Consider the following 127543-nt stretch of genomic DNA (forward strand, 5'->3'; position numbering starts at 1 on the left):
AATGTGACAAGATTTGGCCGTATATAAGGGACATGCAATGCAATTTGCCCATAGGGCTGCACTGTCCACAAGACCAACACAACTATAAGATTAATTGCGTGCATGTTATGCCATTTTATGTAGGAGTGGTTCTTTGTCGTGCGTACAAGCTCCTTCCACTTTGATATCTTGGATGTCATTGCTCAGCTATCTTTTCCGGGCTTTTTCTTGTCGACAACATTGTCTGCTGAACATAAGCACATCCTACCTTGCTTAGCTTTTCTTATCTTTAAGTTATGAGCCTCCAATCGTTTACCTTGCCTTGTATAGATTTAAACAGCCTAGATTTTCTTAGCAACATTATTGTCATGTCCGTAGTTTACAAAACCAAAGTAGTCTCAAAGTGTTTTCTTGCAGATGGGTAGCTTGGGTTCCAAAGTTTTATATTTGTTACAGCTTATGTTTTCTTGCAAGCTAGCCTCTAGCTGAGTGTCCATATGAATGCATAGTTACCAAGTTGTTGTGGCAGACTGCCTGCATCTATTCACATAGTATTTCTTAGCTCCTACTTAAAGTTTGCTTTGCCACATGGATACCTGTTAGAGAAATGCCTAGTGCACAAGCTCCTAGAGCATACCATTACTAGTCCACATATATCCACCTTTTCAAGCAAGGGTTGATAGGCGTCAAGTAAATTGGGCTCTGTGGTTCGCACCACTGTACAGAAATGAGCTAAAAGGTGTGAGTGCACAGGGCTGTGGTATGCAGCTGTTATGTTGGTGAGCAGGTGTCACTGGTGTCGGGAGGAGGTCCCTTGCCAGGAGTTGCCCCCATCTCCTTTGATCCATGCCTGAACTAGTTTCCTTCATCTTAGACCTTGAGCACAGTGCTGGATTTTAAGATTTGGATCTCCAAACAGTTGTCACTTTCTACGCATGGCGCGCCACTCTGCATGTGCCGCACGCTTCTGAGGCTGTGTGAGTGTACTCTGCCTCGCCAACTCATCCCAGTGAAGCAACAGCTACGGGTTATGCCAGTGGGCTGGGTGCAAGAACCAAATGATGGGCCTGTTTCTTGTTATTCAGTTGTGTTCTTTTATTGTGTGTTGAGCATTTCTGCATGTATTTCTATTCGGGAATATTGAAGCTAAAGGTTACTGCTGATGAAAGTGGTCTGGACTCGTGTCCCAATTCGCATCTCCATGAAGCCATTTCCTAAGAAGTGTACTCTTATTGGCTGATGCAGTGGAATTGGCAGGCTCATTCACATAGAAGAAGCGAAAGCATCCTGGCAGCTGATTCTATTACCCTGTCTAATGTCATTGAACCGCTTGCATTTCCTGCTGACAGTTGAATCATCGGCTGTCCTACAGCGAGGCCTTAAAAGGCTTCATAACCGAGTTAAATGTCCAAGTAGCCCGAACTTCGCTAATCACTAATGCTTTTGAGCAAGCAAAATATTTTGAAAACCATTTTTACAGTTGCTGCATCTGTGCAACTGCCATGAGCCTGCTTGCAAATATTGGGTTACAATGCAAATTTTCAAGCAAAACTTGCGCAAGTGTTGTGCTAGCACATATAACTGAGCTCAGAGATCTGGCACTGCATTTCAGCCATTGGCAGCCAGTTAATGCATGTAGCAGTTGAACCTTCTAATCAGCTTCCACAGATTAAGCTGTTAAGACGAATGTTTCTTAAGGACTGTTTCTTAAGGATTGTGACAGTCTCCCCAAAGATAGTAGTCAGAATACAGCCACTGTTACTGGAAATGGGTACTGGGTGCAGGCAGTAGGGGGGGGGAAGCAGTGGTTCAGCTCTCATTGATGCGAAAGGCTCAGGACTGATTCATTTGATTTACAGAGTAAATGTTTTGTAAGCACATCTACTAGCCTCCCCACTGCCTGAAGGGTTGACTTATGTGACAACTTGAAGGATGCTATCACCATTGTTTTGTGTTTCTGTTTACTTCATATCAAAAGCAGGAGTTCTGCTGCTTAATGTTTTCAAGACAAGCACTGTAGCGATAAGCCTTTATAGTTGTAGTAAGGTCTTGCAAAACCTACAGTATCGCTCGTGGGGTGGGGGCATCACCATTAGTTCTGGCAAACATGCCGTAGGTATTCAGTGTGCATGTCTACTGTAGTCAGTGGCAGGTAAAGAATGCAGTAAGGCATGCCCTTCAAATATGCCACTTACCTTTCCCGATTGCTGTCCATATACTTGCCTTCACCTTGTTGCGGCACTGCTTTGGCACGACCCTCCATATCCTGGCTAGAGAAGGCTTGATCATGGGGTACAAACCATGCCGACATCTGTGGAGGGATTGACTCCAGCTCCTGTGGTGTGCCTTGACTGCAAAGCACGTCCAGTATTACTGTGCATATGTTTGCCTTGCGCCATCTTCTTCATCTCTGCATTTGTCAACGTTGGCTGTTGTGTTGGGCAACTGCAGTGGGCTAGTTGGTAAACCAGTGAGGCTCTGCCTCTACACTCTGTGTGGAGTGATAGAAAACAGGTGCAGCTACCTTCGTGGGAGGAGCTTCCCCTGCATTCCCGTCATGTCGCTGACTATAACGTGAAATGATATTGCATTACGTGTTCAGAAGGTATGCATCACAAACACAGAAATTAGTGAAACAGTGTTGCAACAGCTTCTTCATTAAGGTTCACGCAGTAGCATAACCACCTTACCCTGAGGACAAGGCCGTCCACGTAGCAGTTCTAGGAGAGTGAGAAGTCTACAATTGTGCAGATTGCGTTTGTGTCATAGCACAGTAGTTCCTAAACAGCTGTACGTTGGTGCTGGTTGTTTCCTGCAAGGAAAACTCTCCATGGCACCCTCAAGAGGCTTTCTTTTTTTCATTTGTACTGAGCTTGCATTTGTTTTACCGCATTTTTAATAGGTCTTAGACACGTTTATCATTCTTTCCACTCCTCGTCTCACTGTAATAGTTAAAGTTTATTGCAAGTGTTTCATTCCTGGAACATGCTGCTGTGCCACAGCGTGCATTGCATGTGCCACGCATCTGCGCTGCTTGCCATGAAAGAAGTGTCGTCCCAGGGATGTGGTGCAGCTCTTATCTCATTTCCAGCGCCTATTGCCTGCGCAGTGTCGTCACAAACAGGCCAAACACAAAGCCGGGCCTAGTTGAGGGGGGTGCAGAGGTTCCGAGATTCTCAAGTATTTTTTCACGGGTGCCCCGTACTATGTCTGTCTGTCTCTCTCCCTCTCTCTCTCTGTCTGGGCCCTGCGAGTGCTGTATTGTCACGAGGTCGTACCCTGCCCGAGGGGGGTGCTCGAACGGTGATACAAAGGACTGTGTTGTGTGACCACCACTATTAGCCGAAAACGTAGCATGCATGTGTGTGCGTGTGTGTGTGTTTGCGTGTGTGTGCGCGTGTCTAGAAGCTGTGTTTCCCCCCTGGGAGCCTTGTGTGTGGTGGGCTGCACCTCCTCTGCCAGGCGGAGAAGAGACTGGGGAGCGCGACCGGAAAAAGGCGAGAGTGTATCATATGGCACGTGCTTTGTGCCCAGAGACGTGTTTGTGAGTGATGTAAAAGAAAAAATAATAAAAGTGAATTATAGAGCTAGGAGATGAGACGAGGCTGTGTTCACCTTTGAAACAAAAACGAGGACACTTCTTTTTTTTTTAAGTCACCGAAACGAAGCATGTCGCCTCAATGGCAAGCGAAGCCAGGCCATTGTGCCGGTGGTCTGGCACCCTCGTTAGGATGCGGCAGTTGGAAACTCTACCGCGATTGCGACGTTGGACACGCTGCCTCGCCCAGGAGAAGCCAGCAAGCTCCGGCAATACCCGTTGCAGGCCCAGGGCAGCACGTCGCGGCAGGTCCACCTACGGGCCGCGCCAGCACCAGAGGGCGTGCAGGTAGGAGACGCACCGCTGATAGATCCTGCGGACGTGCCACCACCGGGCGCCGGCCGTGTAGAACTCGTCCGAGCTGACATTGTTGAAGACTTCGTCGACGTTGTGCCGGGAACTTGCCCCCTGGCCGTCACTGCACAGCTTACGACCGGCCCGGCCGGCGTCGCGGCGGCGACGTCCCAAGTCTCGCCCCGCTCGGCGACGTCGCCCTGCCCGGTCCCGGCGGCACTTGACCATCTGCTGCAAGTGCCCGCGCAGTCCCGCCCAGAGGCGCGCCCACGTCGGTCGGCGTCGTGGCTCGATGCGCGGCTCCAGCGGGTCCTCGAGCCATTGCTTCAGCAACTTGCTCGTGGACAGCACAGACGCATCGTGGACCGCGCGGACGGGCGTCCGCGGAGGAGTCGGGCTGGCGCTGGTGCTTGGCGCGTAGCTGCTGCCGCTGCCGCTGCTGGACGAGCGGTCGCTGCTGTCGCTGTTGCTGAGGCTCTGGTAGCCCTGAACGACGAAGTAGCCTCGCTGCGCAGACTTTGTCGACGAGTCGCTGAGGAGCGACGCGGCGCTGGGCGTAGTGCGGAAGTCTACGCGCTGGCCGCTCACGTCCAGGATGCGCGCCACAGGCTGCTCGTCGGCCTCGTCATCGCGCTCTTCCTCGCCGGAGGGCGGCGAGAGGACGCTGGCGGTGCTGGTCGAAGTCTCGGCCGAACGCGGTGGCGGACTCGGTTCTGCCTCGTCGCCCTCCCACGGAAAGACGTCGAACGTGGAGCAGAAGTCTAGCGAAAGAAGCGACCCGGCCGGAGTCAGGTACTCCGTGGACAGGCTGACGTCGCTCTCGACGTCGCCGCCCTCACCCGAGGGGTACGACCACGGCGGCTGGCCCGGGACCGTGGTCCTACCATACTCGTCGCCACCGCCGGTGGTTGTACAGGACGGCGCCTTCAGCAGGACGTCGCTGCATTGACGCGTTGCACATTAAGTGGACATAACCTAAACACCCGCAAATGCGATACGTCTGTCAATGGGTGCTACCGTCGCCTTTGGCTACGGAGGTTCTGCAACGCAACCCCGTTCTGTTGGCCATGCTATATATGAACGGCTCGCGCAAGCGCAGCGACCCAGATTATGCAACGCACGTCGACGCGTCCACCGCAGGCGCGCACTATGTCGAGGTCATTGGCCTCCACTCACCGCATGTTGGTGTGCCCCTCCTGGCAGGGCTGCCGGTCAGCGTCTTCGGGAAGCGGGGACGCCGTGACCTCCATGGCCGAAATCGTCGGCCGCTTCGTCCTCTTTGCCACCGGACACGTGTTTCTAGCTGCAGCGTGCTGCCATACTGAGAGAGCGCGCCGGTTGCACGTTCGCCACGGTCTTCCTGGCAGCCGCGGGACGACATTCGCGCGGCGCTTTTTCTCCGTGCCGCAGGTGGTAGCACGTAGGAAAATGGCGCGACGAAGCTTTGAAATCTCCGGAGACCTTGATCGTGCTGCTGTTGGCTCTGGTACGTTTCAATCAGCAGCCAGTCGCTAAATTAACCTCGAAACGGCCAACGGAGGCCCGTAAGCCACGATCCATCCCGTTTCAAAGAGATAGGCCCTTTATTGGAGCTTGGAGACATTTGCCTGGTGGCATGCCTAGCGTGCTTATCCAGCTGAGTACGATGAAAAATGAAATTACGTGCACAGTTCTCGTAACATCCAAAGAGTGTCATAGCGCAGCCATCGACATGGGTGTGTCGGCTTACACGCATGGAGGCATCACTGCTGCACCGTGTTGCGGCGGTGCTTCGCTGAGGTGTTCAGTGCGTCAGAGAAATTTATTTTCTCGCAATTAATAGCCAACAAAATTACATCTGCCGCTACAGTCATTGCGTACAGCCACTACTTTCTACCAGTGCGTGACAACAATGACGTCCTGTAGATATCCTATGGACATCCACTGCCATGACATCGATATCCTAGGGATGTGTGGAATGTGTTCCTCGCACGACCGTTTGGCTGCACTTTTGGTGTCCTGCGAACATCCCTTGCATGTCCGCGAAAGACACTATGGGGACATTCTGCGGATGTATGTCGGCACCTTTTGCACAGTGTTTGCATAAGGTCATTTACAGGTCGCATCACATGTGTCGCATGCAATGGGCAGAGCACCCACGCATCAAGAACGGATACATCAATTGTGTGCACGCGGTACGCACGCTCGTAGGCGGAAGTGCAGCATCCTCGGTTTCTTCTAGGCCTTTCGCCAAGCTATGGTGGCTAGAGGGGCCACCCTCTAGCCACCATAGCCAAGCGCCTTATTGAACTAATCGAAGTTTTCACAGTTGCGTCAGAAAATTTGTAACGTACGACATACGCACGAGATGCGGACATGCTAGCCTAGGATTGTAATTCGAACAGGCGAGAAAACAATTTTGTAACCAGGAAAGACGGCCTCAATTAGAGGGCAAATATGAACCTCTTTGTAAGAAAAGGACCATGTGTGGGGTAACCTTGCGACATCCGTCTACACTCTTAAAACGGTTGCACCCTTTGGGGTGTGTATTTGTCCCGCAGCGATAATTGTCATCTGCCTTGCTTGCGTTTTCTTTCTTGAAAACGCCGCGCCCGCTACTTTCCTGCCGGGAATTCTATGCCATGCTTATAACGCGCATGCCATTCGTTGCTGGAAAGTATCGGGCTCGCCGCGTTAAAGAAAGGAAATGCGAACAAGACAAGACAAATGACGATTATCGTTGTGCGGCAAAAGGGTGTAATTTTGCTTAATAGTAGAATATCCGAAAGTGGACGTCCAGCGAATGTCCTATTTGTATCCGAAATGGCGCATAGACATTAAGACACCCTCTAAAGAGAGCTGCACCCTTTTGCGTGTATATTTTCCACAGAACAATAATCGCCATCTGTCCTGCCAACGGTCCTGCCCACATTTCCTTTCTTTAACGCAGCAAGCCCGGTATTTCCAAGTCGGGAATGGCATGCACGTTATCAGCATGACAGAGCATTTTCGACAGGAAAGCAGCGGGCGCGGCGTTTTCAAGAAAGGAAATGCAAGGCAGATGATTATTGTGTGGCAAATATACACACCAAAGGGTACAATTGTTTTTACGCTCTAAAAACAGTTGCACCCTTTTTTTAAGAGTGTGACGATTATTGTTGTGTGGCAAATATACACCTCATTGGGTGTAATCTTTTTTTAGAGCAGAGTGCATGCATGATTCGGATGTCCAATGGATGTAGTACTCTCAAAACAGTTGCACCCTTTGAAGTGTATATTTGTCCCACAACAATAATCGTCATCTGCCTTGCTTGCGTTTCCTTTCTTGAAAACTCGGCGCTGGCTACTTTCCTGTCAAAAATACTGCGTCACACTGACAACGCGCATGCCGTTCGTTGCTGGAAAGTACCGGGCTCGCCGCATTAAAGAAAGGAAATGCGGGCAAGACAGATAACGATTATCGTTGTAGAACAAGATAAGCCCCAACTGGTGTAAATTTTTCTAAGAGTGTGCTCTTAAACAAATTGTACACCCTTTTAGGTGTATATTTGCCACACAACAATAGTCATCTATACACTCTTAAGCAAAATTACACCCTTTTGCCACACAACGATAATCGTCATCTGTCTTGATGCATTTCCTTTCTTTAACGCGACGAGCCCGGTACTTTCCAGCAACGAACGGCATGCGCGTTATCAGCATGACATGACATTCCCGACAGGAAAGTAGCGGGCGCGGCGTTTTCAAGAAAGGAAACGCATCAAGGCAGATGACGATTATCGTTGTGTGGCAGATATACACCCCAAAGGGTGCACACTTTGTTTAGAGTGTAAGAGTGTATATATCTTGCTTGCGTTTCCATGAAAAGGTCGCGCCCGCTACTTTCCTGTCGGCAATGCTATGTCATGCTGATAACGCACATGCCGTTCGTTACTGGGAAGTAATGAAATGCCGGGCCGACCCGCGGCGGAGATGAAGCAGGCGTTAAGCATTCCCCATACGTGGGCCGATCCCGAAGATATTGTATTGCCGGGCAGACCCGCGGCGGAGATGAAGCAGGCGTTAAGCACTCCCCACATGCACGTGGGCCGATCCCACACTCTAAGAACAGTTTACACCCTTTGGCTTGCCCCTTCTGCCACACAAAAATAATCGTCATCTGCCTTGATGCGTTTCCTTTCTTTATCGCTGCAAGCCCGGAACTTTCCAGTGACGAACGGCACGCGCGTTATCAGAAGGGGCACTCCAAAGGGTGTAAACTGTTCTATGCTGATAACGCGCGTGCCATTCGTTACTGGAAAGTTCTGGGCTCGCAGCGATAAAGAAAGGAAACGTATCAAGGCAGATGACGATTATTTTTGTGTGGCAGAAGGGGCAAGCCAAAGGGTTTAAACTGTTCTTATACACTCTTAGAAAAATTTACACCGTTTGGGGCGTATCTTGTCCCACAACAATGATCGTCATCTGTCTTGCCCGCGTTTCCTTTCTTTAACGCTGCGTGCCCGGTACTTCCCAGTCACGAACGGCATGCGCGTTATCAGTGTGACGCAGCATTCTCGACAGGAAAGTAGCCAGAGCCGAGTTTTCAAGAAAGGAAACGCCAGCAAGGCAGATGACGATTATTGTTGTGGGACAAATACACACCCCAAAGGGTGCAACCGTTTTAAGAGTGTAGTGCAAAGGTATTGAATTGCCGGGCCGACCCGCGGCGGAGATGAAGCAAGCGTTAAGCACTACCCACATGCACGTGGACCGATCCCAAAGGTATTGAATTTCCAGGCCGCCCCGCTGCGGAGGAAGAAGCAGGTGGTAAGCACTCCCCATACGTGGGCCGATACCGAAGCTAGTGAAGTAGCAGCCCCACCCCCGGTGGAGGTGAAGCAGGCATTAAGTACACCCCATGCATGGGCCGATCCCAAAGATTGTGCAATACCGGGCCGACCCGCGGCGGAGGTGAAGCAGGCGTTAAGCACTCCCCATACGTGGGCCGATCCCGAAGAGGTGCAATAGCGGCCCGACCCACGGCGGAGGTGAAACAGGCGTTAAATACACCCCATGCGTGCGCCGATCCAAAAGATTGTGCAATGCCAGGCCGACCCGCGGTGGAGGTGAAGCAGGCGTTAAGCACTCCCCATACATGGGCCGATCCCGAAGGCAGTGAAATGCCGGGCCGGCCTACGGCGGAGGTGAAGCACTTTAGCAGGGAAGAAGTTTGGGCGTGTTGGGATACATTCAGACTGGGAAACATAGCGCAAAAATTTTGACACAGGGACAAGCAGAACGCAAGGACGAGCGCTAAGCGCAAAAATTTTGACACAGGGACAAGCAGAACGCAAGGACGAGCGCTAAGCGCAAAAATTTTGACACAGGGACAAGCAGAACTCAAGGACGAGCGCTAAGCGCAAAAATTTTGACACAGAGACAAGCAGAACACAAGGACGAGCGCTGAGCGCAAAAATTTTGACACGGGGACAAGCAGAACGCAAGGACGAGCGCTAAGCGCAAAACTTTTGACACGGGGACAAGCAGAACGCAAGGACGAGCGCTAAGCGCAAACATTTTGACACGGGGACAAGCACAACGCAAGGACGAGCGCTAAGCGCAAAAATTTTGACACGGGGACAAGCAGAACGCAAGGAGGAGCGCTAAGCGCAAAAATTTTGACACGGGGACAAGCAGAACGCAAGGAGGAGCGCTAAGCGCAAAATTTTGACACAGGGACAAGCAGAACACAAGGAGGAGCGCTAAGCGCAAAAAATTTGACACAGGGACAAGCAGAACGCAAGGACGAGCGCTAAGCGCAAAAATTTTGACACAGGGACAAGCAGAACGCAAGGACGAGCGCTAAGCGCAAAAATTTTGACACAGGGACAAGCAGAACACAAGCTCGTGCCCTCTCGTTCTGCGTTCGAATAGCGCTCGTCCTTGTGTTCTGATTGTCCCTGTGTCAAAATTTTCGCGCTATGTTTCCCAGTCTGGAGGTGAAGCAGCCGTGGGTCGGCCCCGCACAACACGTACTATATTCGGGATCGGCCCACGTATGGGGTATGCTTAACGCCTGCTTCACCTCCGCCGTGGGTCGGCCCGGCATTCTTATCCTCGGGATCGGCCCACGTATGAGAGTGCTTCGCGACGACCGCCCGCTTTTCACGGACCGCCCGCGTGCGGTGCGGCTTGCGGCGATGGGCGGCTCGAGCGTAAATCTGTCCACACGTTTCATCTGGCCGCTGGAGCAGGGTGAGCAAAGCAGAACTGCATAGGGAACTTCTTCCTATTATGAAACGCCAAAACGTTTCAGCGCGAAACTTTTCACCTGAAGAAACCGCCGCACATCACACGACGCTAACGTGACAGACGAAGCAGCACCACCGAAATGAAAGCAAAAGCGAAACCAGAAGTTGTAGAAGTGACAAAAGATGCGATCGCAGCGTCACTAGTTCCTGTGACCACCACTTCGGTCATTTCCCGAGCGGAGCTGTGAAACGTTGGTGTGCTTGTAGACAGTTATGAGAAATTGTGGTGAAACTACAGTACCAAAAAAAAAAAACAAATAACAAACAAACAAACTGAACTGTTTGAGACAGCTAAAAGAGACAGCAAAAAACTATAAATTTCTTTTTCTGTGCCTTCCCTGCGTTAAACGGACTAGGAACAAAGCTACTCACTTATTGACTTACTAGTTCCATGCGCTTCCGGTGCTTATTATTTTCGTACCACTATGGAAGGTACAGTTTCCCTTCTCTAATGCTGGTTCTTTATTCTATGCTAGTATATGTAGCTGTGAGCTGAGTTCGTCCACGTGTTGCGCTTGTTTTGGGCCCGTGACAACCACTAGAAATGACCAAGAAAAAACGCGGGGGGCTCTTGGGCCGCAGCCTGATCAAGCAGAAACCCACCAGCAGACTCTACGACTCCGTAAGTGCTAACTTCGTGGTGCGCTGTGACGTACCGTGTGACAACCGTTCCGAGTTTTTTAGAAACTGGGATGTCTTTAGCATTTTTATTTTCATATTTGCTACGCATCCTTTACTACACATGAATGTAACTGATACAAAGTACCTCGGATCTGTGACCATCAGAAACGAAGGGCTCACCAGAGATTCGTACAGATGTATACATTGATGGTAATCGAAGTTGCTGCCCTGCGAGAACATGCGCACGCTCAGAGTTGACGCCAGAAAAGCGAAGTTCGCTCACTTTGAGATCTACGTAATGGCGGATCTGTACGAGTAGCTTAAATTGACAAATTTTGCCGAGCAGCTGCGCATGTTCTGACATGACACGGATGATTACAGCCGGAATAGCTGACGTTGATCTAAAGCTTCAGTCAGTTTTTTGCGCGCTACAGATTACTGTTTGATGCACCTGTCAGTTAGGAATGTCAAGTTATTTAATGTCATTAGACGAGAGGACATTAGCAACCGAATGAGCTGCTAGAGTCGGACCCTCCCGCGTGTAGCCGTGTCTGGGAAAAAGGGGATCCTAGTGGTTGAGCCGATGCCGGGTATTCGGACCTTCCCCTGGCGGAGGCAGTACACCTCTTTCACCTCTGCTTCGCATAGACGGCACTTCTGGACTGACTCAAGCAGGAGAAATCGGTGGTTGCCTTTTCCTGTCCCCCTCTCCATCTGTTATCTTTCTTCTGTACATTTCGTTCCCTCCTCTCCTTACCTTTTCTATAGACGGTCTATAAAAAAAGTCTAAGGTTTCTTTTTTGTCTACTTCTTCTCTGTAGACTACCTATAGACAAAAGTCGATACAGTCTTTATTTATTATTGTTAATTCTTGGTCTTTAGACTCTCTATAGACGAGAGTCGACAAGGTGTACATATCTTCTAGTCGATTCCCAGTCTACAGGCACATGCATACATTCACTCGTGCGCGCCCAGACACACACACACACACACACTTTAGTTTTCTGGCGGCGAAGGTTAGCCTTGTGTGGATAACCAGTCTTGTTAAACAAACCTTGGGCGTCCCCATTTTGGGCTCAGTGGTGGCCGGCTGGCGCCGCTGCCGAACACAACTGCTTTTTATGGCTAATCCTTCCACTTCGCTAACTGATCGCCCTCTAAAAACGGGGCGCAATGAAGCAACTGCTCAATTTTTCTTCCAAGAACTATGACAACAACTTTGCGAAGTACTATGCGATCCACAATGAAGGCAATATAACAGCCAGAAAACTCTTCCTTCAAGTTTTAAAAATGCCTAATAGACACACTATGCATAGGATACAAAGCTACAAGGGTGGCTATTGGCTACATCCGCCTCAAAGTGAAGGACAAAGAGCAACTGAAAAAGCTTTCAGATCTCAAAAGCATTGCTGTCATAACAATAACTGTCACAGCATACCGTTTGATGAACAGTATTCGTGGGGTATTCTCTGATGAAGACTTGCTTGACCTAAGGGATGAATTGCTTGATGGTTCTGCAGAACGACATGTGACCAAAGTTCAAAGAATCATGATCCGTCAAAGTGACACTGAAATTCCCCCAAAACATGTAATCTTTACATTTGGCTCCAGCACACTACCAAACTAAATGGAAGCGAAAATCCATGTGAGGCCCTATATCCCCAATCCTAAACATTTAAAATGCTTCGGGCACAGCTCTCAGACATGTAGAGGAAATCTAATGTGTGCCAAATTCAGTTCTAACGATCATCATCTGATAATTGTAATGCTGAATCACACTGCATGAACTGTGAAGAGGATCACCCAGCCTTTTCACGGTCATGCCCAATCTGGAAGAAAGAGAAAGAAATTATTGCTTTTAGGATTAGTGAAAACATCACATTCTCTTGAGCGAGAAGGCAACTTATCATTGTCTCGCAACCAAAGTTTTGTCGCTGTGATGATGCAGGGGGCTCTGTCACAACTGCCCAAGGAGCCTGTCCGGGTCACACGCAGTCAACCACGGGCGACTCTTTCTGCCCCCATAGGGGCAGCACTAAGTGCTGCCCAATCAAAAGATATGCAAACCTCGTTCTCGCAGTGCTGCAAAAACCGAGGCCTGAGACAGATCGCCCAGACCTTCGTGACCACACCTTTATCACCTCTGAGAAGGAGATGGAGGGTGACGCATGTAGATCGGTGCCAGTGGCGCCAAAAGATAGGCGCAGCCTGCTTGAAGGATTAAAAAAAAAAAACTTCGAGGGGCTGCATTTAAACCAAAGTAACACTGTCACTCTACACAGAACACTAACAAAAACACCTCTGTCATAATGGGTGTCCAGTTATTACAATGGAATGCCAGAGGACTTTTGCATAACCTAGATGACGTCAAGGATCTATTATCTATGTATAAGCCTAGAGTGTTCTGTGTTCAGGAAATGCACTTAATGTCAAGTGACTTGAACTTTCTTAATCAGTTTGGAATTTTTAGGAAATACTGAGATGACGGACATGCTGCATCAGGTGGTGCGGCAATAATAATAACAAAGACTGTTGCATGCCAAAAACTTAACACACCTTTTGAAGCAGTAGCCCTACGAGCTATCTTGCTTAATAGGCCTATTACAGTGTGTGCTTTGTACATTCCACCAGACAAGCGGCTCAATATTACTGAGTTTGAAAAACTTGTAGGCCAGCTTTCTGGGCCGTGCATTGTAGTTGGCAATTTTAATGCTCACAATGGACTCTGGAGGGACTCGCGCTGCGATGCAAGAAGCCATATAATTGAAAAATTCCGTCTTTCTTCTGGAGCATGCTTGTTTAACAAAAAGATCCCGACTTGTAACGCTGCACATAGAGAGTTCTTACAGACCCCTATAGAAACGACCATTTTCCAGTAATCTTAGAGGCGATACAGCCGCATGATTCACCTGTATATTCAAAGAAATGGAAGCTAAATGCTGCAAACTGGGCAGATTTCAAAACGCTCGCATGTATTTCCCTTGAATCCGTAAGGCAGCTTGGTATTGAAGAAATGATCGCCTGTATAACTGAACACTTCATTCAGGCCGTGAAACAATCAATACCACAAACCCCTGGTAAAATTGTTAATCCTAAGCCCTGGTGGAATGAAGAGTGCAAGCAGGCATGATAACACACTCGTCAGCAGTGTATCCCTAGCCTACAAAAGATGGCGACATATTATAATTTGCTGGATACCTCGCCATACTAGTATACCTGGTAATGAAGCGGCAAATGCAAATGCAGCTTTAGCACCTCTATAGCCCCATGTAGATGTAAGTTATGTGCCATATGAACAAAAAAAGAAGTATGGTGTACATTCTCCAAATATCCAACAGCAGAAAACCTTGTAAATTTAAAACGTGCAAAAGAAAATGGAAGATGTGCTCGTTGGGAATCCAAAAGAGCTAGTTGGAGAAATTACATCAGCTTAGTGAACTCATACAGAGACCGCCAGAAAGTCTGCAGTAGGGTTCGAAGTCTGAAAGGGCACACCACACTACCCCTGCCCATGGTAAATGACGGTGCTGCTGCATTAGAAGGGCAAGCAGATTCCTTGGGCGAGCACTTTGAACACATATCGAGCTCTGCAAATTCCGCAATAACATTCCTAACATATAAAATATTAGCTGAGTCGATACCCTTCTCCTTCCAAAAATCCCATAGCGATGGGTACACCCGCCCATCCACAATGCAAGAACTGAAAAGAGCTTGGTCCTTCTGCAAAAACTCTGCACGAGGATTAGACGGCATTAATTATGAGATTATCAAACGCTTACCTGAGGAAACACTTGAATGCCTCTTGCACCTGTTCAATAAAATTTTTACCAGTGGTTAGCTCCCATCCTGCTGAAGGAAGCTATAGTGGTACCAATATTAAAGCAAGGAAAATACCCCTCCTGTGTACACAGCTACAGACCTCTCACTTTAACAAGCTGTGTATGTAAAGTGTTTGAAAAAATTAGAAACCGGTGATTAATGTACTTTGTAAAATACGCTGGAATTCTGGGTCCCCGCCAAGCCGGTTTAGACCAGGAAGGTGCACATCAGATAGCCTAGTCCTGCTTGAGAGTTGTATGTATATGAGGGGTATTTGTTCATAAACAATACTGTCTGTCAATATTTTCTTAATCTAAAAAAGCATACGACACTACCTGGAGGTATGGCATATTGCAAGACCGCGTGTCATATGGCATGCCAGGCAACATGTTTAATATAATAAAAATCTACCTGTCTGAACGGAAGTATAGAGTAAGGGTGGAAACTGCGATGTCAAGAGTCTTTGTGCAGAAAAACAGTGTACCACAAGGAGGAGTGCTCAGCTTCACTCTATTCCTAGGTAAAATGAACACACTACAAAAAAACACTTCCACCATCAATAGCTTACTCGGTCTATGTAGACAATGTATGGATAAGTTTTAAATCATGCAACCTGTCCATATACAAGAGGCAGATTCAGCTATGAGTGAACAGGCTTTCTAAATGGGCTGACAAGAATGGCTTTCGCTTTAACGTAGGAAAGACAACATGCATGTTTTTTTCATGAAAAAGAGACATACAGCCTGAACGAAACATGACGATGAATGGATATGCGCTTAGTGTAAAAAAAAAAGCAGAAATTTATTGATGTCATACTTGATGATAAGCTCTCATTTGTGCAACATATAAAAAACCTAAAAATGAAACGTCTAAACACTATGAACTTTATTTACACAGTAGCACAGAAGCACATGGACGACAAAAGAAAAGGATTTCTTTTCTTTTTCCTTTTATTTCATTGTCCATGTGCTTCTGCACTACTGTGCAAATAATCTCATACCAACTATCCCACCAGTCTGTCTGTCCTTTTAACTATGAACGTCCTTAAATTTCTTTTTCACCAGTCGTGGGGAACCAACATAAAATGCTTGCTCTCGCTCTATAACAGTCTGATTAGAATGTGCATTGATTACAGGAACATTTTTTACCAGTCAGTTATATGTTCTGCTTTAAAATTTCTCGATCCCATACACAACCTTTGCATGCGACTAGCCCTAGGTGCATTCCGTACTAGCTCTGCTGCAAGTTTGCAAGTAGAAGCTAATCAATGGAATCTAGACTGACAATGTGAGTATTGTAGTTTCGTGTAAATACTTAAGATTAGCTCCAACCAAGAACACATGATGAAGAGCACAGCAACGCAAGCCCTCGTTGCAAAGCGACCAATGTTAGCGACATCCGTTTCTACTGAAAGCACTGTCGCTATGTCAAGAAAACAACGCATTGCTGTCGGATGTTCACCCGCACAACAATAACGAGTTCACAGCATCATAGGAACCTGTCCTGATACATTGGGACTTCTCGTTCACAGAAACAAACAAAAAGCATACATTTCAAGAAGCTGTACGACAACACTTCTCATTGCTACTGAGTAAGTACCCAGAATTTTACACTTATGCTTCAAAAACTGCTGAAGCAACATCATTTGCAGCAAAGGTCCAGATTTTGTGGCCAATTTAAGATTAAACTAACACACAAGTATCTTCACTGCTGAAGGTCATGCTATACTTCTCGGAGTTAAAGAAATAACAATAAAACGAATCTGTAAATTGGTGGTGTACACAGACTCCTTAAGTGTGGTCTGGTTGATAGATCTAGGAAAACAGAGAAAGAATCCAGTGATGAGCACTCTCTCATCAGCAGCTTATCCCTAGCCTACAAAAGAGGGCTTGTAAGGAACCGCTTTATTCCAGCCAAGCTCATGCTACTACCACGAGGATCAAGCTGTGCAGCCAGTGATGATATATACAGATGAAAATGGATGATGATATGGTGGAGATGATGTAATTGAAAGTTAGGCATGTGTTGTGCTCCCACTAATTCCCTCTTGCTGTGGAAACGGCTGCCTGGCCGCGCGGAAGTATTATGAAATGCATCGAATACATGGTTTTAAGTGAGAGACATGCACTATCTCCGTCCCACGGCAACGGTGACCGGGCGGCATTCTAAGGGGCGAGACGCGGTAATTGACAGGTGATACTTGCTCAAAGACCTTGTAAGGTCCAACAAAATGTGTGAGAAATTTTTCGCATAAGCGAAGCTGATGTTGAAAACATATGGGGCATGAATTCCGTTCAAAAGCTTAGTATCCAGACAGTTTGTGCCTGCAGCGAGTAAGACCCTATAACAGCGGGTTGGTTGCTCATAGCATTACAGGATGGAAATACGAGTACAAGGCTGCATGTCCAGGGTACCAAAGTATTCCGCAGTTTCTCATATCCCACACCCCTTAAGCTTTTGATGCTGATAGTTCCTATGCCAGGTTGTCTACCTACAGGGGAAACCAGGAATTCTCAGGGATTTTGCATCTACCATCTGAGCTAACCGGATGGTAGAGCGGCTGCCCCGGAAAGGTGGTGGTCTCGGGTTCGAGTCCCGGACCAGAACGAATTTTTCTTCAACTGCGAGGCTTTTCTTTCGAGGAACCCGTATGGGTTTCCTTTGTAGCAGTTGCTACAAACGGGTGGATGTCTGATTTACCCTTTATTAATTACTTCTCTCCACCTTGCGGGTTTCCGCAGAACTATTATGTTGATCTCGTATGTTGTAACTGCAGGCAAGGTTTGTGGCAGCTGCTTTAGATTGTCTGCCGCCTGGCAGATTTTGTATCGCCCTGCATTGCGTGCTCTCTATAAAGTTTGTTCACTTTATAAAGTGGGCTTGCCTCTGTATTTTCCAAGACCAGCGGAGCTATGGGAAGCAAGAATGGCACACATCCAGTGACCCAAGTTGTCTACTGGGCCAGACAGCAGAGAGTTTATTCTGCCACATGCCCAGCGGCCCATGTTGCTTACTCAGCAGCCCACACATACCTAGTGGCCTGAGGTGGTATGTGCAGCATGGGTCACTTGGTGAAAGATGTTAGGTGTAAGTAGACAAACCAAAAAGTTGCTAAAGTTAAAAAAAATGATAATTACACTAAGACTGTGCAGAAGATAAGAAAGTGACACCATCAAGATCTCTGTATTCGTATAAAGAGGAAGTAGTGAAAGACTTCACCATGACACTGACAACTTTTTCTTTACACCAAGCACTAGCTCTTCAGTTGAAAGCAAAGAGGTTTACCAGTGTTGAAGTGTTTGCCTACGTGCTGCTTTGTAAAGGCCCTAAAAGGAGGGTCACAAGAAAGCACTAGAGTGTGGTTACGTGATTATGAAACTTATCTTTGTGTTAGATCCAGATATGTGTCCATTTACTTCAAAGTAAGAAGGTTAGCCCAACTGTCCTGTGAGTGCTCCCTGTATGTGACAATGATCTTAGTATATGCTGAAGTTAATTTTGTTGTAGGTGAACTGTTTAGCACTATTATTGGACGTAGAACACACACAAGGGCACAGGAGGGGTGTGGCAGCTGTCGGCTGACTGTTTATTGAAAATAAAGACACTTAGTATACATATTTCAGTTACAAGTAAGAAGAGTGTATTTTGTAGGGATATCAAACATTCAAGAACAAGGTCAAGTTATGAGGCAGTGTGCTGCTGCCAGGTGCTGGAATACCTTATTGGACACTGATGGGAAGTGCCGCTTACATGCATACACCAGTTCTTTCAGTAGACAGTCTGTGGGGTGGACTACTTCTTTTTTCTGTATTGTGTTCACTGTCATTTATCGCTGTGCACCGACTATATGTACAATGACATTATTTTGCTACTGAAAATACCCCTTAAACGCACATACTCTGCTCCCTTTGTGAGAACTGTCAAGTTGGATGTGCCCTTTGTTCTGGCCCCTGTGTGCAGTCGGCGCTTCACACGACAGAGCTGAACGATGGCTACGACTGGGGCCGGGCCAATGTCACCAGCATCACGGAGCAGAATGACCTGGAGGAATTCCTGGCGACAGCCGAACTAGCAGGCGTCGACTTCACAGCTGGTAAACCGTGGCTTTTCTTTTATGCTGACACAGCTCTAAATGGGGTGGCTGGCCTCCCAATATTTCCTCCTGCCCCCATCGTCGCCCCACTTGTACCACCATTAAGTGCCAAGTGGTGTAGTGCCCTCCTACACCTCCAATGAAAATGGAGAATCCTCTGCTGCCCCAAAACAGAAAAAATTGTGGCACTGCCCCAGCTCTTACAACAGACAACTTGCATACACCTAGACATGTTCAGCCTAAAATATATTTTTGAAGCAGTATAGTTCTAATTTCTTTTAAACGCTTGTGCTGGTTCTTCTGCAGTTTTCTGTTGAGATCATCTTCAAAACCTTTTTGTTGCACCATACTGTCACATGAGACACATGTACTCGCTGTCTGCACCTCAACGAACAGGTCTTAATGTGCGTTTTCTTTTTCTGTGCACTCTGTAATGACAAGGTTAAGGAAAAGGCTACCTCAAGGGACGCATGCATTTCTGATATAACACTGATTCATCGTCACTAATGTATCTTACACTGTGCGAAAACCATGCTATTGTTCTAACCCTTATGTACAGCATTGGATACATCTTTCAGTCTGTAACCTCGTGGAACACATTTTTGACAGCCATTACAGTTTGGCCTTTGCACAGCGCTAAATGGAGGCTGCAATGCCAGTAAGCTATGCTGAAGACACATAAGAAATGCATTCCATTCGATTGCCACTTAATGCTAAACATAGTAGCAACATGTCCTTCTTCTAAATGAAATCGTTTTGTTATGTAGGGTTTTATGGTGCAGCAGCAACTGAGGCTATGATGTGCCAACCACAAGCAATTCTTTTTTGTGCAGAGAAGCAGAATGTGACAGTGGTCAGTGTGGGCAGTGTGGTACAGGGTGTGCTGTCTGAACGAGAGAGAGCCAACCTGCACAATCTGCACGAACAACACAAAGACCTGCTGCGCATCCCAAGGAGGTAGGTGTGCCGTGTCAGCCTACTACCTCATGTACCACAAGCTTTGAAAGGAACGTTGGTGGGGGGGGGGATGAAATGTTGGAATTGTTGGAAATGTTGTACCCAGATGTGTATGAGACACTCGTAATTGAAGTGCTGTGGCAGCGACAAAAAGAAAAACAACATTTTTAAAATTTTTTATATTTACAGATACTGCAGGCCTTATTCAGGCCCAAGCAGGAGTGGTTACATCAATAGTAATAAACAAGGCTGGAAATTGAAAATAGAATACAAAACAATAATAAAAATATATAAAAAATATAATGTACACGTATATCAGCCTTTGAAATTTGGAATTATGAACAATGAATACGATTTATGAACAATAGTTGTAGTTTGCAACTTAACAACAAAGTAGTGATAAACCATGGACACACAACAGATCACTCAATTCAGCATTTTTACCTAATTTTAGTACAAAACACACAATAATTAATTAATTTCCTTCCCTATGTGCATGATGCTATTAATCAAAAGAAAAACCATTCACAAGATGAACGAACGATTCTGTGGTATTAGCGTTAACTAATTCTTGTGGTAATTTATTCCATAATGAAATAGCATGAGGAAACAGGGAATATTGATGCATGCTAAGGTAACTGAATGGTTGCTTAACTGTTTCGTTGTGTTGTCTATGGGCAAAGTGTATTGGTGGCTCTGTTATGTGATGTTCACGCTGTATTTTAAAGTGACCATGGTAAAGTTGATAGATAAATTTTAATCCGGATACCATTCTACGATGATCGAGTTTTTAAATCTTCGCCCTGTTGTGGACAACTGATACGCTCGAGAAGCGTGAATAGGTAGAATAGATAAACCTCAAGGCCATGTTCTGCACCCTTTCAGTTTTTTGAATTAAATATTGTTGATACGGACTCCAGATTAGGTCCGCATATTCTAATTTTTGCCTAATGAGAGCTTTGTATGCTGTTAACTTTACAGCAGGTGACGCATGACATAGTCTTCGTTTTAAAAATGCCAGCTTTTTCAGTGTGTTACTGCAAACATTATCTATATGGGGTTCCCAACTTAAATTACTTGTGAGTTTAACACCCAAATACTTCACCTGCCTAGCTTTTTAACATAAGCATTTTTAATGGTGTATGCAAATTGTAAAGGCTCTTTTTTGTTACTAATTCTATGCTTGCCGTTTTCGAAGTATTGAGTTTCAAGCCCCATTTATCACACCATGCACTGATTGAATGCAATGCATCATTTAGTCTGACTTGATCAGCATATTGATTTATGCTGAGCATATTGATTTATAAAGGACACAATCGTCCGCAAACAGTCAGATCTTTACAGGAGGTTGCACTGAAAAATAGATATCATAGATATAAACCAGAAACAATGGACTGAGCACCGACCCTTGTGGTACTCCTGAGTGTACATCTAGTATATCAGAGATGCAGTCATTAACAGCCACGTATTGTTTCCTTGAAGCTAAGTAATGTGCTATCCAGTGAACAATGTTGTCTTCAATACCATAATCACTGCATTAGACATGTGCTAAATTATGGGATCGTAAATTGCAGGAAAGCAAAGAAAATTCAAAAGTCCAGTGAAAGGTTGTGTGAAAGCTAGTTGGGAATTCTTAATCACAGTTGTAAATGTTTAGCTGCATACTTGTAGCAAGACATAAATTTGTGCAATCACACATGCAGAATGATGTTCAACATAACATCGGTTTTATTCGCGTTCAGGAGGCAAACTACACATGATGCATGTTTATGACAACTAAGTACCCTACTGAACCAGTTCCCAGCCGAAATCCTCCACCCCCCTTGACAAAGGCAGGCGCACAAACACGGCGCGGCGTGCAGCGGGCTAGCAGAGAACACGCACGTGCGCCGCTGGGCACTATGTCGAATCTCGTTATTTCGAACACGCTTAATTCGAACTTTCGGTTTACTCGAACTGACGCTGTGGTCCCGTCAAAGCTATGCGTATTCTAATGGGCGGAAACGCCCAGTAATTCGAACAATTCTAGCATTTGCGACGGTTAATTCAACAATTTGGAGCGCTCCTACAATGCTCTCAGCAGCGCTCCAAAACGCGGCAGCGCCTCCGACTAGCAGTCCTCTGACCCCGCCATAGAGGAAGAGCTTAGGAGAGACTTCTCAACGTCATGCGTTAAAAAGAAAAAAAATCGCCGTGGCGAAAATTTGTGCGCAGACGTGTGCAGGCGCGCATCACCGATTACTTCTGTTCGTCAGACTTCTCTTAGCGTCGCGGCACCGCCATGTATCCCATGGAGTCAACGTGTCAGAACGTTTGAAATTTCGGACGCAAAAAAACCTTCGCCGTCCGACTTTCCGGAATTTTTTGCCATGACCGCAGGTCCGAAACGGCATTAATCGAAACCTCCACCACCGCCAATTTGATTGTTGTGACGCCTCGAGCCGGCGCTCTCGCACGCAGATCCGCAGGCAGCCGTAGCCACACCACGGCAAAGCTAGGCCTAGCTACGTCGACGTTCGCTACTAAGCTTCTTGCTCTTTGGTGCTGGGTTTTTGTTAGCAATGGCGCCGATGTCTTCGGAGCGCGGAAAGCGCGGCGCTTTGCACAATACCGGTTCCCGAAAGTCAACTCCGCCCCAGTACAGAAGTCTCACGCGTTCGAAGGGGCAATTGTCACGGGACATGTGTTTCCTTTTATTATACACGCGTGCACCTGCCGCCTCCCATCACAGTACGAGCACCGATACGCCTAATAACTGACTGTAATTTGCAAATACTTGTGAATAAATCTTGTGGAACTTGCCACGCATGTGTTAGCTCAGTGCACATGTGCCACTGCGCAGGTAAGTCCTCCATTCAGTTAGCTTCCTTTAATTCGAACTTCTTTTAATTCGAACCAATTTTCGGGTGCCTTCGAGTTGGAATTATTTAGATTCGGATGTAATAAACAAACGAGAAATAAAAAAAATGATTTAAAACATGCATGCTCATTCACAATCACTACTGCCTCCTTGTTTGATTTGGGTTAAGCAACACCATTTGATTGTTCCTCAGCACTATAGGAGTGCCAAAGCACATGCCATGTGCACCAGATAACCTGCTGAAAGCACGAGTTACCTCCCACTTCTTTCTGTTATTTTCATGTACCATCACAGTAACCTGTTCAGAGAGTGTTGTACAACTACAACTGTACAAGTGGCTAAGGGCCACGCAACAAGCAACAGAACTGAAAATGATGGGCATAATGCTAGGAAGTTGGAGGACAACATTATGAAATTGAGAACAAACTTTGGTAGCTGACATTCTAGTTGAGATTGAGATGGAGTGTGTAAACAGATACAATTAGTGGCCTATTAGAGCAACAGAATAGGTGCGTAGGGTATCATGTACATAATGATTAGGTACTTGCACCCTGAAACACTGAAAATACTCCTATGTCTTTTCAATGCCATATGGGTGGCAGGGTGTATATTCCACTCCATCATTGTGGAAAGAAGCTATAGTCATTCCTGTATTTAAACCAGCCAAAGACCCAGCCTTAGCCAGCGACTACAGGCCTATAGCACTAACAAGCTGTCTGTTCAAAGTGTTTGAAAAAATGGTAAACTGGCACTTCATCTGTTTTCTAGAGAGTAACATCAAACTAGACCCCCTTCAATGTGGTTTCAGAGACGGAAGGTTGACAATAGACCACCTTGTTCACATTGAGGTTAACATCAGGGATGCATTTATCCATAGGCAGTTTTTACTTTCAATATTTCTAGACCTAGAGATAGTGTATGACGCGGACCTGGCGATTTCGGATTTTCTGCGATCTTTCCGCAATGGGCATCTGTGGGAACATGTTAAACACAATTGAAAGCTATCTGTCTGACCGCACTTCTTGTGTAAAAGCACGCAGTGCTTTATCTGGACCATTCACCTAAGAAACTGTCGTTCCGCAAGCAGGCATGCTTAGCTGCACACTTCTTATTGTAAAAATGACTGCATGCACCCAGTCGTTGCATGTGCAATGTTTTATTCTGCGTATGTCGATTATGTGCAGATAAGCTTCAAGTCATGCAATATTGCTATCTGCGCACGACAAGTGCAGCTTGGAATAAACAAATTGTCTAAATGGGCATACGAGAACAGCTTCAGAATAAACACCCAAAAAAGTACCTGCATACTTTTCTCAAACAAGAGAGGGATACCACCACTGCCAAGTATTACGATCGGGTAGACCAACTTTCTATGAGCAGCGAACATAAATTTCTGGGAATCACTTTAGACTCTATGCTCATGTTTATTTCTCATATTAAGTATCTGAAGATAAACTGTCTGAAAACAATGTGACTTCCAAAGCTTTTGTCACACACAACATGGAGTAGTGATCAGAAGTGCCTCTTGAACTTGTATAAGTCTTCTCCACTTGCGCCTTGATTATGGATCTATAATTTATAATTCTGCAATGGTAAGTGCATTAAAAATCCTAGACTCCATCCACCATCTGCGTATCCGTCTTGCGACTGGTGCCTTCAGGACAAGCCCTGTCCGGAGCCTCTAATTTAAATCAAAATTAAGCGTTCTGTCCATCAAACCATCAGTGTCACTGTATGAGCTATCCGCCAAAAAGTCGCTGTTGGCACTCAGCATGCGCTGTTGCCATATTTAGTACATTCTGCTCCCAGGCACCACCGAAGCACCCTACTATAAAGGTGAAGAAGAAAGGGGGTTAACCGAGAGGCCCGATTTTTATTAGTCATATCATATTTTCTTATGTCAAATAAATATTGAGCCCCTCGGTTAACCCCCTTTCTCCTTGCTTATTACATAACGAGAATCTCGAGTCCGGCAACATTGATGCCTTCAGGTAGCATGTGCGGGTTTATTGACCGGTTGCCTTCGCCCAAAAAGATCACATTCTCATGACACCTGCAGCAGAATGGATGTTCCACATCCACCGTCAAGGTCTCGGAGTGGTGGAGCTGGCTAATACTCCCAGGGTTCTACAAGAAAACATAAATACCCAAGAAAGTGGATGGGGAAATGGCGCCGTGGTAGCTCAATTGGTAGCGCATCACATGTGAAATGCGAAGGTTGTGGGATCATTCGCCACCTGCGGCAAATTGTTTTTTCATCCACTTTCATTTCCATTAATTTATAATTTCTTTATTTCATTTATTAAGCGCAAGTAATTTCCCCTATGTTGTCCTTGGTGTCAGTGTTTGTTGGCTTCTTATGATAACTACTATAAAGGTGACACGTGCGACACAGGCGCTGACACTGAGAAAACTACCAAAAAAAAAGGTAGCTCCATGTCGCCTCTAAAATGCAGTGTTTCTTGCTTTTTGTTTGTTTTTCACATTTCTTGGTGTGGACACTACAACTGTCTCGCTTGAGGCAGACACCTGAACTATGTCAAAGCGCAAGTGAGCATAAATCACATCGTCTGCAAAGTGCAACCGTGTGGCATCTCTGCGAGTATCGAAGTTACATTTCACCATGTGCATAGTAGCTACAGAAAGAAGTGCAAAAGAAGAAAGCATGCGCAGAAAGAAAGAAGGAAGAGATGTGCCTCTGTCGCTAGGTGACAATTTTCTGGGTGAAGCATGCGCTCACAAAACCTGGTGCGTTGTCGCCTCTGCTCGCCGACATTTCTTTTTTCTCAGGTGCCATCTCAGGTTTCTCAGCGCCATCTCAGGCCAAGATGGCCTACTGTTTTGGCTGCCATGAAGGATACACGGAAATCTAAGAATCCCCAGACTTCGGAATACTAGTTTGCAGTACTGAGGTGTTGTTACCATCACAGGGAAACTGAATAACAATTGTTATTCTGAAAAGTTTGGTGTACTGAAGTTTGTAGTACAAAAATATTTTTTACATTGAAACTTTAAGAGGTGAGCAGGGGATTTCTGAAAATTTTGTTAATCTGAAAAGTTCGTTAAAGTGGTATTAGTATTAACAAGGTTTCACTGTATTAGAATGCATATCGTAGAACTCTAGTCCAAGTACTCTTGCACAGAGTTTTACACAGGCTGCCGCATGCCAGGGTTTCTTCTGCAGTCGTCAGTCCATCCTTCTCAATCCAGTGTACTGCATCTGGAAACAAGTACAGTTAAACCTTGATATAACGAACTTCAATATAATGAAATACTCGATATAACAAATACTTAACTTTTCGTAACCTCTTGTCCATAGAACACCATGTAATTAGAACTCAATATAATGAAGTGTGTTCGTATGCAATTTCAATATAATGAAATTTCTCTCCGCATAAAAGGAATGCCGAGACAATAAATGGAAACTTCTGCAGACGCAGATGATCAAATGATTGAATTACAAGTGGCTGCTTACAAACGCACCTCTCAAATCGTGCACGACGCGACAAGAGTGAGCTCCTAAGTGAAGTGCATCATGTAACCGCGCAAACAACAAAGGATAAAGAAGGAAACACACAGGACAGGCCTCCTTCTTTGTCCTTTGTTGTTTGCGCGGTTACATGATGCCTTCCAATATCGACCACCAACTAGCCCGCCTATCCCTGTTAAATATGTTACTCCCAAGTGAAACTGGATCATGTTCCGTACAGCAAAAGCTCATTAATTCATATTCTGTGGGGATGCTACGAAAATTCGAATTATACAAAATTCGAAATAATGAAAGTCAGAAAAAAAAGAATTGCTCAGTAAAGTTGGTGTCTATAGTCTGACATAGTGTGAGCGTGCACACACGCTACGTCATGTTGGTGAGAACAATAATGCCTATAGTTCGAAGCACTGGCGCAGCCAACATAACTGGACGCGGCCAACATGGTCCGACGTGCCCTGCGTCAAGATGGCTCTTGCTCCATCCGTGCGTTCGTCGCACCGACCCACAATGCATGGCATGGAGAAAAATCTCAGTGCCCTTCCACTTTGTGAAGAAGGATGACCAGTGAAGCTGTGCATGTGGGCCCCTTAATGGCGAACTGCACCTCCATCGCGGGTCGGCCTGCCATTGCACCATCTTCAGGATCGGCCCTCGTATGGGAAGCGCTTAACGCCCGCTTCACTTTGGGCCGGTATTGTACTATCTTCGGGATCGGTCCACATATGGGGAGTGCTTAACACCTGCTTCACCTCCGCCGCAGGGCGGCCCGGCATTGCACTATCTTCAGGATTGGCCCACGTATGGGGAGTTTTTTTGCTTACAACGACACGAAAATTTCCTTGGACGATAGAGGGATACAGCTTCGCTATAAAAAAGGGGCCCACACTGCTTCGTCGACAGTCGTAGACAACCATTCAAAACGGCGTATGCACCGAGAAGGGATGGCATTTCAGCTGGAACTGCGCAGTGTAAACGGCATAGCATGACTAGCCGCCACCGACTGGCACCAAAAATGTTGGAGTATAAACGTGGCTTTGCGCTGCCGACGCTTACTGCAGGAGCAAGAGCTGCACTCTAAAATGCACTCACGAAACGCACCACAACCTTCTGCAATGTTGGTCTCCGTTTTACTTCCGTAGCTGCACCGGCTGCATGCTGCTGAGTTCCGCCATACGTATAGGTGGCGTCGAAACACATATTGAAGCGACGCTTTCCTTTGAATAATAGCCACGAATCTCAAAGTTTATGCTTTTTTGGTACTGCGAGCGCTGATACACGTCATGGCCGCCATTTTTTAGACATTACCTGGTGCCGCTTTTCGGTAGAACACCTCGTAGAGAAAGAGCAAAGCCTCCAAGAGGTAAAATGAAAGAAAGAAAAATAATTAAAAGAAGACATGGAAGGCTGCGTCTACGTTTTTATCTTAAAGGTATTGAAGATAGGGAGAGAACCGACCTGTAACAGAGGCGTTGGCCGTGCCTGGCCTGGCACAAACGTGTCTCTCTCCAGTCGGGCCTAAACAAAGGGCTGCAGATGCAAAGAGCAAAGCTGCGTGGCCCGCGCGATAATGCCAGCATCGCCCACGTGCTCTTGCGCACTAGCACTCTCCCCATCCATGATGGCGTGGAGTTCGACTTACCGGTGGCGGTGCGGATTTCAATGTGAATTAGCGGGATGCATTACATATTGCTTTCAATACATTGTTGAATAAACCACGGCGGCTACTTTGAATTATCCGAAATTTTTAATTAACGAGTTGTGAATTTATGAGCTTTTACTGTATAAATTCCAAGCATGATAAGATCTTATCGTGCTCCATGCAGTTTGTGCTTTAGGTGTGAGGGAAAGTATGCGACGATTAGAAAGAAAGATGGTGGGCTTCATAAACGACTGCCGCCTCCCCACGTGAGCAAAGGGAAAGAGGGGACAGGGGGTGAGTTCACACGCATCACGATTTCTGGCGTGTGTCTCGGCCAAGGCTGCGCAGGGCTGTAAATGCGGCTGAGCACATACGCAGCCGTGCACGCTACCTTAGAGGTAATCTGCCGTGCATGCAAAGAGGGGGCATGTCGAGACAGCGGGGCATCATGTAAGCTGTCTTGCCACACGTTTAGTATTGAAGGTTGCATAATCTCGAGTTTCGGTGACATGTTGGAGTGAGAGGTGTGGGGATGCGTGACTCTCACGCCTCCCCTGAGATCTAGTTTTCCCGCATGGCTCGTCTCCTGCAGGGCGGCTTTGCCCGCCGCGTGGCCTGGCGCCCGCGGCGGTCGGGTGGTACAAGCGCGGTGCGAGAGATGGCGCGACCGTCGCGCCGCTGCGGGGTTACTCAAGCGTCGGGAGACAAGGCGCTCGGGCTGTTGGGGTCGAGACAGCAAGCAGCACGGACGTGCCGTGCCGCACGCGCGCGCGGTGACCCATGCTTCTGCGAGACCGCCTCGCGTGGCCGCCTTCGAACGCGCCACGATTCGCGTGACCATACACGCGAAGGACCAGGCGTTGGGATCCAGCATGGGGCGAACATATTCGCCCGCTTCCGGTCGCGGTGAGTCGGACTTCTAGATTTGTCGCGCGCCCATCGGCATGTTTTGCGGATAGCAACTCGGCTAGCAGGCACTGATCTATGAAAGGTGCAATAAATGCCCTTGTGATTGTTTGCACTACTGTGTTGTCGTTCCTTTGTCCCAAGAGTACGGGTGTGAGAGACCCCACAGAGGCAAACAAAGCATTCGCTCCCCACTGCCGGCATTTTTAATGATAGCCTCGTCCCAGCGCGGGCGACGCTGTCAGCCGCAGGGGTGGAGTGCACGTGAAAGCGTGGCTGGCTTTGCTTCATTCGTACCGCGTATGTGTGAAGATATGGTCGACGTCGCATGAAACTGTATCATTTGCCGCCGACTACCAAATTACCTACCTCTCTATATGGCTTTCATAGATTACGAAAAGGCATTTGATTCAGTACAAGTACCAGCAGTCATAGAGGCATCACGTAAGCAAGGAGTACAGGAGACATAAGTGAATATCTTGGAAAATATCTACAAAGGCTCCATAGCTACCTTGATTCTCCTCAAGAAAAGTAGTAAGATACCTACAAAGAAAGGGGTCAGGCAGGAGGAGACAATCTCTTCCATGCTATTCACTGCATGCTAGGAAGAAGTATTCACGCTATTAAACTGGGAACGCTTGGGAGTGAGGATCAGTGGAGAATATCTCGGCAACCTTTGGTTTGCAGATGGCATTGTCTTGTTCAGCAACACTGGGGATGAATTACTACAAATTATTGAGGACCTTGACTGAGAAAGTGTAAGACTAGGGTTGAAGATAAATATGCAGAAGACAAAGATGATGTTCAATAGCCTGGAAAGAGAACAAGAATTCAGGATCACCAGTAAGCCTCCAGAGTCTGTACAGGAGTATGTCTGTCTAGTTCAGTTACTTACAGGGGACCCTAATCACGAGAAGGAAATTCGCTGAAGAATAAAAATGGGTTGGAGTACATACGGCAGTCGTTACCAAATTCTTACTTGGAGCTTATCACTGTTGTTGATAAGAAAAGTGAGCAATCACTGCATTCTATCGGTGCTAACATATGGGACAGGACCTTTGAGTTTTACCAAGAAGCTCGTGAACAATTTAAGGACTGTGCAAAGAGCTATGAAGCGACAAATGTTAGTTGTAACATTAAGAGACAGGAAAAGAACGGTATGGATCAGAGAGCAAATGGGGATAGCTGATACTGCAGTTGACATTAAGAGAAGAAAAAAAACGGAGCTGGGCAGGCCATGTGATATGTAGGGTAGGTAACTGGTGGACCATCAGAGTTACAGAATGAATGCCAAGGGGAGGGAAGCACAGTCGAGGATGGCAGAAAACTACGTGAGGCGATGAAATGAGGAAATTCGCAGATGTAAGCTGGAATCGGCTAGCGCAAGACAGGTGTAATTGGAAATCGCAGGGAAGGACCTCCGTCCTGCAGTGGGAATAGAAACAGGCTGAAAAAGGTGATGATAATGATGTGTTGACTGCTGTTTCAGACCTCCCTGGGATGAAAGCACCAGCGCTGAGGAACTTCATGCCTTGGAGAAGGAGAGCTTTGTGGCCTGGCGACGACAGCTGGCCGAGTAGGTTGAACTGGCTGAACTGGTGCTAGGTTGCCACCTGTGCCTTGTCCACTGTCCTTTGTGTTTTATTGTTATTGAGAGTGGAGTGCCCAATATGGTTATACTCACACCGAAAAAAAGAAGCTGCTCTCAGTGCGAATTTTAACTTTAAATTCCAATTTGAAATCACTGCCTCTATGCCCCTCCCATCAACAGCAACTGCCGTTTTGGTATGGACTGTGATTTCAGGAAATGCGGGGCAGCTGCTATGTCGTCTGCATTGAAGCAGTTTGAGACTGCGTTGAACATTTTGCTCCCCATGCTCTGGCGCCTAACAGTGCAGCAGAGTGGTTGCTGTTGAATTGTGCCCGCCATTCATGCTGTGGTGACATGATAGAAAGCAGCAGCAAACTGCTGATATGTAAATACGCAAAGACAAAATAATGCATGGTTGCCATGACGCATTTCCAGCTCCTGCAATTGCTTCCAGTTCTTTCAGTACACAAAAGTGTGACTTTCAAGATCAGCATTCTCTACTTCGAGGGAGCTGTTTCTGCGGGTAGAATTCATTTTGTCACCACTTGGTGTTGCCAGACTGATATATGGCGCAACTGGCATACAAAATAAAATTAAAATACAAATTTTCTATCCACCGAATACACTCAAGCTTATCCAGTTTGCTGTGGGGCACGTAGGATTTAACATGCAGTGTATAATTCAAACTTGAAAATTTGACGTCACAGTCCCTTTAACAATACTGCAGAGAGCCAAATAGAAGAAGCTGCGTAGCTGTGTGAAGTGACCTTTTGTGCTACAAAAATTTCACGCTGTGTAAATGTGTGCCTGTTTGAAAGTGTTTGTTATTTCTGCACTGCGGCGGGGCTATTAAGGCTCGCCAACCTGCGTTGGTGCAGTGGCTATGACGAACACACTGTAGCTGAACATGAGGCTGCGGGCGCAGCAACTGTTTTTCAATAGGGATGCAATGCTAAAATGCCTGTGTGCCTAGTTTTAAGTGCACACTTTGAGGGTGACGTTTTTTTCGCCAAATGCGACCCCCAAGGTCGAATTTTTTTATTGCAGATTTAATATTGTTACTTTGCACAAGTCACGTATAAAGATGTATTTGCGATATTTGTGCCAGCATGTGGATCGCTCCGAGGTGGCTCACCTCGTGCTGGGTTGAGTTGTCCATACACAATAGCATCCGCTCGAGAAGATGCTTGTCGTACAATACCTTTATATTTTTTATGATTCCCTGGTCCGGGGGCTGTAACACCGATGTTGTGTTGGCTGGCAAGTAAGCGACGCGGGTGGCAGTCAAGGGCGGCACATTCATGTGGGCACTGTGCTGGTCCACATGGAACAATACTTTGTGGTTCGATGACACAAACTTGCGATCCACTTTAATTAGCCAGTCTTTAAGTATGTCCGCCGTCATCCAAGCCTTCCTGTTAAATGCATAGTCGACGGGCAGTGATTTGATACCTTTTCAACATCTAGGCTTAGCGCCTTTACTGATTACCAGCAGGCAACACTGCTCAGTGCCAGTCATGTTCGCCGTAATCAGAACAGACACTCTCTCGTTACTGCGTTCCCCTCTGGCAGAGTCATCATCCTTGAATGTCAAAGTCTTCTTGGGTCATCGTCGTCATCGTCGTCGTCATCATCATCATCAGCCTGGTTACGCCCACTGCAGGGCAAAGGCCTCTCCCATACTTCTCCAACTACCCCGGCCATGTACTAATTGTGGCCATGTAGTCCCTGCAGACTTGTTAATCTCATCTGCCCACCTAACTTTCTGCCGCCCCCTGCTGCGCTTCCCTTCCCTAGGAATCCAGTCCATAACCCTTAATGACCATCGGTTGTCTTATCTCCTCATTACATGTCCTGTCCATGCCCATTTCTTTTTCTTGATTTTTCTTTCTTCTCGGGTAACATTCTGTAAAAAAGTGCCATCTCATCGGCATTGAAGATGTCTTCCGGCTGATACTCGCTCAAGTACTCATGATGCTTGTCTCTCCACGTCGCACATGTTTCCTGGTTGACGGACCTTTACTCACGCTTTTAAACACCAGGTCATAACATTGCTTAAAGCATGTCAACCATCCATCGGAAGAAGCAAAGTTCTCAATTCCTAGCATCGTAGCGAGCGATAAGGCTTTCACTGCAAAGATATTGTCGCTGAGCGGGAGGTGGTTACCTCAGGCCTCCCTAATCCAAATGAGCAGTGCTTGCTCTAACTCCAGGTGGGCGCTGGTGCACATTCCCTTGCAGAACATCTTGAACTGATCATTTTCAAATGCTTCGAGTATCGAGCGCTTGTTCTTGAGGAAGTTTGGAAGAGCGTTCAGCTTGATGCCGTACTTCCATGCAATATCTTGCTTGGCAGTGCTTCCTTCCTCAATTACTCTTAAAATTTTTACTTTTCGTCGCCAAGTCAAGCGTCCGATAAGTCCGTGAGTTGCCATAGTTGCAACTGCACCCGAAATGCACATGGAACTACCGAACCCACTCGAGGAAACAATTGGAGAGGCCTGGAGCATACTGATTGCACACATACACTGTAGCACAAGGCTAATCTTGCCGCTTTGTGACCTGCAGCGCTGTACGCAGCTGTGATGCCAGCAGCGTCGGTGCTTAACTTTGACGCTTCAGAACCTGTGGCCCTGTAGTCAGCTGCGATGCTGATGATGCCTGTGTGGCACACACAGCTGTTTTGCACATTAAAAATAGCAAATTTATCAAACATTACGATCGCCTCCAGGCATTCGATTGAAAATAACTACTAATTAAACAATATTTTAGACTTCTTGCTTCCAATTACCGAGCGTTTTTTTTCTGTCGGATTGCATACAAAACCGACGGGTCCCCCACTGCACTTCCAATTAAGTGACTTGGAATTATCGGGAGTCGACTACAGCTGGTGAATGGCATACACAGACGAGAGGAGACAGTACGGTTGTTACAATGGTGAGCAATGTGGCCAATACGCAAGCAGGCAAAACAGATTGGCCGATCGTCTGCGGTTCGCCCCTCGGCTGGATTTCGGTAACGTGCAGTATACCGCGGACCAGTCGATGGACCTGGTGCATGAGACAGCAGTGAAGTGGCAACGGCACATACAGAGTCAACTCCAAGATTAGCCAGTTGCCTGCACGAATCGTGCTGTAGACAAGTTGTTCAGCTCAGTGGGGCGGAAAAGAAGGGCTGCAGGTGCCATGGCTTCAAGTTCTCGCCGCACTATCCGCGTCAGGTCATCTGATGATGATGGTCACTGCACTCCTAGGCTGTCATCACAAGAAGATTTAATTTAATTTTAATTTAATTAATTTATTTATTAGTAAAAATACAGATAATTGCATGTGCGTAGTATACATAAGGAGGTCCCATAGTCAAAGACTGTATCGGGACCTCCTTCTAAAGACACTTATGATGTTATACAATGTTTAAAGCAACAGTAGTACAGATGAGAGCGAAGAGTAATATCAAAACATGTTTATAGCATATGAGTAATAAGAACACTTGTTAACAGCAAGACTGTATTAAAAGAAACGTAATAAAATTAAAAAATTAAAAATACACTAAAAAACAAAACGAAAAAAAAACAAGGAGAGTTTCAGTAAGTATTTATTATGAATGATTTTAGCTCTCTTTTAAATTGGTATAAATTTTTTGCATTTTTGATGATAGGTGGTAGAGTATTCCAAAGCGATATTGCGGAAAATTCCGCAGTCTGTTTACCATAGTTAGTTCGCACTTTAGGTAGAAGAAAATTATTATTGAGTGCAAATCTAGTGTGACTATGAGCTATTAGGTCACAAGGTGAGAAGCAGATTGATGGTAGTTCCTTAGTCATATATTTGTAGAATAAAATTCCTAGATTATATTTGGTGAGTTCTGAAATGGTTAGGATGTTGTTTTCATGTAAAAGGGATTTTCCATTAGCAAAGCGGGAACTCCTTGTGATTATTCTTATGGATTGGTTCTGGATTACCTGGAGAGATGCCAAATGGGTGTTATAAGTGTTACCCCAGCATAGTATGCCGTAGTTGATATGAGAGTGAATGAATGAGTGGTATAGCGAAATTAATGTGTTATGTGTGAAGAAGGGACGAGTTTTAATTAGAATGCGAATACCGTATGCTATTTTCTTTTTGATGTGAGAAATGTGATCTTTATATTTCAAACTACAGTCAAGAGAAATACCAAGAAAAGATGAGCATGGACTGGGAGAGATGGAGTGTGAGCCGAAAGTTAAAGGGGAGAATGCCAAATGTTGTTGATGTGAGGAAAATACAACAAATTTAGTCTTGGTGGCATTAATAGATAACAGGTTGGCATTACACCAACTTAAAACATTTTGTAGATCAGTATTTAGCTTGTTAATAAGAAGTGACATGTGTTTATCAGAGGAAAATATGGTAGTATCGTCAGCGTACAGAATGCACTTTGTAGAGGTCAAACAGTTAGGTAGGTCATTGATATAAATCAAAAATAGTAGTGGTCCTAAGATGGATCCTTGAGGCACGCCAATGTTAGTGGTTTGTTCTCTGGAGTAGACGTTAGACACAGACACTATTTGAACCCTGTTTGATAAGTAACTTTTGAATAATGAGAGCGCAGGACCACGAACGCCGATAGCCTCAAGCTTAGCAAAAAGAATAATATGGTTTAAGCAGTCGAATGCTTTTGTTAGATCAATGAATACTGAACCTGCGAATAGACCATCGTCAATTATTTTTTTTAATTGGTCAGTTAGATGTATGAGTGCCAAATCTGTGGAGTATCCATTACGAAAGCCAAATTGGCATGAAGCGAGAATATTAAATTTAGTGAGATATTTGGTTAGACGCAATGCGATTAATTTCTCTAGAACTTTGTTGAAAAAAGGTAAAATGCAAATAGGGCGGTAGTTATGTATTAATGTACTGTCACCTTTTTTTAGAACTGGAATGACTTTACCGCGCTTAAGCTCGTTAGGAAACACACCAGTCTTGAATATCAAATTAGTAATATGAGACACGATATCAGAAATTAGGTGGGCAATCATTTTAATGGTAGCAGGTAGAACTTCATCTATTCCAGCACTGGTGGGTTTTAGGTGACATATAACGTTATATATTTCTTCTGGCGTTGTGGGGAAAATAAAAAATGTGTGAGGGAGACGATTAAGTTGAGTTACTTGTGAAGGAGAGGGTGTGTCATTATCAAAAAATAGGAGCTGAAGGCGTTGGCTATTTGGTTAGGGGAGTTATACTCTGAGTTATTGTATATAATTTTTGATAGCTGTTCTGGTTTAGAATTCCTGTTTAGAAAAGAGTTGATGATGTTCCATTTCAATTTGCTGTTATTGCCGGCGTGTAAGATTTTTTGTTCAAGATATAATCGTTTTGCCACTTTTAACTGGTTGTTTATAGAGTTACGAAACCTTTTATATCGGGCAATTAATTTGGTATTAAAAGGCTGGTTTTTAGTTTTTTTGTACAGGTTATCGCGTTTACGCAAAGCTGCTAATAACTTTTTAGACATCCATGGATTGTGAGAGAATGCAATGGTTTTTTTACATTTCCTTTTACAAGTTAATTTATGAATAAGTGATATAATTACAGTAAGAAATTTAGAAAATGCTTTCTGAGGATCATTAAAAGTTTTTATTTCAGACCAGTCTATATTAGCAATGGCAGTTATGAAGCTCTCTTTGTCCAGAACATATTTGAAGTGTGGAAGAGGGCAAGGACTCGAGTTATGTTTAAAACGTAGAAGCAATGGGTAATGATCTGTTATGTCCATATCAAGAACTTTTGCCTCTGGTGAAGTTATTAAGTTAGATAGGACATGATCAATTAGCGTCCCTGTGCCACTAGGAACCTGTCGTGTAGGAACATCAATTAAGCATTCATATCCGTAGCTTTGTAGTAGACTGGTGTAAGAAATAACTGTTGGTGATGTGTCATTGAGTAGGTTAATGTTGATATCACCCATTATAATGACATTTTTATTTTCTAGTAAAGGGTATGTAAAGTGTGATCAAGATTATAAAAAAAGTCGTCGACTGATGATGAAGGCGAACGATAAATGCATCCAAATATGAAATCTCTGTTATCATTAGAGGGAGAACAATTAACTATTTCAATCCAGACAGATTCACAATTAGTGATGGGTAAATGTAGATCATGTCGTCTGCAATAAGTAAGATCAGGAGAGATATATATTGCCGCACCACCATGACTGCTATTTAATCTGTTACAATATTCTGAATTGTAGTTAAGGAAGCAATAAAGATTTTTGTCAACGTCTGACAACCAAGTTTCAGTCAAGGCAATTAATGAGAATGAGCTAGAAGATGAAAAAAGGAAATGATTAATCTCCTCAAAGTGTTTGCGAAGGCTTCTAGCATTAAAATGAATGACGGAATGAAATCCACTTATGAAAGAGTTAACTTGATGAGGTTCCAGGAAAGAGGCCATGATAAGCTGTGAGACAATGAACACAGGTTGCTATAATATTAGTCTATTCTAGTCAAGTCGGAATGATCACGGATTCGCATAACTCTGCTGTTAGTAGTCTTTCTAGCCTTGATTTGACAGTTGTCAGTCCAAAGAAACATCCACTTTTTTTCTTTCTTCAGTGTTAGAGCTTTGGAAAACAGGGCCTTGTTACATGGGGTCAGATGATCGTTTACGAAGATAGGTGCGTTGGAAATGCTAGAGAAGCCTAGATCACTGACACAAAGCTTGGCCTTACGTGCTTTACTGATGAAGTCAGATTTTTTAGTTCAAGAGCAGAAACGAGCAATGATGTTTTTTTTGTCAGTAGACCGTGTGGGCACGCGATGAACAATGTCTAGATCATGAGGCGATATGGAACATCCAGCCTTCTCCCCTAGCATTTCCATGATTGCGACACAGTCCTCTCCTTGGGAACAGGGAACGCCCTTGATCTCAACATTGCTGAGGCGTGAATATTGCTCAAGTTCTTCTACCTTGCGAGTAAGTGAAGAGTTTTGAAATTTTAGTTCTTTATTCTCATTTACCAATGAGGCATTTTGGCCACGTAAGTCTTCGACAAGTTGATTCAAGTGTTGTGCACTTGATTGAAGAGACTCAACTTCCTTCTTTAACTCCGCAACATCAATGCCGGAATCTTTCATTTTTAGCAAGAATCTGCTGAACACCTTATCAGAGGTTTCTTTAGCTAAACTGTTAATTTTAGCCTCTAGATCCTCGATTTTTTTTGAGAGTTCAGCATTAGTTGGCATGGTATAAAAATAAAATACAAACTCGAACACAAGCAGGAGGAGAACACAGTTGGTGGCAGCAGTGGCAGTGGTATGGAAAAAGAAAAGAAAAAGAAAAGAGTTGGTAAGAATACCTGCATAAACGATGAACTTTTTTAAAGATGTGGCTCATGCAATGCCACTGCTGCCAGTGAAGGGTGGGCGTCGGTGCGTGCTATTTAAAGGGAAGGAGCTCCGGGCAGCGACCTCCAGTGGTAGTCTTGTTGATGATGTCAGCAGGCCACGATGAATCCACGCAGTCGCAGCTTCACCACGTGGCGATGATTCAGTGTCCGGTAGGGCAGTACGTTGATGTGTCACCACGAAGATTGCCGTTTGAGACAGAGGGGGATGGGTGAAAAGTGTCCGGTCAGGGTATCTGCATAAACGATGAACTTTTTTAAAGATGTGGCTCATGCAATGCCACTGCTGCCAGTTGTCAGGTGTCACAGCTGTGTTCGGCAGACGTGCAAACGGCATTACAATGTGGCAGCTCTTGGCCTGCTCAAAGCGTTGACACTCTTTTATGATGTCCTGTACTGTTTCACAACTTTTACACGTGAGCAGGTTGAGAGCATCGTCAGCAATCCCCTTCAGTACATGCCCAACCTTGTCTGACTCAGCCATATTGCTGCGAGTGTTACGGCACAGAGCCAGCACGTCCTGGATGTAAGAGACATCATTCTGTGGATGTCTAGGCACAGTTCGCTAGTTCTAGTTCTTCCTTAGCGGTGCTCTTCTGTCCGGCCGGATGGCCAAATTAGTCCCTCAGCTTCTGTTTGCACATGTCCCAGTCATGAAGCTCTTCCTCGTACCACGCTGTCACTGTGCCTTGTAGATAGAAGACTAAGCTAGCCAACATAACCATTGGATCTCATTTGTTGTGGGCACTTACACGCTCATACGTGGTGATCTAGTCTTCCACATTGAGGTGGTCGGTGCCGCAGAACTCTGCTGGATCCTGCAGTTGAGCCAGCACAGCCGTCGGGGTTGTAGGCATTGATGCGGGCCGCGCCATGTCGAGTCCTGTTTCATCCGTCATGTTGTTCACTCCAAGGTCACGACCACTGCAGAGCTCCGTCGTTGTTTCCCATGGGTATCCTGCGCCTCTCACCAATTTGTTACATTGCAGAAGTCACATATAAAGATGTATTTACAATATTTTACCGCAGCAGTGGCCTCATTGTAGAGCGCCCGCCTCGGCTGCGGGAGGCTGTGGGTTCGGTTCCCACCGCCACTGGGCACCCACTGGTTCTCAAATGGGCACAAGTGTTCCCCAGCCCGGTGTTCGGCTTTCTTCAGGAGTGATATGCTTGGGAAAGGAGCATGTTCTCTGAATTCCCGTCGGAACTCTTGTGAGCACACACATACAAAAAAAGTTTTACACGAGAGACAACGATGCATAAACAAGATGGCTGTCGAGAGCGATTCCACCTCTACACGTCTGATCGTCTTCTTCTGACTGGCGCCACTCTTGGTTGCGCTGTGACAGTTTCTTCAGATGGACCTATTCTTAAAAAAGAATTATTGCAATTCTTTAGAGTAATCATACTGTGGCGAAAAGAATTGTCCGTTGGTAAGCTTGCATTGTTTATTCATTAATACAGATGGGATTCCAGAAGTACTTGTAATAAGAATAAAAAGTAGACACTAAAGAATACATTGTTGCGCCAAAAAAGGAAAAATAAAGACTTAGGAAGGAAGAGTAGGAAAAGACAGATTGAGCGCTGAACTTCAACTGATTTTATTCTTACAACGGGGCAGGGAGAATGAACAAATGCGCATGCGTACATCAGTGTTGCCTAGAGCGAATCCAGTGACGTTTTTAACAGTTGCAACTCATTTTCAAACAGAAAAACAGACGTATCACTAATACAACTCGTGCCTCTCTTTTTAATGTACAACTCGTGCTCGTACAACTCTTTTTAAATGCGCATGCGTACATCAGTGTTGCCTATGTACGCATGCGCATTTGTTCATTCTCCCTGCCCCGTTGTAAGAATAAAATCAGTTGAAGTTCAGCGCTCAATCTGTCTTTTCGTACTCTTCCTTCCTAAGTCTTTATTTTTCCTTTTTTGGCGCAACAATGTATTCTTTAGATCCCAACCAACTCGCCCAGCAACAAGTTCTACTAGACACTAAAATAGATATATTCGGATTCGACACTTCGGCAGTAGTCCACATTGGAAGAATCGCTGCTCGACTCACTTGCAGCAGAGCAACCAGCGCGCCTGCCCAAAGCGTAATCGAACTGTGAATGTGAGTGCACACAAGAAAACTCTATGGTTGTGCGCCTGTCAGCAAAGCCAAACGAGTGGCAGTAATCCTTCATTCCGTTGCCAGCCAGAGGCAATCAGTTTTTCATGAGCAGAGTCTCGAGAAAAGGAATGGAGGCATGGCAGCATCGTTTGTATACACCAGTACCCGCCTGTGAACAGCTGTAGTCACACCCCCTGTGAGCAACAGATGAGCGAGCATCTAACAGTGGCCCTTTGAGAGACTTGAAACCACATAGACATCAGTTTTTAGAAGCGCAACTAACGGAAAGAGTTCGCGAGGCAGAACCAAAACTAACCGCTATGGGCCCTTGCATGCGTGGATGCACGAGTGGTCGCCGAAATACCAGCGTCAGAAAAAACCATGGAATAAAAACCAAAAGACTGTGGAGCAAAAAAAAAAAATTAATTGTATTCACACAGGGTGGCAGCACTTGCTGAGCAATAAATAGTTGAAATGCTTGTGCGGTTTTCAAACATGCTGATAGCGCCATAAATATATGTCATCGATCATTTGGGACTTGTTTGCGTCGCCGTGTATTTACGGCATTGACCCTCAAAAAGTTAAAAAATGCCTGGGTAGTCAAAATTATGGCGGACACTGTGCAGTTTTGGAATGTTAAACCCCCTAATTTAACCTAAAGGCACATGAAAGCAAAGCTCTAGATCAGCATAGGCTGATAAAGTGCACTTTCAGAACTCTGCTTGAGCTAATTTCGCATGAGTAGGTTGATTACTAGAAGAGAAATTGAAGCCAAATTTCGTCAGTGTGACATAATAGATTTCAATGTATTTTTTTGCGCTCAGGCAGTTGTGGCTCAGCAAAGGTTTCTAAGGCTTGATAGGCATACCCCTTTGTTTTTTTTTTTTTTTTGAATACAGTGTAGTCAATTTTTACCAATAAAAAAAATAACAGCTAGGCTCAAGCAGACATTGTCATAATCCATGCTGTCATGGAGAGCCGTTGTGGGAGCTTTTTTTCTCTTTAATTCTATTTTAATCTATTTAATCGTTGCTGATAAACAATTAGCCAGTTGGCTTGCAAGTTGCAAAGTCAGGCTTGTACGGCTAACAAGGAGCTCCTTTGTGCAGGCTCCAGGAGACAGATGGCCTGATGATGACGCCGTATGAGAAGAACCTTGAGTTTTGGCGCCAACTCTGGAGGGTCATCGAACGTAGGTACGGTGCCACCTGCATGTATTATCGCAGAAACATGTGCATGAACTTGAAATATTATCTGAGGGACAGTTTTGGGGCCATAAAAGGGGAGAAAAAAGCTCACTAATATATAAGATGACTGTCGCCAACCTCCTACAGCACATTTTGAATACGAATCATGTGACTTAATCCTGGCTGGGTGAAGTGTTTGATGTCATCCTGTGTATGATTAGCTTGATGTTGCTTTCTCGCTGATACAGAGAAAAAGAAAATTATGTAGGTTGTGTAGTCTATGTGTAAAGCAAAGCATTAATGACTAACTAAATCTTGTACAAGTAATGGAGATGCATACTAGTGTATTTACTTTCATCCTATGCAGCATGCAACCTCATGCAATGTATTGCTTACTCACCACAAAGGTCACAACTTCAACTTGAATGTCATGGAATTTTTATGTTTATGCACTACACTACTCGCAAGCTGCGCTGAAATGGAATCGTCAAATCGTGCAAAAGTGATAGCACATCTCTAAATGTGATTTTCTGAGAAGACCACTCTAAATCGTAAACGAGCACCAAATGAACCCACAGCAGCTTTCATGAAAACATGCCCCGTCGCCAGATTTACAATCGTGATGCTGCGTCTGATGACTCTGATGGTTTCGTAACCTATTGTAACATGCAGGGAGTTTCGGACCCATTTTCTCTGAAAAAAGGTGTGTTTTAGATTTGGATACATCATGTGTTGTTTTCCCTGTGCTTAGATTTTTTTTTTAACTGCTCCTACCTAAGGGTACTAGCTATCTGCTGGCAGAATTGTTGACATCACACAAAGGTCTGGTTTTGCAGTGATGTGGTGGTGCAGATAGTGGATGCCCGACACCCGCTGCTCTTTCTGTGCGAAGACCTAGTGCGGTATGTGGCCGAGACAAATGCCAGTAAGCGCAACCTGCTGCTCCTCAACAAGGCTGACCTGCTTACCCGACCGCAACGGTGAGAGGACTTGTCCTTTCGCAGAATGAATGCTTCAGTGCTGCTGCTGTTGGGATGGCTGTGATCATTACACTCCAAGAATAGTTGTCCCCAAACAATAAACGTTGGCTGTCTTGCGTGCCTTTTCTTTCATTAATGCCACATATCCCAGTATATAATTTTTCATATGCTTCATTTGACACCTCCAAACTCTGATTTAAGCGAGAGATAGTTAATGCAAACCCCATAGTGGCATTTTTTTATATGCAAGAGCAATTTTTCAGTGTTGGGTAGTAGAGGAAATCAGTGACTAATTAATAGCTATACTAATTAATATTGCCCAAAACATTTCACTCATATAGTTGCTTTTTTTTTTCTGTACAATATATTTCCATGGGCAGAAATAAAAATGAGCAAGTTGCATTTTCTAGGGGCCTTGTGGCTTTGCTCCAGGTGCATCCAGGTCACGAACGACATGCACATTATCAGTGCGACATAGCACTCTTGCCAGTAAATTATCGAGCAGAGACTTTTCGAAAAAGGAAAGGCAAACCCCCGACAGATCACGATTATTGTTGCAGTACACAGGCATGGCCCAAGTGGTGTAAACTTGTCTTTTAGTGTATGGTTGCTTTGAATGGGAAAGTGACAGGCCTGTGCTGTTGGGTTGCATGGAAATGGTGGGAAGTAGGGCCTTCGGTCGGGCTCCTTTCTTGGAGAGACAGGACGGTGCTTGGAGATTGAAGTTTGTTTTGCCATGCTGCAGTGCAAAACGGCATGCAAGATGGTGTTTTTACAATGGTATTATGTTGAGATTCATCACTAGTACGTAAGCACTTGCGCCTGTCATGATGTGCGCTAAGTTGCCATGTACACATCATCAAGGACTTGCGAGTTCACGGCGCTTCGCGAGCTTTGTGCGTGAGGAAGAAGACGGAGAAGAAGACATGCCATGCGGCTATGGCGCGACCGCACAGAGAGCTGCAAGAAAAACGAAAACAAAATAGAAAATAAATATCCAATAACAGAAGTCCGCGCGTGACTAGAGAAAAAAAGAAGAGGAGGAGGAGAACGAAAGAGACACGTAAGCAGATGGTACTCGGCGGAAGACGGCCTGGGGTGAGGAGGTGTACGTTCGTGAGGCCACAAGGACCCCAGCGTACGAGGCCCCCACCCAGCCGCGTCGAGGCTTCCCCAATGGCCTGGTGTCTACCAAGCACAATGTAAGCAGGGACCGTTCGAGAATGGCTGCTGGGGTGCAGAGGCATGGGCTTGATGGGCTCTGGGAGCCGGGCTCGCAAAGGCCTCCAGCCAGACGCATTGTGGTTTCCCAACAACCTGTGGCATCTCTTCCGGTGTTGTGGAGACGCCGTGGTGTTTCGACGACCAAACAGCTGCACGGCTCGGCGTTTCTCAAGTGTCTGTGAGCGTCACTGTGCTGCTTACACTGTCTGGACTTCTAACCAGGATAAAGAAACAGCCGATGAACTCTTTCCTTCCACAGTTTTGATGAGATGAACTCAGACTCTTTAGTTAACTCTGAACATTTGCCAGGTCTGCCTTAACCCTTTGAAGGTTTTTGCCGTACATGTACGGCGGCGGTTTTCTGTCCCGCAAGGTCTTTGCCGTACGGGTACGGTACCGACCCTCCGTTTGAAATTTCGCGCCATAATGACAATGCGTGCTCACCAGGAGGTGCTGCCACCTCTTAGCACTTACAAGATGCATTTGAAATTGGTGCTACGTTCTTGGGGAGATAAACAGAACTGATTGCTAGCTTCAGCGCGTTGCTCAGACTGCGGCAACGCCCCTTTGGTGGTTTTGGTTTCGCCGCGTGATCGCAACGGAGATGCGCGAAACGTCAATTTTTTCTTTGTCGGCACGCTCTTGCAGGTGCGGCGGAAGTTGATTTCTATCTTTATTGGCACTGCTCTTAGCTTGTTTATCACCACCGCTCACGAGGTATTCTCGCTCTCTGCAGCAACGTGCTTACGCGAGAGGGTGCCTCGGACATCTGCCCAAGGCAGCCGCACGCAGAGATGTCGTGTGCGCCAACACAACTCCTCGCTCCAAGAGAACAGACACGCATTTTAGGTGTGCAGGTTGCGATAAGGCGCTGTGCATAGACCCATGTTTCAAGGAGTACCACGCTCAGAAATACTATTGAACTTTTTGTAGTTCTGAGTGATGCCGACACCAAAATACTATTCCTAATTATTTTTTACTATTTATTCCCTACTTTATACATTTTGTACATTCAAGATCTGCAATAAAGTAATTTTACCACCTGGGAAAGTTTTTTTCAAAATAATTCGAACCTCAAAGGGTTAAACCACAGCTTTATGCTTTGAACTTCTGTGAGTTCTTGCATACCCTCTGGTTGCACTTCCATGCAATGATTCCCTTCTTGGCAATATGTTGGGATATTGTAGACTCAACGCCATAACGCTGTTTGCCACTGCTTTGATTTCTGCTTTATAAAGAGTGTTTTTGTGTGTCTTAAGTTGCAGCTGGCTTCGTTCGTTTCTGGAACCAAGGCAACACCTCGGCTTGTTAAGTAAGACACAAAGCAAATTCGTTACAACACCAAGGTGTACATTACATCAAATGTGAACAGTGCTGTCAGTGTCTCTCTCTCTGTGTTTGGAGAAAACACACAGTTTCTGTAGCCACCGCGTCCCAATTTTGGCTATGCATTTTCGTTTTATTGGTTTACTTGTTCTACTGTATGTGCACAATATGTTGCAGGAGAAGCAACACTTATGAAGGTTTAATTCCGAGAAAGCTTAATTTATGCATTGATGAGAATGTTTCAGGCCAAGCCATGTTAAAGGCTAGCTGAACCATGAGTATTATAGTATCAACATTATCGTGGAGTCACAGTGCTTCTTAGGAAGTCCCATAGATGTTGGCATCAGATTTCACTTTAGTTAGTACTGTAAGCAACCATGTGACTGCTGGGACCTTTTTGTTGCGGGAATGAAGGAAGCTGACAACATAATAGAGGTCCTGATGTTGCTGTTCTGAGGCATGTGATGAAAAGGGACTGTCGGCTCGCTGTGTCATCTTCCTTCTCCTCTTTCAACCCTTTCTTTAACCTCCTTTCTCACGATCCCATCTGCTTTGTGCACTTCTGCTCTGGTGTCACACTGTGGTTGCAAAGCGTATTGCACGGATGAGCTGGCATTGCAGAATGTGGTACACTGCCAGCAGTGTATGCGCATCCCAGGCTCCATCTGTTTCTGTGCATGGTGCAATCACAGACATGCTGATGGCCGCACAGTGGTCCTCAGTTAAGCCTGTGTTTGCTCATATTGCAAAGCTAGGTGACCCAGGCACATTTGCTATGGCAACCTGCTGGCTGTTAAGCTGGCCAGTCCCATTGCTCTCTTGAAAAAGAATGAAAAAAGAGAGATGCGTGACTCCCACCATGCTGTCTCAAAGCTGCTGAAAAAAGAGAGATGCGTGACTCCCACCATGCTGTCTCAAAGCTGCTGAAAAAAGAAAGATGCGTGGCTCCCACCATGCTGTCTCAAAGCTGCCAGGCTCACTTGTTCCACCAGTTCTGCTTCTTCTTCTTCTTCTTCTTTTTTTTTTTTGCAATGACAATTGTTGTGGGGTGACTGTAGCGTTTCCAGTCTGGGCAACATTGCAGCCTCAATAGTGTTGCTTGAAAGCCCTGATGCCCCACTACAGGTTCCATAGAAAATAGCTCAATTTGGAGCATTGAGCTCGGTAGTGAGAAAAAGCATGTTTTTTTTTTCTAGGTGCATAAAAAAATTTTGATATAAAATCGGAAGTGTTGGTGGTAGTGGCTGATGATTTCTGTAGTTCAAAGACACAGTTCCTCAGCTCCCTTCCCCTTACTGACTTTTGCAGATAGACCTAGAGTATTCATTTCTGTATAATATTCATTCTTTCTCTCCTCAGTTTGCAATGTGGTGCAGTGAACTACTCTTGCTCGCATTGTTCATCTCCACACTTTCGGGCTGCCTGCCACTTTAACCCTGTGGCTGTGGAATTGTGTTGCTGAGCTCGAGGTTGTGGGTTCAATCCCCTTTACCAAGGTCGCATTCTGGTGGGGGTGGAATGCAAAAATGCTCATGTACAGTGCAGTAGGTGTTTTGACCCCCCCAGGTGGTCAAAATTAATCCGGAGAAGTCTGCCATTATGGTGTTACACATAATAAGATCATGGTTTTGGCATGCAAAACCCCAGAAGTAAACTTTTAAAGATTTTTGGGCCTTATTCCACCCCTTTTTGTATGACATAGGATCAAATTGAGCTCTCTAATAAAGGGGCTTGGTATTCTTTCTGTGCAGTGAGGCATGGAGCAAGTACCTGGACTCTGTTGGCATTCGGGCAGTGTTCTTCTCTGCACTGCTCGAGGGCAAGGATGAGAAGGCCAGCTGTAATTTAGATGTGAGCAAATGTTTTCTTCACTTTGCAGAGGTGGCTGGTCGCATGAGTATTGTTGCCACCTTTTCTTGCGAGAATTCTGCTATAACAACTTTTAAAACCCACTAGAATTTGTGGGATAATTTTGTGGTTTTCGCAAAAATTTTGTCTGTGAAGGATTTTAATGAGAAAATGTGGCGGAAAATTGGCATGTTTTAGGACCTGAAAGCATTACGGTAGAATTGCCACAAATATGGGGCAAGTGTATCTAAGCAATCGTTTACTTCGCCAACAAATTGTTTACTTTGACAGCGGGTGCAATTTGCATTCGCCTGATGCATGGCGTTGCAAAGTGCTGAAATTGTGCATTTTAGTGCAATGATGTGGACCATCATGTTGTTGCAGTGCGGTGTGGTGAGGAAAGAATCAAAGGTGGTAATTGGACGGGTAGAGCAGGCGGACGTATGTTACAAGTACTCTTGTGCAGATACCAACAAGATTCACTAACACAGATTATCCTCCAACGGGCAAAGTCCTGATGATGGGGCATACTGCACAGCTCAGGTTACTCTCCCACTAAGGTGTGAGGTCCTGGCATCGCGGCATATAGCTCAACTTAGTTTGCTCACGTTTAGTAGTAACCTTCATTGACGGAAACACGGAGCTGTGGTGGAGGCAACTTGGAGATTAACCAGGTCAGCGGCGGAGACAACTTGATGAGAAGCCGCATGGGCAGTGGCTCAGGATAACTTATACGATAAGAACTCCAAGGGCGTAGGAACCGGCCAGGCACAGGACACGGGCAGGATCTTGGCACGATAACTTGTGACTTGTCACGAAGTTGCATAGCGGTACGCCCGAGTAGTCCCCTCGCGACTGGTTCCTCGAACTTCACTCTGCTAGTTTGATTGGCCTCCGTGGTTGCAGCTGCCCTTTGGGTCGTGTCTTTTGCTTCCTCTTTTTCTGTCAGCTGTCGTGCTTATGCTCATGTCATGCTGCATGGGAAACCGTTGTCGTCTTTTACCACACGCATGCAACCTCGACTCCACAAAACTGTCACTTTAAGCTGCATTTTGCGAGTTCTGTTTGGTGCTTTATGCCCACACACAGGCTTGTACTTTTTTATCCTGTGAGCACACATACAGACATAGACATTTGCACTAGTTGCCAGCTGATCACACGTGAACCCAATACCTGCTTCATGCAAGTAGTTGGCCCAGCTCGTGCACATTAGCTCACGCCTAATCCCCGATGCGGTCATGTACAGGTACGAGCATATCAAGGGGGAGCTTCCCGTGACCATTTGCTGTCTACCGCCCCACTGGCTAGACCTAACTGGTGCTGCCTTATTAGGAGTTGGTGACCAAAGTTGTTGTGGCTCAGGTCTCAGTCGACAAAAATAGCTCTTCTTATTGGCTGCATGGCACCAAGTAAGCGAAGGAATCACCTCGAAAACAAAAGTCACGGCATTGGTGGCAGCCTGAATGACAACAACTTTGTTTGTAGCAGCCATGTTTTTTACATCAACCAAGCACATGAGACTGAAAAATCGAATGAGGCACAGTAGAGCATCCAAAATTGCAGCTGCCACTATACAGCGGGGCAGTGGACTAGGTGACGATGCTGCAGGGAAGTGCACATGATCGAGCAGGTCTGAAAAATTACGCATCTGAAAAGTTGGTTGACAATTGTACAACCAAGCTAATGGCTGCTTCTTTTTTTTTTAACAAGATGAACAGCTCAGCAATCAGGTTCATGTGCCCGTTGCTCATTTTGCTGGCTGGAGTAACTCGAGAAACATGGATCCACAGCCCTGAAATCACAGTGCATAGCCTATTAGACTAGGTTTAAGTTAAATACCAGGTTACCTGGCCAAGAAGCTAATCAAACGTTTTCTTAACAGGCCAAAAGAAATCAATCAATTTGATTGACAGTTTTTCATCATGTCGTTAAACATTGCCATTGGAATTTTTCTGTTGCACCTTATAAAGTAGTGACTACACTTAACTATTGGTTGATTTTGACAATTTTCAGCACATTGGTGACTCTGGGAAAATAAAACTTTGACATAAGGTATCATCAAAACTATCCTCCAACGCTTCCAGCCCTTCCCGAATTAAACAATGTAAAATTTCTGATCTGGTGGCTAGGCTGTACTAATGATGCCTCAAACATCAGTACATGTTCAGAAGTGCATGTTGTTTTGATTGTGTTCGAGTAATATCACATGCAACTTCACTTTTACCCGCCATGGGTTGCTTTCAAACACGAGTGTTTTGACAGCGTATTTACAACTTATTACAAGCAATCCTTGACACCGTGTGGAGTTTCCACTCACACAAGAGCATGCTGTTGATTTCAGAACGACCTTCTGGAGATGCTTGACTAGCATTCTTATCTCTTACCTTTTTGAACACCAGCTGCACATATGCCATCATTCATTACTTTACGATACTGTGCAACATTGTATAGTACTGGACAGCACTGTAGAAGTAATCTGCAAAGCATGTGAAGGATCCAGTGCCAGTTCAGTGTGCACGACCAGTTTGCTTGCAGAGAAAAGCTGATTGAGCACAATAATCTAGCACTATGAGGAGGCTTGTGCATGCATCCCAGTCTGGCAACCATTGCTTGTGGGGTTTCTGGCTCTCGCAGCGTTTTTCGAGCTCTCGCAGTGTTGTGTGGAGGCCATTGCGTTGTGTTGCCGGGGGCTCCGTGTCCCTCTCCTCCTTGCCTGGACGGGGTGGCAGCGGGTCATAAAACACTGTCGCTCTGCTGTCATCCCGCCCACGGGAAGGTCAACAGGCTTTCCCCATTGGCTGACATTTTGGCAGGATTCGGGGCCCTGCTTGCGTGCACTCTGGGTAAGCGCGCGCAAGACGGGACCCGGAAAAAGACCACATCGGGGCGTCTGAAGGTGCGTACGTGTTCCTCTGGTACGTGTTCCTCTGGTGGTTACTTCGGCTCGTCGGGGTCCCGGCCTCAGCGGGCGCGCGCGCACTCTTCCGTCGTCTCGATGTCCTGAGGCAGCGTCTGCCGATCGTGCCCCCATTTGTTCGTCTGTCGTTTCTTTCTATTTCCCTTTTCTCTGCTGTGGGGCGTGCGATGGCAGGCGCTGACCGAAGGGTAAGCAGCCTCTCTTACTGCTGGGGTTCTTTGTTCTCTCTCCGTCGCGGTGCGCCGTTAGCGGCCAGTGGCGACCATTCGGTCATGTTTTGTGTAATTAGCTTCAGATTCTGACGTGATGTTAAAACGTGTGTTTGTATTGAGTCCCAGTTTAATAAATGTTCTTTGTGGCTTCTAGAGAGCTTTGCCTAGGGTCTCCCTTGCTTCGCGCGAGACCACGCGCGAAGCAAGGGAGACCCCAGGCAAAGCTCTCTAGAAGCCCGGGCTGTCCTTCCGGGCTGTCCTCCCCATCATCGCCACGGGGTTGCGGGGGAGCGTCCCCTTCTGCGCGCGCGACGGTGGGATGTCCGGGGCGCTTGCCTCTTCGCGGAGTGGGCCCGTGATGTGGCCTTTGTCTCCGCTCGGCTACTGCGCTGCCAGTTTTGCCCCTCAATTGATGGTGCAGAAGGCACCACCACTAACCGGTCTGCCTAAATGGAGATTTTCGGCGAGACAGGGCGTAATAATAGTGCATCAACTATCATGGCTTGAATTTTTGCGAGGAAAGGCGCGCATCAACTGAAAACTGTCGGGCAGGCCACTGAGCCGCGCCAACAATAGCAAAGGCGCGTATATTTGCAGAATTAGCCGGCGTTAGAGGCACTGTCTATTTATTTATTTATTTATTTATTGTCATACTCTCAAGGCCCGGAGGCATTACAGAGAGGAGTGGTGATTAGTACAAACATATTCGTTAACAATATTCTTGAAGTTTGTGGCGTCAGAAATGGCAGTGACGGAGGCAGGGAGGCGGTTCCAGTCATTCGTCGTTCTTGGTATAAAGGAATCAAAATAAACGTTCGTGCGACAAGTTGGGACTTCAACCTTAAAACGATGATCCGTGCGTGACGATATGTATGATGGAGGGGAGATTAGTTCATCCTTAAGTGTTTCGTTAGAGTAATAGATCTTGTGAAAAAGGCATAGGCGAAAGTATTTACGACGTAACTCTAGGTTAGGCAAGTCGAGGGTTAGTTTCATTGATGAGACACTTGCATGACGAGAATAATTCGAAAGAATAAAACGAGCAGCTCGGTTTTGAATGGATTCGATGGTGTTCTTTAGCTTTAGAGTAGAAGGGTCGAAAATGGAGCATGCATATTCAAGTTTAGGCCTCACTAAGGATTTGTACAGAAATAACTTGACAGCTACAGATGCCGATGAAAAATTACGCCGTAAAAACCCAAGCATGCGATTAGCGTTACCGTAAATGTAATTTATATGAATATTCCATGTAAGATTGTGCGTAATGTAGATACCAAGATATTTATATGATGATACATTTTCTACAGGTATGTTGTTAATATTGTACGTAGGAAGGGTGGTATTTCTTACAACACGGGACACACGCATCGCCTTACATTTATTAGAATTGAGCTTCATTTGGGATCTAGCACACCATGATGTTACTATGCCAATGTCTGATTGAAGAGTATCGCAGTCGCCAGAGTTAGAAATGACACGATAGAGAACACAGTCATCGGCGAATAACTTAATTGATGATTTAATTTGGTCTGGGAGGTCATTAATATAAATTAGAAATAATAATGGTCCTAGAACCGAGCCTTGCGGTACACCGGAGGTTACTCGACCAGTGGAAGAGAAGTATTCGTTAGCATAAACAAATTGGGAACGGTTAGACAAAAAACACTTGATCCAAGCAAGCACGTTAGGATCAATGTTGAGGTTACTTAATTTGGTTAAAAGTAATTCGTGTGAAACAGTATCGAATGCTTTGGCGAAGTCTAAAAAAATGCAGTCAATAATAATGTTAGCATCCATCGCCTGGAATAAATCATTAGTGAATGACAAAAGCTGTGTTTCGCAGGAATAGTATTTTCTAAATCCATGTTGGTAGGGGGTAAAAAATAGGTTTGACTCGAGAAATGAAACCAGGTGTGAGTAAATTATGTGCTCCATTAATTTGCAGGGAACGCTGGTTAGGGATATAGGTCTGTAATTAAGTGGGGAGTACCGACTGCCAGACTTATGTACGGGAATCACCATCCCTGCCTTCCAATCATTCGGAAGGATGGTGGTTTGAAGTGACTGAGCAAAGATTTCGCTCAGAATTATAGATGAATAAGTAATAGTTCCCTTAAGAAATTTCGTGTTGATACCATCTACTCCACTGCATGCAGAAACTTTTGAGGTCTGTATCAACTTTACAACGCCATCAAAGTCAATGGTAATAGGAAGCATTGGAAGATAATGCACATCAGGAAAAACAGCGCTTGCGCACAGCACAGAATCCGAAAATACAGAGATGAACGCGTCATTCAACACTTCACAACAGACACTCCGATCGACAGGTTCGTTGTTAAGGTCACACAGCTCAATGGCACTAGATTTTTTACCGTTGACCACACTCCAAAATTTCTGTGGGTTGTCTTTCAAAAAAGAAGGCAACGTGTGCTCATAAAATGTTGTTTTGGACTCTGCTACAGCATTCTTGTAGTCGCTCAGTGCTAGTGTGTAAGCATTCCAACGATCATGATTGCCAGTTAATTTTGCTCGTTGGAAAAGCCTTTTCTTTTTGTTCAGTAAACGTTTAAGACGCGAGTTGAACCAGGGTGCGCGAGAATTAGAATAAATACGTTTTTGCGGGATGTACCGGTTAATTAAGGAGTTGGCTTTCTCTTTGAATATTGACCAGTTTTCTTCAACCGATCGAGTGTGGAAACTTGGAATGTAGTCAGTGATGAAAGTTTCTAGTTCGTTATTAATTGCGGCAAAATCAGCATTTTTGTAATCACGTATAACTTTCGACGAATTAACAGATGGAATGGTTAACATCAAATTACACTGGATTATACAATGATCGCTAATACCCGGTAGGTAAGTTAGGGGCGAAACAAATTCCGGGGATGTAGTAAGGATTAAATCTAGGATATTAGCCGAGTGTGCAGAACATCGAGTAGGCTTCAGGACAAGCTGGTGCAGGTTAAAGTCGAGGCAAAGGCTGATGAATTCGGAATATTCAGAACAACACTCTTGGGTTGAAGGGGGATCAGTATGCCAGTTAATGCCAGGAAAGTTAAAGTCCCCAAGGAGTATTAGTGGCGTGGAAGGGAACCGTAAAATTAAACTATTTAAGGCATCGTGAAGGTCTGAACAAAATGTGTTAGGTGAGGAAGGGGGCCTGTAAACGACGCAAATGATAAAATTTTTGCGTTCGAAGCCTACGCGCGTGCACACTAGCTCTAATGGCGACGCAAGCTCAATTGCAGCAGCGGTAATCGAATCACGAACACCGATAAGTACACCGCCACCACACCGCACATCACGATCATGTCGATAGAAACGGTAAACACCCTGGCATTCCAAAATTTCACGGTCTTCAATTTTGCTAGAAAGCCATGTCTCTGTCAGGATAACAATATCTGCACTGCACGTGTCGACGGCAGAAGATAAAGCATCCCGCTTGTTGCATACGCTGCGAATATTTGAATACAGAAGAGAAATATTTTTTGCCACCGGACCATGACTCCGCTATGTTTGTGAATTGCTAGGGCCATCAGAAGGTGCATTTGGGACAGAATTTGTCGAACGAAGCTCGTTTGTGTGGATTTCGCAGACTCGATCAGTTACCGGACAGTAAACGTAAGTTTTTTTGTCGATTTGTAGACGGTTAAGCCGTAACACATATTTCTGTCCGCTAGCCTTTCCGAATTCAATCAATTTTTTCTGTGACAAGCGTGTGGCGCGGCAGAAGTCTTCGCTAACAGAAATGCCAGAACCTTTGAATTTTTTTCGCTCAGTGAAAACCTTTTGCTTAAGTTTTGAGGACGAGAATTTTACGATTATGGGCCGGTGCTTATTTACTGCATAGGTACCCAGCCTGTGGGCGCGGGAAATGGCTTCATCTATTAAAGTTATCTGTAGTAAATTGGTAAGGCAGTTTCGAATTTTAGTTTCCGATTCGGACCAGTTCTCAGCTGGGACGTCAGGAATCCCGTAGAATATAAGGTTGTCACGGCGAGAGCGGTCTTCCAGCTCGTCCAACCGAGAAGTTATTGCTGCAGTTTGGTCTCGCACAGCTTCATCGACTACTCTCGGTAGATCAACACCATTCTGATTTGCTTCATATGATTCCACCAGGGATTCAACTGTTGCGAGCCTACTGGCTAAGCTGGAAACTTTTTCCTCAAGTTTTTGCTGATTAGCTCGGACCTCTGATAGCATCCCTATTACCTCGGTATGGCGTGCGTCACTTTTAGCCGACAAGGCTGCAATGGCGTCTAGAATCTCCTTTTGAGGACCAGGGTTCTGTTCCACATCCTCAGCTAACATAAGCAACTTAACAACATATATACACTCAAAAAAATCACAAAGAATCACCAGTGGGCCTGGGAAGAGCAGCAGACAGATATTACTGGATCGCTTAGCGTGCAACGACGGGTGTTTACCAACCTGTACAACAAACAAGAACGGGTTTTGAAGCGGTTGCATGGCTGCCGCTCCGTCCAGCCCACTGAAGTGGCCCGATGAAAGCGTCGCTCTTAAGTACATCCGGCTGACTGGTGTCGTAGGCGATGGGAATGGCCAGCCAAGTCGGGGCACGATGTACACCGCGTCAAGGGTTGATGATGTGGCGTTTCCGCCATAGTGTTGATCTCTGACGTAACATGGTGATAGAGGCAGGACGATAGCCTCGCAAAAGGAATCCAAGGGCTGCCATGTGCCGAGGAACGCCAGAATCTGTACAACAAACAAGAACGGGTTTTGAAGCGGTTGCATGGCTGCCGCTCCGTCCAGCCCACTGAAGTGGCCCGATGAAAGCGTCGCTCTTAAGTACATCCGGCTGACTGGTGTCGTAGGCGATGGGAATGGCCAGCCAAGTCGGGGCACGATGTACACCGCGTCAAGGGTTGATGATGTGGCGTTTCAGCCATAGTGTTGATCTCTGACGTAACATGGTGATAGAGGCAGGACGATAGCCTCGCAAAAGGAATCCAAGGGCTGCCATGTGCCGAGGAACGCCAGAATCTGTACAACAAACAAGAACGGGTTTTGAAGCGGTTGCATGGCTGCCGCTCCGTCCAGCCCAAGCAGTCCGTGCAATTAGCAGCCGCCAGAATGGTAATGATGCTAGAGACCCACGGAAATCCGTCGGACTCACTGAATCGTTGAGCAGATGGAAGGACGGAAAAGTCAGCCCTCCCGGTACGAATCGGCAAGACCTCCGGCCCCGCATGGTCTCCACAATCGAGGACGACTGCAGCATCTCGGCGGCCACTTGACTCCTTTCCTCGTCCACGCTTCGCAGCACGGAACTTCGAAGTGGTTGTCCGATACGCTTACCACGCTACCTTTACTGAGGCAAGGTATGGCAGAAAGATTGAGAAGAAAATAGACGAATGTGGCACACGAACGAGAAACATGGCTCGGTTGACAAAGTGCGTTCGCAACGCAGCCTCTGCAACGCAGCAGCCCGGACACTCGGCGGCCAGAGGCTGATTAGGCCTCGGGCCTCACGTTGGGCGCCAAAATGCGGGCTTACTGTACGTCTCCGCGCACGGCGTCGCCAAGTGGCCCCCGAGAAGTGGAGCCTCACGACGCAGCACGACGGCGCACGGCGATAGACCCACCGCAGGTTCAAGCACCGAGCCGAAAGGCCTGGCCGGCTCCGGCCGTACGCATGGGCGCTCTCCCAGGAACACAAGGCGTCCAGGACAGTTAAGGCATTTATTGATCACAAATGGCCAATACGTACCAGACTGCACCCAAAACACACGGAGTACACTCGGCGCCCGCGGTTCCCCATGGCGAGGAAGGTGGGTTACACGCCGCGTTGAACAATGGTTTGCGCACGCGGGCCGAAATGCGTTCGCAAACGCTACCTAGCGCTTCCCGTCACCGACAATGGTCTGCAACGGTTCGGTCACGCAAAATGTGACGCACTGAGCACCTGCGACTACCGCAAGGGCGGAACGCAGAGCCACTCAGCAAGCCACACTTACGCAAGCTGACAAAGCAAGTGAACGTCCCCAGGCCGGGGCGTTGGGGACACAAATAGCTGGTCGCTCACGTACCTTGCAGCTTGCCTCTCGTGACCGGCGCTCGTCGCTGTCGCAGCACCACTCTCCCGCGCACGGCGATCGTCCCCAGTCGGGGCCTCCTCCCTACGTCACGCCCCACGACCCAATCGCAGGGCCGCGTAGCATGACGTCGCGGGACGCGGTCGCGACGCCCGGGGAAACGGCGCGCGGTCGAGGGGCAGTCATTTGGGAGGGGTTTTCCTCGCCATGGCGAATAAGTCTGAAACCTTAGGCACAGCAACGACTGCGCCCCGGTAGACCGAAAGAACTCCCACATGCTTTGAGAGCCTAAAGAAAGGCAGTAAAAAAACAAGCCAGGTGCTTACTGCCATGAGTAAAAACAAATGCTCCCTACACCAGAGATACTTGCCCGTTATCGCATTTTTGAAGCTATGGCCTTCCTGCATAGTGTAGGCATCGCTATGACTAAAATCCATGCCATCAAATCTGCACAATATTCTTTTTTTGCATGTTCTAACTTCAGAAGTTAGGAACTAGGAGCAAGGCATATATTTCGTATATTTAAGATTTTTTTTGCCCTCAGTAGCTATAGTAAAAAAAAAAGCAAATTATTACTTCCGTTTATGCTTCTTTTGGTACTTTGAAGTTTCACGCAAGAATTCTCAAAAACTCTGTGTGTAGTTATTTATATTTTAATTCCATTCAAAACACCAATGATCAGGATGCAATTTAATGTATCGCAGTGTATGTTACGACTAATACATCTTGAAATAAAACATTCAAGCATAAAAGCACCGAAAATTAGCATATTTCTAGTTTCAAAGAAACAATTAAATGTCTCTTGTGGTAGATCTTCAATTGCTTGCAAGAAAAATTGCAGAGGGAAGTTGTCTACTTAGAAGAACCAACAGCCGCCCAGAATGCCCATTAATTAACTAATTGTTATCCTTCTCTCTTCTTTTGTCTACACCACTGAGGTGGATAACGATTAGTTAATTGACGATGCCATAAAGCTCCACTTTCCACTTGGCTCATTTCTGTTTTACTTGTAACGCATTATTTAAATATTGTGGGAATTTATAAGCTATTCTTTGTCATCTGTACATGATCATCATCATGTGGGGTTCATATGGGGTTCTTCTTCACCATCGCTTGTGGGGCTGGCTCTCGAGGGTGATCCGCGCTGTGGGCGTGGTCGGTTCGCCGCATCTTTGACGCGGAATAAACGTCGTGATAACTGCTGCTTGACAAGTGGTGGAGTGTGCTCTTCGGTCCTCGGTCCTCTGACTCCCCGCTCAACCTCCTGGAGCTTCGATCGGGTCGCCGATTGTGCCAGCTGTCCGCCAGCATATCGCAGGACGAGACAACAGGCACTTCTACTTCCACCATCTCGGCCTCGGCTACCCCAGCCTCTCTGTATTGGGTTTCAGTGGGCACCAGCGTGATCCCCACCTGATTGCTGGACTTCGCGGTGAAGACGTCAAGGATTGGCTGGACGACTATGACCGAGTGAGTTCAGCTAACCGTTTGGACGATGCGTCCAAGCTATGTCACGTCGCCTTTTATCTGACGGGAGTAGCGAAGACTTGGTTTTTCAACCATGAGGTTGATTTCACGAACTGGGGTGCTTTCAAACAGCAGCTCCGCCAAATCTTCGGCACACCGGCTGTTCGTTCCGCCCTCGCAAAAAGACGCTCGACACCCGCAAGCAACAACTCGGGGAATCTTACACGTCGTACATCGAGGATGTGCTTGCTCTTTGTCGACGCGTGAACACGGCCATGACCGAATCTGACAGGGTTCGCCACATCTTCAAAGGCATTGGAGCTATTGCTTTCAATGCTTTAGCCACCAAGAACCCCGCTACCGTCGCTGATATCGTCACTACTTGCCAGTACCTTGGCGAACTCGAATCAGTATGGTTGCAGCCAGACACCACTGCAAACACTACTACCGACGGCCCTACATTACGAGCAATGATACGCGCAATAATTCGAGAAGAGCTACAGCATCTTGGCTTATCCGCAGGGTCTATGCCTTCTCATGCCTCGGCTACCAATCTGCGAGACGTTATCAAAGAGGAATTGGCGTCCATGGCTGGTGCAGCGTACATGGACCCTCAAACCCCTACGGCATACGCACAAGTAGCCGCAGTTAATCCAGTCATCATTCCACCGATGCCTCCAAAACCAACACCGGCCCACATGGCTTCCATGACTACCAGCGCACCTACCCAAACCAGCTATCCGCAGTGGCGTCCTCCTCTTCCCATCTGCTACTACAGCGGCTATCGTGGCCACATAGCACGCTTTTGCTGCAAGCGCCAGCAAGACGAGTGTCGCGGATATGACGTATACGAACAGGATGACTTTTCGCCCGTAGCTACTTTCCATCTAGAGAGCTTCCATGACCAACGCCGTCCTCATGGTCCACCGCGCGGCCGCTCTCCATCGCCTACTGTAGCATCTGAGACTGCTCAGACGTGCCGTCCTGCAAGACGCTGCTCGCCGTCACCCCTTCGCCGCTCTACGTCCCCACTGAGACCTGCTTCTCAATTCGCCGAGCGTCGTCCGGAAAACTAAATTATGCAGCTTTTGGAGGAAAAGCTGCATCGAACAACAGGACAGAAATTCCTCCATCGCGTCTGTGCAATATGATATTGGTTGTAGTAGATGTGTCGATTGTTAGTGTTGTGCTGCTAGTGCCACCGGCTACTAGCGCCACCTACTGCTACCAGCAAAAGAGGCAGCAACGAGAGCAGGGCTTGGGAGTTGGATGACGCAATAAACAGTTCGTTTTGAGTTCACTGTATGGTCAGGTCTCGGCTCCACTTCTTCCGGCAATATGTGACAGTAGACGGTGTACACGTAGAAGCTTTGATAGACACTGGTGCTAGTGTTTCAGTTATTCACCGTGAATTGTGTTCGCGACTTCGGAAAGTTACGACCCCCTATGATGGACCTACGCTACTCGCTGCTCAAGGGGCCGCCCCATTCGACCTATCGCCATGTGCACTGCTCGTATTTCCATCGATGGACTTCTGCATTACGTACAATTTGCAGTGCTAAGTTCGTGTGCCCAACAGCTCATATTAGGAGGTGGGATTTTCTTTCTACGGCCTCCACTTCCATCTGCTGCGGGCAATGGGTTCTCCACATGACCGACATGACCTATTCACTTCATGCAGATGATGCACCACTTCACTTGCTTACTGCAGAAGATACCGCGCTACCTCCTCGCCATCAAAGCATCGTTACCATTACGTCTGACGTCATTGACTGCGGCGACGTGCTCGTATTACCATCAGCGCGCTGTCTCGCAAGAGGGATAGCCTTTGCATCAGGGCTGGTTTGGTTTGATCATGGCTCTGCACTTCTCTACGCTACAAACCCGACATCCGAAAAGATTCTCATCCCTCAAGGCACTACATTGGCTTGTGCCGCTGAATCGGAGTCTATATCTGTTGCTTCCGTTAAACCAGCTTCCTCTGAAGTTCCTTGTACCGGACGGGCCCCATCTCCTTCAGCTCTTGCAGCTGCCATCAGTTCCGACCTGACACCTTCGCAGTCACAACAATTGCTTGCTTTGCTCCAAAAACATGAAGCTTCGTTTGGCGCACATTCAGCTTCATTGGGAAAGACTTCGATTATGACGCATCGGATAGAGACAGATGGTACATCCGTCGTGCGCCGTAGACCATATAGCGTATCGCTAGCCGAGAGGAAAGTCATTGACGAGAATGTCACCGACATGCTTCAACGGAACATAATACGCCCCTCTGCTAGCCCTTAGTCTTCCCCCATTGTTTTGGTTAGAAAAAAAGACGGCTCTGTTCGATTTTGTGTCGACTACCGAGCACTTAACAAGATCACGCGCAAGGATGTATACGCTATGCCACGAATAGACGACGGCTTGGATTCCCTACAGGGTGCCGAGTACTTCTCCAGCATCGATCTGTGTTCCGGCTACTGGCAGATACCTATGCATGAGGACAATAAAGAGAAAACAGCGTTCTCAACACCAGATGGGCTCTACGAGTTTAATGTCATGCCATTCGGCCTCTGCAATGCGCCCGCAACGTTCGAGCGCATGATTGACGCCGTTCTTCGTGGCCTGAAGTGGAAGACTTGCTTGTGCTATCTGGACGATATTGTTTTCTCGTCAACCTTCTCTCAGCACCTGCAACGTCTGGATGAAGTTATCACGTGCCTTGCCAACGCTGGACTTAGCTAAACACCAAGAAATGCCATTTTGCTAGCAAGACGATCAAGGTACTAGGTCACATTGTGAGCAAAGATGGCATTCGTCCTGATCCTGACAAGGTTTCGGCAGTTCAGCACTTCCCTTGTCCTGAAAACACCAAAGATTTGCGTAGTTTCTTAGGCCTCGCTTCCTATTTTCGCCGATTCATATGAGCCTTCCCCTCAATGGCGTCACCTCTGCACAAATTACTGGGTTCCAATGTTCCCTTTGTGTGGTCTCCCGAATGTGAATCTGCGTTCACCCATCTGAAGCGCGCTCTCACATCTGAACCAGTACTACGCCACTTTGATGAAGCTGCTCCTACCCTTCTGCATACGGATGCTAGTGGTCACGGCGTTGGTGGCATTCTCCTACAGCGAGACGACACTTTAGGTGAGAGGGTCATCACATGCGCAAGTCGCGTTCTGACAAACGCCGAAAAGGATTACCTACACCATCACGGAGCAGGAATGCCTAGCTATCATTTGGTCTGTGCAGAAGTTTCAACCTTATCTTCACGGCCGCCATTTTACGATCGTTACAGACCATCATGCATTGTGCTGGCTGTCAACGCTGAAGAACTTGTCAGGACGACTTGGTCGGTGGATTCTTCGTCTGCAAGAATACGACTTTACTATTACCTACAAGTGCGGGAAAAAACACCAAGATGCAGACGCGCTCTCTAGCTGTCCGCTTCCCACGACAACATGCAATGGACCTCAAACTACCATCCGTGACAAGCTTTTGCACGATCCCTCCTCACTTGCTTTCTTGTTGGCCACTGTCGACGAGATGCCTCTACACGACAACAAATCCTTCCAATGTCATCAACTTGCCGACTCTTACTGTCGGCGCATCATAGACCACCTTCAAGGAGCTTCGCGCCCGCCTAACGCCCGCCTTCGTCGACAGCTGACGCAATTTAAGATTGACAACAGCGTCCTGTACAGTCATGTCTATCACCCTGACGGTCAACGCTGGGTTCCTGTCCTGCCATGCTCTCTACATGCTCATGTCCTGCAGGCTTCTCACGACAACATGACTGCTGGTCATCTTGGTTTCCAGAAAACCTATGACCGCATCAAAGGTCGCTTCTACTGGCCTGGATTGTCTGCCAGTGTAGCAAGGTATGTCGCTTCCTGCGCCCTATGTCAGCGTCGAAAGCTCCCTACATCAGCTCCAAGCGGACAACTGCAACCTGTTCCTTGTCCGTCGCAACCATTTGAGGTCGTTGGCATTGACCTGTATGGTCCTCTTTCTGTAAATCTCACCAGTAAACGATGGATTGTGACAGCCGTTGATCACTTGACACGCTACGCCGAAACAACTTGTGTGAGTTCTGCCTCAGCCTCTGAAGTTGCTCCATTCATATTTCAATCCTTAATACTGCGTCACGGTGCTCCTCGTGTCCTCCTGAGCGACCGTGGAAAAGCATTCCTCTCGCAACTACTACACAAAGTACTCAGAGCCTCCGTAACCACCCACAAGACTACCTCCAGTTACCATCCACAAACCAACGGCCTCACAGAGCGATTTCATCACACGCTGTCAGACATGCTAGCCATGTATGTCGAACCTGATCACAGAAACTGGGACGCAGTTTTGCCATTCGTGACTTTTGCATATAATACCGCCGTTCAACGCATGACTGATTACTCGCCATTTTACCTTGTCTATGGTCGTTCGCCCTCTTCCTGCCTTGACGTCTCTTTCTTTGCACCAACTGTCCATCAATGTCCATCCTCCTGTGAAGAATATGTGTCCCGCATTCTGCATTGTCGCCAGCTCGCCCGCATCAACACCGAAGCAAGGCAACAGGACCGCAACCACCATTATGACGCCTCTCATCGCGCCGTGTGCTTCCGCCCTGGCGAGGAAGTGCTACTCCAGACACCAGTTCGTACTCCTGGCGTGTGTGACAAGTTTCAGCTTCGGTTCATTGGCCCCTACAAAGTCTTGGAGCAGACTTCTCCGGTTAGCTATCGCGTGGTACCAGTTATTGTTCCAAATGACCGCCGCTGCCGCGCTACTGAGATTGTCCACTTTTCCCATACGAAGCCTTTCACGAGGCATTTGCCGCCCCTTTGAATTGCGGCCAGGATGGCCGCTCTCATGCGAGGGGACATTAGTGTGGGAATTTATAAGCTATTCTTTGTCATCTGTACATGATCATCATCATGTGGGGTTCATATGGGGTTCTTCTTCATCATTGCTTGTGGGGCTGGCTCTCGAGTGTGATCTTTGCTGTTGGCGTGGTCGGTTCGCCGCAACTTTGACGCAGAATAAACTTCATGATAACTGCTGCGTCACAAGATGTAAATTATGTACACAATGGCTAGGCTCTACGGTGGAAATAAAGTTTGATGGCAGTGCTTGTTCAAGAAAGATATTGCCCTGGGCAATATCTCTCTTGAACACGCGATGCTGGCATAATGCAGCATCAACATACTGAGCAGATTAGCTCACAAGATGCAAATGCAACATATCATATCTTTATGTTCACTATGGTGTGTGATGTCAGCACTTGAAGCATTTATTAGCCAACTGTTGAAACTTTCAAGATTGTTCAAGATTGTTCACTTTATGCACGCAGTCATTTATTGTGGCGGAAATAAATGGACTGCAAAATTCCTCTCAGGAGTGCCCATATGCCGAGAAAGAGGAGGACGACGGGACGAGGAGGCCAGAGAGTCCAGTGGAAGACCCTGCTGCTGACTCCAGCAGTGGTGGTTGCTCCTCCAAGGATGCAGGTGATATTCCCGCGTTTTGTTGGCTGTCACCTTAAAAATTTTACACAACTAATTGCACTCGGCATTGCGTACCCTGTAATTCCCTGAACCTATAAATGCACTTTGCTTTTGATGCTTTAGTTTCAGGCTATTCAAGTTGTGTTTAAAGGGTAACTAAAGGCAAATATTAAGTCCATTTAAACTGATAGTTTAATGCTTAAGAACATCTAAGGCATCAATATTAACACAAACAGAGTTTTAGTAATCGAGAAATTGAGACACAACAGAACCTCGTTCATAAGTTTTGAAAAAGGTGCAAGAAACATCATACTAACTGGGAAAAGTATGATCCGAAGTCAATAAAAATGTGACAAACTTGACTATAGCTTGTGTGAATCATTGCAGCATGAGATGCCAATGTACGCCGAGCTGGTGAGGCCTAAGACACACCTGGTCGCTTTGTTGGCTTCGGCAAGCTTACGTTTGCGCTCCTCAATTTCGGCCTAGGTCAGCAGCCTCTGCGAGTGGGGCATCCGATGCAACTTGTTGCGGCATGAGATGCTGATGTGCGTCGACCTGGTTGGGCCTGAGCAAACCGAGAAGCACATTGTCGTTTTCCTATTGCGTAGTGTTTTAAGACGGCGAGGAGAAAGTGAAACAAAACGAGCTGGCGGGCAACACTGGAATACGATGCCTACAATGCTGCCAGAGCGAAACATCATGCTCACTTCTCACCGCATGCAGCAGGTAATGGCAATGCATCTGGGCTATTTCCTATTAAAAGTGTGCTGTTCACTTCCAGCAACACTACGCCCCATGCGCTGCAAAACAGATAAGATGGTTATCACAATAAAGTTGGCAACGATGGCTGTGAATGCAGTGTGCAACGACCCAGCAGATTTGCTGGTACTGAAATAGAAAACTGAGTGCATGCTCGCTTTTTCATGTGAGGCAGACGGGTGAGTATTGCAGGCAGGCTGCTGCGGCGGGCGGTTACTGTTCTTGATTGCACAAGCCTCGCGCCTTTTCTTGTTTACGTGGGATCTAGCAGCTGGAAAACAGATCACACGATCACAGTTTGGCGATGTACCGAATGTTGGTGCTGAAAGATCATGTTCTCCGAAAACTTAAGAACCGGTGAAAAAGAACCGTAATGGTATTCGCTTATGCATTGTGTTTTCAATCGCAGACAATGACGCATAGAAATTGTACATAACGGATTCATATCAACAAGGTCCTACAGTAAGTGTGGGAGACGATTTAAGACTTCCCCCGTGAAATTCCAGGTACTAGCCTGATGAAGCACTCCTCATTATAATTTCGTTGCTATATTCAGCCAGTCATAATAAAAAGATAAATGCATTGCATGATGAGGAGGAAGAAAGTGCTCTTTTTCTTGGCCGAGTTGGTGCTTGCTGAATGATATGATCTTGTACTGGAAAAATACTGGAAAGCAAAGATTAAGTGACAGACAGAGTAGAAATAAATGTCATTCAGTCACGTGTCCAATTCTGTTGAATATTTAGAAAAAGAACACATTGACGTTACCCTTGACAACGACAACGGTGGTTGGTTGAAAGCCGTCGATTTCGGTCAACTCTGCGTCGCCCACACCGAGTTGAGTGTTTCAGTAATTTCACTATTGCGTAGTGCTGTGCTGGTTTTGCTGGCTCATGAAACTCACACTAACTACAAGTAGCAGAGAATGCCATGTCCATGTGAAGTCGCGGGACGCCCGAATGGTCGATGCCGCGATTTTCGACCCGCATCTCCCTTAACCAAAAGCAGCTGCAGCACTCTGCAACACTCTGTCTTGGCTTGGTTTCTCCACGGACGCGCATTTGTGTTTTGCGCAAAAAAGGTTGCGCCGTCTTTCAGCCACCATTTTACATTAAAATCTCAATATAATAAACTTCAGGGGACCGTGGCTAATTGTCCGTTATTCTGAAAGGTCGTTATAGGGTAACTTCTCTTGTTAGTCTGCTGTCTTTCATTGGAGTGAAATCTCGATAATTCGAAATCTCTTAATTCGAATTGATGCATAATTCAGACTGCTCTGTTGGTATTGACAAGGTGTATTTGAATAGCGAAAAACTCCTGTGCACTAAAACTCCGAAAAGCACGCAACAGTTATTTCGAAAAAACTTTCTCAGTCCCATGGACTGTCTTTTGGGCAAACCTGAGACAAAAGTGAAGGTTCGATGCATCAATAGCTACCGTAATGTTGTACGCTATAAAAATGATGAGAAAAGGGGCACGGGAGGCGGAGTAGTGTATGCCTTCCTTTCCCATCAGGTTCAAAAGGAGCAGGAAGGAGCCCCCTAGTATGCTTGACCATGCTGCCGCACACTAGACTACGACTCCCTCCTAGCACATGCTTCATCATGTCATCTCCAACAACAGCACGCATCAAGCCACCATCCATTTCGACTCGCCCTGACAAACTTTTCCTCGCACCCACAGCTAATGGCATGCAAGGCACGACCTTATCACACTTGGACCTAGGCTTCTTCTGACACATGTCTTCGCACGCTGGTGGAAGAAAGACGAGGCTTTTTCAATGCATGCCCAGTGACAGTTTTGGTTTTGCGCGCTGTAACACACTATTGATTGGGCACTATATTTAAAGGGGCTCTCCTTAGTTCAAGCTTCGTTTTATTCGAATAAATTTCTGGTCCCCTTGGAGTTCGAGTTGAAGAGATTCTACTGTACAAACTAAAGGCACTGTAAATGCTTACAAACTAATGAAGTGTCTCCCCAAATAGTCGATGACCCTGCATAGCATGAAAGTCGACCAAAGAGACGGGGAGAGTGAACGATGCCTTGTTTGCAGGGACGTGTACTGAGGTGAACAGTCCCGACCTGTACAGCAAGGATGAGCTGCTGCAGCTGTTCCGCACCATCCACCCTGAGTCCAAGCAGCGCAACGGGAAGACCGTCATTGGCCTGGTGAGCTTTACGTCAACATCATTTAGAGACGACTTGCTTGAGCTGACCGTGATGATGCACACGGACTATTTTGTTGAGCCACTGGCGCGCTGCCATCGTGCGCCTCTAATGCAAGTAAATCAACATATGTACCGTAAAAACTGAACTATAGGTTGGACCGGAATATAGGTTGGTCCCCCAACTAACAAATTCTAAAAATGAAAAAAAAAAATCTTTTTCAATGGCAAAGGTACCGAAAGACACTCTTACCTTGAAACAAATGCGACTCATGCATAATAGTGACAGTATTTATTTAAATGCTGCTTGCATGTGCACCCGGCCAATTTTTAGCAGTATCGCACGACCATCGACCCGCGTGCTTGTCAGCACCTTATTAACGGTGCTGAGCGGCGAAACAAACGAGATACGCACAGGTGTACACGTGTGCTTACTTTCGCTATTTTGCCGCTCTGTGCCGTGATAAGGTGCTGATAAACACGCTGGTCTGTGGTTGCACGATAGTGTTAAAAATTGGCAAGGTGTACAGTACACAGAAGGGCACGAAGTGCGCAAGCACTACTCCGAATCAGAGCAACGCCTTTGATCAGAGTCATTCGAACTAGAGTCGAATGACGAGTGCTTCTCGCTGCCCAGTCCAGAGGCGCACGCGATCTCTACTGCTTTCAGATGGATGCATTCGGCAGTCGCAGGCAGCGATCTTACACGCAGCTCCCGGACGAACTCCGCAACCTTGTCTTCCACTTCTGCGGTCCGCTGCGGTCCGCCCACGAAATGATGTTTTCTGTTGGTTTGCTGCTTCTGCCTCCGCCAGTACTGAATGCTCTTTTCGGATACTCCAAATTCGCACTGTGCCGCGAGGTTGCCATGGGCTTCCCGTGGGCTTCCGCGCACTCAATCGCCTTTTTCTTGAAGGTGACGGTGAATTGCCGTTGGCTTCTGCTCATTTTGAAACAAAATGTGAAAAAGCAGCCTTTAACCAACATAACTTTGGGACAATGTAAACGCAAATTGGCGGTGCCACAATGTCACCACGCCGCGCTGCTGCTGATGGCGATGGCGGCTCTTTACTTCATCCACCCATTGTTGCAAGACTTCCGTAGTTTTTCCGCCAATGTCTGGTACATAAGACGAGGGTCGACTTTTTGCAATGATTTTCTGAAAAAAAAAAAGCTTGACCTATATTCTGGCTTTTACGGTAGTCAAACCCACTTATAACAGTACCGATTTTAACAATATACTCTACAATAGCAATGAGCAGCCAGTGCACCATCAACTTCTCTATATATTCTACGGTGAAATAAACCGTTTAATACAATGCCCCCATGCCACGTTATCAGTTACAGTTTAACCCACTTGTAACCACCCCAGGTATAATGATTTATCGGTTATAAAGACGACATTTCACTGCGTTTGCGATTTTCCGACCCATGCCTACTGAAACTACACCCAGATATAACATTTTCAACAGGGGCACGCGGTTACAACGAACACTCTGAAACTGTTTGCGGTAACAGGAGGGTACAGGCAAAGTTCCAATGGATTCACGACCAAACTTGTAGCATGGCAGCACAGCCCCTCACTCCAGTCCAACAGCGATGAAGATACGATCGCCGAGACGAGCAAGCGCCGAGCATGTATTTCAGAAGCTGCAAAGAGAGTCACTTGCTTTCAACCATGCTAGGGTAACCATGCTTCAAAGCACGTCTCCAGCACAGTTCAGGGGGAGGCAGAACGGCAGCCGTAGCCTCCGCGATAGCACATGCCGGTGCTGTTGTGGAGGCCACGAACGGCGGCAACTTAGTTTTTGTGCAGTTCTCCGTGTGGCACGGCATGCATTCTCAGAGGTCACGATAGAGGCACTCTCATTTAGAGTCGGCGGACGTTACTGTGCCGTTACTGGGAAATTGCGGTTTGTTAGCGTTTTGTTTAATGTTGTTGCCGATTAACATTGTGATGGTGTTCTACCTTCCGAGCTTTTTCGACCGAAGTGACCTAGAAAACATAACTTCGCGACTCCTGGCGCATGTGCCGCTGACGCTGGCTGATGCTGCTGACAGCATGAGCCGTGACGGCACAAACCTTTACAAAATGACGGCATGCCACAGCACTTCCCACTTCCAGCGAACTGGAATGCTTCACTATCACATTCAGAGTCCACTTGTGTCCTGCTGATAGCAAAATATATAACGAGCTCTTGTCTCCTTTCCACCCCTCGGACGTTGGCACAGCTACTGTGTATCAGAGGGTTGAAAAAGATGCAAGAGAGGGGCGCTCGAGGCCCACAATGCATTGGGAAAGGCGACGAAGGCGTGTCATGCGGGATGCGCGGCACAAAGGCGAGCATGGCAAAGGTGTGAGGCAGGTGGATGCAACGGCACGCATTTCTTTTAATCTGCCTGTCATGCAAAAAGTGTTATGCCTTGTACCTGCACAAAAATGCGTAATTTGCAAAGTTATGACATTTAATCATTATAATTGTGTAAATGTAGATTATTGGTAGCTTTATAAGCGATAAGGAACAATTGAAATCAAAAAAATTAATTTAGCAGAGAAAACCATTCTCGTGACGCTGTCTTGAAAGCTTACTTTCCCGCATTATGGGTGTATGTGCAGAGAAGCCTGCTGCTGTAAGGCTGCTGAACGTAAAAATAACTGATTGGTACATGTCTTAATAATAATAATGATTGGTAGCACTAAAAAAAAAACTGGTGATGTCGCCGTTGTCACGTTAAGGTCGTAACAGAAAAAAGAAAAAAGAGAAAATAAAATTAAGAAACGAGAGAAAACAGCTGTGCTGAAACCGGTTGTGGCGGTATTCCGGCTACTTTGATACGATCGCTTTGAAGGATTTAATTTCTTTGGCACCGAAAATGCAATGGGTAGATATGATTAAGCTAGGAAAAGCAAATACGCAAATACAAATACGCAAAAGCAAAGTAACAGCTGAGCTAAAGAATACTTATGCATTGGTAGACAATTCTCACAATTTTTGTAGCATTCTTTTTCTTCCCTTTTAAGGATATTGCATTCTTTTTCTTTCTGGTTTTAATCTTGCCAGATTTAATTGTTATAGGCTTATAGCCAATAATGCAGCATGGGAACATTGTAGTAAATGATTTATTTTACCATAGAACACACACAAATGTTTATGGCACATGGCATCTTGTTACTGTTACATCCGAATATTGTTAAAACTGGTAGTACTATAAGTGGGTTTGACTGTACTTCTTTCTAACTAAGACCTTTGGATGTCTGTCCCGTGTGATCTTTTTGTGCAACCCAGTTATAACAATTATTGGTTAATAACAATTGTATATTGTAACTTGAATATTGTTGTAAGCTGGTTTGGCTGTGCTAATCTTTCTCTGCTCACCTTCTTCTTGCTTTCTCAAGCTGACATAGCTTTCTTGTGGGTGGAACTGTCTTCACCTACTCGTTACTTCCCATCAGATCTGGGATGTCACAGACACTGTTACACTTATAAAAAAATAAGATTTTAGATGCAAGTGTCTGCAGACAGTTATTTACAGGTGAGCGTTAGATCTGACATATAAAAAATGGCAGCTCCAAAGGTGCAGAGCCCTGCTTCTACTTGTGAGGAATTGGGAGCTCCGCTTTAACGTCCCGGCTGCTCCTTTCAGATTGCACCTCTACATATCGCAACGTAAGAGCTAGCTGAACGGTTCAGCTGGCAATCTAGCATGCACATGTTTGTTGCTCTCTCTCCACATTGTCCAGAAACTGGCTAGAAAAAGAAAAGGACAGGAAAGACGGCTGCATAAAATGTTTCTACTCACATCATACCCTTTGCACAGTCTTCAAATGCAAACAAGCATATTGATGAGGTATATGAGAATGCAAGCCTCTTCCACCATCCACACCATATCTTTCCTCGAAATGTACACAGGCACAGTGGCAACAGGCATTGGACCGTGTGGAGTGCAGCGACACATTTAGTGTATCTACTCGCATAATGAACGCACTCGCGTAATGAATGCAGCCCCCACTTTTCCAATCAAAAAGTGCGCGTTTTCTTTTTCTCGCATAATGATCGCACCCTGAACTTGCTGCCGTGAAGTAGGAGACACGGTACAGTTGTGTCGAACACCGTGTCAGACTCCGAATCGTACCGTGCTTCCTACTTTTGTTGCGATAGCAATTATGTGGACGCTCCGGGCACAGCTGCTATTGCAGCAGCTGCGTATTGCACAAGCGTGCCGAGGGGTGCTAACGATCATGGCTCAGTATCCCGTGTACAAGGAAGGAAAGTGGAAAGGAAACACACCGTCTCCCGTTGCACGCATGGCGCCGGGGGAGAGGAGAGAGAGGGGGGGGGGGGGGGCATGGCGTTTTACTCGGGCAGCAACTGCACGCCCGCGGCGTGCCACATCTTGAAAGATCAGCATCTGGGGCTGTGTCGATGGTGGCTCATACCTTTGTGCGTGCAGTGTTCTAACCGCTCAGTTTGTGTTGAAGCGAATGTTTGCAAGTTTATATGGCCGATAAAACTGCTATCCTTACTTTATGTAACTGTCTACACATTTGCTATCACACTCGATGGTTCGCATTTCAGGCGAAACTGACTTTTTTAGTGGTGGCTGCAGAAAAAAAAAATCGGTCAAAATTGTACCTCACATAATGAACGCACCCCTCTAACATTGTGCATATTTTTCGGGGAAAAAAGTGTATTCGTTATGTGAGTAAATATGGTACGTAACCAGCGCCTGAGTGACATGTCGCGCCCATTGTGTGACACTGAGCACCTAGTGACAATGGCCGTACTGCATTCTGGTGGGGCTTGTTCCCACCCTTCAAACTTCTTTTTTTTCAGCGATACTCAAAGTGATGATCGCTTTTGCTTCTGCAGCTTAGCTGCCTCCTCTGTCTTGTGTTTCCATCCTTTGAAAATGTCGTGTCACAGTTGATTCATGTCGACGAAAATTGTTGAATGGACCCATTCTGCATTTCATAAGCATGCTAGCTTTTGATGCTTATGAGCCAGAGAGTGAAGCATTGACGGTGATGATAAAGTGTTACAATATTACACGAAGTAAGATATGCAGTTTTCTGAGTAGCACAGTGGAACCCGGTTGACACATTCTTCAGTGTTTCATTTTCCTGGCTTTTCCATCTTTTTTTTGCAGTCCTCATGTTCCCATTTGATATGTCGTCATTCTGTAATGTTTCCACATCTTACATGCTAGTTGAATGCGGCGGTCACGTAAATTTAGCAGTTCAGAGGCAAATTCAGAGGTATGAAGTGCTGCAAGTATGCAATCATAAGTTGCGATTAGTACATCACACCAGGGTTGTAGTTTTTGTCCACTCCCAAAGGTCAGCTTTGCCCCAGTACAGCCACATGGTGAATCTTATCAGGGGTGGAAGGGGACCACAGTCATGGAACATAGCAGGTGTTCCCTAATACAAAGGCGCAGAGCTGTTTCAGACGGTGCTGTGGTGACTTGGGGCCCTCTCCACTGTTACGTTCTCCCGGTCGTTACATTATTTTTCTACGGTCCCTTGAAAAATGTATCAGTGGGGTACTGTTATATAAACAGCAATAAACATTCACTTAATAACTAAATAATTATGGTGTCAAACAAACTAGGAAGGAACATAATGTCACCCAGCTACCCTTCGGATGCAAGCATTCCATGCTCCCACTACAAGTTCAATATTCCAAGCCTCTGAAACTGAGCAGATGATGCGACCACCAACCTGGTTCATGGGAAGAGAGTGCACACCAAGCCACCAGCCTCGTCGCCTTAGCTTACCGCATTCACACACAGTTTGTCCTTACTGCTCAGCAAATGCAGCCATGCACGTAATTCTTATTAGCACATAAAAATCTTGCGCCGGAAATGACTTGGTTGATGTCAGTGATGCATGTGTGGATTCGTGATGCCTGATGCTAATGATTTGTAATTGACGTGCAGAGATGTCAGGGTGCCTGCTTTATTTTTTCAAATTTCTTTTCATATTCTTGTACTTTACTGTATTTATGCACCCAGCCACAACTTGCATGGATGTTTGTCAACATTTCGCACTTTCTAAACTTCGTTATGGTGTTCCTGAGATGTTAGTATACTTGTTCTTTCTTTCTTACTTTATTATACTATATGTGTTTGTACTCTGTGCCCCAGCCAGGCCTCAGATATTGGAAAGTGCAGTTCAGTGGTACTAGTGCCAGCGGGCGTCCTTGTTCATTGTGTGCAGGTGGGCTACCCCAACGTGGGCAAGAGTTCGACCATCAACGCACTCGTCCGCTGCAAGAAGGTCTCGGTGTCCACTACACCGGGCAAGACCAAGCACTTTCAGGTGTGGTACTGCTCAGCCCTACATGGGGACAATGTGTTTCTTGGCCTGCTTGTGGCCCATGGTGCCAGATGGAACTGAATGCAATGAAAGAGGCACAACACCTTGCATGTGCTGTGCAACCCGCTTGCTTAAAAATTGAGAACATGCTAGAGTGAATGCAACGCCTTTCAATGAATGTATTCCCACAAAATATTTGAAAGGCATATTAAAATAATGCAGTTAAAAAAAACACAATCTTTAATTTCCCCGTTTCTCACTTTGACACATTTCCTGTGAGCTTGGTGGTGCCAGTAGCACCGTCCTGCCTAATGCTCTTTTTCCTTTTTATTTATTTTATTTAATGACTTGTGAATGGTGTGACCTTGTTGCTAAGATCTTTGCAGGGTAGATACATAGTCAGAAGTGCAACAAGCATGTTCAGGCATACAGTGGCACAGAGAGGCATCAAAAATTAAAAAAATAGAGCAATGAACAGTGCAAGACATTTTCATGACATAACTAAAGATGGGCAACTTGAGCAACCTGAATTGTGAAAACCAACAACAACAACAAAAATGGTGCACTTTTTCTTATGTGGTGCACGCTCCAAAGTAGGCATCTCACAAAGATGCCAGAGAGCGACAGAGCAGGTGTGACGTGCTGACAACGACCATTTCCCTATTTGCTAGAAGGTTTGAGGGGTGTGTGGGTGTGTGTGCATGTGTGCGAGCTTTTTCTCAGGAGTATGATCCAAGACCATGAACTATTGCTCAATGGCTGGCATCTGTGGGCTGTTGTGTGGGTCTGTGACATTGTAGGAACGTGTGAGGCAATGTTTTTCCTCATATTTATTGAAGCACCGCTTGAGCAAATGGAACAGACAACCAGCTGGTTGCATGGCTGGTGCATCTGCCGAGATGCGTGGATCTGTGTTACGTGCCACCAGTACTGCACTGGGCGCATGCGGCAGGGCAACTAGGATGTACTAGCTAGGATGAGTGGGTCAAGGGTGGGCTCTGTGCTGATGTGTTTTCTGTTGAAATTTTGGTGGCACCACCGTTGCATTTACCTGAACGAACGGCCCTGCATGCTGACTGGACGCGTGTCAGCATGGAGGCAGCTGCTTGGTGCTTGGACAGGCATGTTGCTCTGCTACACAAGGCAAAACATTGTTTTCTTCACCGTGGTTTACTCATCCTTCTGAGCTACCAGAGAAAATATTACCATGTATATGTCATGTAGCCGACAATACTGAACAGAAGCGACGAGCATCCTGCCTGCTTTCTTCATTCTCCTGAAAGATGTGCAGCGTGGTGGAAGCAGTGATTTTATTCCCTCCCAACATGTTGCAAAGAAAGTCACGACAGAATGACAGGAAAAATGCAAGAACGACCGTGCATAGAAAAGACAACGGCACGCCGAGCAGACCACAGCGGCTCTGCTTGTGAACTTGGAAAGCTTCCGGGTGAGGCAACTGCAGCACCGCCACAATTTCATCATTTTTTTTTTCATCAGTCTTGGTGCTTGGCAAAGCATCTGCCGGGCCAACTCCCCCATTCCAATATACTCTAGCAATTTCATCGGCATCAGCCTGACGGTGACGACTCGCTATAACGTCACAGGTGGTACATAATAGAGGAGGCCTTGGAAGTTGCAGAAGAGAGCGAGCAATCTTCCGTGTGAGGCTGTGAGCTCTCGCAATGTGAGCAAGAGTGCTTGCAGTGCAATATCTATCTGACTCGCATGTTCGTGGAGGCATTTTCTAAAGATCGTGGAGGTTTTCTTACATGTTTGAAGTGGCCTGCAAACATGTGGCAGTGGCGTGTTTGCAGTGAGAGAAAAGGAGAGAGTCAGACTGGAGCTTCAAGTTTGTCTTACTTCTCTAGTGAAATATGGACGGCTTTCTGTGATAACAGCAAGTTTTTCTGACTTCTCTGGTGAAATATGGACGCCTTTCTCTTGATAACAGTGACTTTGGGCAGCTGTTATGAGTAATTAAACAGGAGTGATACATAGGGAAATATGGAGGAGGAGGTCCCAAGGCTCTAAACTGTGAGATGGGACCTCCTATGGTGATAGAGTAAAAGAAGTACACTCAAACCTCAAAATATCTAACACAGATATATCGAATTATTGCATATATCAAACACTCTATATCACCTAGAAAATCGCTTGCATTTTAATTTTTTATTTCGAACGGGGTCGGACGTAAGATAGATATGTTGAACTCTGCCACCTCAGACGTGTGCTCTGTTGATAGGCAGCAAGCTTTCCCGCAACACCCTCGAAGATAGCGGGGCATGATGGGCATTCCTAACTGCTGCGCACTACAGCTGCACACATCGATTGTGCCAAATGCGCCATTGTGCCAAGGGTGCCACATGGTGGCTTGGATAGTTCGACAATGTCGACGACGCATTGCGCTTGCCGCACTGACTCCTCCTCGGTGCCCCGCCCTGTGCCTGCTGCTCCTTGCGAGGAATGGCGGTTTGCATCCACAGAGGCTCGCAACAGCGTGCGCTCATTGGGCTCACTCATAGACGCCTTGGCAGACGCCACTTCATACTTTGTTAATGACAATGTTTCAATAGGCTTCAATTGACAGACATGGAGATCGCAGTGGAAATAGCAGCCAAACGAATACACTGCCGAAGTTGATTGCACAAGCGCTGATGTTGCCCCGCTCCCAACTTCAACTGAGCCTGTAGCTGCTTCGGCTCTTCTACACCGCTACTGCACCGCAATAGAGGGCATCGGCCTATCGCTTGCAGATCGGTTAGACTATGTTCAGGATGCCGTGGTTAAGCATGCGCTACCAATAAGAACTAGGCTACACTGCTGCAGTACTTTCAGCCAAAGAAATAAATACTTTGTGTGCAGCTTCAGGTGAGTGTTTAATGCGCTGCAATTGGTTCATTGATTGATTTATACAAGTTTTGATGCATTTTTACTTGATTTTATATATAGAATTCTGGCTATATTGAACTATTTCGTGATCACTGCACTGTTCGATATATCACGGTTTGACTGTATACACTCGAACCCGACTTTATCGAACCCGTTTACATCGAATTATTCTGTATATACTACAATTTCTGGACATGGTATAGTTACAATGAGTATATACAGCAAAAATTACGCTTACATTGAACAAAAATAGCAGCGACTCCTGAGATATTGAACATCAAGCAGCGGAAAAGTGCCCCCAGAAGTTGGCATTCCCTCGCAGTGGCGGGAAACCCGGTGGCGCGGCTCCATCCAACCACTCTCCCTACCGTGACCCCGCTGCCTCGGGCTGCTCGGGCGAGCTGTCGACACTCCCCTGCAAAAAATGATCCTGGCCCGCCCGGAGCGCTTGCTCGGACAGCCAATCAGAGGCTCTTGTGCCCTCGTCATGCAAGATGGCGATAGTGCGAGTTGTCTCGCTGCTTTTCTGGTTCATTGTGTGTGCGCCTTGTGGGCCTTCTCCCGCAGTGTTGCCATGATGAAGCGGCAGAATTACCCTTTTGTTGTGAAGCTCAAAATCCTAAATCAAGTCGAACGTAGTGAAAAGTCGGCTTTCCCCGCAGCGTGCAAGATTCTGACGAGCACTTTCAGCACGATTTTGAAGAATAAGGGGAACATTAGGGTTAAAGCGGCCAAACTCACGACCCGGTGCTTGTGGCGCCCAACACATACGCACAGCCGTGTCAAGTGGTTCATCCGAAATCACTTCAGCCGTGCCAGCTTCCACATGCTTGGTGATAACTCTAAATTCTGATGAATGCGACGAAGACAATGTGGAGCAGTGCAGCGAAATTGCCCAAGCAGAAGAAAGTGCAGGACTATTTCATGCGAAACTAAGCTAGTTTCATCAATAAAGTGATTTTATAAATGGTATGGGCAAAGTGTGGGCAATGGTGCGGCCATGACGAGAATTTGCCACCGGCCAATGCGCTAATAGGCCGCAAATTATTGTGGAAAGCTTGTTGCTAATACAGTCAATGTTCGATTTTTCGGACTCCCAAGGGACCGCGAAAACGTCTGAAAAATTATATACATGGAGAAAACGCACCATTTTATAGGTATTTCTCAGATAGAGAAGGTCAAGGATGGAGTATCGGACCTGCGCAACTCTGCAAATGTATCATTGAGGTGGCTCTGAAAAGAGCCATTTATCGTTGATCTTCTTTTGCATGGTGTTCCACTTGCACGCTATTATGATTGTTTCAATTTCAGTCAGGGTCGTATCATCGCCGTACACTGATGACAGCATCATAAGTGCTTGTGTCAATTCAGAGCTCGTTGGCTGTGTAGGCGCTGGCTCTTCATTATCGGTGTTGGAATCGTCCGAATCCACCGTCACTTGACGGACAATTTCATCATTGGTTAACTCTGCATAGAAGTTGAGATCTTTGTTGGCATCGGCGAATCCTTCAAAAGTTATCCTGGTTACAATGTAAACGTCAGCTGCATGCAGGTCGTCGGACATAAAGCCCACGGAAGGAGATTGATTACACACGCTGTCCTTCTCTCTGGGCGAGTCAGTCGTCTCGGTGCCGAGTGCAAAGCGAGTGTGGCAAAAGCAGTTGCGAAGCTTCTCTTGTGTAACTATCTTCCACGAGTTGGCAAGCATACCGACAGCGGACCTAAGGTCAACAGTGTAACTTTTGCCGCTGTCTGATCACAGCACCGTGCAGTTGAGCATGCGTGACCTGTACAGAAGCTTCACGTTACGGATCACACCTTGGTCCATCAGCTGCAGGACTGATGCGGTGTTTGGCAGCAGAAATTCCACCTATATAGCCTTTAGGTCTTTGATGTGGCCACGTGCAGCACAGTTGTCTGTCCACAAACAGCAGAACTCTTAAATTCTGCTGTTTGAACCTTCTGTCCAACTTGCGTATGTACACCTGTGAGCAGAAGTATACTGACCTCACAATCACTGAAAAAACAGCATTTCTTCGTAATTAACACGCATAAACGGAAACTAACGAGTGCACTAGAAAATTCGTAATGTCAAGCTTGGAATGCAGTTTTTACTTTCAAGTTGCATTCGCAGACAGAGGAGAAAATGAGTTTTATCGCGCAATCCCTGGTCCGTATACTTTTGCTCACGGGTGTGCACTTTGAATAACTTCTGTGTTGTCCATGCCTTCTTGTTGGTCTCATACTGAACAGGTACGGTTGCCTCCTTAAAACGCCTTGGATTCTTTGATTTCCCTATTACGAGCATCGGGAGCTTCCCGCTGCCTGACATGTTGCTGCGGAAGAGGACAGTCAGCCGCTCTTTGCTGCGTGTGCGCCATGGCAGAGGTCACCAGCAACTGCAAGCATTTTTTCCTGGGAGCATTTTATCGAACAGTCCAGTTTCATTGCAGTTGAAAATGTTCTCAGGTGGGAACTTTTGCAATAAAGACTGTAGCTTTTCATTCTGATACTGCGCAACAGCTGAGTCATTGACAGCACTGCTTTCCTTGCACTTCTTCTTGAACCTCAGGTCATTGCGATTCTTTAAATTTCTGAGCCACCCATTGTTGAACTTGAATTTATTTACATTCATTTGAAGTGCGAAGGCCTCCACCTTTTGCTTCAAGACATAACCGGAGACCAGGATTCACTTTGCAGTCGTGGTATTTAGCCACACACGGAGTGCTTTCTCAAGCTTTGGGTAAAAACTCTGACTCGCATTCCCTTTTTGAGCCTGCATTGACTATCTGGCCACTTCCGATATCTTCAACTTGATTTTCATGAAATCTGAGTTGGCTTCAAAATTCTGAACTCCTTGCCCATGTCGGCTTGTGACCAGCCACTTTAAGCTTGCTTGATGACGACGGCTTTCTTTTCCATCGTCAGCCTACGGTAGGGGTTTGCATGATTCAAAGCCATGGGTGAAAGTAACGAAGGCGTAGTCAGCGCCATTGCTGTCAGCAGTGAATCCGCTCGATGAAAAACAGAGCAACAATGGGAAGCTTCAAAGCAAACGTAGAAGAGAGTGCACAGCAGCATAAGATCACATGTCCTATCACAAAGCTAAACAAAAAACATGTGGATAAACACAAAAAGCTATCTATAGCCATAGCTATGGCTGCCAATGGATTGGCATGCGAGAGTGCTGGTTTGAGATCTCAGTACTGTATGGTGCTGTGGCTGGCTACGGCTAGCAGATCAGCTAACTATGGCTAGCAGGCTGGCTACGGCTAGCAGAAAGTGCGGGTTTGAGGCTGCAAGATGATCAAAATGGTGGCAGTGGATGCCGCTTTGAACATGTGGGTAGGGGTAAAAAGTTCGAAAATCAGACAGCAAAAGTTTTGAGCGTCCGAAATTTCAGACGTTTTTATACATAGGCTCTTTGGGACACCTGACGGTGCTGCGAAGGAGTCAGAAAAATCGAACGTTGACTGTATGTTCTTACGGTTGGCTCTTCTGTAATTAGCCATGAAATCATGTGTGTGGGCTACACTGATGGCAATTGAAGCCGTATTTGGGTCTGAGTCGACCACCTGGCAACTACCGCAAGCATGCGTGCCAACACTAACCACTAAAACCACTAACCACTAAAATGTTTGTCTGTGTGCTCGCATGTGAGTGGAAAGCTCCGAACTGTGCGAATTACATTAACTCATGCACTCGATGCGATCAGCATGTTTTCTGGTGGCTAGCTAACCCGCCGTGGTTGCTCAGTGGCTATGGTGTTGGGCTGCTGCACACGAGTTCGTGGGATCGAATCCCGGCCACGGCGGCCGCATTTCGATGGTGGCGAAATGCGAAAACACTCGTGTACTTAGATTTAGGTGCACATCAAAGAACCCCAGGTGGTCGAAATTTCCGGAGTCCTCCACTACAGCGTGCCTCATAATCAGAAAGTGGTTTTGGCACGTAAAATCCCATAATTTTTTTTTTTTTTCTGGTGGCTAATTGGCCTGATCTTCACACAGGATTCTGTGCTTTCCATACGCGCTAGCTTCTTTTTTTGTTCCCCCTGTTCACGTAGCCTTATTCGCTTCGATCGGTCTGGTCGACCTGGTCGAATCTTGTATTGATAAAGATCATGCGCTGTGGGAATGTTGTGTGTATCAAGGCACTGACCATGGCCGGGTCATTCACCGAAGGAACCAATATTTAAATGATTGAATATTTGAGAAATTGAATACTAGATATTTGAATTCAGTTCAATTCAATTGAAAATTCACTTCAAAAATTCAATTGAAAATTGAAAATTTTAATTATTTGCTGTTCAATTTGAAATTGAATATTCGGGTATTGCACATCCCTAGAAATTTTTATACATTTTTCTTGGGTTTCAGTAGGTGCAATAGGAAGTGAGCTGGAAATAAGTGTGTTTTACTGAAAACTGCTTACAAAGAATAGTGAAGCTTTCCTCCTCTAGGAGTGTTCCACTTCTTTAGGCCTGTCTTAAACTACATCTTCCACTTCTAGGTTATGTTTTGCATGCTGGCACAACACAGGCAGTGTAATGTTCAAGTTTACATATTCATGTACTTTGAGTGGCACATGGATATGCATCTTCCTGTATCCTGGCGTTATCTATGATGGTAACACACAGGATAAAGGCTAGGTTGATTTTCTATCATTAAACAATGACTCTATGCCCATTGCCTTGCCTGTGCAGACGTTGAACCTGGACGATGAGCTGTGCCTGTGTGACTGTCCTGGCCTGGTGTTCCCCAACTTTGTGAGCAACAAGGCCGAGATGATTGTGCACGGAATCCTGCCAATTGACCAGATGACAGACCATGTGCCCCCCGTCAACCTTATATCCTTCATCCTATTGTGCGATTGTCGCTGCCAGCTCAGTGACCCAGAATATTTCGTCCAATTTGCTCGACAGCTGGGTGCATGGCAAATAATGCATGTGCAAGTGGAACAAGGTTCAGGCACTGAAAGCACTACTTTTGAACACTGTAGCTGCATTTTCTAGGCTTCTCACGGAAAAGAAAAGAGGGCATAAAGACTGGGAAACTGTAACAGCCAAGAGTTAATGGTCTTTATAGCAGGACCACTAAAATGTGGTGTCGTGATCATGAGCACCATCATTAGGCTATTTTTGTGTCCGCTGCAGGATGAAGGCCTCTCCCAGCGATCTGCAATTACACCTGTTTTGCGTTAGGTGGTTTCCAGTTGTGCCTGCAAATTTCCCAACTTCATCATCCCGGCTGATTCTCTGCCATCCTTGACTGTGCTTCCCTTCCCTTGGCAGCAATTCCGTAGCTCTAAAGGACCACTGGTTATCTGCTCTACACATTACGTGGCCTGCCCAGCTCCATTTTTCCTCATAATATTGACTAGAATATTGGCTACCCCCGTTTGCTCTCTTATCCACACCACTGTCTTCCTGCGTCTTAATGTCATGAATAAGATTATTTGTTTCATCACTCATTGCGCTGTCCTTAACTTCTTCTCAAGCCTCTTTGTTAACCTCTCAAGTTTGGAAACGTGCTGCTCCAAAACTAACACCTTCCTGTTCCAAAAATTGTTCCAATGTCTGTTTCAGCATTCCCACCCCTGCAAAAGAAACCTGCACAGGTTGTTTAAAGACAGCTCGGCATTGTTGGCACCAATGCTGCTTGCTGCTTCTTCGCAGATGTTTTGATCAGCGAGCATAGGGTGGCTAAAAGGACATGAATTGGGAATGCATGTGCCAATCTATAAAATTAACTCGCTGAACAACTACATAGCTCTCAGTTGGGTTTCGCAGCCATGACTACAGCACCCAGCAGAATGCATACTGCGTTTACTTGCTTCTAAAGCACAGGTTTTTCCAGAAATGTTTACTAGAAAAAAGTTACATGCGTGTTAGAATCTACTATGAAACCAAAATAATAGTGTAAAGATAAGGTAGTTGGCATTCAAAATTGCTGTAGTCCAATCGATTGCACATGTCTGCAGCTTTAGGAGCTACGGTAGTTGCAACATGGTTTATGCCTGCTGTATAAGTTTGTTAAGCGGCCATCGTCTGCAAGATGTTTAATAAAAAGCAGTACCTAGCCAAGAAAATCAGGTGTGTCTCAATTGAGGGCACTTTAGAGTCAAGTAAACGCAGCAGAACGCATTTTAGTGAGCTTCGTGTGCCTAGAAAGATAGCTATAGTTGCTCTTTAATCGAGGGAGATCAACCTGGGCAGTGCCTCGGAAGCGCCTGACACAATTTGACGCAAGAAAGGCTTCTCCGTGCCTCTGAGTTGACCCTTGACTGCTTATTCACGTGGCCAGCCTGATCCCAAGGCACGTGTTGGAGTCCACCTACAGCATTTGCCTGCCAGCACCCCACGAGACCGAAGACCCGGACAGGGCGCCCATTTCGGAGGAACTGCTCAATGCCTATGGATGTGAGTTCGCATTGATCGGTGCATATGAAGTAACACATCTGCCAACTTTTACGATTTTGTTGTAAAATGCCCGATTTCTGGAACTTGTTAACGATTGGCACATGGACAGCAATAATTTTATGATTTTTCATTTGCATCCTACTTAGGGCAAGGCTGGTCTCGACAGGATGCAAATATAGTTGTCGAGCAATTTTTCAGAGCCCGACTTTTCAGACCTGCTTGATCATGCAGCAACGTCGCAGCTAAAGTGGCTGGTAAAATATTGGCCGCTATTACATGGATATTTCATTAACCAACATATATAAAGCAGCCAGCAAATTTGGAGCAGCACTCCTACAGAATACAGTCAGCTTATTTTTCACTAAACTGAGCACAATTCAGTAATAAAATAATTTCTGGTATTTCTCACAAAATTTTATTATTTCTTGGCTTACTTTTCAGTAAACTGAGCACATTTCAGTGACAAAATGATTTCTGGTATTTCTCACGAAATTTTATTATTTCTTGGCTGCAGCAGTAGTATATACTAAAAGTGTGACAGATCTGAACTGGTGTAATCAGCGTAACCAGTAACACGGGCTGGGATATGCGACGGGTGCTCTTATTTTGCTCATAGCACTGGTCTCAGTGTGTAACTGGTGTGAAAGGAAAGGCATTGCAGCCAGTGCCTACTGTAGGAGGCCTAACATCCACATTGAGGACATCGTTGCCAGAGTAATACGAAGTACTAATGCTTTGTAGCTATTCAGTCGTGGTAAAGCACGCATGAAAACACAGTGTATTTGAAAGATAGGTCCCACTTGTGTCAGTGACATTCCAGTCGTGCTAAATATTTCGTGAGACGTGCACTTGTTCGAGGCAAAGTTGCAACAGATGTAGATAGCCATCAGTGTCACGCCATCAGTCTTGCGCTGCGTGTGCGCAAAAAATTGCACATTGCAATTTCTTCCAGCAATAAATGAATTGGTAGTTGGTGCCTTGTGTGTGTTTTGTGTGTCCCATTCAGTGCTCAAAAACCGAGCTTAGCTAACTCCACCAAATGCTAAAGAAGTTGTGTTGTGCATGAAAACACTCGTTCGGAGCACTTAGCGGCAGACCATGTGCGCGCCACCACACAACACTGTCTCAGGGTGCAGAAATTGGGTGACAACGAAGCAATTGCCAATATAGAAAGAAAACTTTATTTCGCGAGCCTCTGCGAAATAAAGTTTATAATAAAAAGAAGTGTAAAGTTTATGAAATAAAGTTTATAAGTAATTAATAAATAAAGTAAGATGACTAAATTGACTGCAAGAATCCTGATAAACACAGTAGCTGTTGGCAAATTGGAACTGAAGTGGTTCTCAGTCGCCACTATTTGTACGTCATGCAGAGAGTTCACAATGGCCCTCGTATAGCACAATGAATGTTTGTGAAGGAGCTGGAAGCCTTGTGTTGAAGACGCACTATGGGCAACAACATTGCTGATTCAAGAGCACACTGGTCGGTAGTTAATGCAAAAAAGGAATTGTGCTTTGTGAACATAAAATGATGAAATGTTTATTAGTGGCAGTAACAAAACATAGTAAAGCAAACATATAGAGTGACCTAATAGTTGCCAAATCAGATATATTTGTTGACATATGTTCTCGTGTTTAAATTATTATTTTAACCCTTTGAGGGTAACTTCTTTGAAGATGTGCACACGAGAATATTTCGCAAGACTCAAATGTTCCTGCTCTTACACTACATAATATGTACAGTCCCGTGCAATATGACTTGCAACACCCTAGTTTGTGGTCAAAAGGGCTCCAGGGCTGCGCGGTGGCTCTAACATACGAAATAGCGGTATAATAAGTATCACTAATTGAAGCTATGCTTAGGTCTGGAACTTACCCTGTGGCTGCGCAGCCGTATAGTCTTGGAGCCCCTTCGACCATGTGCACCGGTGTTGCAGGTCATATTGCACGTGGCTGTACATCCATAGCATAATCAAACTGCATAGGTGCGCGCACTCAAAAAAACTTTATGGTTGTGTGCCCGTCAAAAAAGCGAATCGTTTGGCAGACTTACGCAAATCTTCATCTTATCGCGAACCAGAGGCAAATAGTTTTCGCGAGTCTCACAAAAAAAAGGGGGGGGGGGGCGAAAACGCATGCACTGCGGCATCCTTCCTATGCGCACCCCTGTGAGCACTAAACAAGCGAGAAACAAGCGGTCGCCCTTTGAGCAATTAGTAACGAAATAGCCATCAGTTTTGCAAGCACAAGAAGCCGAAACCGCCCGCAGAACAAAACCCAAACCGCCGCCCGCCCCGTGCCAATGCGCGAGTGGTAGTATATAGACGTGCGGGAGCAAACTAGCGCTAAAACAAACCATGCAACGAAAACCGAGAAAGGGAGACACGCGAAAAAAGTTCCATGTATTCCCAATTAGTGCCAGCACATGGCAGCAAAGAAAAAGTTAGGAAATTGGCACGCTTCTTCAACGCACAGACGGCGCCGTAAATATACAGCATCGACCATTTTGGACTCGTTCACTGCGCCGTATATTGCCGTCATTGACCCTCAAAGGGTTAAGTGGGGCAGAAATCGCTTTAGGGACGTTTTGAGTTATATAAATTCGTAAAACTGATTAGGAGGTAGAGCTGATTGCCATTTTGGTTATTAGGTGCTACAGGCTATGAAAGAAGTGCTAATCAGTAAGGGTGTGCGAATATCAGAATTTTCAAATGTGAATTGAATACAAATACCAGCATAGAATATCGAATCAAATAGTGAATAATGATATGCACATGCATTTATTAGTCGACACCACGTACCCAAGCACATGAGGGTTGGACCCTGCCGCGTGTAGCCGTGCGTGGCTTAGCAGTGTTCAGGGAAAGGGTATTCCTGGGGGTTGAGCCAATGCCAGGTGTTCGGACCTTTAAGGCCCCCCACGGAGGCAACACACCTCTTTGGCCTCCGCTTCACGTAGACAGCACCGACGGACTGACCCACCCTGGGGAAATCAGTAGTTGCCTTTTCCTGTCTCTCTCTCCCTCCAGCCTTTGTCTTTCTCTAACTTTCCATCTTTCCTGTCTTCTCCTGGCTTCCACTTCCAATTTTTCCAGGCAGCAAGGGTTAATCTTGTGTGAATAGCCAACCTAGGTTATGTCATATTTGGTTATAGCGGTAATGTACAGCTGGCATTTGTAGAACTTGGTTTTACACGCCCTGCAGCGTCCCCTTGTAGGACTCCAAGGTGGGTGGCTGGCGTTACTGCCGAAAATTAAACATGTATCTATGGCAACCTCTTTCCCCTCGCTCCCTGATCGCCCTCAGAAATGAGGGCACACCGAAGATGTTTTTTTTAATATCTTGGTAACAGATCGCAAAATTTTTAGATTCCATGTCATCCATTCTGACAAACCTGAAAAGACCATGAGAATGATCTCACCCTTCCTCATGTCAAAATGTCTCGCCGAATCTCTTCGTGCAAGATACAAAGCATTGAAAATGGCTAGCGGTGATCTCCTTTTGGTACTCCACGATCCGAAACAGCTTGAAAATCTTCCTAGTGTCATTCGGGAAAATCCCAGTGACAATATCCCCCCACCGAGCTATGAACACCAGCTCTGGTGTTGTCTCCAACGATGACCTGATGAAGTTAACAGAAGCTGGACTGTTGGAAGGCTGTAGTGACCAAAACATGATAAATGTTAAAGGAATTATGCCAAGGCACAATGGCAAGGCAATAAAAACCAAGCATCTAGTACTCACTTTTTGTTCAAGCATCCTGCCTGAGACACTCGAGGCCGGCTATGTAAAGCTACGAGTCAGGCTGTATGTTCCAAATCCTCTTCCCTGCTTCAAATTATATTTCTACTATGTTTCTTGGAGGGCAAGCTGGCAGAGCTTTCTTTCAGATATAAATTCATATACTTAAGAAGCTAAAGTGCGGGACAGGCTGAAAAGGCTAAAGGGACAAGAAATTCATCCATTGCCTCTTGTGAACGATGAAGCAAACAGCTTGGAAGACTAAGCTGAGGCTCTTGGCGAACATTTTCAGCTCATTTCAAGTTCTAACCATTATTCTGAAGCATTCCTGAAGCACAAACAAGTAGCAGGATGCAAGGCAATTGACTGCAAATGCAAACAGAACGAAGCCTATAAACTGCCTTTTAACATTGCCAAGTTGAGAGCCTCCTTGATTGCATGTCAGAGCTCTTCACCTGGACCTGACAGGATCATGCATGACATGATTAAACACCTCCCTAGTGATACTCAAATAACCCTACTTGCACTTTTTAACGCTATATGGGCTGCGGGGTACCTCCCTACCGCATGGAAATTAGCCCTTGTCATTCTGATTCTGAAATAAGGCAAAGACTCCACATTAGGAACAAGTTACCACCCAATTGCCCTCACAAGTTGTATTTGCAAATTAAAAAAAAGAAAGATAAACCGTCGACCTCTACACTTTGTTAAATCAAAACAAAATTCAAAACAAAATTCTTGATCCATATCAGTGTGGTTTTAGAATAGGACCGTCTACAACCGACCATCTCGTGTGCATTGAAGAAAACATTTGCAATGCCTTTGTACATGAACAAACCATCTTATCTGTATTTCTCGATATGGAAAAGGTCTATGATACAACTTGGCGTTTCCTCTGGTAATCTCTCTCTTTAAAACCAGCCGCCAGCGACAGCACCCGCACGTGACGTCACTGCACTAACCCTTTAAAACTAACACGCCGAGGATGACGAGGCCGCCTTTGACGAAGATAGGTCCTCCTATCGAAACGTTGGCCAGCCTTTCTGAGGCACCTTATCCCTGTTTACAAACTTTATACCACAACTTGGCGTTATGGAATTCTGCGTCACCTGTCGACACTGGGCATCCGCGGCACCATGTTAAACATTATAGAAGGCTACGTACAGAACCGTACATTCCGGGTATAAATAGGTAATTCACTGTCACGTGCATTCATAAAGGAAACTAGGGTACCCCAGGGAGGTGCAATGAGTTGCATGCTCTTTGTTGTTAAAATGAACCTGCTTCTTAAAATCATTACCACCGTCTGTTTTTTTTTCCGTCTATGTAGACGACATACAAGTAGGTTTCAAATCCTGCAACCTAACAGTCTGTGAGAGACAAGTACAAAAGTGTTTGAACACGGTTTCTATGTGGGTAGGCGAAAATGGGCTCAAAGTGAACCCCAACAAAAGTTTGTGCGTTCTTTTTGCCAGAAAGACAGGGCTCGCCGCAGATCCCACTGTCGAAATGTACGGGCAACAAATACCTGTGAACAAAGAACACAAATTCCTAGGTGTTATACTTGACTCCAGGCTTACTTTCATTCCACGCATAAGATATCTTAAAGGAAAATGTCTAAAAACAATTAACTTACTTAGAATCCTATCCCACACAACATGGGGTAGTGACGGGAAGTGTTTATTGGATCTTTAGAGGAGCCTAATTCGATCACGATTGGACTGTGGTGCTGTGGTATATCACTCTGCCGCCTCAAGCACGCTAAAGCTGCTAAATCCTGTCTACCATCTGAGTATCCATATGGCTACTGGTGCATTTAGAACAAGCCCTGTCGAAAGTCTATACGTAGTCAGATGAGTGGTCACTCCATTTTCAGAGAACATACATCAGCTTCACCTATTTTCTCAAAGTGCACTCTCACTGTTAACGACTTGACGTATGCAACACTTTTTCGTAATAGACCCTCTATGAGACTCCTATCAGACTTTCTCATTGCATGTGAGAGAACTTAGTGAAGAAATGAATGTTTCAATTCTCTAACATCGCCTAATGCCTCCAGCTAGTCTTGAATTCCAATGGCGGAGTCTGAGCAAGTTTTTCTGCTCGTTTCGGAGCAAGTTTGTTCCAATGACAGAGTGAGGGCGGGAGTAAGGTGTTCCAATGAGTGAGTCTGAGGGGATTCAGAGCGGGAGTCACTCCGTGGAGCAGAAAAAGATGCTCCGCCAAAATCGGCAAAGTCGACCGGAACTCTGCGTGACGTATTTGCTTTACCACGTTTGTCTGCTGGGAGGCGCCACCAGTCCCGACTCATGAGGAAGCAAAAGCTGCTGCACGCTTGGCGCGAGATATCCATTCCGCACTTTTAAAAAACAGCAGGTGAACGGCGCTGAAGAGACAAGTGACCGGTGCGGCGGTACTGGGAGCAAACAGCGGAAGGAAATGTCAACACGCTAGGTATCCTGGGTAACTTGGTGATAGAACTTCCGCTTCCGTCTTGCTCCAGCGGCGCAGGCTGTGTTCCACTCGCGGATCTGGAGGCGTTGCTCTACGCCAGAGTCAAGTGCTCGCTCGCAGAGTCCGTCGGCTGCTCCGACTTCGCCATTGGAATTCAACATAAGCTATTACTGCTCTGGGAGTGACAGGTGATAGAGCGTGATGTATCCTTTATAGAGGTCATAAAGCGCACTCCTGAGCTCGAAATCGCTATGCATTTCCGTGAACTTCAGTCGAAGCACTCCTGCTCCAAATTCTACAGAGATGCGTCCAGTTCACATTCTGGCGTATTTGGCACTGCTGTTGGTCCATCTTTTTCTAAATATGATGTTTTGAACCCCCTAACAAGTGTCTTCACTACACAAGCCTATGAATTACTGTCTGTGGTTTGCGGTAAGACATATAAAGAAATTAAAACTTGACAGAGCAATCATATTCACAGACTCGTTAAACCTTGCAAAAGTGTTAATTTCTTTACAAAAGCATACAAATCCTGTTTTTATTGAACTTTACTCAATATTGTGAAACATTTATTTATCTCATAGACAGGTAGTGATATGCTGGGTCCTTGGCCATAGAGTAATCGAAGGTAATGTGCTTGCCGATGAAATCGCCAAATCAATAGCAATCCAAGGTATTCGTTCTGCTGCTGTTCCTGCCACAGACATGAAGCCTTTCCTACGAAACAAACTGCGAAGCCACTGGCAACACTTTAGGGATGGTGAAACGAGCAATAAGCTTCACGCAATTAAACGGGAGTTAGGTTTCTGGCCCCCAGTTACGAAAACATGAAGAATCGATGTCCTAGTCAGTTGACTCAGAATAGGACCCACATTTGGCACTCATAACTTTCTCTTGACTAGTAACGAGCCTCCAACCTGTGGTAGATGTGGTGGCAGGCTGACAATCCTCCACGTCTTCCTGGAGTGTCGGGAAGCTAAAAGAGACAGGAAGAAAAATTTTCCTCTTACATACCGCTATTGTGTCCCTCTTCATCCGGTTGTGTTTCTTGGCGAAGAACGGCTTTTTAAGACTAAAGCAGTCCTTGCTTTCTTGAATGATGTTGTGCTACTTGTTATAAGCCCATTAAATTCGTAGTGCATCTTCTTTCGAGAGGATGCCACCATGATAGTTTTATATAACACATGCCTCCATATTTGCGGACAACTTTTCTTGGCTATGAAGCGAAAGCTACAGAGGCGGAGCTTCTCCACATGTCTGTATTCGTACGCACTGTAGTCCAGACGCGCTCGGCACTGGTTTTGCCAACCTCGCACAACCTCTTTCGTCAAGGCAGATACAATTCACTCGCCGTGGATCAATGTTTATTCACATCTGATGTGTACCAAGTTTTGAACAGCGAGCATCGCAGCCTGCGTCAGAGCTTCGAAGTAGCCGTATGGTGTCAGCTAGGACTTGGATGCACAACTGACGCTGGCGTCGGTAGAGCTGGCGCAGCAGTCAGCTCGCTCACTCGTTTGTACGTACGTGCTGATGGTTGCAATTTCCAGAGGGGTTCGCTTGGCTTCTGCGCAGATGCTGGAAAAAACTTTTTTGTGAGTTCTTGTTTTTTTTTATTTTTTTTTTTTTTTGCTAAACTTGGACAACAGCCTTTCAGCCTTTCAGCGGAACAGCAAGCGACGAGCAATCGCCAGAAGACACAGGCGTAGTTTTACATTTGATGAATGTGCAAAACTTGCGACGGTCTCGGGTGTGCGAAAACTCGGAAGAGCAAACTAAAAATACAATAAAATAGCAATAGTTGACTGGTGGATGTTACGTATTGTTTCAAATTAGGTGCTGTAGAAAACAAAAAAAAAAGTATTGTTTTCTATTTCCCATGGAAGAAATTGTGACAAAACTGTGGGACTACTTCCAGCAGCGGTGAAAGAGGCGCAGTTAGTTTCCGTAGCCTTCGCTTCATTGCCAAGAAAAGTTGTTCGCGAGTATAGGCCCTTGTGTTTTAAGGGGTCTGGTGAGGTAGTAGTGCTCTAGCGAATTTTAGCATCTCGCATATTTTGTACATTGCATCATTATTCCGCCATTCATTTTAATGCTCATAGCACATGTCATTAGTAATTGCCATAATCTTATTACACGTACATTTTATGCAATTTACAGCAACTTTTTTAGGCTCCTTTACAGCCATGTCACAGCGACTTCAGTGAACACATCTATCCACTGTGCACTCATTAACACTGGCGTGATGCTATTTCGCGATACCTGGCCCTTGCGCCACTAAACATCACACATTCATTCATACATTTATTAACGAGTTGGTTTATTTTATAGCATGTTGGAACATTGCAATTACACTATCATTGGTAAAAAAAATTTAACTATTTATTTATTTATTTACTTACTTATTTACTCACTCACTCACTCACTCACTGACTCTCACTCACTCACTCACTCACGCACTCACTCACTCACTCACTCACTCACCCACTCACTCACTCACTCACTCACTCACTCACTCACTCACTCACTCACTCACTCACTCACTCACTCACTCACTCACTCACTTACTTAACTTACTTACTTACTTACTTACTTACTTACAGTACCCTCAGGGCTTACATGAACCATTACAGAGGGGAGAGGCTAATAAATACAGATAACTATACAAAGCAGAAAACACAATAATCAGATAATAGTGCATAGGCCAATGTGAAAATAACACAAGTTGGAGCGACACAATAAGCATATCATAAAAATACAGACACAATATAATACAGACGAAATATAGATGTGTGGTACACACAGTGAAGGTTAGAGTGGGAAGATAAGCACGTATTTATAAAAGTTAAATTATAATACAAAGTATAGTGTTTGTAGATTAGGTAGGTAGCACAATGGAAATAACTTATAAACAGTACTGGTCAGAAGAAAACAGCTACTCTACATGTGTAAATATATTAAATTCAAGGTACACTAGGTAATGTTAGTAAGTGCCTTGTGGAAGTCGTCGGTGTTAGTAATACAGACGAGTGGATCTGGTGGGTGACTCCATTCCTGGCATGTTTTTGGATGAAACGAGTTACCATAGGTAGATGTTCTGTGGGATGGGATGTTCACTTTATGACGATGGTCCATGCATGCAGAAGTAAAAGAGGCTGGTTCGATATAGTGTGATTTGAGCGTGGGAATTACTAAAAGGTTGTGTATTTGGCTCACGTTAGTTTTGGAAAATTGAATAATTTCTGCTAGTTGTCTATTCTCGCCAACCTGTGCCTTATTATACCATATCAATAATCTGTAAACTCAGGCGCACTTGACCCTGTAGCAGTCGTCACTCATTCCATTTGCTGTCAAGTAGTAGGCTCAAGATTCGGGGTGGAACCTGCAAAAGAGTGCACCCCCGCTGTTCGCAATCGCGTGCCCCCTTACTGTTGAGGGGCTGGCTTTTCTGCAAAGCTCAGACTTTCAGTGGGTAAGCTTGTTTTACAGGCCAAATTTCGCCAGCAGCATGAAATTATCACAAAATTCAGCACGAAATCAGACACCCTTTCTTAGATTAGATAGAAATAAACAGCTAAGAACCATGTTTGCTCCTGCACAGCCAGCAATATATTCGATTCGTTTCAGTTATTTGTATCAAATCGAATATTCGAAAATTTTTGAATACCTAGTTTTCTAATCAAATAACGGCGATCAAAAATATAATATTTGAAATTTTTGAATATTCGCACATTCCCAGTAATCAGCATAATGCATAGTTATGCATGAACTTGTTACAATAAAGCATAAGCTTGTTTTGTATTTTGTCATAGCTGTTACTTATTTAACACAGGTGTTCAAACATAACACAATCTTTGAGTGTCTCAGTTTCCACCATTGCTACGGTCATAACAATGCATTTAAGGCATCTGCATTGTCATGTGCCATAGTATTAGGCAATAACCTTCCTCAAGATTTAGCATGCAAGAAGGCATAATCTTTAGGATATGCTGTTTCACTGGCATGAGAAATGTATTCCTGGCTAGGTGTTGCTGTTTATATGTAGATTCAGCAGTTCTGTCATCCTTGAAATAATCATGTTTTATTTCCTGTTTATATTTTTATGGATTTCCTTAGAAACCAAAAGCTGCTTGCTTTTCTTTCTGCTGTACGTTGTTCTGACTGCTGCTTGTAAAAACAAAAGCGTAACTCCCACATCGCACTATGTTCCGATGTTGGAGGCTCTGATCTACCTGTATAAATAAATAAATAAATAAAGCTTGGAACTATACAGTACATCCTCTAACTTGAACTCTGATATCCCAAAATATTGGTTAAGTTGAAATTTTTGCCTGGCTCAGTATCAACGCTATGTATTTTTGACCTCTGAAACGCTTTTGCACCGCACTTCGGATATATTGGAATCTCAACTTCGAAAACATCTGGAAAAATTTGCTAGCCAAAGGTTTCCATACTGTATGTGCCACTGCGATTTCAAAATGCTGTACGTGGTGTATGCGTGGCCAGGGGCTTATACTTTCGTGAATTCTCTTATCTCCAAACTCCGATTATCCTGAACTTCTTCCTTGTTTTTACAACTTTGAGTTAACTTGTCCTTGCTGAGACTATAACGGCTGCTTAACTAATTTGTTTGCAGACATGCGAGGATTCATGACGCAGAGTGGGCTACCAGATAACCCACGTGCATCGCGCTACATTCTCAAAGACTTTGTCAACGGGAAGCTGCTCTACTGTGTAGCACCACCTGGTGTAGACCAGAAGGAGTATCACACGTTCCCACTACCCCCCAGCAAAACGCGTCGGCCTCTGCTCACTTTTGACCGGCCACCACAGATGCGGCGGACACAGGTACGATGTATTTAAATACTATATGCCTGCTGTGTGTGTGTAAATGTAACACATTTTAAAAATTTCTTCCCGATCTTGACAAAGCACCTCACATCATTATGGAACCAAGGTCTGAATGTGATTTTTTTTAATTGTAAAGCTTATTTGTAGCGCAAACAGGGTATCTACCAATCAGGAAAACCAGGAATACTCAGGCATTTTTAATAGTCTGTAAATACTCAGGGAAAGCTTAGGGAATTTGTGCTTCTATCGGAAGATTAGCAGTCATTTTATTGAAAGTAGACGAAAGTCGTCCTAATGCTGGCTCGAGTAAAATACAGAAATTGTAACGAGTTGTCTTTGGCGCCGTGTCATCGGTTGGAGGAGTTCCCAGTGTACTGTAAGCGAACGATTTTCCGGACGCCCAATTTTTGGGACATACTCGATAATGCGGATGGCTTCGTGGCACTACTACGTGGTCCCATACTCACCACATACCCCATCGTCAATGTATAAAAACATCTGAAATTTCGAACGCAAGAACCCTTCGCCGCGTGGTTTTCCGGACTTCTTGCCGCGACCGCAGGTCCGAAATGGCATTAATCAAAGCCAACACCACCGTTTTGATTATTTTGCCGCCTCGAACTGGCGCTCTCGCATGCAGATCCGCTGGCAGCCGTAGCCACCACGGCAGCAACGCAAGGCCTAGCTGCCTTGACGTTCGCAATTAAGGTTCTTGCCGTTCAGTGTTGGTTTTTCATTGAAAGAATTCGCCGTTGTCAGCAATGGCACTGACTCCACCTCTGTAATCCTCGTGATTGGCTTCGAAGCTTAAAAAGCATGGCATGTTGCATAATGCCAGTTCCCAAAAGTCAGCTTTGCCTCAGCACAGCAATGTTACGCGCTGAAGCATACATGAAGTATTGCGGTGAAGCTTAAGTTTGGGAAGGTGCAATTTTCAGAGGACACAGTACGTATTCCCTAATTATACATGCGTGCACCCGCCATCTCCTGTCACAGTACGAGCACTGATATGCCTAATAAGTGTTCTGGCATGCCTTCAGAGCTTTTTCAGGCGTGCCTGTGGTGATTTGAGCCCTTAAGGGCTTTTTAAAGGACATGCAGTCACTTTTTTCAGACTGCCCGATTTTTCGGAAATTTTAGCGGCCTATAGGAAGTTCAAAAAATCGGACATTGACATACAACTGATGAATAAGATGCATCAAATAATCCGTTGGGCGAACATGTGGCAGAAAGAGGATGAGAACAGAAAGGACCGTCGCGTTGAGGAATGATCGGGAAATTAACTGCGCCACCTCTTCTTTGGAGGAGTTTGAGCTCAAAAAGGAAAGTGTTGGCTGATGCCGACGTGCAGGCGACTGGGCCCTCATCCAAATAACCAAAATAAACTCTTTAAAGAAGTGAAACACAACACTGAGGCATTGTTCGTGGGCTGAGGGTATGTCAGGACAGTTGAGGTTGACTTTCCAGCTGCTGAGAGAATCTCACTTGTGACAAAGTTTGGGCCTCATACCACTGCGCTTGCTATCAGTTGATAGAAATAGCTCATTTTCAAAAATATTTGCTTCTAGTATATGCTTCTCTTTTTATTCGTATTTAAAAATGTTAGACTAAATTTGCAATGGCTTTGGGGGGGGGGGGGGGGCAAGGCATACACATGCAGCTAAGCCTCACTCTTTGTTTCTTTATCCCAGTACGATCGTTCCACAAATATGAATTGTAAATTCACCAATTTTGCACTTTGTACATATTAACAAAGCCAGGGATGTTACTACAATTGCTAAACTTCACTGAGACAATGCACAGCTCGCTGCTATCGTCATGCATGTGAAATATGTACGGGAAATTCAAATCTGCGTCAGTCAGTAGGAGTGTCTCCTGTGTCCGCATGACAGCAGTAACAAATAGCAGTGCTAGTTTTTCATTTTCCATTCACATATTTTGCTGTTATTTCCGTGTAGTGAAATACGACACTGTGGGCTATCTGAAGCTCAGATCTCTCCTTTTTACGGTGATTTCAATATGACAGGTTGCATCAACAGAACATCATGTGCTCCGAGGTACAATGGCACCTCCCGATGCTTGATTTTCTACCTGATCTTTGTCTACAATGCAATCAAAAGCAAAATTTTTCAACTTCTACATCGCTTGTTTTTGTAATATTTGCCCACATGATAAAGGAACACCTGAGGATCTTGAAGAAAAAAAAAATATCGGCAGTTATGACCAGGCAACCAGAATGCTGGGCAGTAAACCGAAGTGTTGGGATGTGGGGAGCACCTTGCTGCCAACCCTCTTGAATTTTTCATAGATTTTACGAATTTGGACGTGTTTTATGACTTTACAAATGCTGCGTTAAGTTTATGAAACACAATTTCTGTTTACAAAAAAAGTTTCACTCGTCTGTCTCTGAACTTTCTTTTGGAAGTCTTCTGATGATGAAAGGATGCCAAGAAGGGTGCTTCCTTAGAGCAATTTTCGTGCAAAATCACTGATCTCAAAGCAGTGTGTTGCTTTTTCAATCTCTGCTGTTCCAAGTTTGGTGGTACTTGTATGGTGCACCTAAAGGTAAGTCATCTATAATGAAGTGTGTATGTATCCCTCAAAAGGTGTCTATTTGGAGAAAGCACAAAAAAAGATTGTTAAGTCATCCTCTTGCACCACAAACAAGTTAGGACGTGGCCACAAAAGGTCAAGCTTGACATGACAGCCTACTCGGCAATTAACCAAGAATTTGGCTGCAGTCTGAAGGTGCAGTCTTGGTCATTTTGGATCTGCCTTCGTATTGTACATAAAGGGCTTGGGCTTAAAATGCCATCTAGGGATGCAATGGGCATTCCCAGGGTAGCCGTGTCACCCTTTCTACTTACTCTCCCTCTTTGTGCTCTCGGGAACGAGTGGTGTACAGTAGGCCTTGCAGCAAGTACCTATATAGGAAAAACATACCGTCACAGCAGTGAAAAAGAGCCAGGAAACTAGGTACAATGGAACACCTATTATACAACTTTGAGGGGACCACGCTAAACCGTCGCATACCGTATTTACTTGATTCTAACGTTCCCTCGATTGTAACGCGCACCCGTTTTCCGTGCCCAAAAATTAAAAACTCGATTGCAATGCGCACCGGTTTTCCATGACCAAAAAAACAAAATAAAGAGTACAATATCACACACCTTGTGCTTTCATATAGAAATACTATTTTCTCTCATTTGGAAAAAACAGATTTATTCCCAATACACTAAAGTTGTGATGAATAAAAACACAAATGGAAGCAGTGTACCTTGCCGCCATGATTTTCACTGCGCCGGTACGAGTCGCGTGGAACAATAGATCTCACTCGTCGTCGCTATCAACAGAGCAAAGTGTTTCATCCTCGGTGCCGTCCATGGCATTCGAAATCCCTCACTTTTTAAGGCCTTGTTGACCATGGCAGACAGGATCGTGCACCATGCATCTCTCACCCATCTAGCAAAGTCCTGCACTGAGGCATGCTTCATTTTATTGGCGGGGGTGAATTCGTGGCAGCCGCTGACAAGCCATCTGGTGCAGAGCGCCTGAATTTTATCTTTCACTGGCTTGTTCAAACAAACATCGAGCGGCTGGAGCTGCGATGTCATGCCGCCGGGTATCACGACAAGGTCGGTGTTGCATGCAGCCAGATTGTCCTTGATGCGCTGGTCAAGGTAGCACCCGAATGCGTTGAGCACAAGCATCCCACGCAGACCCAAACTGCCACTGGGTCTCTTCTGCCAAATGTTATCAATCCAGTCAGTGACCAAGTCCGTGGTCATCCAACCTTTTTCATTTGCGCGCACAATCACACCACTCGGAAACGCTATTCCTTTTGGGAGTGTCTTCCGCCTGAAGGTAACATACGGGGGCAGCTTGCGCCCATACGCAGTGCAACAAAGCATTGCGGTGACGTAGTTTTTTCGTGGCCGGAAGACAAAACAGGCACTTGCTTCGCCCTCTTTTTTTCAACGGTTGTGGTGGCAGGCGTGCCAAAGTAGAGTGGTGTCTGATAGGCATTTCTAATCTGTCCGAAGTGGTAGCTGTTTCTATGGTGCAACTTCAAAACATACCGCTGAAAACTGTAATTTTTCTTCATATACTTCGGGCAATTTTTAGCATAGCCCTGTACTCCTTTGAAGAGGAAAACCTTTTCTTTTCATAAAATTTGATAGCCAGCACCTGCTCGCTTTAAAGTCACTCAGCATTAGCCTTTTCTGTAGGGCTAACTGCATCGGCCGTACTTTGAGCAAATCGGTTGTCACAGGCCGCTGTGCCGCTCACTGCTCTTGCACGTATTCCACAAGCAGCTCTTCTATTTCGGCGAAGCGGCCCTGCTTCAGTCCACTGAAACCCTTCCTTATTGCTTTGCTGGTGAAAATATTCTCCTTCTGTTTGAGCCAGTCCCGCACACAAGTTTCGGAAACTCCAAACGCCCGTGATGCAGCCCTGTCTCCACACACATGTTAACTTTCCTTTTAAATGCGGCATCGTAGTGGACTCGGTGTGTCTTCACATTCGGCACTTCCATGCTGATTGAATAAACACAGAAAACGGGTAAACTAGGTTACACCAGTGTTTGGTTACACGTACAACATGGAGGTATGCACATAGAGGAAGCCACGGCAGCTAGGCTAGAAGCGCCTACGAGGCGGCCATTTTTGGAGTGCCGATGGTGATATGGTAATGCGGATTTAGGGTCTTACTATTTAGGGCTTTTTATCTATTTATTTAGGGCCCGTATTATCAGAAAAAAGGTGCGCATTAAAGTCGAGTAAATACGGTAGGTGATCCGGTGGGCACTCCCATGTTTGATCACATGGTGATGCGTGTGTTGGTTGCCTCAGCTGCCTCCATTGCCTCTGCATTTACAATGGGTGTGTATGACGCCTGTGCAGCTTAGCAGACCTCTGTTTCGGGAGATATAGACGGTGACTGGGTGGACGACACGAAGCTTTGGCCACGGCTTCAGAGAACATGCAAAAGCGCTTCGGAATCTGATTAAGCTGTGTACAAATGGCGTGAGCAGCATATATGATGCTTACTTTAAAAGCGAGGCTAAATATGTGTTCCAAGCTATTCAAACTTTCTGCTGATGAATTGAATCAGAATTAGTGTGTTTTGCTCTTCGTTCTTTATTTGGCAAATATTTTGAAGCAGCGGCTTGCCACATTTCTGACTGTCAATTTCCTTGGTATGGTCACTATCTGATTATTTCTGCCTAATTGCTCGTGGGTGTGCTCAGTTCCGATAGATTTGTTCTTGCTGTGCACAAGGCTTGAAATGTAGCCATTTTGTACATTGTAATATCTTGTAGCAAAGATGTGTTATCTCTAATAACTAACTTACTTTTGGGACCATCGCAAAACATTCAGCTTCGACCATTCATGCACTAACGATGTAGTCCGTCAGTTATTGTGTGTATGTAGTGCGCATGCAGCGAAAACTCATTACTATAAACATCACATTAAAGAACTTTCAGATTAATGAACTTTTCAGAAATCCCCAGCTGCCTTATAATTTCAATGTAAAAATATTTCATTACTACAAACTTCAGAATACTGAACTTTTCCGAATAATGATCGTTGTTCAGTTTTGCTATGATGTTAACGCCTCAGTACGATGAACTATTGTTCCGAAATCAGGGGATTCTTAGATTTTCGTGTATACTTAACGGCAGCTGAAACAGTAGGCTAGTGGACGACAAGGTGCAGAGAGTGGATGTCGCAGTGAATGGGTTTGGAAAACCTGAGACAACGCCCGAGAAAAAAAGAATGTGGGCAAGCGGAGGCGAAAACGCATCAGGTTTTCCAAGCGCATGCTCCGCCCAGAAAAGTGTTGCCTAGCAATGGAGGCTGATGTTTTCCTTCTTTCGCCCTTCTTTCTGCACGCACTTCTTTCTTTCGCACTTCTTTCATTTGTATATTCTTGTGCGGTGGTTATTTGTCTATTGTAGCAAGAACAAAAGACATTATTTTCTTAATTATGTAATGATGTAATGAATAATGAACATAGAGAAAAATAACAACATTTTAGAATCACAAGGAAAAACTAAACAAGCATGCGAACTTTTATAAAGTTTGGTTCAAAGATAGGTAAGGATAATTCTAATCACCTGTCCCCCCCTTTAAATTGGGGGGGGGGGCAGGACAGGTGGACAACTATAAAAGAGAACTATAAACATTGGCAACTACTTATAAGTGGTGCGCGATGCCATTGCCCGTGCGGACCATGCGCGCCAGCTTGCCCGTACTCGTCTGTTGGCATCTCAGGAATCTAAATGGCACAGTTACAATCGCCGCCATCGTGACACATTTTTCATCAGGCTCTCTCATGCTACTTTGGTCCCTTTGTCACTGAGTGGGGCTCTCCGAGAAACTCCTTCCGAGCTAGAAAGGCCCTTACTGTGTTCTGTGTCAAGTGACCAATGTCACGAGATAATCCCCGAGACCTCCGTCATGCCACCCGGTTCCATATCACCTGACGTCGTACATGTGTCTCGGCTCAAGCCTTACTATGCCCTCAGCAACAGCCCCGTCTGAAGCACCGGGACGGTGCTTTTTCTGTCGGGGGTCACGTTACGGTGGAAAAGAGGACAAGGTTGTCGATGGTAAAGACGACGAAGTGGCAACAGTCTCTCAGGATTCTTGGCTGCTGTTTATATACGTGTAAATACATCTTGTAAATAGTTTTATACGCATGACAATATGCTAGCTAGGTACTAAAGTTGGTCTTGAAATGCTGCAGCTGGCATTATTGACACTGTCATGACACCGTGCAAAATTTGTTGACATGTTGCAATAAGGCTGGCTGTAGTGATGATGATGATAATGATGGTGCTCATAAAAAAATATTATTGTTACGTGCATTTCTTCTGGGTGCGTTTGCATGTGGTAGCCACAGTGATTGCGGGAATAGAGCAAGCCAGTGTATTATGATGCCTCCCACTTCTTGTGTAGCAAAACTAAAAGAGGTTCATAGATCTACACGCGTGGAATAGAAAGTATTTGGAGCACTCTGATGCTTGCTGGTATTATTTCCAACGTTTAGAAGGCTAGAAGTCATGCCTCTTGCCGAATTAGTATGTTTATATAAGAATCTTGATGGGGTGTTCACATTGACGTGAACCATTCTTTCTGCTGTCTCCTTTTCCTTTTCTTTACAGGACCGCAAGACAACGAGCAAGGACATTGATAGGAGCTTCTTTCAAAAGGTGAGAGCTTGACATTGTTACTTTCTGCAGAAAATGTTTCCCCTTCATGTGCAGATGCTTATGCACTTTCTGTAAGTCTGTTTCAGATGCAGTAGGTTTTCCTGCAGTGCCAACTGTACTGTCCATGGAGCTTGTAATGTGCACATGAATGCAATAGACCGCTTGTAACACCCACTGCATTGGCATTGTGGTTGTGGCATTGTGGTTGTGGCATTGTGCCGCTGAAGATAAGGTCACGGGCATAGGTAGACAAAATACACTAGTTACCCATACCTTATGCACAACTTCTTCCAGAGAAGATTGGTTAAAAAATTGCCTGTGCGTTACAGTTGGGTACAAAATCGAAACCACGTTTGCGGCGTTGCCAGCAGCCCACCATTAGAGCAGTTAGCCACAGCGTCATCTCCATCACAAGATGGGGACAAAGCACACATTTTTCTGCGGGCTGCTGTGGGGCCTGAGGGTGCATTTTGTTCTCGGCTGCGATCTGGAGCAGTAACCTCAGCCAATAACTTTTGAAGGTACCGCAGTAAAACTTAGTTAATTAGACTTTGGTTAATTCAACTTTTCGTTTAATTCGATCCTGACCAAAGGCTCCAGCCGGCACCCATGCATTTCTGTGGGCACAGAGTTTCATGATTTCAATCCTAAAATTAGGCTCCTTTGTAAAATTCGAACTTGACAAGTGAGCATGAATGCGCCTGACCCCTACGGTGACCCCAATAGTGACCCCTTTACTGCCAGTGTGTCTCGGCAGAGCTTAAGAGGTAGTGAATGTGTTGAATGCACGTCATCTCCCATCGGAAACACCTCTCTTTGGCCTGCACTGGGCAGATTTTCAAGCAATAACGGTTGCTCACTATGTCTGATTATGGTATCTACCCGATTCTAATGCATGCCCCCTTTTTCTTGACACATGCCCCAATTTTGAAATAATTGAGGTGAAAGGAAGGTGCGACAATTGCACATTGCCTGCTCGACACGTGCAGTCACTGATCTTACTACGGTGCAAAGACTTGTACCACAAAGCCAAACGCTTCTGTACATTTTCAGAAAAATGCATACGATGCAGCATTTATGACTGCGGTAATACCAAGGAACAAACAGTCTTTAGACAATATGCGTGACTTACACACATGTTTAAACACGTAGTGGCTAGCAGACAATGTGCAAAGAGCCATCCACACTATGCCTGGTTTAGCCAGTGGCCTCCAGGTGGTAAATCCGCTCGATCTTGTGGCCAATAGAGCAGAGTGCCTGTTCACAGTATCTCTAGGAAACAGTCTGTTAACCTGTAAGAAACAGTGAACGTATTGAATACTCAAACAAATTTAGTATTTTTCACCTAATTCTTGTATATTGTGGCTTTCAGTGTAGTGATCTTAAAATGCTAAGGTTGGCAGTTGTGCCCACGTCTTTAAAGCTCAGCAGATCATGTGTCAACTGTGCGTGCATTCAGTCATGGAACAGCTCCACCAGTTGTGCCTAAGTGTGCCAAAGTGGCATTTTGGTCAAAATAGTGAAAAAAACCACCTCCCTAACAGCACTCTTTCATCAGTCCGGTTATTCGCTGATGACTGCGTCCTGTATCAGTGCATATCTTCCCATAATGACTCCAGGAAGACCTAAGCAAAATAGTAAATTAGTGCTCTCTTTGGCTAATGTCCCTCAACGTTTCCAAATGCAAGTACATGTGTGTAACTCACAAATGGGAAATCATTAACCACCAGTACTCTCTTAATTCTACAGCCCTCACTCAAGTTGACTCTTACCGTTATTTCGGCGTTGCTATCACTAATCAGCTTATGTAGTCTGCACACACAACGCAACTTATAAACGACTGTTCTAAATCACTTGGCCTCCTCACAAGATAGATTTTTCTGTCTCCTGTTCCCATACGCAAGCTCGCCTATGAAACATTCATTCGGACTAAACTTGAGTGTGCCTCAGCAATTTGGAACCCTCACCAGACTTATTAACTCGCTTGAAGCAGTGCAGAATCGTGCGGCATGTTTTGTCGCTTCAAATTATGTCTTCAAACTATCACAACTTTCCCTTTTCCACAAACTGTATTATAATTTCCCATACCTTAGGAAGACTATTGTTTTTCCACCCAACCGCACTTCCCACCATCTGTTTAACAACCTGAATCTACAATGTCCAGTATAGTAAATGAAAGTGATTCAGATAAATTTAGACACCTATTGTAATGTTTTTTAAACCCTCAACCTACCACTACTGTGCTATTACTCCAACGTCTACTTTTTTTTTTTACTTCTTTTATACTGCCAGTCATGCTACCACTTCTACTGTCAGTTCATACCTTATTTGTTGTTTTGTTTTTATTTTTTCTAGGCCATCATCTTCTAGCATGTATACTAAGATTTGTTTACTGTTGTATGATTAAGTTAACCATTGTATAATAATGACCATAGTGTTTACTGATTTATTTGCCCCCCCCCTCCTTATGTAATGCCCTGAAAGGAGTCCTTAAGGGACCATAAATTGATGATGATGATGATGATGATGAAGCATAGGAACTTACGTTTCCTTCCATTGATGCTGCTTCTGTAGTAAAACTGAAACCAAAATCTAAAGCAAGCCGTTGTCGGTCGTCATCATCATCCTCTTGGAAGTCTACGTGCAGTCATAGCCATGGATATAACCAATGCTGTTGGTCCTCCATTTGCTGTTTTCGCTGTTTTATTGCATTTCTCTGCAGTGTATGTTCCGATATACTGCCACCATGTGGTATTTTTGTTTTTGCTGTTTGTGCTACAGATCAGTTTTTGTCGTATCAATGTGACACCCAGCTCGCTTAAAGAGGATGCCAGATTGTTTAGCGTAGTTGTTGGCAGTGTCCCTTTAAAAATATTTTATAATACTTGTACTCAACTCCTGATATATGTGTATTTGCTTGCTTAGGAGTCTGGACCTTCTTTGCAACTCAGATGATTGAAAGAGCAGGTTGTGTGGTCATAATTTAATTGGCTTTGACATGTTTCGTGGCACTGCTTTATAGGTATTCACTGGAGACATTCTGCACATTAGGCAAAATCTGTTGAAGTCTTCCATTGTAACTTCAGCTTAGTCATGCATGTCCTTTGGTATGATTTTGTTAACATGCTCTAGTTCTGTGAACTTTTTGTTCTTGCTCGTTCAAAGTACACTGAACCCACACCTCCCGAGTCTAAATCATAGAAGCAGTGTTATAGCGCAACTACGTACTTGGAAAGCTATTCTATTAAAAAGTATGCAACTAGTTTGGTAATTTTCAGTCCGAATGCCTCATTGATATGCATAAAGCTGGCTTCGCTATATTTATTGCCCATAGCAATTAAAATCGGCACCATATCTGGTATATAGATGTACCTTAAGCACTGGGCCAGAAGTGCTTGTCGCTGTGCCAAACCAGATTTTTGCCTCTGCCAAGACCTGTGCCAAGAGGTCGAATGGCTGTTCCACCACTGCACATGGCACGTGGGCTACATATGCACACGTCTGTTCAGCCTCCTCATTTACAGTCAACAACCAATTTTCTGGGTGCCCAATTTTGCTGATATGCCTGATAATGTAGGCGCCTTTGTGGCACCACCATGGTATGCCATAGAGTCACTGTATATTCGGACGCAAAAACCCTTCACCGTTCGATTTTCCGTACATTTTGCCATGACCTCAGGTCTAAAACAGCATTGATCGAAGCCACCACCGTCACAATTTTGATTATCTCGCCGCCTTGAACAGGCGCTCTCACACGCAGATCCACTGGCAGCCGTAGCCACCACCATGGCAACGCAAGGCCTAGCTACCTCGACATTCGATACCAAGCTTCATGATGCTCGGTGCCGTGTTTTTCGTTAAAACAATTCACCACTGTTGGCAATGGCGCCGACTCCGCCTTTGTAATCCTTGCCAATGGCTTTGAAGCTCGGAAAACACAATGCATTGCATAATACCAGTTCCCGAAAGTCAGCTTCGTCTCAGAATAGCAGTGTTACTCGGTGAAGCATATGCAAAGTATTGTGGTGAAGCATACCAAGAAAGGGAAGGGGCAATTGTCACGGAACACAGTAGGTATTTCTTAGTTATACATGCGTGCACTCGCCATCTTTTGTCACAGTAAAAGCACCGATATGCCTAATAAGTGTACTGGCAGGCCTTCAGAGCTGTTTCAGCTGCGCCCAATTTGAGCCCTTAGGGGCAGTAAAAGGCACCCATTCGTTTTTTCGGACTGTCCGATTTTTAGATGTTTTCGCAGACGTTGACTGTATGCGACCACCAGCATCTATTGCGCAGAAAGATGGTGTGCGTCATGGCATGTTGGTCTCATACCCGCAAAAGGTCACATGACCACCAACATTTCGCATGGGCAGAGCCAACATCACTGGCGGAGCAGGTCGCACATGTTGGCATTTGACACTGGCAGTCCAAGTTCACTGGTGATGTCTATGCGCTTTCCCTTTGGGTTCTGATTGGCGACCGTAAGTATGTTCAACATTTCTCTGAGGAACAAGGACTTCTGCATCCTGAATGCTGCAGCTGTCAAAGAGTGCAAGTGTCTTTGTGCTCGTGCAATTCCTGGCTGTGAAAGTAGTGCACAAGAGCAGTATGTAGTGTGTTCAGCCAACTGAATATGCTACACTTTGACCGCAGGCTGTTTTCATTTCTACAAGCGTTGCACACTCAGATTGGCCACCACACAGAGGTGGCAGGGAAGAGCAGCCATTTGGGTTCCCATCTATTAAAAGCGTGCAGTATGCTTCGAATGGCACTACGCCACATGTGCTGTCAAACAGATACGTAAAGTGTTCATTACGATAGAGTTGGTGGCAATAGCTGTGAATGCGACATGCGACGACCATGGAGGAAGAAAATGGCAACAGTGCTTGAAGAAATTTGCCGGTACTAAAAGGTGAAATTGAGTGCATACCAACATTATGATGCCCCACAGGTGGGCAATTACTGTGGGGGGAGCCACCATGGTGGGCGGCTACTGCTCCCAAGCATGTATGCCCCTCATCTTTTATTGTTCACATTGGATCTAACTATTTGAAAACACATTGTTCCTAACTGTGTTGGGCGATTTTTTGTTTTCTAAATCACAAATGTTGCTACTGCCAAGAACTGGAACAAGTGCTGGGTGGCGCAGTAGTTAGAGTCGCGTGGAACATTCTGCCGCAGTGGCTCTGTGCACTTGCACCGAGTGGGCACCAGGTGCCAGCAGTCGGTGGCTCGTTGAGCTCATGTCCCCTTTAGCAGTGGTGTACCCTGCACATTTCATCAGTTTCGATGCTGTCGAATTGCATTCCACACTTTACTATGGCTATTTTATGACCGTTTGAATTTAATGAAATGCCCCTTGTAGCAATGTTGATTTCATGTTTTGACTGTCTCATTACATAGAAGGTTTACTGTGCCATAAGTTTTATTACCTGCTCTGGAGATTGGGAGTGTCCACTCCTTATACTTCATGTTTTGTGGATTCAACTTGAATTGACTGTGGCTGTCGCTTGAATGCAGGTTGCTCCCCAGGCACACGTGAAGGGCCGCATTGGCCCAGGAATGGCAGGAGCAAGTGGTGCTGACAGTCTGTCGACAGACAGCAAGCCCTGGAAGAAGCATCACAACGCAGGCAAGAAAGAGAAGCTAAGAAGAGTCTACGCGGAGCACGATGCCTGATCAGCTTCATTGTGTCTAGGCCCTTAAGCTGGGACTGTTCTCTATGGTCGTCACTCCTGTGTTCCTAGGACTTGTTGTGTCACTCATGGGCGATTTTACAGGCTGTCATTAAGAGGGCTCGGCATGTGGATGTTTTCCCGAAGTGGCTGACATCTGCTTCTCAATACAACATGTCTTTGTGGACAGTGTGTCACAGGAAGATGAAGGCTTTTGATGCAAATAAGGGAGGAGAGGATGGATTGATGGAAGAGCGTATCTCTGAGCTGGCACTCTTCACCAGTGTAAGGGGAGAGGTGGATGGCAGGTGATCATGCACTAATACTGTGAACATGCAAAGCATCCATTACATGGTATGCGTGCTGTATGTGCAGAGATAGTATATCCACTCAAACTGTGCTTGTGTAAACACACCAACTGCTATTCAGCTTCAGCTGTGGTGGGACTGAAAAAGTCAGTAAGATCTGTGCATTGTGCAGCTATGGACCTGTTGTCCCTGACTATGGTCACTGCAAATAAATCAAGTTATTCGTTTGTTTTTATGTAATAGTTGGACAAAGTGGTTCAATCAAGATGAAACAGGCTGGAAAGCTAGCAAAATTGGTGAGCATTTGGGTGGAAAAGCTGCTAATTGGCATGAACTGCAGACTTGGCCACATGGCACAATGATATAACACTGCGACGCAGCAGACTAACTAGGCTGTGAGAATCCACTCATTTGTTAAATTTAACTGGAAGGCAGATAAAACACATATGTACACATAATTTTTTTTTTTTAATTTCCCACGGTTATGCATGAAGCTTGTATGGCCATGTACATACATTATAAGAATGCAAATATACATGACGTTGCTGTAGCACATGCAAATTCGCTTCCTTCTTTCATCTCAGTCCCCACTTTCTGTGTGCTTTGCAGAACACCAGCTATTACGTTCTGGCACACTAAGCTTCATACTTAAAGGGATGCTGAGAAGCTGCAGTAAGTTGGTTTAGTCTGCTGAAGTAGTTTTTGAAAACCTGATTTGCATGTATGTGGCATTATTAAAAGGTTATTTATAAGTAAATAAAGCGAAGGGCAGAAGCTTCCTTTCTTGAATTTTATGCCCGGACTGCTGTGCTGGTAGTTTAGAATGACATCATCACATCACAGATTTCGAAGTGTTTTTGCATGTTTGGGTTGTTTTTGTTCAGAAAAAGTTCTCAAAGCTGACTAGGTTGAGCCTTTCGTTAATGCAATGTAATCCTTATGTAACCACAAGGTATTAAGTAGTCCCAAGTAGATGCTGCTCAAAGCTCATGATATCTGAGCATCCAGCACGGAAATTTTAAATCAGTCAAATTTTTATGTGTTCTATGACATACCAAGACTATGCTCTTGGTAAAATTGAGGTTTCTGGAACTATATTCCAGAAATGCAGTTAAGTAATCGAAGTCAACTTAGCTGTCCTCTCCAGCAACTCTTTCAAGAGCTCTTCACCTGGTTTGGACATTACAAACACAGGAGCATGGCTGTAGATCACACTGTGGTTATTGTGTCTGCAAAATATCGAATGGCTGCACGATGTGAAAAATGGTCGAAATTTCAAACAGAAGCTTGCATGCCCTTCCTCTTAAGGGAGCTCCACTTCCAGTGAGAGGGGCAAGGTCGCCTGCACAATTGTCTCTACATAAGAAACGCTGCCTGAAGTGTCACCCATTATTACTTGCAACTTTATTGAATCATCCAGTGCAGAATGCGCAATATACTGCTGCTTGAAGTGTGCCGCGCAACAAAAAAGGAAGTGACAAAGACAACTGGTGGGCTCTTGATGTGAAGGGGATGCAGTCCTCTTGCTATGGTATGCAAAAGTGGAGGGATAGAATGTTATTAGTGGACACTAGTCGAGGCAAAAGGAGTGTGTCTACATTGGCAGTGAAGCTCGCCTCCAGGCAGCATGACAACGAAAAATTTAAGTAGAAAAGCTCGGAGAACTTGAAAGGAACATCAGAATTGTTTAGCTGAGCTGGTTGGTACATTTCTAATACTTTTGAATAGCTGAACTGAAAAGCGAAGGAAGACAGACAAAGACGTCCTTCTCTTTCTTCCTTAGTCCTTTGTTTTTCAGTTTGGCTGTTCAAAACTCGCCTTAGCAATGTTTCAATTTCTCCTATTTCATCTAATAATGAACCAAGTTAAAAAATTTTTGCAGTAAAATGCTTCCTTGACAGCTCCCTGCAACTACCGGTATAGAACCAAAATTTTAAATGGGGCCTGGTAAGGGGCTCTTTAAGGTCTCGGGCTCCCCAACCTTGCCTGTGCACGTGTGGCGACTTGCATCATGGTTTATGTGCACAGCAAGTCCCATGCACATGCCACCTCAGAAATGCTTGCTGTCAGAAGTGTTTGGTAGGTGGGTGCGTGGAGCCGGAGAAGTGGGCAGATGTCCACCTCTGTACAGGCTGTCTACAAGCACCGTCATCACCACCAACAGAAATATCACTCCTGTGTCCTTGGTACTCCACCAACACCCCACACCCCATTAGGATTCCCTTCCAGTGCACGATGAATAGTCCAAAGTGTAAGTATTTCTTACACATAACAGATGTTTTCAAACATCTTACAAGAGAGGTGAATGTGGCATTCCCTTGACAAGTCTGGTATGCAGCAATTTGCTGTCAGCATAAATAAATTGCTGAGTAAGAAGTTCCATGAAAAAGCCAAATTTTTGACTAGTGTGATAGCTTGCAGCTAGTAAAACAGTACAGCGAACAACGATGTGTTCATAAAGCACAATAATACACGTAGGAAGCTTGACATTCAGGCTGCATGCCCAAGCTCATGCTGCATTGTATTAATGAAAGCTGCAGTTGTTATCCTCAGGCATTTAATTTGCAAACAACAAATTTCTCGAAAAAGAATGCATCACCTTGCTTAAAAAGTGCTTAAATAAGCGACTCGTTCTGGCTGAACATCCCATTCCGCTCCTAATCAGCTCCCAGCTCATCGGTGCCTGAACGCTTGGAGATGGCAGTCTTCGAAGCGGCAAGTGAAGTCACCTCCTATGATGTCAATCGGGCCGAAAACTGCAGTCCATCTTGAAGCACTGCTCGCATTGCCCTTGCTCACGTTGCTGAACCCTCAAGTTGGTCCGCGGCCCCCGGCCAGCTGCCAGCTCACAGCACTTGTTGCTGCTGTCCAGACAGGGCTTTAGTCTACACATGCCCTAGGGCGTCCTCATGACCACACTGGTCAGTGTGTGCTTTATTGTCGTCTTGCACCTGTTTGGTGTCCTCGCTTGGAAGCCGTATCGGTGCATGTGATGGGCTACTTTCTGCACGACAACTGGTCTTCGCTTACCAACTGGTCCCGTGGTCGCCTGTTGGAAGGGAAGACGCCAGGAGGCCGTCGTCTCTCGCTCGATTTCCAGGACGTGCATCTCTGTTCTGGCTGGCTGCCTCATCCTCACTCCGGAGCATTTTGCTTGTTGATGCCTGGATCGGTCAGACCAAGAAGAAAGCACCTGAATAAACATGTTCGTTGGACCTGCGTCTCGAGCGTGGTGGTGTGCGCAATTATTTCTTCTTGTCCTCGCTTCCTTTTCTTTTACGCACCGCCCAACACTAAAGGTGGCAATGTACTAAAACAAACGCAAGAAACTAAGCAAACATTTCAACCTCTCATACGAGTACTGGTGTGCACGTTTGTCAGATCATTGCATGTTTGTCAAAAGTCTTAATGTCTGTTTCTAGCTTTGAAATGATATTTTCTCTTTGGACGTCTTCTAAACATCACGTAATTCTTTTTGACATCTGCCAGCTCAATATTCCACGCAGGCTATCGCATGCACTTTTATCCTTTTATAGGCCACGTAAACACTTCAAGTGGAGGTGGGTCAATTTCGACTTCTTGTACGAGCAATGCTGTGCACCGGTGTAAAAAGATAGACATTCCTGCTCATTATCAGACACTCTCGGAGTGTACTTCTGAAGAAGCAGCGAGGGAACTTCACCCTTGTTGCATCAGGCTTACTTCCTGATGTGGTTGCATATCACAGACAAATATTATAGGTGGTCACCTGTGCTGAGGAAAATCTGTAAATATGTGAAGTAAAGCATTGAAAACTTGTCCTTGGATATTTCTGGTTACATCGAAGTCTAAAGTGCTATTTGGCAGCTTCAGGTTACATTTCTACATGTTCAAAATAGGCATAGGAACATAATTTTATACCCAGCCGACATAGTTATTTTTTTCATATGGTCAACCGCACCAGTTTCGCTGTTCTCCAACATATGTACCTGCAGAGAGGTTGAAAATTGATCTTCTCAGTACGTTGAAACTTTCTGAAGAGCGCTAAATGATGGGGAAAAGACAACATATCCATCGCTGTGTTATCCGTGTCCACTCCTTTAACGCTCCTTGAAAAGTTTCATGAATTACGTAATATATTCAGTGAAGGTAAAGAAGTAAGCGGCATCTTGATTATGTCTGAATTAAAACAAATTTGGCATAGCAATTGTTTCATCCATCCGCCTGGTTATGCTCGAAGCTAAGCGCTTCTCGAAATGAGCCTGCAAATGCGAAAAATTAAAGCACTCATTTGCAACATTTACACACGTGCTCAAGCATGCGAATGCAGAAACGTCTAATCATGATCGTTCACTTGACCGCTTGCACAAAAATTCATGCGTACTTGTGCACGGAACAAACATACATACACGTGCACCAATAAGAAAGTTTACAGCACACGCACGTGAATGCACACGCATGCACATATTTATATATGTACGTACAGCGCCCTCTAGGGGCATTGTAGGGGGTTTTACTATACAAAAAAAGTCATAATACAAAGAAAATATAAAATACATTATGCAGTAAAAGTGAACAATTTAGCAGCATACGATAGATGGTACAAAATACATTGGCAAGACAAATGCCCTTGACATCAAGACCGTGGTGGAAAAACCGCACTAGGTCAAGACATGCTCTTTTAAAAATGAAGGAAACTGTGTGTGGGGCAGTAACAAACCGTGCCGAAGGCTGTTCCACTCATGTATGGTTTTAAGAAAAAATGCATTTCCAAACCTGTTTGTTCAACACATATACTCGTGTACTTTCAAAAGATGGTACCTTCGTGATGTGATGTAGCTAGGTGACTGTATGTAGTTGTGTTTATTGATCCCTGTTTTGTCATCTAATATGTTATGGAAGAAACATAATCTGAGATATTTACGCCTTGATGAAAGTAATGGTCATCCCAATTCATTGACAACTTCGCTTGAACTTCTGGCGATGGTGTAATTGCCCGTCACAAACTGGGCGGCTTGTTTCTGGACACGATCCAGTTCATCTATATTTACTTTAGTTGCTGGGTCCCAGGCGGTGCAGGCGTGTTCCAAAATTGGGCGTACGTCTGATACGTAGATTTTTTTTTAAGAACAGAAGGTGCTTTCCTGGAATTACGTTGTAGAAAGTTTAACATGCGATTGGCTTTTGCTGATGTCTTATGAACATGGTCATTTCAGAAAAGTGTGCTGTTAATGACAAACCCTAGGTACGGATATTCTGTTACACCACGTAGCGGTGTCTGTTCCATGCAGTAATCTAAGTAGAGGCTGCTTTTTTTTTTTGTAAACCTAACGACACTGAACTTTGACACATTGAGCTTCATTTTCCATTTGCTGCACCACTCCATTATTGAGTCGAGGTGTTTTCGCAGTTGTTCGGAATCCTTCGTGCACTTAATTTTGCAATATATGCAGCAGTCATTTGTGTACAATTTTATATGATTGGCCACACATTGAGCAAGATCATTGATATATATATTAAAAAATAAAGAAGTGGCCCCAGAACGGAGCCTTGTGGCATGCCCGATAAGACGGATTGATGTTATGCGCCATAAGGGACAGTGCATTGTTTTTGGCATGCAAGATAGGCTTGTAACCAGGCTAGTGTGTAAACATAAGTTCATGCATATGGTGAGCGTGAACAAGATGCAAGCCATGCCATTCGAGTTCGAGAATAAATACAAACCATCATCATCATCAGCCTGGCTACGCCCACTGCAGGGCAAAGGCCTCTCCCATACTTCTCCAACTACCAGTCATGTGCTAATTGTGCCCCCCCCCGAAAAAAACAGCAATGTGACGTCACATCCGGTAAAACAAAATTGTTCTCCTTTCTTACCTTCTCTCAGCTAACGCATGCGCAGCGACCACGGAACCCTGGGGGGTGATGTTCAGGTGCTACAACGTACGTGTAAAGCCCCTCAATCTTTAAAATTGAGGGGCTTTATCTGCATGCACCCAGTGCCAGCCTTGTAAAATTGCTGCCGGCGGCTGGCCCTCGGCGGAGGTGAAGCAGGCGTTCAGCATGCTCCATACGTGGGCCAATCCCGAACGTGGTGAAATGTCGGGCCGGCCCTCGGCGGAGGTGAAGCTTTCGCTCGGGCCCAACTCCGACATGTTCAAATACATGTAAAATGCAAAAACGCTTTTCTGAGATAACTGCTGGACCAATGTTAATGAAATTTGTTGCATTTGAGAGAGAAAGTTCAATTCTAGTGAATGTTGGAAGCGGAATTTCGATTTAGGGCCTGAATTTTATTGAAGGAATTTTCAAAAATTCGGAAGTTCGAAAAAATAGAAGCACGAAGTTTACAAATTAATAGCTATCCACCCAGAACAGATATCGCGGTTCTGTCAACGACATCCATTAGATCATTCAAAGCAGACAAATTCGATTTGTCAATTTATATATTACGTAAATTTGTTCCGTTGGATACAAGGATATTGCAAAAGCTGCATTTACAGTACATTACCAAATTTTTTTTTAGAATCATGTGTGACATATCAGTTTATTCCGCTTTAGATGTACTGTGAGATGCAATTCACAGAATTGTGGTATTACTTTTCATTGCTGAGTTACGGAGTCGTAAACATGATAGTTTCGTTTTCTGAACATTTTGCGATTTTCGCCAACCTTTAGCAAGAGATTGACGACCTAAATCAAAAATTCGAAACCAACAGTCGGTAGATTCCAAGTTTTTCTTTTAAATGCAACAAATCTCGTCAAGTGTGGTGGTTGCCGAGAAAAACGAGTTCTCTTATATGTATGCCGAGCTAAAACTTCCTCTTAAAAGGACACTAAAGGTTACTATGAAGTCAAGTTAAAGTGATAAAGCAATGCTCTAGAACGTCTAAGGCATCAATATAATCGCGAATAGAACTTTAGTAACCGAGCAATTGAGGTAAATGCATGACACGATTTGAGACCCCCCAGCGACATTCCGGTACTAGCCCAATGACGAAGGCACTCCTCATCATAATTTTTGTCGCTATAGTACACAACTACTCGTATTAAAAATATCATTTCATTCGATTATAAGACGGAAAAAAATGCTACTTGACTACTTCTGTTCGATTCTAAGAAAAACATTTTGACGTTACCCTTCAGTAGTATGGGTGGTCGAAAGATTTCGTTTTCGCTCGACTCTGCGCCGCGTCGTTTCGTTATCGCGTCGTGCTGCGCTGGTTCTGCTGGCTCGCGAAACTTGCATTTGGAACAAGCAGCGAGAATGCCACGTCCATGTGATGTCGTGGGATGCGCGAACGGTCCGCGGAACTTGGCCAAGGGCAGTTACAGCGGCAAATCCAACGTTACTTATCTCTGTGTGCCAACGAGTGAACAGCTCTCCGTTCGAAGTGGTTAAGTGCCGTACCTCTGCCACAGCGCGTTGGCAAAGAGCCGAAAAATCGCATAGTGTGCTCACTGCACTTTCGTCCAGAGGACTACGAGTTCAACGCCGACTTACTGAAGTCGTGTGGAGCGGAGTGCCTTTCAAAACAATGCTTTCCCATAGTGCTGTTCAGTCAGTCTTGCCTGCATTCTCCGAAGCGCAAGAACAACTGCAGGTCGAAGAGGTGGGAAGGTGAGTGCAGCATTTGGTTTCCACGAAGGAAGAGCTTCAAATGTGCGAACATGCACAGCCACGACGTACAGTTGCCGTCGTAGTAGTACGCAACGACGTCGGCAGCGCGAGCACTCAGCAGCAGGTCACGTTCATCAGTGCTTAAATCGCTGAAGTCGAGCCCGGCATAGCTAGCCAATGTGTCGTTGTCAGGGTCGTCCATTGCAACGAGCGTCCAAGTTAATAAAATAAAGAACCAGCTTATCGTCGTGCGCTTTCCCTTCCGCTAGCCACCATAGTTCCGCTTTTGCGCTGCTGTTGGCTGCCTTGGCTCTGTTTCTGGCTGCGCGTTTGTGTTTTGCGAAGAAAAGCCGTAGCGCCGTATGCGGGCGCCGTTTTACTCACCGACAGCGCAACGTCACTATGAGACCATGGCGTCACCACTCCTCGATGGGAGGGCGGGCGATTTGAACTGCGCTAGAGGTACGCGGACGCTTCAGAAAGCGTTTTCTCTTAAAATAGAGAATTTTAGTGCGTCCGGTATTCCGGCAAGCGCGGGCGGTTTGCCGGATGAGCGGGGGCTTATACGTGAGCGGCCAGATTGGTGGCGCAAAGCTCAACCACATAAACGCAGCCAAATACTGTATTCTGCTTAGCTGCTGGAGAGTAATGTTGAATTCCAATGGCAGATCCAGATCAAGTTTTTCTGCTCTGTATGGAGCAATCCTATTCCAATCGCAGAATGGGAGCGTGAGCTGTGTGTTCCAATGGCAGATTGGGACCAGCCGATGATCCCGGATTGCTCCGTGGAGCAAAAATATTTGCTCCGCCGAAATCGGCAGATTTGACCGGAAGTCCTCGTGACGTATTTCCTTCACCCGCCTCTGCTTCCTGTCACGGTCGACTGTTTCCGGTCGCGGGCAGCTATGGACGACATGGGAAACGTGGACACCGCTTCGCGCTCCTAGACAGCTCCGGCTCAGGCAGTACGATTTCCAAGTCGAGTGATGATTCTTCTGACACGGGCAGTGAAATGGGGTGGTGGGTTGTGCTTCCAAGTTCTTGTTCCTCTCTCTATCCTAGCGCCCTCTCACTTGATTTTCCTGTACTAAGTGCCCCCGCGGGAGCGCACGCATTCCCTTCGCAGATATGGTGTGAGCAGATGAGAGCGATCTCAGTCGGAGCGATGCGCTCCGTTGGTGATCTGGCCGAGCGCTCGCGATCTACCATTGGAATTCAACATAAAACATCTTTATTAATAATATTTGAATGGCGAGAGCAGTGTGGGAGGAACCCTCAGTCCAGGTTCCTAAGATTAGCTGCTGGAGTAAATTTTCGACAGCGGTGTAATCGTGTTCACAATTACGCCGCTGCCGAAAATTTGCACCAGCAGCGTAGCAGGATATAGTGGGTTACTGCAGTTTTAGCTCTGTGTTTGTTTGGTTGAACTCTACGCCACCAGGCGGCTGCATCGCTCCAGCCGCACACGTTTACGCCCCTGCAAATCCGGCAATCCGCCCAAACTGCCCCCGTTTGCAGTAATAGCGGACACGCTAGAAGTCTCTAATAAGTCTCTTCGCATGAAACAAGCGTTTCGAAGGTTTCTGGGATGGTATTTCAACAGTCCACGTTGACTTCATATTAACCTTTAGTGTCCCTTTAAGCACTCCCCATACGTAGGCCGATCCCGAAGGTAGTGAAATGTTGGGCCGGCCCTCGGCAGAGGTGAAGCAGCCGTTCACCACTCCTCATACGTGCGCCGATCCCGAAGATAGTGCAATACCGGCCCGACCCGCGGCGGAGGTGAAGCAGGGGTTCAGCACTCCCCATGCGTGGGCCGATCTCGACGTTAATACGATGCCGGGCCGACGCGTGGCGAAGCAGGCGTTAAAGGGCCCCTCACCAGGTCTGGCCATTTTGAGCTGACAAGCGCAGAGCATGCATTGCGCGATAACGATCATGTCTGCAAAGTATTGCATCGGCACGCGCCGCGGAAAGATCTGAAATTTCAAACCGAACGCCGTCTTTCCTTATCCTCGCGACCGCCGCGCTGCAGCCGGAGGATGATGTATTCGTGTGCCTGCGCCTACGCGTGTGTTATTGAGCCTGCGCAGTGTGACGCCGCTCGTGGCTACACGTGACTTCGAGAATTATTCAAGACATCTGTTATCTGTGTGATCTAGTTGTTGCTTGAACTGAATTGAAGTTTAGAGAAATACTAAAACACACAAACGGAATGTCTGCGTGTTCTTTTTGTTTTACTTCACACCGAAGCAAGAGAGATGTACTTCCGCTTCTGCTTGTTCCCACGGTCGTGTGGTCACGTGCGCAGGTACCGAAACTATGCCATTTTCTACCGCGTTCCAGCGCGTGACACTCTAGCGTGATCATGCTCTGCGATCCGCTTGTTCTGCCTCAGTATTCGTGTAGCACTGAATTATACCGATAGCTACGTTTTCTTGTGCACACCGCGCCGCAAAATCGTACGCTGCGCGAACGAGACAACAGCTCGCGCGCGACGCCGTCAGCGGAAGTTCGTAACGCCGAAAAAACAAGTGAGGAGAAAGAAAATGGAAGCGGGGCATCTGACGTATGCGTCACGCGATCCTCGAGGACGTTATGGGGGAACGCAAGGAAGTAATTACGCTTCCGAAGGCTAGACGGGGCGAGTGGAGAGAGCGTCTTGCTTGGCAGTGGAGCCCGCCTGCTGAAATGATGGGTTCGCGGCACTGAAATATTTCTATCTCGGCTATTAATGGAGCCGATTTGAAAACATTTTGCGGTAGAACGCTCCCTAGAGGACACGTAACAATTCCAGCGTATAACCAATATGTGCTATGGGGTTTGGTGAGGGACCCTTTAAGCACTCCCCATAGGTGGGCCGATCCCTAAGGTAGTGAAATGCTGAGACAGGTCGCGGTGGAGGTGAAGCACGCATTCACAGGGTGTCTACCAAGTTGACATTTCCAAATTCCCTGAGTTTTCAGGGTTTTCCCTCAGTGCCTTTTCAAGATTCCCTGAGTGATGCAGAACTATATATATGCTTTTAATGAAGGGAAAATCAGACGTCCATCCATTCGGGTTTCCTTTGTAGCATTTGTTACGAACGGGTGGATGTCTGATTTTCCCTTCATTAATTGCCTCTCTACCGTGCGGGTTTCCGCAGAACTATTACGTAGAATTATGCTTTATGTCAAGACTGGCTGAAACCATATCACCCGATGCTGGTACTCTCTAGTAAGCATATATGAAAAAAAAACGACTTAACCCAATTAATACTAAGGAGTAGCGTTATTATTCAAAAAGAGAATAAGAGAGATGTTAGTAAAATAAAATGTCTTCGAAAAATTGCAGATGGAGTCGGACATTCTCAAATACGAATAAAAAGGACATGCATACAGAAGCAAATATTTTCGAATATGAGCTATTTCTATCAACTGATAACAAGCTCAGTGGTATGAGGCCCGAAATTTGTCACAATTGAGATTTTATCTCAACAGCTCGGAAGTCAACCTCAACCGTTCTGACATACTAAGCCCACGCAAGACGGCTCAGTGTGGTGTTTCACTGCTTTAAAGAGTTTATTTTGGTTTGGATGGGAGACACCTGCACCTCGGCATTAGCCAACACTTTGTTTTTTGAGCTCAAGCTCCTTCAAAACGGTGGCAGCACGCTTCCTTTCCCGTTCATTCCTCAATGCGTAGGTCCTTTCTGTTCTTGTCCTCCTTCCGCCCGCTCGTTCGTCCTACGGACCATTTGAAGCATCTTCTTGATCAGCTGCACAGTCCACTTCAGATTTTTCGAACTCCCTAGGGGCAGCGAAAACGTCCGAAAAATTGCCCAGTTAGAAAAAATAAACGCATGTCATTTACAGCCCTTTGGGGCTCAAACCGCCACAGGCACATTCGAAAATGCTCTGAAGGCCTGTCGGTACACGCATTAGGCATATCAGTGTTCGTTCCGTGACAGGAAATACCGGGTGCACGCGTGTATAATTAAGGAATACATACCGTGTCCCGTGGCAATAGCGCCTTCCCACTCTTGTTATGCTTCACTGCAATACTTTTGCGCATGCTTCACCAAGTAACATTTATGTACAGAGGCGAAGCTGACTTTCGGGAACCGGCATTATGCAACGCATCGTGCTTTCCAAGCTTCTAAGCCAATCGCGAGGACCACAAAGGCGGAGTCCGTGCACTTGCTGACAGCAGCGAATTCTTTCAATAAAAACACGGCACCCAACGAAAAGAAGCTTCATAGCGAACGTCGAAGCAGCTAGGCTTAGCGTTGCCACAGTGGTGGCTACGGCTGGCAGCGGATCTGCGTGCGAGAGTGCCGGTTCCAGGCGGCGAGGTTATCAAAAAAGCAGCGGTGGTGGCTTTGATTAATGCCATTTGGGACCTGCGGTCACGACAAAACCTCCGGAAAATCGGACGGCGAAGAGTTCTTGCGTCCGAAATTTCAGACGTTGATACATTGACTCTATGGGGTACGTGGTGGTGCCGCGAAGCCGTCAAAATTATCAGGAATGCGGAAAGTCGGTCGTTCACTGTACACTGGCCAGCCAACGACAGGGCGTCAAAGACGATTAAAGGGCCCCTGAAACGGTTCGGACAAATTTTGTAGACGCGTAGGGTACAGCTTACGTAGAACATTCGCACTACAATTTGAGTGAAGCGTTACGTATTAATGGAGCTACAAGCGATTAGAAGTTACCCTCCTCCCCATCCACGCTTTTCCTCCTCAACTCGTTCGCCGAGCGAGCGGGGCTACGCTCCGCCTTCACTGGTCCTGCGTCACGATGCGACGTCACATCGTCCACTTCCGTTTGTTTTGGAGCCCGCCCCCGCCCGCGCGAGACCTCACCGCTAGCCGCTTGGCTGTCGACCCCAAGCGAGAGCTATCGAAGCAGCGTGCGTTGCGAGCATTCTGTCGTAGCGCCGAACGTGTCTGGTATTCCGTTAACCACAGGCAAGCTGGTCATTTCGGCAAATCACTGGAGGCATAAACTCAAGCTGATGAAGGAACTTTGGACGTACGTGAGCGGCCTGATCGGTCTACACGGTCCAGACACTTGTTGGCGCAGCGCTTAACCAGCCAAACAAAGTGCTAATATTGCTATAACCAAGTGTAAAACATTTTAAACATTTATAAAAACAACGTGTCGATGATTACACTCCTGCGAAAAATACGCACCAGGGGCGCGATCGGAGATATTTTGTTCGATACGCGTTCTGTTCAGTTGCTGCAACGTCACAAAGTTGCAGTATGCAAAATTTGTGTCAGCGGGGCGGAGAGAGCAGCCAATCAGGAAGCGGTGACCTCCCCGGAAGTTTACTTGCGTCGTTTGTCGTCTGCTTGCAAACAGTGTACTACAAAACCAAATGTTTCTCGTCTTCCAAGTGAATTAAATCTTTATCTAAAAAAATTATTTTTTTTCTTCTCAAGCCCAAACACGTTTTCAAATAGTAGTACGTGTGACTACTGCAATTTTAACTATTAGGTTCTTTGCGTCGTCCCTAGGTGGTGTCGCGCACAGCGAGAAGGAAAAAAAAAAAAACGACGGGAAGAGTGGCGCACTTCTCAAGAGGCAGCGGCAACATCCCAGTGGCTCGCTGGCACCGATGATCTTGTCGATTTCTCTTTACAACCGACGAATCATTTGTTTCGAGAAACAAAAACGACGCCGGAATTCACTTTCTGCCATTTCTTCAAACGCGTTCCTCCTTCCTCTAGAAAAGCCAGCGCAACAACCTAAGTTTCCAACGGAAGCGCCATTTTCTAGAATTAAACTATGGATTGGATTCAAACTTGCCATTCCGCAGCCGAAAAGGCCGCCTGTTGGATCCAATCCAATCCACAAGACGCGCCATGCGAAGCCGTATGATCGCTCCAAACTTCTCAACTCCCGTCGCGTTCGGACGAAATGCTCGGTGGGCGGATGATTGACAGGAGCGTGTCGTCATTTTGACGTCACCAAAAACGGGGCGGCGCCCCGCGGCTGGCGATGTCGGCGCGGAGTAGGCCAATCGCGCGCGCCGGTAACCGAACGAACGCGCCGAACAACCATCTCCGATCGCACCCCAGCAGCAAAGAATACGCTTCGTTGCTGCTACTGTGTATGGTTGCGCTCTATGCCACCAGGTGGCTGCACCGTGCAGACCATTCACATTTGCCCTTCTGCTCATCTCGGCTCATCCCGTTACGGCACAGTCAAGCGGCCAGACCCTGTCCCCTTGCGCTTGCGTTTGCCCTAATATCGGACTCGCGAAACGCTGTTGCGTTAGCAATCTTCCGGTGTAAAGTGACGGCCACAAACGCGCAAATCCTGGCGCCGATCGGATAGCGGTAGTCCGATGCGCAGCAGCCAGTTCGCTCGTACGCTGCCTTGCAGAGGGACACGATGTCGCAGCTTGACATATTGCCAGTCACTACGTTTGCAGTCCACAAGGCAACAAAGTCGAATCATAGTGCTCGCGAAAAGACTGAGACCAACTGTGACCGCGGAGCTCTCGTCAAAATGGAGTACGTTGTAACACAAGCAGACGACACTTGCTGTGTGCCGGAAGTGCTTAATGTACTGAAAAATTGTTCTTGTGCATTCTCTTTATGCTACTTTCTTATCATAAAAACAAATTGACCAACATTCCAACTATTACGAAGATAATTTGTTTACCATAAAGCTGGAAAAATTATCGATCACGCGCCCTGGTCAGCCAATCGGATAGCTCGCCCCACTGACGTCATACGGGTGATTTTGGTCATATGGGTAGGGGCGGCTTAAAATTCTGCCGAGCAGTGCGCTGCGATCGGCAGCGATGTGCATTTTTAAAACTTTATAATAAATTACACGCTTTACGCAGAGCACTTAGATGTGTCAATTAATGATCAGAAGGACCTACTCTAACGACTCAGTACGTTTGTAGAAAATCGTCAAAAGCGTTTCAGGGTCCCTTTAATTACGATTCCTGTCTGTTACTCGAGCCAGCATTACCGCGACTTTCTACCCTTTTAGTGAAATTACCGCTAATTTTCCCTGATAGAGGCACAAATTCCCTAATTTTCCCCTCAGTATTTCCAGACTACTCAAAATCCCTGAGAATTCCCGGTTTTCCCGGTTGGTAGACAGCCTGCGGCTGCTACGAGACGGCCGCTCGAACACACAGGCTGCAGGGAAGCGGCGGCCCCGCGTGCAGCAACTGTGCCGACTTGGAGACACTCGAGCACCTGCTACTTCATTGCCCTGCTTTCGGTGTGGAACGCACGGACTTGTTTACATCGTATCGGCGACTGGGACTGCCTTTCGATACGATGACCACGCTGCTATTTCCTGCAGCCCACTCGTCCATCGAGAAGCAAGCTCTCTCGGCACTGATCGACTTCTGCGATGCGACGCACTTAAGAGCGCGTCTCTGAGCCCTGCACTCCCTTTTATTTCGCCCTTGCCACGTTCGTCCTGTCTTTATCTCCTTCATCTTTTTCTCTCCATTCCCCCTTCCCCGTGCAGTGCTGTTGAGGTGTCCTCCTGAGAGACAGTTACGGCGCTGCACTCATCTCTTTCGTCTCCTTTTCTAAAATCACGCACACCCTGCATTCAGCACTCCCCATACGTGGGCCGATACCGAAGATGGTGGTCCCCAAGAAAGCGTAGGTCGATCCAGAACGTAATGAAATGCCGGGCCGGCCCTCAGCGGAGGTGAAGCAGGCGTAGGCCGATCCCGAAGGTAGTGCTATGCCGGGCCGATCCGCGGCGGTGGCGAAGCAAGCGTTAAAGGGACACTAAAGTGAATAATGATTTCTTCTGCATCAGTAAATTAGAGTTATACAACACCAGAAACACCACTCTTACAACGATAAGACGTTTGGCAAGCCAGAAAAGGCGCAAGAACGAAATACGGGTGGCGACGCCTACTTAAGTTCCCGCACCTGGGGGCTGTGACGTCATGGATTTTGATGGCATGTTCTAGGCCCTACTAATTATATATAGCGGTACAGATTGACTACATTATGTTCTAAAGGAACCGAATATTAAATGTGGCAAGTTTCGGGACTTTTTATTCAGCCAACGCGACCCAAGTGCGAAAACATACTTTGGAATCTCTGACGTCACGCGGACGTACCGGCGATGGGGTTTCGGCGCGAAATTCAAACACAGATACTTGAACCTTCATTTTCTCATCTAATAATCTAACTATTCTTTTGAAATGACTGCCTGCAGGGTTCTCAAACAAAGCTTCATTAGTCTAAACTGATTTATTGTTTCGCTTTAGTGTCCCTTTAAGCACTCGATCCCCATACGTAAGCCGATCCCTAAAGTAGTAAAATGCTGGGACTGCTCGCGGCGGAGGTGAAGCAGGCATTCAGCACTCCCCATAGGTGCACCGATGCTGAAGATAGTGCAATACGGGCCCGACCCGCGGCGTAGGTGAAGCAGGCGTTAAAGGGCCCCTGAAACGGTTCGGACAAATTTTGTAGACGCGTAGAGTATAGCTTAAGTAGAACATTCGCACCACAATTTAAGTGAAGCGTTACGTATTAATGGAGCTACAAGCGATTAGAAGTTACCCTCCTCCCTAGCCATGCTTTTCCTCCTCAACTCGTTCGCCGAGCGAGCGGGGCTAAGCTCCGCCTTCACTGGTTCAGCGTCACGATGCGACGTCACCTCGTCCACTTCCGTTTGTTTTGGAGCCCGCCCCCGCCCGCGCGAGACCGCTCCGCTGTCCGCTTGGCCGTCGACCCCAAGCGAGAGCTATCGAAGCAGCATGCGTTGCGAGCATTCTGTCGTAGCGCCCAACGTGTCTTGTATTCCGGTAACCACAGGCAAGCTAGTCATTTCGGCAAATGACTGTTGGCATAAACGCAAGCTGATGAAGGAACTTTAGCGAAGACGTACGTGAGCGGCCTGGGGCGCGATCGGAGATATTTTGTTCGATACGCGTTCTGTTCAGTTGCTGCAACGTCACAAAGTTGCAGTATGCAAAATTTGTGGCAGCGGGGCGGAGAGAGCAGCCAATCAGGAAGCGGTGACCTCCCCGGAAGTTTACTTCCGCCGTTTGTCGTCTGCTTACAAACAGTATACTACAAAACCAAATGTTTCTCGTCTTCCAAATGAATTAAATCTTTATCTAAAAAAATGTATTTTTTCTTCTCAAGCCCAAACACGTTTTCAAATAGTAGTACATGTGACTACTGCAATTTATAACTATTAGGTTCTTTGCGTCGTCCCTAGGTGGTGTCGCGCACAGCGAGAAGAAAAAAGAAAAAGAAACGATGGGAAGAGTGGCGCACTTTTCAAGAGGCAGCGACAACATTCCAGTGGCTCGCTGGCACCGATGATGTTGTCGATTTCTCTGTACAACCAACGAATTATTTGTTTCGAGAAACAAAAACGACGCCGGAATTCACTTTCTGCCATTTCTTCAAACGCGTTCCTCCTTCCTCTAGAAAAGCCAGCGCAACAACCTAAGTTTCCAACGGAAGCGCCATTTTCTAGAATTAAACTATGGATTGGATTCAAACTTGCCATTCCGCAGCCGAAAAGGCCGCCTGTTGGATCCAATCCAATCCACCAGACGCGCCATGCGAAGCCGTATGATCGCTCCAAACTTCTCAACTCCCGTCGCGTTCGGACGAAATGCTCGGTGGGCGGATGATTGACAGGAGCGTGTCGTCATTTTGACGTCACCAAAAACGGGGCGGCGCCCCGCGGCTGGCGACGTCGGCGCGGAGTAGGCCAATCGCGCGCGCCGGTAACCGAACGAACGCGACGAACAACCATCTCCGATCGCACCCCTGATCGGCCTGCACGGTCCATACACTTGTTGGCGCAGCGCTTAACCAGCCAAACAAAGCGCTAATATTACTCTAACCAAGTGTAAAACATTTTAAACATTTATAAAAACGTGTTGATGATTACAATCCTGCGAAAAATACGCACCAGCAGCAGAGAAGAATACACTTTGTTGCTGCTACTGTGTATGGTTGAGCTCTGTGCCACCAGGTGGCTGCACCGTGCAGACCATTCACATTTGCCCTTCTTATCATCTCATGGCTCATCCCGTTACGGCACAGTCAAGCGGTCAGACTCTGTCCCCTTGCGCTTGAGTTTTCCCTAATACCGGTCTCGGGAAACGCTATTGCGTTAGTAATCTTGTGTAAAGTGACGGCCACAAACGCGCAAATCCTGGCGCCGATCGGATAGCGGCAGTCCGATGCGCAGCGGCCAGTTCGCTCGTACGCTGCCTTGCAGAGGGACACGATGTCGCAGCTTGACATATTGCCAGTCGCTACGTTTGCAGTCCACAAGGCAACAAAGTCGAATCATAGTGCTCGCGAAAAGACTGAGACCGACTCTGACCGCGGAGCTCTCTTCAAAATGGAGTACGTTGTAACACAAGCAGACGCATTCTCTTTATGTTACTTTCTTTTCATAAAAACAAATTAACTAACATTCCAACTATTACGAAGATCATTTGTTTACCATAAAATTGGAAAAATTATCGATCACGCGCCCTTGTCAGCCAGTCGGATAGCTCGCCCCACTGACGTCGTATGGGTGATTTCGGTCATATGGGTAGGGGCGGCTTAAAATTCCGCCGAGCAGTGTGCTGCGATCGGCAGCGATGTGCATATTTAAAACCTTATAATAAATTACACGCTTTACGCGGTGCACTTAGATGTGTCAATTAATGATCAGAAGGACCTACTCAATACGTTTGTAGAAAATCGTCAAAAGCGTTTCAGGGTCCCTTTAAGCACTCCCCGTACGTGGGCCGATCCCGAAGGTTGTGCTATGCCGGGCCGACCCGCGGCGGAGGTGAAGCAGGCGTTAAGCACTCCCCGTACGTGGGCCGATCTCGGAGATAGTGCGATGCCGGGCCGGGCCGATCCGCGGCGAGGCTGGCGTATATATGCACTACCAATACGTGACCCGATCCCGAAGATAGTCAAATGCCAGCCCAACCCGCGGCGTAGGTGAAGCAGGCAGCTTACTTTTTCATAAAAAATCCGAGGACACGTACCTAAGTGCTTCTTACGAGTTGTGAATGCGAAAGCATTAATGTCCAACTAAATGCCGCTGGGTGGTCCATCCAGTTTTGCTCTACGAGTAATGTACACCATAGCGGTATCTGCTGTGCAAGCCAACAAGCAGCAGCAGCAGCCTGCAGTGCCAACACCACATGCCACCGACATGCTTCGCGACGAGAGACCGAGGAAGCAGCAGCGACCACCAAGGCCGGCATGCACGCGCTGCAGCTAAGCCTAGTGGAGTTGAGAGAGAGCCGCACCTCGGCTAGCTTCCGACAGTGATGTAGTATCGCAGCCAATGGGAATATAGGCACCCGCTGTGATGCAACTTTACTGTTCCGCCTCTAGTTAGGGATGGCTTTTACGAAAGCCCACTCATTCCTTATTCAAATGTTCGACACACCGATCTGCAACTCGTGCAACTGTGAAGAGACGATAGAGCATGTGTTGGTTTTTGTGATCTCTACGACAACGAACATGATGTTCTTCAGAGGGTGTTAAACCGATTAACAGACCATTTTCAGAGACTGATTCTTGGACCATGGCCCCATGCGTCGCAGGCTTACAAAGCGACGCGGGTTATGCTACGATTCATAAAAGCGACTGGCCTCGGTGAGCGATTATAGGCTTGAAATTATGGACATCCGCATGTACTCACACCGATAGTACCTTCCTACTTCTTTCTTTTCTTCCCTTAAACCCTTTCCCCCATGTAGGGTAGGAAACAGGACATGCATCTGGTTGACCTCCCTACCTTTCCATCCTCCTCCTAGGGGCCGTTTCGCTGCTGGATGACAGACGCCAGCTTTTTCGCTCAGTGGGCGATTTGACTTTCGCATAACAAAAAAAAAAAAAGAAGTCAGTTTCGCCGGAAAGGTGAACCATAGATTATGAAGCAAATGCGTAGAAAGCTATACGAAGATGGTAGTTTTATCGGCCTATAAGTTTAACAAGCATTTGCTTACTATCTAAATTAACAAGCATGCTGTAGCGTGCACAGGCAAACGTGAACACATCACACTCGGTGAGCGCGGATATTCACTGTCAAAGCGCTGGCGTGAGGAAGGTCGGCAGGAGCAGCAAGCGAAGCAACCTTCATGCTGTGTATCACTTCAAAGCAAAGTGAGCGGCAAGAATGCAGCATGCACAAAGGTACGAGGGATCAAAAAGTTTTGCGACTTGGCTATAACCAAATATCTGACAGTGATCTCCCTCTACCTTTTGTTTAGGTCATCTCTGCAGCCTAGCAAGGTCTGAATATCAAGCCTCCCAGTTCATTACTTGGTCTGCATCAGTCAGTCAAACATGGCATCCTCCCATGATTTCAAGGTCGTGTACCGGAGCGTTATCAAATATTTTTGCAAAGGAGGAAGTTCTGCCAAAGAAATCCTCAGTAGGATGGTGAATGTGTATGGCAGTGAATGTCCTTCATATGATATAGTGATTCGGTGGTTCAGTGAGTTTAAATGTGGCTGCGTGCACGTGGAAGGCTACCTAATGTCGGGGTGGCCGACCACTTCAACTGATTTGGACCATTTAGCCAACAGCCTGACCGCCTACCCTAGAGTCCTGACCTGGCCTCGAGTGACTTTTATTTATTTCTGAATTTGAAGAAACACCTCAAGGGAAGAAGGTTTGATGACTTGAACTAGCTTCAAAATGCCGCAGAGGAGTGGCTTAGCAACCAGGAAAACTTTTTTTTTGCAAGGTATCAAAAGCTTTCCAGGAAAATGAGAGAAGTGCATTAGTGTGAGAGGAGATTATATTGAAAAAAAAATTTTTTTCCAAGGTTTGGCAGTTTTTCCGATATGCGAGTTGCAAAACTTTTTGATCACCCCTCGTATGAGCCGCTGTTGCAGCTAGTCTCAGCCCCTGACTCCAATCGCTTTCAAGATAGGGTGCGCATGGCCGTGCAACGCCGTCACCCTCCCTCCCCTCTCCCCAGTGCAACGCGTGCGACGCAAGACGGTGTGTTTCGGCCCTCGCACGCGTGAGATTGAGCCGCGATCCTCAGCACTTTTCGGACGCGGTCGCGCAATACGCAGTTGCTGCCGGAGTACAACGCAGCCCACCCTCACTCCCCTCCCCATCAAGCCTTTCGCACGACGGAAGATGGCCCTCGTGGCCCTCTGCCCGAAGTGTGTCGACAGCGTGAACATTTTCGCCAGCATCAGCTTTGTTGGATCACAGTCCAGCAAACCAATGCACCTACACACCGCGATAGCACTGATCGCACGACTACGTATTTGTGGCGGCGCAGAGTGCATCTGTTGCTTTGCCTCGTACCGGCACGGCAAGATGTCGATGGTCATCAAAATCCACAGGAGACCCTTTGCTGAACCATCAGAGGCACCCTGCTTGCGCTTCTTTCGTATAGACGTGATAGCAATTTTTGTCTGCAGATATCTGCTTATATGCTGTGGGGATGTGCAACCTGATATGTTGTTTCCTCGCATAGCTCCCGTCTCCTGCAATCCGGCTTTGCCGCGTAGTTTTATTGCGGGTGTCGGTATGCTTGCAGGGTAGTACGAGAGATGGTGCGAGTGTTGCTCTGCTAACGCCACCTAACGGGAGGGTTACTTGGGTGCAAAAATGAGAAGGCTCTTCCTCTTTGGCTTGGGGTCGGCAAGTGGCGTGCACGTTCTGCGTGTGCGCCAATCCATGCTTCTGCGAAACCGTCTCGCGAAGCCTACCTTGGAATGGATGAACACGATCGTTTGAACGCGCCACTGTTTGCATGACCGTACGCACAAACGACCAGGCTTTGGTGTCCAGAATGGGGCGCACATATTCGCTCGTTATACGGTCGCGGTGAGTCAGCCTTCCGTGATTTGTTGCGCGCCCAGCGGCATGTTTTGTGGATAGCAACTCGGCTAGCTGGCATTAGTCTATGAAAGGTGAAATAAATGCCTTTGTAATGGTTTGCACTATTGTGTTGTCATTCCTTTGTCCCAAAAGCACGAGTGGGAACACTGCAATGCTTATAATGAATATTACATATAAAGCGAAGGTACCTTATTCTCGTGTCTGATGAGACTTTGTTATAACGAGGTTCGACGCTATATGAAACTTCCTATACCTTATGTATTTGCGTCGAAAAGGTAGAAGTTTTTAGTGAAATGGTGCAGGCTTTGTGAAGGGGTGGTGGGTCGGGGGGAGCCTTTTGGAAATGGAGAACAAGCACAACTGCCAATTGAAATCCCCAGCAGGCCTCGTGCATGTGATGTTGGTTGATTGTTTCTTAGTGCAATGGTGCAACCAATTTTTGAGGTTTAGCCAAGAATCGCACATCCGGGAGAGGCCAAGAATATAAAAACAATTTTGAATATAATATAGAGCAGGAAATTTTAAGTTGCCTGTAACAAATATGCATTGCATAATAATAACTAAAATTAAATATTACTGTAATTAAACATGAAAATAGCAGAAAACTAAGCATGCCCATTTACAACCAGGAAATAAAAGATGGCTTCACCAATGTTACTGTGCCTAAACACAGGGCTTCTGAATTAGATCCTCCAAAAGTCTTTTTCTTTTAACTAAAAAAGAAAGAAACAACAACAACAACAACAAAGACATTCTAGAGATTCACTCCCACTGCAAAATTCCTTTTTTTTCACATTTCACTTCCTACATAACAGATACATACGAGTCTAGAGGTAACATAGAGAGAGGTGAAGACGAAATGTAGGGAGGTTAACCAGATATTAGATAAAGGTAGCATAAGAGGGCTAATTTGCCAGTTGCCTGTTCTTAAGTTCACATACTATGTGATGCCTGCATATGAAAAGATGTGACACATCAACTGCCAT

At 45.9% G+C, this 127543-nt stretch overlaps 3 protein-coding genes across 3 annotated transcripts; 1 reads left to right on the plus strand and 2 right to left on the minus strand.

Moving 5' to 3' along the window:
- Positions 1-3176: 3176 nt before the first annotated feature.
- Positions 3177-6839, minus strand: LOC142560845 (uncharacterized). Its single transcript, XM_075673242.1, has 2 exons — positions 5048-6839; positions 3177-4811 (listed from the first exon to the last, which is right to left on the minus strand). Exons 1-2 carry the CDS (start codon positions 5119-5121, stop codon positions 3833-3835), a joined length of 1053 nt encoding a protein of 350 aa, XP_075529357.1. The 5' UTR covers positions 5122-6839; the 3' UTR covers positions 3177-3832.
- A 3720-nt stretch (positions 6840-10559) lies between these two features.
- Positions 10560-105587, plus strand: Ns3 (nucleostemin 3). The gene is made up of 15 exons (XM_075673244.1): positions 10560-10765; positions 18544-18676; positions 19510-19633; positions 30018-30104; positions 40731-40817; positions 41645-41788; positions 46090-46189; positions 62213-62324; positions 65137-65252; positions 71469-71570; positions 79162-79305; positions 80754-80877; positions 91708-91919; positions 99094-99141; positions 104662-105587. Exons 1-15 carry the CDS (start codon positions 10688-10690, stop codon positions 104818-104820), a joined length of 1770 nt encoding a protein of 589 aa, XP_075529359.1. The 5' UTR covers positions 10560-10687; the 3' UTR covers positions 104821-105587.
- Positions 52142-54363, minus strand: LOC142560846 (uncharacterized). The gene has a single exon (XM_075673243.1). The coding sequence runs from the start codon at positions 54128-54130 to the stop codon at positions 52823-52825; it is 1308 nt and encodes a 435-aa protein (XP_075529358.1). The 5' UTR covers positions 54131-54363; the 3' UTR covers positions 52142-52822.
- Positions 105588-127543: the final 21956 nt, after the last annotated feature.

Source organism: Dermacentor variabilis, chromosome 10 (assembly GCF_050947875.1).
Source record: "Dermacentor variabilis isolate Ectoservices chromosome 10, ASM5094787v1, whole genome shotgun sequence".
NCBI classification, from domain to species: Eukaryota; Metazoa; Arthropoda; class Arachnida; order Ixodida; family Ixodidae; genus Dermacentor; species Dermacentor variabilis.

Bases quoted from the DNA above. Each gene is read 5' to 3' on its own strand.
- LOC142560845 (XM_075673242.1), bottom strand. From the start codon at position 5,121: ATGGAGGTCACGGCGTCCCCGCTTCCCGAAGACGCTGACCGGCAGCCC. The intron at 4,812-5,047 runs GTGAGTGGAGGC...GCGTCAATGCAG, and splicing joins GAGGGGCACACCAACATGCG to CGACGTCCTGCTGAAGGCGC.
- Ns3 (XM_075673244.1), top strand. From the start codon at position 10,688: ATGACCAAGAAAAAACGCGGGGGGCTCTTGGGCCGCAGCCTGATCAAG. The intron at 41,789-46,089 runs GTGAGAGGACTT...CTTTCTGTGCAG, and splicing joins CTGCTTACCCGACCGCAACG to TGAGGCATGGAGCAAGTACC. The intron at 79,306-80,753 runs ATATCCTTCATC...CTGCTTATTCAC, and splicing joins ATGTGCCCCCCGTCAACCTT to GTGGCCAGCCTGATCCCAAG.
- LOC142560846 (XM_075673243.1), bottom strand. From the start codon at position 54,130: ATGTACTTAAGAGCGACGCTTTCATCGGGCCACTTCAGTGGGCTGGAC.